A 140,768-nucleotide genomic window follows, 5' to 3' on the forward strand; every position below is an offset into this window, starting at 1 on the left:
GCTGAGGTCATCAGTACTAAGCATGGCAGATCTCCTGGGGGACGCTGTGCCCCACAGACCTGGCAGCAGGATTGGGGGCCTCCAGTTTCCCAGGACCTTTGCCCAACCCCCGCCAAGAACGTGCCCATTGGGAGAAGCTTATCACAAAGATCTAGTGGCTCTTAGCACCCATCCGGGTGCCATTGAGTCAGAAACCCAGACCTAGCGCAAAAAAACCTGGCCTAGACAGTCCAGAGGCCACATCTGAGCCCTCGGTGGAGGAATGTGTGCAGTGGGTCAGATGGGATGACACAGAGACAGCCGGCCTCTGTTCCCTGAACTAATGTGGCCTGGAACTGTCTGGGGGACTTGGCTTCAGTTTACAAAGGATAAGCTTCAATCCTCCTGCAGGCACTTGGCAAGAAGTTTCAAAGCTTTGCTGCCTCAGCGATCAGCAAATGGCTCATCCTTGTGCTGTACACGACAAAAGGCTCCTGGCTGGCACTCAGGACAGCCTTTGTCCCAAGGCTGGTGAGGCCGATTGTGTACAAATAGAGCCTGGCCCAGAAACACGCTGGAGATCGCTCCCTAGGGTAGCCTCTGACATGGGAGGAGCCTCTTTGGCAAGAGCTGTATGACACTGAGGTGCAGTGGGAAGCCTCCCTTCAGTGTCAGGGGACCTCCGAGGAAACGGAGACCTGTCCGTCCCTGCAAGGTGGGCTGCTGGGCTGGGCTGAATCCTGGCACAGGTGTATGGTCAGTTCTTGATAGCATGCTTCTTCCACCTGGTGCCCAAAAGCCATGCAACACACCAGGGACAACACAGATAGAGCAGGATGCCCGGTCAAGTCTGTTGGGAAATCAGCGTCGGTCACTTTAAATATACTTATGTGAGTAGCCACCAGGCTAGCCTAGAGAGTCCAAACTTGGCGACATATTAGAAAGCCAGGCCGGGCGCGGTGGCTCACGCCTGTAATCCCAGCACTTTGTGAGGCCGAGGCGGGCAGATCACAAGGTCAGGAGTTCAAGACCAGCCTGGCCAACATGGTGAAACCCCCATCTCTACTAAAAATACAAAAATTAGCTGGGCGTGGTGGTGGGCGCCTGTAATCCCAGCTACTCGGGAGGCTGAGGCAAGAGAATCACTTGAACCCAGGAGGTAGAGGTTGCAGAGAGCCGAGATTGCGCCACTGTACTCCAGCCTGGGCGATAGAGAAAGACTCCGTCTCAAAAAAAAAAAAGAAAGCCAGATCCATCAAGATGCTCCACTGTACAATGTAGTAGTGTGTGTTTTCCCACAGAGAAGATCCAACAGTTCTCTCATCATAATTAAACACAAAACATGCGACAGGGTCCCCGGGGCGGGAGGTGGGGGGGCTTGCGTGTGCCTCACTGGAGCATAAACGGCACAGGTGCTCAGCTCCGCGCCACACAGTTGGCGCTCAATAGATGCTGAGCATGAACGCGGCACTCATCAAGCAACCTGGCAGCTGATCCTTATGTCCACCGCATGAGGTAGATTACCATCGTCCCCATTTTACAGACAGGAAACCGAGGTGCAGAGATATGGGGACTTGCCCGAGGTCACAACCAAAGAGTGATACGGCTGACTCTATGCTGGTGCCACTAGCTCCAAGGCGCGCCAGCTGCGTGAGTGACCTGGGGGCTCGCTTCTTTGTGGGCAGGGAGCACGCAGAGTGGGCAGAGGGAGCCGAGCAGAAAGAACTAGTCTGAATCGCCAAGAGGAGACAGCATTCTTTAATCATGCTGGACGGCAGGGCGTGGCGGGGTCAGGCAGGGGCAGGATCAGGCAGGGTGGTTTATAGCACAGGTCTTCCTGGCACTTGGTCAGACCCTGTTTCCGTCATCTGGCCATGGAGCCACGGCTCCCTCGGCTGTGAGCACCAGAGATCACCCCCCGGGGCACCTCAGCCCCAGAGTCTGCATGAGCACCAATGGGCGGAGGCCGCCTCCCTCTGGGGAGAAGGGCAGGCCACCTGGGTTTGGAAGGCTAGAGGGACACCAGGCCACCCCACCCTGGAAGAAGAAACGGAAGGCCTGAGGTCCCTCCTTTGCTTTAGCTCCCCAGACCTGCTGAGGGCTCTAAAGCCTGGGGCTTCCGTGGCCCTTCTCCTGCAGGTGTTTGTAAAGGCAGCACCAGGCCGGAGGAGGGCTCTGAGACGAGCAGCTGCCCACCCGGGCCTTAGCACCTTGATAAAGCCTGGAGAGTCGGGGCACTGGGCCGGTGAGAGGGGCATGAGGGGCAGAGAGCACCTGGGGACAGACATCAGTGTCTGAGGGCAGCTGGAGGCCCTGGGGAAACGGAAGTTCAGATGACTTTGGTGGAAGGGACTGAGCAAGGCCCTGGCAGAGCCCTGGGAGGAGGCAGGAAGGGGATCCCAGTGAGGAGGGCAGGTCTTCTCGCAGGATGCCGTATCAGCTGTGGGGAGAGCTATGGGTGTGGGTTCCATTCTTCGGGGGCCCCTTCACCCCCCAAATGCCCCCACACTCCTGGGTCCTCTCCTCACAGAACCCTTGACCTGGCCAAGGCCCCCTGGGGTTCGCTTTAACGATGAGCACTGGGCAGGTGGATGAGGAACGGGAAGGAGATACCTGCCCCGCCACCGGGACCCCGTCCCACCAGCCTTGGGGAGCAGTGGGTAATGGAGGACCAGCAGCACCTGAACACCCAGAACACAGGCCCCCATGAGCTCTGGGTCTGCTTTAAAACCTATGTACACGTCTCTCCCTGCCTGGGCTGGACTGGCCAGTCACTGAGGGCAGGGGCAGGGCCTGTGTCTGACCCCCTCACCCTTCCCGGGACCCAGCACAGAGTGAGTGCTCAGTGTTTAATGAATGAATAAATGAACGGTGGCTGCAGTGGTGCAGGCCTGAGCAAGAGAAGAGGGGGAAGGCGTAAAGAGAACATAGCACGGGGAGCCCTGGAGGGATGAGAGAATTTAAGAATGTTGGAATTGGCCAGGCACGGTGGCTCACACCTGTAATCCCAGCATTTTGAGAGGCCGAGGCGGGTGGATCACCTGAAGTCAGGAGTTCAAGACCAGCCTGGCCAATATGGTGAAACCCCATCTCTACTAAAAATACAAAAATTAGCCAGGCATGGTAGCAGGCGCCTGTAATCCCAGCCACTAGGGAGGCTGAGGCAGAAGAATCGCTTGAACCCGGGAGGCAGAGGTTGCAGTGAACTGAGATTGCACCACTGCACTCTAGCCTGCGCAACAGAGCAAGACTCTGTCTCAAAAAAAAAAATGTTGGGAGAATTCTAGAATGTGGGGAGGATTCCAGAATGTTCAGAAAGTACTAGAATATTGAGAAAGTCCTAGAACCTGGTTGCTCCAGTGTGGTTCATAGACTGACCCCATCAGCATCACCCAGGAACATGTCAGAAACACAGAATCCTGGACCCACTCAGACCTACTGAGTCAGAACCTGCATTTAACGCGAACCCCGGGTGATTCGCCTGCATTTCCAAGTTTGAGAAGTGCTGGGCTACGAGGCTGGGAAAGTTCTAGAATATTTAGGCTAGAAAGCTTCTTAAAATAGGTCCAAGAGAGAAGAGAGGAGCAGAAATAGGCTGGGAGGGACGATGGCAGCCAAGAAAGAAGCAGGGTCTCCCCAGAATGCCAGGTCCCCGGGGACCTCCCTGGCCTTCCTGCTTCACAGCAGTGCAAACTGAGCCCTGCAGGGGACGGGACCAGCACCTGAGCTCTCCAGCCGGGAGGGTGGCCCAGAGGCCCTCAGTCGTCCTCGGCCTTGATGAGGTGGCCACTGAAGGTGATGTAGGTGTCGAAGTCGTTGCTGTAGATGGCGTTCTCGCGCTGGCGCTTGAAGAGCCGCACCCAGACGCGGTCCCCGTAGGCCAGGTCCAGCATCACACTCTGGCTCTGCATGATGCTGCGCTCGCTGGGCTGCGCGTACAGGATGACGGCCTCTTTCTGGTTATGCATAATGTGCACGTACGTCTCCTTGTAATTCCAGCTGTGCACATTGAGGCTGAAGAAGTAGATGCCATGCAGGGGAGCAGCAAACTGGCCGGTCGCCATGTCAAAGCACCCATCAAGGTTCACAAAGACCCTTTCGAAGAGCAGTGTCTGGAAGTCCTCACCGCTGTGCAGGGCCGTCTTGCGGCCCACTGAGAAGGCGAAGAAGCGCTTCTGGCACGGGGCGCCGGGGCTGCCCATCTCCCCCTTGTCACCCTTGCTGCCCTGAGGGCCAGGCTCCCCTTGGGGACCCTCCCTGCCCATGTACCCTGGCAGGCCCATTGGGCCTGGGTCCCCTTTGTCACCTGTGGGGATAAAAAGGGGACAAGTCAGGGTGGACATCTGAGCCTGCTCCAAGGAGGTGCCCACACTCATCTGTGACGGCTCTGCCCCTGTCCTGGCCCAGAGAAGAAGCCAGCATTTATTTAGCACCTACTGTATGCCAGACATTGCCTCCCCACATGCCTGCCTAAAGAAAACATCATGACCATCTTCACTTCACAGAGAGGGTAAGTGACTCACCCTGGGCCACACAGTGCAGGAGCAGAAGAGGCAGGACTTAAAATATGGTCTGTCCCCAGGGTGACTTGACTTCCCCTCACCCAGCAGGGAGGGTCCGACTGTTGTCTCTGGGAGGCCAGGCCCAGGCCCCCACCCCAGGACCACAGCGCAGTCCAGGCTGGCAGGGATGTGGGGTGTGCTGGAACATACTTTGGGTTTCTGAGGCAGGGAAGAAACCAAGAAAAATACACTTGCCCACCTGGAGGAAAAGCCCAGCTTAGGAGCCAGGAAGCCCTTGGTTGGCAGTCCTGCCCTGTGTGACCTCGGGCACTCCACGGCTGGGGTCTCGGTTTTCTGGTCTATATTTTAAAGAGGATTATGTCTACCTCAGGGGTGTTTGTGAGCCCTCAACAAAATGTCCTGTGGGAAAGCACTTTGCAAACTGCAAATAAGAGGCAGAACAGTTCACCCAGCACGGCTGGCCCATCCCGACCTGCTCTGAGGTCTGGCAGCATCTACAATGGCCCCCCAGGCAGGCACAGCCCTGCCCGGCCCTTAGTCCAGGCTGACTTTCAACATAAGAAAAGCAGGTGACCACCCACGCCTGGAGGGACCCGACCTCACATAGCTCCCTGCCACCTGTCACAGTGCCTGGAGTCACACGAGCAACCACATCCTTGCATGGGCTAGAAGGCCCTGTGTTTTCCACAGAGGGGGGAAGGGGACAGAAAGGAGGGCACAGGCCCTTGAGGTGGAAGCCCAGAGAGCTGGGCAGGGCAAGGCCACAGCTCTGCGGGGTTCTGGCTCCACCGCCTCACTGGAGAACCGCGTCCTCACCTGCACAGCTCCAGACCTTGTGCAGAAAGTTTGTTGTGCCTCAGCCCAAGGAAAGGAAGGAGTGGAGGGTGGACAGGATGAAGGGACTATCTTCTTTTTACAAATAAGGCAGCAAGCTCAGGGCGGGGGAGAGACCAGCCTGACTCACTGGGCAAGGGGGCGGAAGAGGTGAGGCTGGGACCCAGGACTCCCAAAGCCAGCCCGAGGTCCCTCACGGCAGCCTACCCACCTCCCAGCAGGCTGCTGAGCTGGGCCCAGGAGCAGTGACCCTGGGTTTGGGGAGGGCAATGAGGAGGGACCATCAGCAGCCAGGCACCTCTCCAACCTCATGCAGAGAGCTAAGTCAGCCCTGGGGAAGCTGGGTGGGGAGGGGGGTGTGAGGAAGAGCAACGTCCTCACCACGAAATCAGAACAAGGGCAGGCCAGGTGCCAGGTGACCACTGGCTGTGCAGTGAGTGTCCCCGGGGAGAGCTCAGGAACAAATCCTGGCTCCATCCCTGACAGCTGTGTGGCCCCAGGAGACTGAGTTTCCCCATCTGCAAAGTGGGAGGAATAAGAAAATATCAACCTCACGGGCTGTTGTGGGCAGAGACGGAAGCTAAGGATGTCAAGGCCTGGTCACAGCCGTCAGCAACCACAGCCTGGAAGGGAAGCGAGTCCTTCCACGTCCTATTGAGAGAGCGAGTAGCCAGCCCGCACCTGGACGGCCCTCACCTGGATGCCTCTCACCTGGACAGGCCCTCACCTGGACGGCCCTCACCTGGACAGCCCTCACCTGGATGGCCCTCACCTGGACAGGCCCTCACCTGGACAGCCCTCACCTGGACAGCCCTCACCTGGATGGCTCTCACCTGGACAGCCCTCACCTGGACAGCCCTCACCTGGATGGCTCTCACCTGGACAGGCCCCACAAGGCTGCATGCTCCGACCCTTGGCCCCCGCTGGTTGCTCTCCACATGACATTAGAGGGATCCATTTGAAACCTGGGTGGGATCAAGTCCCCGTCCCACCCAAACCTGCCCCTGTTCCCACTCCACTCAGCGGAGCCCAAGTCCCTACAGTAGCCGGGTGGTGACAGCACCCCATGTGATCTGAGCCTGGTGCATCTCCCGGCCCTGCCCCAGGGCCCCTGCACCAGCTGTGCCCTTTGCCAGGAGGCTCCTCCACCACCTCTTAGAAGACTGTGCTCCATGGGTCCTCCACTGACCACCCCATTCAATATGCAGCCTGCAGCCCAGACCCCCACTCCTGAAGCCCCTTTTCATTTCCCAGAGCACTGATCACCATCGAACATTCCACTCCACTAACTTAGGTGATGTGTGCCTTGCTCACAGCCCATCTCCCCACCGAGAACGGGCGCTCAGGCGGGAGGCATCTTGGTCTGGTTTGTTCACGCTCCATCATCAGTGTTTGGAACAGACCAGGCTCACATTGGGGCTCAATAACTCAGGATGAAAGAGGAGTCTGGACAGGTTTCCACCCTGCCCTCTACTCCCTCCACCTCAGCTCCCTGGCCCTCCCTGCCCACTGCCAGGCCCCACAGGAGGGCACTCACCCTTCAGGATGGTGATGTTAATGTAGGGTCTGATCTCAGGCAGGGCGTGGGGGCGGCCAGAGGAAGAGGCTGAGGACACATGGGCAGGATCCAGGGGGTCCTCAGAGTCACAGCACCGTTGGCAGCCGCTGGCCACAGCTCTGTCAAAGGTGAGCTCCACCATAGGGATCTCACACATCAGGAGAAAGAGCAGGAGCGCTGCCCAGAGGGGACCCAGGGCGGCTGTCCCCATGGTGACCTGGAACAAGGAAGGAGGGACAGGAACTATACTTCACTCAACATCTACTATGTGCCGATGCCTGGGGTGGGCGGGTTCTGCCTCCCCCAGCCACAGCACTCCTGACCTAATTCCAGAGGGAAGGTTATTGTCCCCATCTATCAGACAAGAAGACTGAGACCTCCACAGAGCAGCAAGTTCCCCAAGATCGGGAGGAGACTGGCAGGGCAGGGCCTGCATGCTGAGTCTCCGGGCACCCAGTCCATGGAGGCTTCTGCTCCACACAGGCCTTGGAAGGATGAAGCCCCTCTGAAAACAGCCACAGCTGAGAGCAGACAGGGATTCCCAGGAAGCTTTGCTGGGGCAGGTGAGAAGATGCCCCAGCTGGCCATGGGTGGCAACCCAGGAGACCGTCAAATGCTTTCCCGCCCGCGCACCTCCCTCTGGCACTTTCTTGCCACTGACTCCACTATCTCCAGCAAACACATGCCCTCCGGGCAGGAGGACTGAGGTTAGTGAACACTGGGGACAAACGTGGAGGGTTCTGGAGGCTTGTTCTCAGGAGAGGGGATGGGTGGCCGAGCCCATGCTTTGGTGTGAGAACACCATAGTTCTGAAAAAAAGAGATAGGAGAGTTCATTGATCCTAGCAGACAGAAAGCAACGTCCATGAGAGCATGTGGGGTGGTGCGCGGTGATGGTGTCATTGCATCGCTTAGCAGTCAGGAGAAGGAATACTGGGTCCTTGACTGCAGCCCATTGCTAGTGTTTAGAGTGCCTTTGTGCAAAGCAAAGAAGGTGCCCCTCTGGACAAATTAGAAATGATAAGAGTCCCCGTTGGAGGGACGTGATGCTGAGGGTGTGCAGCTTGGCAAGGGCTGGCGCTAGTCCACCTCCCTGCTCAGCACCTTTGTGCAGTCAACTATCTACGCAACCCAACCTTATCCAGAAGCCCTGCAGGGAGGGTTCTGTAGAGAGAGTTAGTTCATTGGAAGATGGTTGTGTCAATCATCGTAGACCTGCCAATCAGATGCCAAGGTGGTAGATTGGAATTAAGGGGTAGGACTAGGAGGTATGAAAAATTCTAAAGGATCAGAAAAGTGTAAGTGTTGGTGAGGATGTCTCTGGCCTTGGCCAAGAAGGGGTCTAGGGCTCCAGGAGAGAGGCAGGAAGTAGCCTGGACACCAGGCGCTAGAGACAGTCCTGGGTTGGGTGGGCAGGAAGCCGGGCAAAAAGACCTTTGAGGTGGTGCAGCTTCTGGGGGCTGGTGCCGAGTTATCACAGGATCAGAAACTCTGCTTTTGAAACCAGACTGGTTTTTACACTTCTGGCGTTTCTTTGTTTATTTCCTTTTTGTTCTCCTTTAACATTTAGTAGAATTCAAAAATATTTTTTTTGTGGTTAATACATGTAGACAAGGTACAATTATTACTTTTTAAAATGCCACCCTGTCTCAGCTGAGCACTGAGGTGAGGGCAGAGTTTTAAAGGGGCAGGATGGCCAGGTGCAGTGACTTACTCCTGCAATCCCAGCACTTTGGGAGGCCACGGAGAGAGGATCACTCGAGTCCCGGAGTTCGAGACCAGTCTTGGCAACATAGTGAGACCCTGTCTCTATTTTTCAAAAATTAAAACTAAAAATAAATAAAGCGGCAGGAGCCCTGCCCCCCAACCCCAGAGCTGGATAGTAGCAGCAGGAGAAGGGGGCTGGGCAGGAAGTCTCCAGAGCCACCTCCCTCTTCCTGGAGGTGACTCTTCCCAAGCTTCTCTCTGCCCACCCTGGTTGGGTTCCTGGTTCTGCTCAATAAGGAGGTCAAATCCTCAGAGATCAACATCCTCCCTGTCTGAGACTGTCATCCTCAACTTTTACTTATAAATGACAAATCCCAGTGGTTTTGGAAATCCCAAAATTCCCTTCTTTTTCCCAGCCACAGATATGACCTCATGAGAAAAGCTGAGGTCTTAGAGTCAAATCTGAGGCCCAGAATAGTTTGCAAGCTGTGTGACCTAGGGCTAGTGGCTGAACCTCTCTGGGCTTCCTGCTCCTTGATACTTACAAGGAAATGACACCACCCTTTCCCTCCCAGGTAATTTGGAAGGACTTCAATGCAGGGAAAGTGCCTGCCTTATAAAAGACTTAAAAAAAAAAAGTGTGCTTTGACTTCTTCCCTGTGCCTGCATGGGATGGGAAGGAGAACTTCTCCCAGAGGACTGGCATGGTTTGGGAGCATTTCTGTTTCCTATTGGCCCCAGCCGGATGGGAGTCAAAGGCTGTGAGACACAGAACCGTGGCCTGGGAGCAGGAATCAGGAAGCCGTTAACGAGGAATCATAACCACAGCCAGGATCACGAACTAGCTCTGGGGGTGGGTGCCAGGCAGGGACCAAGTGTGGGAACCAAGTCATAGGGAGGACTTTTGGGGTCCTTGCTGCTTCCACTGGGGAGCTGGGACCTCTTTGGGGAGGGAGCGGCAGGGCAACTTTTCTCGGTCCAGGCAGGCCGTGCAGAGCTGAGTTTGTGTGTGCCCGGGTAGGGGCGGGCACAAACCGGGAGCAGTGGAGCGCAGCCCTCAGCCAGAGGCAGGAGGAAATGTGGAGGGGAGAGCCTGGAGAGGCTGTCCCAGTCAGAGGGAGAGAGCAGGGCCCGAGATGCTTCCAGGAAGCAAGGAGGGAGGAGAGGAATTCCAGGCTCTGACCCCAGCCCCCAAGCTTGAGGAGCCTCTGGTCACTCACCCTGTGTCCTGTGGCCTCCCCAGGCGACTCACGGACCCTGAGCCACTGCATGGCCTCTGGCTCCTTGGCCCATGTCTGCAATACTAACTTGTTGCTGGCCCAGACCCCCAGGCCCAGCAGAGGAGGGAGAGAGGAGGGGATGGAGGGAGAGAGGGCGGAGGGAGGGCGGAGGGAGAGGGCAGAGCCGCTTCCCACTTCCCCTCCTCCCTGCTCCCTCCCTTTCAGCCTCTGGGTTCTGCGGAGATAAAGGGAGGCAGGGATTTCCTTTGCTTAACTCTTTGGTGATCCAGTGGGGTCTTGTTTGATTGAAAGGCCTAGAAAGTCAGAGCAGGCAGGAGTCTGAGGCCCCCTGATGATTGGGAAATGGACACAGGAATGGGGCACAGGAGCCCCTAGGTTGCTCAGGAAGGGGGAGGCAGCCCTGAGTCCACCCTGAGCTAAAGCGCTTAACTGCTCTGAGTCACAGAGGCAGGGTGGGTAGCAGAGAAGGTGCAGGTGTTGGCCCTCCAGGCACAGGCTAGAATCCTGGCCCTGCTACCACAGTTGCGTCGCCTCTCAGAGCCTAGGTGTTCCAGAACTGCAGTCCTCAGCCCCCTTTGTGCCAGGCACATGGGAGGGCTTAACCCATGTTTGTTGGGTGAATGACCAGGCTGACCTCCTCAGGTATCATGCAAGTGTTACCAGAGAGGGGTCCTGATCCAGACCCCAAGAGAGGATTCTTGGATCTTGCACCAGAAAGAATTTGGGGTAAGTCCACAGAGCAAAGTGAAAGCAAGTTTATTAGAGAAGCAAAGAAACAAAAGAATGGCTACTCCATAGGCAGAGCACCCCCAAGCACTGCTAGTTGGCTATTTTTATAGTTATTTCTTGATCCTATGCTAAACAGGGGTGGATTATTCATGAGTTTTCCAGGAAAGGGGTGGGAATTTCCTGAAACTGAGGCTTCCTCCCCCTTTTAGACAATATAGGGTAATTTCCAGACATTGCCATGGTATTTGTAGGCTGTCTTGGTGCTGGTAGAAGTGTCTTTTAGCATGCTAACGCATTTTAGTTAACATACAATGAGCAATAAGGATGACCGGATGTCACTTTCATTGCAATCTTAGATTTGGCAGGTTTTGGCTGGTTTGTTTACCGCATACTGTTTCTCAGCAGGGTCTTGATGACCTGTATCTTGTGATACCAGTCCTGCCAACTTCCTATCCCTTCCTGTGACTACAAATGCCTGACCTCCTGGGAATGCAGCCTGGCAGGTCTTAGCCTCATTTTACCCAGCCCCTATTCAAGATGGAGTTGCCCTATTTTGAACACCTCTGACATATTTCCCTACTCTCTTTTACGAGGGAACGTTTAATCTTAAGGGTTGTAGAGGGATGAAGATCCATCTTCTGTAACTTCTTCAGGCTGAATAGAGGCGATGATATTCCTGCCTAACTATTAGAGTCTCTTGGGTTTGGTGCAGAGAGGAACTGAGTAAGAAAATGTTGGTGTGTTCAGAGTCATTTGTAACTCTGAGTCCTAACAAAAGGTGATATCTGGAAGATTAATGTGTTCAATTTAAGGAAGCACTGAGTAAGCTTATCTTGCATTCTTACACAAAGAGTATAGCAGCAATATATTCTACAACAGCAAAGTAAAATAAGTAAAATTATCCCAAGTAATCCAAATAAGAAGGCTTTCCATGAACTGGGCAAGAATGCCTGTGACTTATCGGGTAAAATGAGGCTGAGACCTACTGGGCTGCATTCCCAGGAGGTTAGGCATTCTTAGTCACAGGAATTGCTAGATGAGCTGATACGGAGTCGCTAGACGATTCCAATACATGCTCAGAATTAGATACTGATCCAGATTTTTATGTTATCCATCCCTCTTGTTTCTGACGAGAAGCAGTCAAGAGATGACTGTTTGGTTCACAGAAAGAAGCAAGGTCAGTCTAAATTGCAGGAAAAAAAACTCAAAAACAATGGATAAGACTAGAATCTATGACAGGTGTACCATATTTTTTGAAACACTGTTTTTCTCTCTCCAGTCTCCCATTTTTTATTAAAAACAAATCATGGTAGGACCAATTTATTTGCAAAATAAGCTTTAGTCTTATTATACTTGGCTTCATCATTTGCATAAAGTGCAGCAAGTATAATTATTTGCCATATAGGCTCCTTTGAAAATTGGCTTTGTTGCATAAGGTATCTTAGATTAGATGTTTTAAAGCTTTGAGCCCAGCCATGGATTTACCTATGCCTGCAAGAACCTGTATGAGTTACATAAATTCCTCTCCTCTTGAGGTCCCAAGATAACTCGGGGCTCCCAGGCCTGTCAGAAAGTTACATTCTTTACTTACCACAGGTCAGGAACCCTATACAGGGACTTCATACACAAGGTACAAGACCAGTTTTTCCAAGAGGCTTTTATTGGCTCTACTAGTCAACTTTAATTCCTTAAAGAAGTCTGTTTATATTTGAAAGCATGCCACTCCAGTCAAACCCTTGTTAAATAACCAGTTTCTCCAATTGTGTCCTGTTACAAAAAAAAAAAAAGAAGAAAGAAGGAAAAACAGATTCTTACTGCACTTATGCAAATAACTATATTGCCATAAGTTAAGAACACTCACAAATAGTTTCCAAATTCTGCAGAAATCAGGTAAAGAGAAAAAAATATATTCCAAATTTTGTTTTTGGACAAAACTTTGTTTTATAATCCTTATAGGAGCGTACTTTACTCAATTGTTAAAAGCTGTAAATAGCTCAAGAAGGGGGGGTTTCTTGACTCTGAAAAACAAAACAGAAAGATCAACAACATTTTAAACAAAAAGTCATAAAAGATTATTTCAGTCTTTTATTAGTTCAGTCTATGCAATTAATTCCTGTTTTGCTTGATATATATGTGTTAGTTTTCCAAGAGTCTTGGATGCTGTTTTCTTTTTCTCTGCATTTAAGAGTACTCATCAGAGTCCTATAGCTGATTATAAACCACCTTTTGAAGAGAATAAAAGCAAGACAACAATTGTCTATGGATGACAGAAAGACTTAGAGCAGTCATGGTTAAAGAATTAATATCATTGACTAGGAAATGTGGATACCTCTGTGGCACATAATAAATTAACATCATAACAATTATAATTATTATTGATAATGTCCATTAGTATTGATAATGTTCATATCAGAATTATAGGAGTTTCCCATAATTTTGGAACACATACCAATAACATATTTATATAGACACAGCCCAAAGAAAGCCAAACACAATTTCATATTGGATAATGCTTCCTGTATTATTTTAATGTACCAAATAAGCCAAATATGTCATTTTTGGACTTTAGGGGACCTAATATCTAAAGGACTAATCAGGTTAGAAAAAGGCATAACTTAGAATTTGATTTTGGAAAGTTTCTCAAATATCAAAAATTTAAAACATTTGATACTACAAAATAGCATCCCAGGTCACCATAAGTCATTTATTTGGCCAAAAGGATAACTCAAAGATGTTTTTAAGGGCAAAAACCTTTACTCACTGATAAAGGGAAGACTTAGCTTTCCAAAAAAACTGTCTCTTTTCGTTCCTTTCTTTTTTCTATAGCTTATTCAAAAGGCAAACAAAAATCTTTATTTTTCAATATTACATGAAAAACTTGTTCAAGAGAGAAAGCCAAATTTTACCTTTGCATTTGTGTACTATTAATGTCAAATCCAATTCATAATAAAGCCTTATAGACAACTCTATCCAATTTTAATGTTTGACCATGAGGTAAGAGTCTCATAAACCTTTTATAGCTCTTTACAATTTTCTTGCTAAAGAGTATACCAGCGCTCTAAGAAAACCTTGTTATACTTTTATTCCATATTTAATTTATGGAAAAACTGAATAATATCCCTTTAATTTAAGCCAATAAGTTCACACAGAATTTCTTTTACAACATTAATCTTTCACAAACCTTCCACAACTTGCTCAAACCTTCAGCTTTATCCTACCTAACTTGAAACAATCCTTTAACCCTCTAAAGTAGGGGGAAAGTCCACATTCCCATGCTTTCTTATAATCTTCTTACCAAAAGCATATTCTATTTTCCTTACACACCTTGCATATAAAACTGTTTCTCTAGTAGTCTCAATTACATATAACATATTACAATGTTAACTCTTAGCAACTTTTATTTTTTGGTGAAAAACCTGGTAAGTAAGCAGTTTTACTTATATTCCAGGTGTGGAGCCTAGGACAGCCTTATCTGCAGAAGTGCAGATAAGGTCTGACTGTTTCCAGCATAGCTGGGGGCATGGCTAACTCGACAAGTCCCCAGGCCTTATCTAGAATCTAATGGCCCCAAAGCAGGTAAGCTGGGCAATTTTCAAAAGTCAATGATGCAGTTTATGACCTTGAGGCATTTAGCAAACCTAAAATCTGACCTGCCTAATTTAGACCAAATGTCTAAAGTTTGAAGATATTTTAATGTTACTGATAATCTTTAAAACTGTCTTTATTTCCCAAAGATTATTAAAGTCATGTGAACCAAAAGGCATTAATGTTTCTATTTTTCTGACAAAATATTTGATTTAAGTACTTATTATTTTTAAGCCAATTAATCAGAGCTCTTTCATATATCAACATCACACACACAACATATATAAATACACAGACAGAAGATCCAGTAGTTGTAAGATTTTTCATTTGCCAATTTTTAAGTTTCTTAATTGGATTACTGACTTCAGGGTGGAGCCCTTCAAGAAACAGGGCCAGGAAAGCCTGCAGTTTCTAAGGCCTAATAAGCAGGCACAGCTGGAAGGCAAAACAGATCCCCAAAATTAAGGGTTTCATTTTTATATTGGATCCTGGATCCCAAAGAGAGGGCATCAGCCCATCCCCCATGGCAGTCTTATCTTTCAATGGAGGGTGGGGACACTTCCATACTTTCTAGGTGGTCAAGAGCATGCTTTTCTGATCCAAAGGTGCGAAGAGCCAAGTATCCCCACAAAACTGCCATTAGCCATCCCTAAAAGTGTATTCCCCACCTAGTTATTACATAGCAAGGCTAAAAGCTCTCTTAAAATGCAAAGTAATTTCTGATATCCCCAAAAGTCAAAACTGTCAGATAACACAATACAAAACAGAGCAGAGCCTTAGATTTTGAGAGTGGTCTATCTGCTTTCAATTCCTGGGGGTGTCCATGAGGAGAACAGAGGTTTCTCCCAAAACAGGGTCTGTAGCACCTCCTTTTTTCCTGAGAAGTCCCAGGCTATTAAAATTTATCTTAGGTCCTCTCAGGTGGGGCATCAAGAGTGGCAAGAAGACAAAATGGGGAAAAAAATTAAGTCGACTGAAAAGAAAAAATTTTTCAGAAAAATAAGAGCCAAGAAGAGAAAAAAAGCATAAAGGCCTTTTAAATATATGTATAGCTTGGATATCCATTTTTAATTAAGCTGACTTTTAACCAAATCTTGTTACCAGACTCTAGCCGGGACAAACAGCCAATATTTCTGGCTTTTGAACTTCACCAACAGTAACCTCCCAGGTGAAACTGGTAAGCCTTAACTAAGGTTAGCACTTAACCCAGGTATACAAGGTATTTTCAAAGAGGTGATAAGCAGTTTTTATGAGATCTAGAATCGCCAAGGGTAGTGCAGAGAAAGGAAAATTCAAACGAGAAGTCAGAAGCTGTTTATGGAGAAGAGAATGAATAAATGGCAAAGGTCACATAGATATTAAACCAGAAAGGACTCATTCCCTAAGGTGGGAATTGAACCTGGGTCCCCAGTGTGAAAAGACAAAGCCTTAGCTACTGAGCCACGGCACTAGACAGTTTCTGTCTTCCTTCCTGGAAGGAGCCTAGAGAAGCCAATTTCAAGCGTGCAAAGGCTTTTAACTGCTCAGGACAATTTTTAGGGCTATCACATGAAGCCCCAGCTTCCTGTCGTCTGGATGGTGGAGACTAAGAGAAAGTACTCCCACACGGTCACAAGGTTAAACTTGCAAGGACGTAAAAAAAAGACAAGACAGAAACCTCATCTAGTTTTTGTTTCAGGGACCTGCCGCCAAGTTTGTAACTGACGAGTTTGCTGGGCCAACTTGAATAATGGGCTTATATGGGTCCTAGGCCCACATTCTATCCTACAGTACCTCTTTTTATGACAGATTGACACAGAAAGAAAAATTCATAGCACTAAGTACACCAGATTCTCTAAAGCTTAAGACTAGCCCCCACGAATTCTTTTTCGTATTAATCAAATTCCTTGCAGGAGAGACAAACAGTGATTTTTATCATTTATTCAACCAGTTTGCACCAAGAGAGGCCAGAAGCCTGACTGGTAAGAAATTCTTACCCTTTGCCAGCATGCCAGGTTTCTGGGTTCCCTTTCTCTCTGTGGCTTTGATGGCCCTGCTTACTGTGCCATTGCTATGGGGGCCAAGACACGTTACAAAAGAAAATCGTCTTTTTCCATTTCATGGAACCACAGGCAAAAGCCTCTTAATTTTGTAAGATGCTGTCCAACAGGCTGCATGGGGAAACCAAATTAACATTTTCCATTCCAGGACACTAGCCACCCCACTCAGTGCCCAACATCAACCTGGCAAGGCTCAAACTTGCTCCCGATGGCCCTTGTCATCTTTGATCCACTCCAAGTGAGGTGGAATGCCCTCCAACCAGGAGTTTCAACATATGGTAGCTGGGCAAGATGGAAGACTGGAGAGTCACCCTGAGTGACAGAAAAGATAGAAAAGAGAAAGGAGAGAGAAAGAAAAGCATTGCCTGCCGGTGGGTGGAGAAGCTGAGGAGCTCGGGGAGGCCAGAGGCCTCCATTCCATTGACACTGGATCAATAGTTCAGGAGGCCGCTTGTCAGTAGCAAAGGTATCTTTTCCAGCAATCTCATCATCTCTAAAGTTTCCCCCTTTGGGGAGAAGAAAGCTCCCCATGTCCCATGATCCTGTACGTGCCTAATCCTGTCACTCACAGCTGTCAGCAAACAGTGCAAGGCAGATTAATGAAAAGAGAATAGTGGTTAATATCCCATAGTGCCTAATCCATTTCTCCTTACCAAGGGACATGACTGAGGGGGACCTCTAACTCCCTAAGGACTCCAACCTTCTTCAGCTGGGCCTCTAACCCAATTTCTGATAAGCATCTTTGCCCTTCACTAAGAGGGGCCTTTAACCCCCTATTTCTGAGGAGGGAACCTAACCCAAATCCATACATTACCCAGAATAAAATATCCCTCACTTACCCAAAGTCAGCCAATTGGGGCTGTAGTCTATTTCCTTTGGGTTGAGGGTGTTCTCTGGTATCGTCCCTTCGTAGTTCACCAGAAAAAATGGTACTGGAAAGGGGTCCCAATCCAGACCCAAAGAGAGGGTTGCTGGACTCGCACAAGAAAGAATTTGAGGTGAGTCCACAGAGTGAAGTCAAAGCAAGTTTATGGAGAAGTAAAGAAACAAAAGAATGGCTACTCCATAGACAGACCACCCCTGAGGGCTGCTGGTTGGCTGTTTTTATGGTTATTTCTTGATTATATGCTAAACAAAGGGTGGATTATTAATCAGTTTTCCAAGAAAGGGGAGGAGATTTCCCCAGAACTGAGAGTTCCTCCCGCTTTTAGACCGTATAAGGTAATTTCTGGACATTGCCATGGCATTTGTAAATTGTCATGGTGCTGGTGGGAGTCTCTTTTAGCATGCTAATGCATTATAATTAGTGTATAATGAGCAGTGAGGATGACCAGAGGTCACTTTCATCACCATCTTGGATTTGGTGTGTTTTGGCCGGCTTGTTTAGCGCATCCTGTTTATCAGCAGGGTATTTATGACCTGTATCTTATGATACCAGTCGTGCCGACTCCCATCTCATCCTGTGACTAAAAATGCCTAACCTCCTGGGAATGCAGCCCAGCAGGTCTCAGCCCTATTTTACCCAGCCCCTACTCAAGATGGAGTGGCTCTGGTTCTAACACCTCTGACACAGGGCCAGGGCGGCAGCCAAGTCGCTCCTCTATGCTCCAGCCCCAGCTACACCAAAGTCTTCTTCCTCTGACTGGAATTCTGCCATTGTTACTGACTCACCCTGGTCTTCTAGAACTATTCCCCTGTGGAAATGACCCCCAACAAGTTCACAGGAGGGCAGCCTGTTTGCCTCTGGGTCTGGCAGGGTCCTGCCTCAGTTTCCTTCTTGTTAGGCAGGGGGAAGTTTGGCAAAGACTCTCTGCCCTGGCTTCCTGGGGCCCGAGACTCCCGTATAAAGACTGTATCAAATGTCCCTTATCCTCCACCAAAGGATTTGGTGGGTTTTGGCTGGCTTGTTTACAGCATCCTCCTATTCTACATTTGTTGAGGACTTACTGCCTGGGCCAGGTCTCATCTCTCTAGGGGCTTTTGGTCCCCAAAGGGTGTTTATATCCATTACTTCAACTAGTCCTAGGGAGCTGGGGTCAGGCAGCTGAAGTGACTTGCCCAAGGTCACATAACTGGTAGAGAGGAGCAAAGCCCCCTACAGAAGGGAAGACTCTCCAACCCGATGGAATTCCCTCGGGGCTTGGACATGGGCGGGGAACAATGCCTGCAGGTCAGGGCCGTCCTGGGAGGAGGGAGGTGCAGGAGTGCGGGGACCCCGGCGGGGAGTGGGGATATATTTAAATCTGGGGCTTCAGGTGCTAAATCCCACTCCCCCACTCACAGCTGGGCCAAGTGTGGAGGATGGGACGGCCCCTGGGCTCTGCGTCCTCAACCAGGGCTCATCCTTGGGCCTCCAATTTCCAATTTATTTGGGGGGATAATCAAACAGAAGAATATGAAGCCTGGAAAGATCCTCAGAAATGATCTCATCTGATTCTTTCATCTGACCAGCAGGGACACTGTGGCCCAGGGAGGATTTATCTTTGGCCCAAAGGTCACATAGCAGACTGCAGTCCAAGCTGGGATGACAGCCAGACTCTCCCAACCTCCAGCCTTGTGCTGTCACCCCTCCCAAACCGACTTGGAATCCCCCAGGTCATCCATTCAGGGGTGCAAGGGAGCCCAAAGGAAAGCAGACTAAAGGACTTTGGCCGCTGGGAACACCCAAAGGCCTGCACTGGCCCTGCTCTCTACGTGGCCCTGCCCCAGGCAGCATTCCCAGGGCGCAGAGCCAGGGCTGCAGAGGGAGGGAGCCAAGGGGAGCCTCCCTCCCTGCAGCTTCTAAGGGAAAAGGGTTGAGTCGGCAGCACTGGAGAGGGAGACAGCTCCTGCCTGGCTCCAAGCCTTCGGGCTTAGAAAACCTGACCTTCTGAGGAAACAGGGATAGAGAGAACGATCAATGGGACTTGGGGAGAAACAGGCTGGGGACACAGCAATGGTTTTGTCAAGGGCCAACTGTGTGCCTGGCAGTGTTCCATACCGCCCTCAACTGCTCCTCTGCAGAGAAGAGCTGTTCAACCCACCTCACAGGTGAGGAGGCTGAGGTCTGAAAAGCCAGGCAACTCACCAGCTTCTGGTGCCAGCTCATTTGGCTCCCGGCCATGCAATGCCCCGGAGAAGAGCCTCCTGTCCCTCTAGGTGCAGGGCAGCTGGCAGGAGTCAGAGCAGACAAGAGAGAACTCTGGAATATTACACTTCAGTATTTTCCCTCCCATTAGCTTTGACCGTGCCTGAAAATTCCTCCATTTGTGCGTCATCCGTTGGTGTCCCAGCCTTTCTGACGATCTCCTCAGCTGGTCAGGTGGCCTGAAAACAGAGCTCCAGCCCTGGGGCAGACAAACCTGGGTGATGACTCAGCTCCCCCTCCTAGCTGTGTGACCTCGGGCAAGTTTACCTCTCTGAGCCTTGGTGTCCCTGGGCCAGATAAACATGAGGAGGCCAGGACCATGGGAGCCGACTGGTGGAATGCCCGATGGGGGCACTCCCCACTGGCCACCCATCAGTAAAGCTGTGTGCCCTTTCCCAGGCACCCTGGGACCCAGGACAACAGCGTGACCAGGAGGAGCGCAGGCCCAGGGTGGCTCTCATCACCCTGCTATCACTCCCAGCAGTAAAGGAGTGACCCCAATGCAGAAACCCAGGGTACGGGCCCTGCTTCCCCAGCCACTCCCCACCCTTTCCCCTGCCTCCAGAAGCTGGCTTTTCTCCCCAGCCATTCTGTGGGCCTTCCATGTCTTGACTCCTCTAATCCTTCCAACAATGCTCTGAGGTAGGCACACGTGTTACCTCCTCTGTCCATTTTACAGACGAGATAGATGAGGCACATACTGACCAAGAGCCAAGCCCCTGGCCACCATCCTGCACTCGCCCACGTTCCAGCCCAGGGTCAGGAGAGGGTGTGAAAATAGGCACATTCAGTCAGCGCTTACAAAGCACGGCGCGCTTCATGTATTTAAAAAATAAAATGTGTGCCTGTCAAAAAGGGAGACAGGAAAGTAAACATAATGATTCCTGGCGTCCGCTATGAAGGCTGTGAGTGGCAAGTCACAGATCTAATTGTTCAAGCGCAGAGATCAATTTCAACAAAGGAAGACGCGAGCGCCTCCTGCTGGGCAGAGCCCCCGCGCCCGGGAACCCGGGACGCTCCCCGCCCCCCGGTCCCCGGCCCCCTCCCCGCCCCTCGGTCCCTGGCCCCCGCCCGTCCCACCAGCCCGTCCCCTCAGGGAACTTTGGGGCAGGCCAGGGCGCCCATGCACTCGCTTCTTCCTCCAAACCCCCGCGGTCCCCGCAGCAACCCCCACCCCCCACACACAAACCGGCTTCCTCCCACGAGGAGAGAGCCCCGGGCCTGGTTCTACCGAATCCCCCACGTTGACCCGCCCAGGGGCCGGGGAAAGTTTCGCTCTCCGGACCCAGGTTCCCCGTCCTGGGCTTTCAGGACGTCGGATCCCAAAGGTGTTCAGCAGAGTTGGGCGGGCTGTCATGTTTTACAAAAGGGGAAACTGAGTCTGGAGAGCGCCAGCGCCGCGCCAGGCCCTGTGCCCCGGCGGGAAACCTGCTGATTGTTGGAGGGGAAACCGAGACTCAGGGACACTGAGGGGCAGCAACTTCCTCCCCCCACACGACAGAACAGCGGCAGAGCCTGCCTGCTGGGGCGTGCAGCTGGCGCCAACCTCTCCCTTTCTCCCTGCAAAACGAAGGCGAAAGACGCTCCCACGCCAGGCTCGGGGAGCCCCTCCCTCTCCACCCGCTTCGCCCTCAAACCCTGGTTCGTGTCTCCCTCTGCATAGCCCAGGGCCCAGGCAAGCGGAACCCCTACATCCACGACAGCGCCACGGGCCCGAGGGCCGAGGACCCGCCTCTTTGGCCTACCCAGGCCTCGCGCCCGGAGGGCGGAGCCGCAGCCGCGCCGGGAAACTGCCTTTGCACTTCCGGCGTGGGGCGAAGCCGAGCAGATCGGAACAAGGCCGAGTCTGACCGAGTGCTGCCGAATACAGCCGAGTAGAGCCGAGCCTGGCCGAGTGGAGCCAAGTGTCGCCGAATAGAGACGAGTCCAGCCGAGCGGAGCTGCGGGTCGGATACCACGCGGCTACTGGGCGAGGCCTGAGGACCCGCGGCGCCCCCTGTCGGGCCTGGGGAGCACAGAGCCACGCTCCGGCCGTCCCCGCAGCCTTGCGACAGGCTTTTGAGATGGGCGTGGGAGCCCATTTTTTCGGATGAGGAAACTGAGTCTACGAGAGGTTCTGAGGCTGGCTCAAAGGCACTCAGCGCTAAGAGGCAGTGGCACTGGGGTTCAAACCCGATTGCGTGGCCAGGAGCTCACCTTTCACTGCCGACCACGTAATGGGCATCGTGCGTTTGTTCCGTTCTCCCTCTGGCAGCTGCCGTTTGATAAGCCCCAACAGGGAGAGCCCCTCCCCTCTGAAGAGCAGGCGCAGGGTCCTGGCTGGAGCTCAGAGGCAACCCCTGATCTTACAGAGGGAGACACCAGGCAGGCTCTGGGGCCTGTTGAGCCAGCAGTTCCCCTGAGCAAATATTGACACATTTGCTGGCCTGGCCTCCACCCGGACAGGAGGGTGGAGAGGCCACATCCCAGCTCTTCCCCTGCTAGGATCCGATACACCCCACCCCACCGTGGGCCTCAGTTTCTCCACCTGTAAGATGGTGACAGAGGATGTGGGTTCCAGGAGAGTGTGAGCCAGAACCTGAGGTGTCTGGGACCCCAGGGGACCCTGACTGTGGCCCAGGCACCTATTTTTTTTTTTTTTAAGATGGAGTCTCGCTCTGTCGCCCAGACTAGAGTGCAGTGGTATGTTCTCCGATGACTGCAACCTCCGCCTCCTGAGTTCAAGCGATTCTCCTGCCTCAGCCTCCCTAGCAGCTGGGATTAGAGGCGCATGCCACTATGCCTGACTAATTTTTGTACTTTTAGTAAAGATGGGGTTTCACCATGTTGACCAGGGTGGTCTCAAACTCCTGACCTCAGGTGATCCACCTGCCTCGGCCTCCCAAAGTGCTGCGATTACAGGCATGAGCCACCGTGCCTGGCCTCCCCGCTTCTTAGGGACACCAGCCGTATTGGATTAGGGGCCATCCCTGCTCTAGTATGACCTCTTCACTACCTACAACTGTGATGACCCCATTTCCAAATATCAGGTCACATTCTGAGGCTCTGGAGGTTAGGACTTCAACATAGAAATTTAGAGGGGGGCAGAATTCAGCCTTAACAGGAATGGATGCCCTAGGAAGCCCTGTGTGACACATTCTCTGTCCCTAAAAAGGGGCCTCTTTGCTACCTTTCTTCCTTTCACTCACTGCCTTCCTCCAGCTCAGGGCCTTAGCACATGCAGATACCTCTGCCTGGCACACTTAGGCTGAAACTTCCACTCTAGATGCAGCTCCCACCAGCCCCCAACCCTCCTAGTGCTCTCCCAGAGCACACTGCACTTCTCCCTCCCCACTGAGCCCCCAAAATAGGGCTACGCTTCCTTGTGTGGTTGCCTGTGAGTGCTGAGAGTGCGGGACCCCTGTCCATTTGCCTGCACTGGCCCCCAGCCGCATGTCAGGACCTTGCATACAGCTGGTGCTCAGAAAAGCCTTTGTTAGCTAAGTGAACCACATCCAGAGGTGAAATAAATGGCCCAAGGCCACACAGTAGGTTTGCTGCGGGAGACATAGGGCTCAGGCCTGCTGACTTTGGCCCCATGACTTTCGGGGAGACATTTCTCCCTCAGCCTTCCAGCGGACTTGCTGAGATGCTCACCAGGGCCTGCCAGAGACAGGGAGTACTCTGAGGCCTTGGAGGGATGGTGGCCTTGCGCACCTCCAGGGGGTGCCCCTCACACTACAGCCTGGCCTTCTCGCCGTGTTTTTTTTTTTTGTTTTGGGTGGGTTTTTTGGTTTGGGGTTTTGTTTTTGAGATAGGGTCTCCCTCTGTCATCCAGGCTGGAGTGCAGTGGCACAATCTCGGCTCACTGCAACCTCTGCCTCCCGGGCTCAAGCGATCCTCCCACCTCAGCCTCCCAAGTAGCTGGAATCACAGACATGCACCACCATGCCTGGTTAATTTTTGTATTTTTGGTAGAGACGGGGTTCCACCATGTTGTCCAGGCTGATCTCAAACTCCTGAGCTCAAGCAATCTGCCCACCTCGGCCCCCAAAGTGCTGGGATTACAGGCTTGAGCCCGACCGCTCGCTGTGTTTTCTTCTGTGTCGAGTCCTGTGGAGTCCAGCTGTCAACTCCCATGGGTCAGTGGCCTCACCTGCCCCATCCCTTCTAGGTAAAGAGGATCCCAAAGATCTGGGGGCCGTGGTCTTTCCTGCCCCAGGCCCTGTGTGTTCCCAGCTTCCCTCTGATAATGCTGATGCTGATGCAGGAAGTCCTGGTCCAGAGCCTGGTGGCCAAGGGCTGTTGCCTGGCAACTGCCTCTGAGAGACAAGTTCAAGGTAAAGCCTCTGGTCTGAGCAACTTCAATGGCTGGAGGAGGAGGAGAGGAGTGGGCAAGGTGCGTTATCATCACTTCTCCCTCCCTGCTCCTGCTCACAACTGCAGAGCCTCCCCTCACCCTGCAGCCCCAATGGCTCCCCTAACCCACAGATTCTAGCCCCAACCCCATACAAGCTCCTTCAGTACCCCCCCCCCTTTTCACTCATTTATTCAGAGGCACCGTGTTGTAGCTTCACAGGAGGTTACAGGAACAGCGTGTACAGTACCCCCTGCAGTTGTGACATGCAGTGGCCCCCTTTGTTCATTCATTCCAGATACTCCTAAGAAAGGCCACAGCAGCACTGCCAGGCCCTGGGAACACAAGGCTGCCAGACACACATGTGTGGGGGACAAGCACACGCACACACAGGCTGCACGTGAGCATGCACAGGCGGGGACACCCAGTGTGGTGGGGAAGCAAGGGCTGCCAGGGCCAGATGAGGGACCCTGCCCAGGCAGCCACTCCCACCCAACGCTGGGGCCCCAGCAGTTCCTCCACTCCCACCACTTGCACACCGGCCGCATGTCACACCTCAGTGCACATTCACTCACGGACGCAGCTAAGATGTCCCGACCACCTACTATGCACCCTGCACTGGGCTCACACAAACCTGGACACACAATATCACACCCAGCAACGGCAGCCACACACAGCAAACCCCACACACACCCAGACCCGCATGTTGTTGGTTGTTGGTGCCTGGCTCACCTCCCCTAGCCATTAGTAGGCTGTCCTTGACCCACCCCTGCCCCACAGGCCAGGCCAGAGTGTCCATCACAGTGCCCTACCTTCTCTCTGGCTGGAAATGTAGGCACATGACCCGCACCTGGCCAACCATGGCACCCTATCACCACGTCTTTGGTGATTGGCCCAAGGGACCATCATGTGACCTAGTTGGAGCCAATCCACTTTCTTCCCTGAAATCTGCTATTTGGATAATAGGGAGAAAGGACATCTACTGCTTTTGGATCAAGGTCTATAAGGATGTGGGCTCAGCCCCATCAAGGGTATCTTCCATGTTCCCTGAAGGACCTGGACTCTGGGAGGTCACACCCGAACAGGCCAGGGTGCACGGAGCCCACACACACCTACACATTCACACCCATCTGGACACAGTGTCTGGCAGAGAAATTGGCCCAGGCCACAGCTGTTATCAGGTGTCACCGTCTTTATTGACAAGAGCTAGAGACAGAAGCAGCAAAGGGTTTCCTAACTGGCCTCCCAGGGACCCTTCTAGGACATTACTCTCCTGTCCTAGGCAACAAGAAGGCAGGATCAGCCAAAGAAGGCCAGAAGGCCAGGGCATCCCTCCTCCCTTGGACCCTCAGATCTTCCTCAAGAAACCCCAGACCAAGTCCCAGGGCCGGGCCTCCAGCCTCCATCTCCACACAAAATGTGGTTTTGAAAACTTCCTTCTCTTCTGATGGTCCCACACTCTCCCCAAGCCCTGCCTCCCTGACCCTTGGCCTCTGACCCCCCAACTGCCCATTTCTCATGGCCTACAGTGTCCTCACCCCAAAGGACAGACACAGAGAGGCCACTTGATGAAGGAGAGGGGGGTATAGGCCAAGCCTGGGGGTGAGGAGGGCACCCCCACTTTATAATCTGATACACCCCACCGTACCCATTGCAGTGAGCCTGGAAGTTACCTCACATGACTCATTTTCTCTTTAGATCTCAGGAGGCAGCCAAGCTGGGATTCATCTCCATTTGTTGATGGGGAAATTGAGGCCCGGAAGGCCAATGCCAGCCCAGGACCCTGAGGTGTGCTGAAGATCCAAGTCTCCAAAAGTCTGGTTCCTGTGCTTTCCCTGAGGACCCCTGCCCTCTGCAGGGGGTGGGGAAGCGGAGGGATTTCACCAGGGGTCTCACCCTCCCAGGGCCAGCCTCACCACAGCTCTGAGGGACCATCTCTGGGAGGGAGTCTAGGCCCAGCCCTGGATGGTGGCTGCTCCCCATGGTCCCCCTCCACAGTCCCACTTCAGCCTCTTCTTGTCTTCCCTGGGCCTCCCGACCTGTAGTCTCCAGGATGATAGAGCATGGGGAGGGAGCTCCCCAGTCCTCCCAATGTCCCTGGTAGCCAGCTCCACCCTAGGGCTTTATTAAGGCCTGAGCCCTCTTGGCAGCACTCTGAGGCCCCTCAGGGACGCAGGCCCTGTGCCTGTCTGTACTCTGTGCATTTGCCGTTGCACCCTGGCTGTTCCACCCTGATCGTGTCCTTCCCTCAGTACTGGTTGGGTGGGGCTGTTGTCGGCAACTCAGGTTCACAGATGCTACCACTGAGCTCAGCCCAGGGGGGCCAAAGACGGCTCCAGGAAACAGATCTGTACTTCTCCTTCCCCCTCCTCCTCCTCCCCTTTCCCCCTTGTCTTCCTCTTCCTTCTCCTTCCTCTTCCTCTTCTCCCTTCCTCTTCCTTCTCCTTCCTCTTCCTCTTCTCCCTTCTTCTTCCTTCTCCTCACAGCGCTCTTCAGACACTCTGCCTTTCCATGCCAGTCCTCATGGGCTGGGTCCCTGTCTCGGTCTCAAGGAGGGGAGAATATGGGTCACAAGGAGAGGAACAGGGATGGCCCCTCCTACAAGGAGGCGCCTGGAAGCCCTCAAAAGACCTGGGAACCCCCGGGGGCCCCTACTCCAGCCATAAGACCCAACGTGAGCTTCCTTGGGGACTGGGTGGCTGACCTCAGCAGGGGCAGAGCCAGACTTTGGGTGGCCTAAGCTTATGCAGTTTGAGGTCCCTCTTTAAGAAAACGAATACAAAATGACAAGTACAAAAGTAGATGCAGGGCCTTGCAAAAGCCCAGGCAGTGAGAGACCCTGAAGCTGGACTTCATTCGCTTCCATGAGCAGGAAATTCACCTGCTCTTCCCGTCCAGAAGCACAGGACCTCCAGCACTGACTGCCTGGGCCAAAAGGGTGTAGAGGTTGTTGGGTTTTACCCGAGTGAAGCCTGAGGCCTAGAGAGGAGCAGAGCTGGTCCAAGGCCTCACAGTCGAGGGGAGGGAGCTGATCTGGGGCCTGACCTTTTCTGCCCCACTCCTCCCACCAGGTTAGGCTTTCTTCTGTTTAGGTTTCCAGCCCAGCCCCCAGCAGCTCCTGTGTTCCTGACTCTGAGCCCAAGAAATCCTGGCCTTGGTTTATCCCTCTGAGGGCCAAGATACTAGTTGATGCCCCAAGACACTCCATCCCTGGGGGGAGGCCAGTCTGCACCCACCTTTTGCCCGCTCAGCCAGGTCAGCCCAGCAATAGTGCCCTCCAAACCTCTCATCTGACATAGCTCATCCAGGCTGATGACTCCTATCCCTGAGTCACAGAGGAGAAAACAAGGCCCAGAGAGTAGAAGCAACCTACCCAAGGTCACACAGCAAGACTTGGCAGCAATAGCATCAAAGTCCAGGCCCCTCAACATCCCATCATGGGCCTGTGGCACCTTGGGAAGTAGGCCCTAGGAACACCCACGGCTTCTGCCTCTTCCTCGGGCCATCCTGGCTTTCCCCAGGCCCCTACAGGTAGCTGATGCGCATCGTGCTGGACTTCTCCCCAGTGGAGGCCTCTTGGGGTAGGAGCTGCTGCTCCTTGCTGGCCACTCTGCTGGGCGGCCGCTCCTGCCCGCTGGTGCCAGGCTGCGTGATCTGGCTGACCCGGCCGTTCATCTCCTTCCCCTTGCCCCCCTCCCTGCTCTCCTCCCCATCCTCCTCCTCCTCATCCTCTTCCTCAGTCTTCTCCGGGGGCCCCACAGTGGGCTCCTGGCTGCGCACGCGGCGGGAGGGCCGCAGCAGGACCCTGCGGAAGCCCTGCTTGAAGCGGTAGGAGAGGAAGCCATAAAGGATGGGGTTGGCACAGCTGTTGGCATAGGGCAGCGCCACCACCAGGAAGTAGAGCCCAAAGAAGGCAGGCTCCTCGGGCAGTGGGCACACCACGTTGACGATGTTGAGCACATAGAAGGGCATCCAGCAGAGCACGAAGAGCGCCACCACGGCCACCACCATGCGCGTGACCCTGCGTTCGGAGTGCCGCCGCCGCTGGCACGAGGGTGCCCACACCCGGCGCCCAGCTGAGCGCACCTTCACCACGATGAGCAGGTAGCAGAGGCAGATGACCAGCAGCGGCCCGAAGAAGCCCAGTGCGGCCGTGTAGATGATGAAGCCGGCTCGCCAGGCCGCCGCCGGCTCGGGCCACTGCATGTGGCAGGTGCTCATGCCGCGGGGCACTCCGGAGAAGACCACCACGGGCAGCACCACCACGGCTGAGGCCACCCACACAGCCGCGCTGACCGTGCGGGCCACCGGAGCTGTGCGCCAGCGGGCCGAGCGGGTGGGATGTACCACGGCCAGGTAGCGGTCCACGCTCATGACAGTCAGGCAGAATATGCTGGTGAACTGGTTGATGCCATCCACCGCCATGACCAGGCGGCACATGAGGGAGCCGAAGGGCCAGTAGGACAGGGCGTTCTGGGCGGCCAGGAAGGGCAGCCCCAGCATGAAGAGCTCGTCGGCCAGCGCCAGGTTGAGGATGTAGACGTTGGTGACTGAAGGGCTGGCCGTGTGCCGCAGGACCACATAGATGACCAGCGAGTTACCCAGCAGGCCCACCACGCACACCACCAGGTAGACCAGGGGGATCAGAACGCCACTGACGGCCAGCCCTGCCGGGCTTGGGCCCGCCGACACGTTGCCCAGGGTGGCATCTGGGGGCCAGGCCGAGGAGGCATTCTCAGGTTCTGAGGTCGTGGACACCGATGATGGATGAAGCATGTCCATGGCTGAGGGGAGGGTGGTCAGCAGTCAGCTATTTGCCTGGGGGAAGGAAAAACAGCTCGGTCACAGCAGAGAATGGCTTTCTCTATGCTGCCCCCTCCCAATCATGCCGAACCTGGGGACCTGCTGCACGCCCATCCTCCCATCGTCTGAGAGATTTCAGAAGACGGGAGGTGCTTAGCACGCACCATCTCATTCACCCTGCACAGCCCCGCAAGGCTGAGTCGTGTTATCCCCTTTTCTCAGATGAGGAAACTGAGGCTCAGGGAGGTGAGGTGATCATTCTCCATCATGGAGTGAGGGTGTGGTGTGCGGCATGAAGTCATGCTGTTTCACCAACAAATACCTGCCCTTCCTTTTTACATGTGAGGCCCCAGCTGGCAGGGCCCTGTGAAGTGGGTTGCATTGCCACCAACAGGTCTCGCCCTCACATCTGGAAAACACTGCTTCATACCGCAGGACCTTCGCCTGGAAACCTGCTCCCTAGATGAACTTCAGAGGATCCATGAACGCCCTAAACTCCAGGTGAAGGTTAATGTCAGATCTGTTATCAGATTCTTCAGGTTCCAAATGGAGTTAAGAACCACAGGCTTGGGGTGTCCCCTCCCCTGGGAGTCAGAGTCCTTAGGTGCCCCCTCAGCCTGGGCCATCCCACTGTGCCCCTCCCAAAGGCCCTGCCCAGGAAGGTTGGCTGTGAACCTGGGGGGCAGGTGGCTGAGGCCCCTTCTCCCCAGAGGCCGGCTGGGGTTGGAGAACTTTACAATTCACTCACCAGATGCTATCCAAGGTTAGTCCCTCCCCCTGGCTGGAGGGGCCAGCTGCCTGGAAAAGGGGACATTTTCAGAAGGGATTTGCAGCATAAGCAAGAGCCCGCCCGCACTCCAGGTGCTTTCTTAGTGTCTTTCTCATCCCATGCCTGCGCAGAAGAAGCTGGGGCTCCTCTGGGCTCCCCTGCGAGACTCTGATCCCCTCCCCTGTGGAGTCTCCAGCCAGCTTTGGACCCTCCCCATTGCTTTCTGCCCCATCACTTCTGCACAGGCACGAGCTCTGCCTCAGTGTCAGGCATCAGCTCTGCCTCAGTGTCAGGCATCAAATGAACCAGAGAAGCCTTCAGTGGACCAAGTCCAGTGCCAAGGGGGAATGTCAGGCCCCACTGAGGAAAGCCACACTCAGGAGGAGGCCCAGGCAGAGCCAGGCTGGATGCAGGAGCCTCCTCTGGGGTCTGGACCACCCACTGCACCCCCTCTTCCTAATGATCCCCCAATCCCCTGGCTCCTAGCTGTCCTTGGATTCTCCCTGCAGAAAACCCTGAAGGGAAGATAAATCTCTCAGAGGAGAAGCCCTTCTCCTAATATCCCTGACACTGGGCCTGCACTTCCTCCCTCCAATGGGAGCTGTGGTCCGCACTGCCCTATATGGATGTCACTGTTGATGTGCAAAGCTCCTGGGAAGGGAAGGCACCCCAAATCCAAACAAACACCTCTGAGCACGCCTGGCTACCCCTGCCCCAAGGACCTGGGGCTGCAGCAGGTTCAGAGTGCCAGGCTGGGTGAAGCCAAGGGTAGCAAGGAACCCCTAGGCCGTGGCTTCTCCAAAAGCATCCCGAGCTGGCTGGGCTCAGAGCATCTCCTCCCTGTTCTTGGGGCTGGGAGAAGAGAAGGATTCTGAGCCTGGGTCATCCCCTAACCTGTCCTCAACCCATCCTTCTCCCCAACCCTTCATCAGGTCTCCTGAGCCTGGGACAGCAGCACTAAGGGAGGGGCACCTGGACAGTGGGCTAGAGGATCCTAACAGTGCTGCCAGCTGCTCATCACTGAGCCCTGACTGTGCCAGGTGCCAGGCTAAGCTGGTGAGCTGCAGTATCCTATGATGTCCTACGAGGGAGGCACTACTGTCATCCCCACTGCACAGATGGGGAGCAAACGTGAGGTCACATGTTCTGGTCACAGCTAGGAAGGGGCAAATCTGGAAAGATCTGTAGTGACCACCTCTACGCCCATTCCACAGACTGGCAAACTGAAGCCAGGCCTGGGAAGGCACCCATCTGAGTGCCCAGCTGGCATCCGCTTTCCCAGTTGCCCCCAGGGCTTTGAGCTATGAGGATCATGGACTCAAAGCCTAATGGACCTTAGAGATCTAAAAATAGAATTTTGAATTCTTAGAACAGGCAGAGAATCTTACAGCCATAGGATTTTAGACTTAGTATCCTTGAATCAGAGAATGTTAGAATTCCAGAATGCTAGAATGAGTCCTTCTTAGACCTGGAATTGTGCAACCTGGAACCTTAGAGTCCTGCCTCCCTGGTAGGGGACCCGCGTCACCATCCACCTTGCTGCCCTGTGCTGTGCACAGATCCTCTTTATAGCATCCCTGCTGGTCAGCCAATCACAAGCCAGGGCTAGATGAGGGAGGGGAGCACCAGGCTCCCGAGAGAAGCAAGGAGCTGGGCAGGCCTAATTTCCAGGCTTCAGGGACATATGCCCCTGGGGTAGCCCGCTGGGGGTAAGCTCTGAGGTTGCCCCACCCCCACGCCTGCCCAGCACACGTCTGTGCACCCACAAGCACATGCGCTGACACACACGTGGTCCTGGCAGGAACACGGCGTGCCTAGCCAGACCCTCCTTTGTACCAGGGCATGCAGTCGCCCCTCCCAGAACCCCTGGCCCCCTCCTGGAAAACCCTGTCTCCACCCTTATCTCAGCCGGTCTTCTCTGTCAAAGTTTGAGGGGCCCAGGCAGCAGAAGCAGGGAAATTACAGCTTTCCACGCACGTAAGCCAGACCTGCAATTGAGGTGCCGTCTTTTCTTTAAAGAGCTGGAATCCTGTGCATGATCTAGTTCATCCTTGAGAAGGAGGGACTTTTCCTCCCTGTCTGGTTTATCTTTGGCACAAGCTTGCCTGAAAGCTGGGGGCGGACTCCTTGGAGGACTGTTCAGGAGGAGACAGCACAGAGAGGGTGAGTGGCTGTCCTGAGCCGCACAGCCCTAACAGTTCAGGGAGGCCAGGCACCCCAATCATTCTCCATTTGCCCATCTCCCACCCGCTAGAACACTGGCTCTTGAAGGCAGGGGCCCTGAATGATTTATTTCTTAACCCCAGAACCTAGGGCATCACCCAGAACAGCCATAAATGTGAACAGCCAAGCCGTTCAACAAGGAGAGCTCCAAGGTGGGACATTGTCCCCGGATGGAAGCCTCAGACTCACATCATGAGATCCTCAAGAAGCCCAAGAGGGAGAGTTTTTAGAGAGGAAGAAGTTGAGGCTCAGAGAGGTTGAGTAAGCTGCAAAGGGTCACCCAGCTGGAGAGTGGGAAGCCAGAATTCGAACCCAGTTCTATCTACTTCTAAACCATCAGTACCTCCTGGCCACACTGGCTCCTCTGAAGGCCTCAGGCTGAGAAGGATCAAAGGCCATCACAGTCCTGAATAGTGCAGGGCGATGGCCCCTGGCTCTCTGCTTGTCCTCTACATGCTTCGGCCTTCCCCCCAAAGACACCTGGCTTATGCTTGCCAGTGCCGACTGACTCACTGGCACCCCAGGCCTGGGGCCTGATCCCAGGAGCACACCCTACAGGCCCAGCGCTGGGGGTTTGGGCTCTGCTGCACAGCGATGATGCCAAATTGCTGTGTGACCTCGGGCAAGTCACTTCTCCCCCCTGCACCTCAGTTTCGTCATATGGAAGACAAGCGGACCCACCTCCCAGGGTTGTTTGCAGAGATTAAACGGAGGCGTGCCAAGCACAGTGCCGGGTATGGAGGGGGAGCTCAGGAGAGCTGCCACGTGAGCTGGGGAAGCCAACGACATGATACATCTGGCTCCCTCCAGCCCTGACAGCCTGCGATTCTGTGATTCCGAGATCCTAGAATCATGGCACGAGATTCTGAGACTAACACCCCTGCCCCTGCAGCCGACCGGGAGGTCACAGGAAGGCCTCCCTCCTGCCTCCCTGGGACTCCCCACCCTCTGCCTCCCCAGCCCCAGCCTCCCAAGTTCATCCTGGGCAGAGGATGGGCTTCCAGGACCCCACCCTTCGGGACATCATCCGGGCCCCAGCCTCCTTACCTGCCCATGGGGTGAGGGCTTCCCTCCTTGCCGCCAGGCTGGTTATCATTCTGCTGTCCCCTCTCCCTGCCCAGTCCCCAGGTGCCCCCAGGGCACTCCTAACTAGGGTCCCCACACGGCACCCACTTCTAGACCGCTTGCGGGCTCAGGTTCCCTCCCAGGCCCTCGGCCACGGCTGTCCACAGAGCCTCTCCCATCTGGTCTCCGGCCCTGACTTCCCAACCAGCGCCTGGTACGTCACCCCCCATCTCCAGGACACATCCTAGGGGGGCAGGGGCAAGGATAGGGGGGAGAAGCTTCCCAGAGTGAGGAAGAGAAGAGGGGAGCAAGGGACGCAGAAGCCAATAGAAATAGAGGGGAAAGGGGGTCGGGAGGAGGTGGAGAAAGAGAGAGAGAGAGAAAGAGGGAGGGGGAGAGGGAGAGGAGACCGTGAGTAGGAGGAAAGGCAGAATGAGGGGGAGTGATGAGAGATGCGTGACAGGGAGAAGACGAGAAGGAAAGAGAAGAGAGGAGACACGGGTGAGAGGGAGAGATGCAGAGAGAGGCAGGAGGGAGGAAGGAGAACGAGGGGGTGGCAGGGAGAGTGACAGAGAGGGACTGTGCCACAGATGGTGACATGGAGCCCGTGAAGGAGGGAGTAAGCAGGGAGGGGCTGAGGGCCGGAGAGCAGGTGTGGGGGGTGGGGGGCGGGGTGCAGGTTAAGGGAGGAGGCCCGGAGAGGGAGCAGGAGGGGGGCAGACCCTGTTACCGGGGAGATTTCAGCCACCCACGCCCGCTGGCCTTGGCTCCTGCAGGGAGTTGGAGAGAAGAATGTGCTCAGTGCTCAGGGGAGCTGAGGCTGCCAGCCAGTAGCCAGAGCAGCTCCTGAGGCCACTGCGGCACAGGTCCCCCGGGGCAGCAGCTGTGTCCCAAGGCAAGGCTGGGTGTGGGGCTGGCCAGCCCGGGAGTCCACAGTCCAGCCCTGCAGTCGGGCACACCGGCCGCAGCACGGACCACTGGGGAGGCCGGGTGGGGGTCATTAGTCCTGGGATTGGTTAAATCTGGAGAGCCCCAGGCAGGGTGAGGAGTGGAAGGACAGAACAGAGAACCAATATTTTAGGCTTTGAGGGCAAAATCATTGTGCAGTGAGAAAACAGATTTTTACTATTTTGTAACTGACAAAACTCAAAATAGAATAATAATAATTGAGGCCAGTATTTTGTAATGTAAGTCCACTCATGAGAAGAATAGAGTTCTTTTTACAGACATCACCTTTTGCTTAATTGGAGTTTAGAGTTAGTGTTTCATCAAACCGATTGCAAATGTTCATCCGTAAAAACCATTCTCAGCTCCTAGGCTGTACAAAAACAGGCAGTGGGTGGGATTTGCCCCGTGGGCCATATTTACTGATCTTTGGTCTAAGAGACTCTGCCGTACGGTCCTGAGCACAGGCCCAGATGTCTTGGGATGCCGTGCCCCTGCCTGTGCTGATTCCTGCCTCAGCACAGGAGTGATAAGGAAAGGAACAGTCAGAGACGGAAGGGAAAAGGACACACGTCTTGGCTGAGCACCTACTATGTGCCAGGCTGTACCTAGGCTGCTTTCCAAACTGGGCCATTCCCTGGGACCAGGGCTGGACCTCCTTTGTCACTAGGTACCTGGCACTGCAGAGAACTGGAAGTTGAATCCGTCCAGAGGTGCCACCATGCATGCGGCAGCACACAGTAGGACACACCCGCTTCCAGCCGGAGCCGGCCTGGTCTCTTAACGCTGCCCGTCCCTTTGCCTTGTGCCCGGGACAAGGCCCTTGCTCCAGGTCTCAGCCTCCCATTGTCCTTGTCCGTACAAGTTCATGAGGTGTGGGTGGGCTCCTGGGAGCGTGTCCTCAGGGTCAAGGGTGGGTTTTCCATGGCACTGACCACCCACCCCTACCCACGGCTTCTCACTGCCCTCAGAATAAAGCTCTCCCGCCGCAGCCCACCTGGCACTGCATCCTTGATTCCTGCCGCTTGCGCGGGCCTCCTCCTCTGCTGATTTCACTCGCTCCTCTGTGCCCCAGGCATACCCAGCCTCATGTATTCATTCACTTATTCCTGCAGGTTGGGGTATAGGGGCTGAAGACTGGACAGGGGAGTTTGAGCCCCAGCTCTACCCTTGCCGTGCACTGAACTTAAACTTCGGTTTTCTCCTTCAGTAGATTGTACACACCTGACTGCCTGGCCTGGGGGTTCTTGCGAAGGTTAAAGGAGTGAATGCTCATCAGTGTGCCCCCTGCCACACACCTCCCCAGCACCGAGCCTTACTGCTCCAGCCTGGAACCCGTCCACTGCTCTCCATCCACAGGCTCCCGTCTGAGCCAGGCCACTGAAGGGGTTCAGGACACGCCACCCCAGAATACACCACTCTGGCATATTGATTTCTCTGCACTAAAGGCACTTCAGAAACAGCAGGTGCAGAAAGGGGGCTCTGACCTCCCCTTTTCTTCCTGAAAGCAGGAGCTAAAACGCCCTGTGAAAGACACCCTCCCTATGCCAGGAGGAGGAAAGACATTACCAGATAAGGAGAGTCGGGGCCAAAAGAAATCTGTATGAACAGATCTTTTAATCCTTATCTTCCTAGTTACACAATTGCCATTCTATGTTCAACCTGGTACAAAAGCCTTTATGCCTAGTCACTTCTTTGGGTCTTGGTCATTTGGGCGGGAGGCCGGGGGGCTCCCTTGTACATGTAAATGAAATCTGTATGTTTTTCTCCTGCTGATCTGCCTTATGTCAGTTTAATTCTTCAGCCCAGCCAGAGACCCTAAGACAGTAAAGAAGGGTTTTTCCTCCTCCACCCCACCATCACCTTGTACTCCCCTGCTTCCACCCTCGCTCCCTACTCAGCAGAGAGAGTGAGTCCATTACAAACATAAGTCATCCCAGCTGCCTCCTTGAGACCCTCCTATGGCCACCTGTTCCTCATCAAATAAAATCCACAGTCCCGACCGCGGCCTAGGGACCCCATGTAACAAGCCTCAGCCTGCGCTTCCGCCACTCGGCCCTCTTCTCGTTCTAAAGCACCAGGGCCTCCATCTGAAACTCACCGGTGCCGCGAGTCCCTAGCAGGCCACTCCGGGTCCCCCTCTTCACCTTCAGCCTGGTTAGGCATCCCCTGCTCTGGCAGCCTTCTCCAGAGCCCTCCCCTTCTCCAACACTCCCTCCTTCAGGATTCCTTATCTGTAATGCAATGATTTTTTAATTTGCTTTTATTTTATCAAAGTACTGTTTGCAAGTAAGTTTAGAAACCAGTAGAATAGTCCCCCCTTTATGCCCCTTATGCCTCAGTGCATACATCCCAATACCCTGAGTGGATGCCTGAATCCATGGATTATAGTGAACCTGTATATATATGCTATTATTTTTTCCTGTATGATGTTTTACATACCCATGGTAATTTTTTTTTTTAAAAGAAACAGGGTCTCCCTATGTTGGCCAAGCTAGCCTCAAACTCCAGGCCTCAAGCAATCCTCCCACCTCAGCTTCTCAAAGTACTGGGATTATAGGCATGAGCCACCTCGCCCAGCCTGATAATTTTTTTCTTTTTTTTGAGACGGAGTCTCGCGCTGTTGCCCAGGCTGGAATGCAGTGGTGCGATCTTGGCTCACTGCAACCTCCGCCTCCCAGGTTCAAGCGATTCTCCTGCCTCAGCCTCCCGAGTAGCAGGGATTACAGGCTGATAATTTTTTTTTAAATAAAAGATCTCACCTATGTATTACTGAACCCAGCCTACTAGTGCAGAGCATATGAACAAAGAGAAAAAGTACCTTCCCAATCAAACGTGTCCAGCTGTCCAGATAGTGGTGACATTTTCAGCTTGCTATGGTAATATGATCACAACCTTGATACAACATGAATATGTGTAGCATCTCATGCTCAATTCCTTATAGACCCAGCTTGGTTCTTTCCAATATCTCCTTTTGGAGCTGTACCTGATGTGATTACCAGTTTTCATACAGATCCACTGGGGAATGGGACCATTTTGCTTTTGTTTCTTGTGCAGGAATCACTTGATCCTGAAAGTCTTGTGAGAAGCTGTGGCGAGAAACGGAGTCAACCACACACCACGATGGTGGAGAAAGATAATGTTTAATTTATAAGTTAGGCACAGTTAAGAGACGAACAGCAATAATTAATAATACAATATACAATAAAACAATTATAACAATATATCGTAACAGAAGTTATATGATGGTGACCTCTCTGTCTCTGTCTTTTTCTTTCAAAATCTATTAATATTTTTGGACTGTGGTTGACCACAGGTAACTGAAACTGCGCCAAGTGGACTACTGTAGCGCTGAAAAGGTTTATAACAGCAAAAAACAGCAGTCCTCCTCCATCCCTCCCGCCCCTCCCATCCCACAGGTAATCCCACCCACTCGGCAATTGCTCCCTCAGTTAAGCTCTTTCTCGCTAAATATCATATTGATTTTTTTATGTCTCAATCCCTCAATTTTACCCATTATCTACTGACTCCTCTTACAGTACAGGAGAAGTTTACATTTCTTACGCACTCTCACCCCTTCTCCCCATCTTCTCAATATGAGTTTCGGTTAAATGCATATCCAGTGTTCCCATGATTAATGCAATGTAAATATTATTTCCTGCTCAGCCAGGAGTTCATAATTGCTTCGTTTTTTGGTTTTTAAAAATATCTTCGATTTCTTGGACTAAGCATTTCCACACGTTCCTATAGCTTCGTAAAAACCACACAGTGGAGTTTCCAGAGTCGAGCCTCAGGGACGATTTTGTCCTGGAGACTGATGAGCTCCTCTTATCTGGGCCAGCTGCCCCTTGGGCCTGTGCACAGCTGACATCCCGAGATTCTCTCTCCATTGTTGTTTGGGGATTCCCTTCAGCGTTTTCCTGTATGAATCCAGTTCCTTAGATTCCATGTCTTCCTTTTTGATGTTTTACTCTCTCATTTTATGGGGGCCTTGGGGTTTTTTTGTTTTGTTTTGTTTTGTTTTTCAGACAGGGTCTTTCTCTGTCACCCAAGCTGGAGTGCAGTGGTTCAATCTCGGCTCACTGCCACCTCTGCCTCCCAGGCCCAAGCGATCTTCTCACCTCAGCCTCTTGAGTAGCTGGGACTACAGGTGCATGCCACCACACCCAGATAGTTTTTGTATTTTCGGTAGAGATGGGGTTTTGCCATGTTGCCAAGGCTGGTCTTGAACTCCTGGGCTCAAGTGATCCACCTGCCTCAGCCTCCCAAAGTGCTGGGATTACAGGCGTGAGCCACCGCACCTGGCCTCCTCTCTCATTTTGATGGAGCATAGCTCCCAGTAACTTTCAGAGAAGGTGTGCATGTTTCAAAATAGTGAATTCCCCTCTCACACATGTTGATAGGTAGGCTAGGTATAGAATTTGAGATTGAGAATGACTCTGACTCAGCTGATGGATGGCGTCTGTCGGTGTCTCTAGCTTCCAGCACAATTCTTAATCCCAATCCATTGTGTAACTTAAGCTAATTTTTTTATTATTATTATTCTGGAATCTTCTAGGATCTTTGCTTTATCCTTAAATTTCTGAAAATTTTATAACAAGATTTGATTCTTTTTTCATTTGTCTTCGGGGGCACCAAGTAGCCTTTTAATCTGAAGATTTGTGTTCTTCAGTTCTGAGACACATTTTTCTGTTATTTCCTTCTGTAACTCCTATTATATTTGAATATTGGGTGTCCTGGATGAAATCTTTATTCTTCTTGTTGCTCATCTTTATAATTTTGTTCTACTTCCTGGGAGGTTTAAAAAAATCTGTTTTTCTCTTCCAGTCCCTCTTTTTTTAAATCAACCTATTTTTCATTTCCAAGAGCTCTCTCCTGTTTTTTATTTTATTTTTTTGTTTGTTTGTTTGTGTTTTTTGAGACAGACAGAGTCTCGCTCTCTCACTCTGTCACCCAGGCTAGAGTGCAGTGGCACAATCTCAGCTCATTGCAACCTCCGCCTCCTGGGTTCAAGTGATTCTTCTGCCTCAGCCTCCCGAGTAGCTGGGATTACAGGCACATGCCACCACACCCAGCTAATTTTTGTAATTTTAGTAGAGACAGGGTTTCACCATGTTGGTCAGGCTAGTCTCAAACTCCTGGCCTCAAGCAATCCATCCACCTCGGCCTCCCAAATTGCTGGGATTACAGGAATGAGCTACCGAGCCCAACCAGCTCTCTCCTGATTTCTGCCTGCTCCTTTGCTATGGCATTCTGTACTCATTTGTGGATATATGTTTCCTTATCTCTTCAAGGATGGCAATGATGGTTTTGTCAAAATTTTCTTCTGCTCACTGCATCATCTTTATTGCTTACTGATATTCCTTTTCTTCTACTTGTTTGATTGGGTCTCTTTCATTTATCATTTGGGGCAATGCTATCATTAGAGCCTTCTTCAACCAGTCATCCTGTGTTAGCCACTCCTGTTTCAGAATGAGGCATTAAGCCCGGGCATGGTGGCTCACACCTGTAATCCCAGCACTTTGGGAAGCTAAGGCAGGAGGATCACCTGGGGTGGGAGTTCGAGACCAGCCTGACCAACGTGGAGAAACCCTGTCTCTACTAAAAATACAAAATTAGCCTGGCGTGGTGGCGCATGCCTGTAATCCCAGCTACTCAGGAGGCTGAGGCAGGAGAATCGCTTGAACCCAGGAGGTGGAGGTTGTCATCCCAGTAGCCACAGCAAGTCACATGGCCAAGCCCAGCATCAGGGGAGAGGGGAAACACGCCCCTCCCATAGAGGGTTTGTCAATATCTCTCTGGAGCATGGTAGGAATGATGGGTAGGGAGGGTAGGAGTGGAGGAGTGATTATTTGCAAGGCATCATCGAATTGACAACATCTCCAAAAGCATTGTGGTGCCTCACCCCCACTCTGCCCTGTAGCGAATGTCTCTGGGTCCAGAGAACTCTGGCTGAATACTCCTTGCTGGGGTTAGGGAGGGGTGGGTGCCTGACCACGTAATGGAAAAGAGAAGACCTGGGGTGGTGCTGGGGGATCTCACTCCTCCTAAGCAGATTTCCACACAACCCCTGTTTTCAGCCTCCTGCCTCACCATCCATGATGTCTGGGTTCCCTAATTCTAAGCCTCCCCAGGGTTCTGCAAGACCAGGTGATTTGCATCTTTTCTGTCTCCAAAGCCCCTACTCCACCCCACCATGTAGCAGCAGGCACTTAGGTTTGCCTTCCTCAGCTCTGTTCAATCATTTACCACCCTCCATCTGCTCTTGCTGCTCATACATTGTGGTTTGGGGTTACAGGTGTCTCCTGGCTTCTTTGAAGGTGGGAGTTTGTGTTTCTGTTTCTTGTTCTCCTTCTTGTCGTGGCTGCTTTTCAGCGAGGAGGCGGGGGTGGAAACATCTCTACCCTAGCGCCTTGAGACCAGAGTCTCTTCCTTTCTGTATTGAATATATTTCTGTGATCTGTGGATCAAGCCACATGGTGGATGTCTATTTACACGTCTGTCTCTCCCACTGGCTTCTGAGCTGCTGGTGAGCAAGGGGCTGTGCCTCACCCCTCTCTGCACCTCCAGCTCCTGCCACAGCTTGGTGTGAAGCACGTAGTTAATAGGTGGGAACTGTATTGATTGAATTTTGGATTCTGCAAAAAACTGCTCATTTTACCTTCCTTGAGGTCCTCTCCAGAAGCCTTCTAGGGATATCCTGGATCTGCCTCTCCCTCTCCGGGACCTGTCCTGCTCTGCCTCCCATATCATGTGAGAGCTGGATGGAGTCAGATGTCCCCAAGTGTCAATATCTCTCTGGAGCGTGGTAGGAATGGTGGGTAGAAAGGAGAGGTCAGAGATTGGAGGAGCAGATAATGAAGAGTCTAGACTCCAAAAAGTCAAGGTTTCAGTATCAGTACCTGTGTCACAAACCACCCCAAAATGTAGTGGCTTACAATAGCCATGTTATTATCCCTCATGATTCTGTGGGTTGGCTGGGCTCATTCAGGCCATTCTTTTTCTTTGATGGTGGCTGACTGCGAGTCACCTGGAGACTCAGCTAGGCCGGCACATCCAGGTCAGCTCTTGTACATGGCTGGCACCTGGCTGGGGTGGTTGGAGGCTGGGCTCAGCTGGGTCGCTGGCATGCTTCAGTCTCTCTATTTTCATTAAAGTCCATTCTTTCACCCACTTACTCATTTGTACAAATAACATTCATTCTGCATGGATTAGGTGGCCAGGACTCACTAGGGCCTTAGTGTAAAACAAAACACGCAGGTCCTTGTGTGTGTTTGAGCTTACAGTCTAGACGGGAAGCACTTTTTGAATAAATACACCTATTTAATAAACAATTATAAACAGTGATGAAGACTGTTCTTCAACAGAGGCACCAAGAGAGAAGCAGGAGGAGGAGGTGATCGAGATTGAGTGTGGGGTGATTGTGGAGGAAGATCTGGGAGAGTAGGTGCTATGTGTGGAAGGAGCGGCTTGAGCAAGGGTCCCAAGGTAGAAGGGGCCTGGCACACAGTGAAAATCCTGGGAGCAGCCTGCATTAGTCTGTTCTCACACTGCTAATAAAGACATACCCCCAGCCTGGCCAACATGACAAAACCCCGTCTCTACTAAAAATACAAAAACTACCTGGGTGTGGTGGCACATGCCTGTAGTCCCAGCTACTCAGGAGGTTGAGGCAGGAGAATTGCTTGAACCTGGGAGGTGGAGGTTGAGGCAGGAGAATTGCTTGAACCTGGGAGGTGGAGGTTGAGGCAGGAGAATTGCTTGAACCTGGGAGGTGGAGGTTGAGGCAGGAGAATTTCTTGAACCTGGGAGGTGGAGGTTGAGGCAGGAGAATTGCTTGAACCTGGGAGGTGGAGGTTGAGGCAGGAGAATTGCTTGAACCTGGGAGGTGGAGGTTGAGGCAGGAGAATTGCTTGAACCTGGGAGGTGGAGGTTGCAGTGAGCTGAGATCATGCCATTACATTCCAGCCTGGGCAACAGAGCAAGACTCTATCTCAAAAAATAAAACAAAATAAAAAATAAAAGTAAAGACATACCCGAGACTGGGTAATTTATAAAGGAAAGAGGTTTAATTGCCTCACAGTTTAGCATGGCTGGGGAATCCTCAGGAAACTTACAATTATGGCAGAAGGGGAAGCAAACGCATCCTTCTTCACATGATGGCAGGAAGAAGTGCCAAGCAAAAGGGGAAAACCCTTATAAAACCATCAGATCTTGTGAGAACTCACGTACTATCACGAGAACAGCATGGAGGTAATCGTCCCCCTCCCCCATGGTTCAATTACCTCCCACTGGGTTCCTCCCACCTGGATTATGGGATTCAATTACCTCCCACTGGGTTCCTCCCACCTGGATTATGGGATTCAATTACCTCCCTCTGGGTTCCTCCCACCTGGATTATGGGATTCAATTACCTCCCACTGGGTTCCTCCCACCTGGATTATGGGATTCAATTACCTCCCACTGGGTTCCTCCCACCTGGATTATGGGATTCAATTACCTCCCACTGGGTTCCTCCCACCTGGATTATGGGAACTACAATTCAAGAGGAGATTTGTGTTTGGGACACAGCCAAACCAGATCACAGCCCTTGTGGCTGGAGCTTTGCAAGGAAAGGGAAGATAGTGCCAAGTGAGATCTGGAGGTAGAAACTGACAACATCCTATAGGCCTTGTAGGTGAGGGAGGAGGTTTCGTGCCAAATGTCCAGAGATACCACTGGAGGGTGTTATACAAGGGAGTGGTCTGATCTGATTGGTAGTTTAACGCGATCACTCTGGCCACTCCGTGGAGATAAACCATGGCCAAGGGCAAGAGTGAAAACAAGAAGGCCAGTCAGGAGGTGTGAGCATTAGGATTGGTGCTCAGTTGGTGCTCAGCAAATATTTCCTTTCCTCCAAGTCTGGGAAGAGTTCCTGTCCCTGCCCCATTGGTGGTGTTGGGCTCGGCCATGTGAAGCATGAGCAAAGGCCTTAAACACTGCATGGTTTGGCTTGGCTTCTCATGCTCCTGTGATCCACAATGAGAAGGACATGCCCCAGGGAATGCTGGTCTAAGGAGGATGAGAGACAGGTGGAGCCGACCCCCACACACCCACAGCCAGAACCGAGACCACCCATCCCCAGCCTGAAGCCAAGTCACCAGCCAAACCCTCCTAAGTCAGCAGACCCACTGTCCACCTACAACTAGTGAGTGTGAGAATACAGGCCTGCTGCTTCTTGCCTCTGGATTTCAAGGCGGTTTGGTTTGTTACACAGCATTATTGTACCAATTGCTGACTATGACAGGAGGCTACCACAGGGAGGATACAGTGCTGGTTTGGACATTAGAAACCATGACAATGCAGAGAAGGGGGGCACTGAGGAGATTGTCGGTGATGGGTTGGAAGTGGAAGGTGAGGGAGAAGGTGTCAAGGAGGACTCCCAGGTTTTTGATTTGAGAGCCTGGATGCATTTACTGAGTGATGAAGGCTGGGCGGGGCGTGAGTTTGAAATGCTCAGGAGACATCCAAGCAGAAGGGCCATTTCCCGGGGCTCTCTGCTGGCTGGACAGCCTCCCCACTGGCCTGTGAGCTCCTGAGAGCGGGCTCATGCTTGACCCACCCCCAAGCCTTGGGCTTGACACACGGTCTCAATAACTATTTGCTGAAGGATTCAATGATTGAATAAGTCTGTGGTTCTATCGGCATTTTTGACTGCACAGTTGTTTGTAAACGAGGAAAATCCCCAGGCCACCTGGTGGAAAATGGAGTATAGGCAGAGAGAGGGAAGACAGGAGGCCAGTGAGGAGGCTGTGGCTACTGTCCAGGGGAGACATGGCAGGGGTTAGGTTAGGGAGCAGCCGTGAGGACAAGGGGTGGATTTAATAGATAGAGGCTGAATTGTCCAGGCTTGGTGGCCAGTGAATGCCAGGGTAAAGGATCGGAGGAGTTTGGGGGACCCCAGGCCTCCGCTTTGAAAAAGGGACAAGGAACAGCCAGTCTCTAGAATAGAAAGCACCAGATGAAGTGGCCTTGTCTGGCAGGCACTTTCCTCAACCACCAGGCCATGATTTCATTGCAAGAAGGGGCCAAGTGAGGCATGGAACCTGCTGCCAGCCCAGGCCTGGCACTAGGTGGGCACTTGGGAGGGGTTGTTGTCGCATGAAAGAGCAAACCATGGTGTCAGCTCCTGCCCACAACCGGCAGGTCTTCCTGTTTCAAAACAGGTTCTCACTGACTTCCCATAAGCTTTCTCTTTCCTATATGAGGGGCCTCCATCCTCAGCCAATTTGCAGAGCAGAAACAAGTGGCTCGCCCCACTTGGAGTGGCTGCTGGGAACAGTTATACAGTGGGAAGAGCACTGCGCTAGGAGTCCTACCGCTTCAGTGACAAATGCTGTCAGCTTACCGTAACAAAAGGCGTGACCAACGGTGACATTAACAATTGGGTGGTTTCATTTTCTTCAGTTCCCATAACAAGGCAGCTGTTAGCATCGGCTCAGCTGCCCACTGCTGCTGCCAGGAACTCACGCTCTTTTTATCTTTCTGCTCATCCCCTCTCAGCACGGGGCCTTGTATCTTCATGTTTGTGGCTTCGAGCTCACAAGACGGCTGCTGCAGCTCCAGACATCCCACCTGTCTTTTTTTTTTTTTTTTTTGAGCCTTGCTCTGTCACCCAGGCTGGAGTGCAGTGGCGCGATCTCGGCTCACTGCAAGCTCCGCCTCCCGGGTTCACACAATTCTCCTGCCTCAGCCTCCCGCGTAGCTGGGACTACAGGCACCCGCCACCACACCCGGCTATTTTTTTGTATTTTTTAGTAGAGACAGGGTTTCACCATGTTAGCCAGGATGATCTCGATCTCCTGACCTCGTGATCCGCCCGCCTCGGCCTCCCAAAGTGCTGGGATTACAGGCGTGAGCCACCGCGCCCGGCCGGGGCCTGTCATTTTTTTAAGGAAGAAAACTTTCACAGAAGCCATCTCTCCCGCTGACTTTCATTCACATCGGCTTCTCGGCCAGAACTATGTGGCCTGAAAACCCCAGCGACAAAACCAGCTGGAAAAACAAGTATTTTGTCGGTGTTAGGTACGGTGCTGCTATGCACAAAACTAGGATTCTGTTAGCAAGGAGGATGGGAACAGAGGTAGAGGGTGGGAAAGGATAGCGTCTGCCTTGTCAATTTGAGCCAAACCTGTGCCCTCCCGCATCCTCATCTCCTCTTCTGCAAACCGTGGCTAAGAGTACCTATCTTGGAAGGCTATTAGAACATTAAATGAGATAATATGTGCATGGGAGCCAAGACAATGAGTAAAGGAAGTTATTTACTGACATTATTATCATATAGAAGCAAAGATTGTCTCTACTGGGGTCGACCTAACGGCTGAACACACATGGAAGGAGATCCGGGCCCACCTTTGCCCTGCAGGGAAGTTCCAGGAGCAAAGGAAACGGGTCCAGTATGTTCAAAGGCCTGGAATGAAAGAAGCATGAATGTGGAGTGGAAGAAATGACAGTCCAGTCTGATGGTAGAGGCATGAGTGCAATAAGAGTGGGAGGCAGAGGATGGCCAGACCTTCAGGGCCATGGTTTGTTGCGGAGACTCTGGAGTTTATCCCAAGGCTCTGTGAAGAGGAGGGAGCAGAAAGAGGCTCCCTCAGACTCTGGCCAACCTCAGGGGGTGCCTCAGGGATCTTAGACATCGAACATACTAGGGAGTGGGGTCCTGGCCGCCTGCATCTGTATGGTGCCATGGATGGGTGGGGTTTAGTATTTCCTTTCTGTTTCAGAAGAGAAGTAACTTTGAAAACATCATGACTTTGTCAGAGCTGAAACTAAGAAAAGCAAAGGGGTTTCCCCTCTGCACCTAATCCCTTTTAAGGGGGGCTCCCAGGAGGTGAGTGAGCTGGAGGGGGTCCTGCCTCAGAACATGGGGACTAATGGGGATAGTGGGGTTGGCTGGGAGCTCTGGGAAAGCACAATGTGGAAACTCAAGCATTTCATGGGCTGGAAATTGGGGTCTTCTGGGTTGTCAGGGGCAGCCTCTTAGATCTCTTAGCCTCTCTAGAGTGTCAGCCTCCTGAGGGCAGGGACTTCTGAGCACTGCTGGATCCCTGGCACCTAGAACAGTGCCAGGCACAGAAGAGGTGCTCAATAAATGTGTGTTTGATGAATGAGTGAGAAGTTGAGATAGAGGAGAGTAATTGTCCGCAGGAGGGGGAGGTCTGGCACCTCCACAGAACTTAGCAAGCCCTGAGGTGGGACTGACTGTGCAGGCACTGTTGTGCCCATGTCAGAACTTCTTAAATCCTCACAACAACCCCGCCTCTCTTTTAAAGGAACTCCCCTTTGCTTATCACCTTTGGGGTCCAGCACTGTTTCATTTCACTGCTGAAATGAACACTTTCCCATGACCTCCAGTAGTGGAGGTTGAGGGTTTCTCGCCCAAATTCCCAAATTCCCGCCAGGCTCTCAGCCCACTTTGGAACTCACCCTCCCCACCGGTACACATGCTTTCGCTGGGGTTGCCGCGGTTCTGTTCCAGCATGGCATATGGTCCATGCCTGGCCAGTCAGAGCACAGCACTGCACCACTCTGACAAATATGATTGGTTAAAAGGGGGCCCAGGACCTATGCTGGTCCAATCACAGTAAATCTTAGTTAGAACTTTGCCTGGGATAGACATTTGCTCTTTTTGGCTGAACTTGAACTTGGAAGGATGAGGCCCTGAACTTGAACTTGGAAGGATGAAACCCTGAACTTGAACCTGGGAGGATGAAGCCCTAAGTCACCTGCCTGAGAATGAACCAGCCAGCAGAAGGCAGAGCCCAGAACTAAGCAAGCCTCGATGACATCATTTGAATCCCTTGATCAAGCTGCACCTGAAATTACGATATCTCCAAACTTGAATCAATAAATTTATTTTCTGCTTAAGCAGGTTGAGTTGGGTTTTCTATTTGCAATAGCAAAAGTCCTGACTGGCAAGGTTTAAAAGTTTGAAGACTCTCACAGGTAAGTGCAGCTCAGGATCCTGTGAGTGGAGCAGAAAGTCTTAAGAAATGGCAGGGGCTGCTTGAACCCAGATTTTTCATTGGCTGAGCAGATATCCCCAGAGGCGTAGAAAATTAAATTTGTTTTATGTTGTTCCAAAAGAGGAGAACTGAGGCCAGAGGAGCACACTTCTGAGACACTCATTTTTGCTGGGTAGAGGAACTCTCTGGCAAGCAGGACCATAGATATTAGAGCAGCTGGCCTCAGGAGGGAGTAAGAGCCCCATCCCTGAAGGTACACAAGTTGTGGCAGCAACCATCTGGCCTGCAGTTTCCAGAGGGGAGTCAGGCGTGGGGTGGGACTGGAGTGAACGGGTAGATGCTTCCATATGCGGCAGTTGGCACTGACGGCAGGAACACGGGGGTGGCTTAATGGATCCTGGGGCTCCCCTCTGGCCCTCAGGAAGGCAGGAGCATGAGGGGCTTGGGATGCAGCACCTGCAAATTTGCACCTTCCTGGCCTCAGGAGGCCTCCAGTACAGAAAAGACCATCAACGAAGCTCTGCAGCCATCTGCTAAGAAATGCCACAGGGAGGGGACAGCATGGCCAGCCGGGGTGCCATCAGGCTTTGGGTGGGGATCCTGGAGGATCAGACCCATCTAGGTGGGAGCGCTGGGGTGCAACCTGGAAGGAAGATAAGCAGGGAAAGAGAATTTGGGGACATGCAGAATCCACAGCTCTCACCTTCCTGGCTCACAGCTCACTCCCACCTCCAGGTCTTTGCTCAAGGTTTGACTCCCACCAGGACTGCCAATGCTGCTCTCCCCACCTCACCAGTCCTCTCTGTCCTTCTGGTCCCACACCTCCAGGAGGCCTTGTGGGCTGCCTCCAAATCACTGACCCCACCATCTGCCCCCTGGGGATCATAGCTCAGGCTCTCCCACCTCCACCCACATATGTGGGTGCAGGATCTCCCTGGCTCGACTGGGCTCTCCTAGGGCCAGGGACCAAGGCATCTTTTCCATCACCTCCTGCAGGAATGGGCAGAGTGGGGCTCCGTGACACCCACTCCCTGGCCCGGGGGTGGGGGGTTACCAGGCATTCATTCATACCTTGGGCCTTGCCTCTGGAAGATGAGCTCCAGAGAGTGAGAGTGGCCCAGGCAGATGACAAGTAGGCTAGGGAAACTGAGGCTACCTCCATACCCACCTTCTTTCTGTCCTGGCCTAAATGCCACTCACAGTGAACCAAAGGCCACTGCTCAGCCAGGGCCTGCTGTGTATGGGAGTTGGGCACTAGAGTGGGGGACTCTTACCCCTAGAGGAGGCTGCAGGTGCGCTTCTGCTGCCGCGTGGGCTGAGGGCACAGCACGGCCCGGATGGCCTCGTCGAACACGGTTTTCAGGCCTCTCTGGGTGAGGGCTGAGCACTCTAGGTATTTCACCGAGTCTGGTTGGGGAGATGGACAGGAGAGCCAAGGCCTAAGTTGGGGGGGCTCTGGGCCAACATGTCTCCTATGCCATACAACCCTCCCACGCCATACACCCCTCCCACGCCATACACCCTCCCACGCCATACACCCCTCCCACGCCATACGCCCCTCCCACGCCATACGCCCCTCCCACGCCATACGCCACTCCCACGCCATACACCATCCCAGGCCATACACCCCTTCCCATGCCTCCCACGCCATACACCGTCCCACGCCATACGCCACTCCCACGCCATATGCCCCTCCCATGCCATACACCCTTCCCATGCCATACACCCTCCCACTCCATACACCCCTCCCACGCCATACACCATCCCAGGCCATACACCCCTTCCCATGCCTCCCACGCCATACACCGACCCACGCCATACGCCACTCCCACGCCATATGCCCCTCCCACGCCATACACCCTTCCCATGCCATACACCCTCCCACTCCATACACCCCTCCCACGTCATACACCGTTCCAGGCCATACACCCCTTCCCATGCCTCCCACACCATACACCGTCCCACGCCATACACCCCTCCCACGCCATACACCCTTCCCATGCTATACACCCCTCCCACGCCATACACCCCTCCCACGCTATACACCGTCCCACGCCATACACCCCTTCCCATGCCTTCCACGCCATACACCATCCCACGCCACACACCCCTCCCACGCCATACACCCCTCCCACGCCATACAACCCCTCCCAAGGCATACACCCCTCCCACGCCATACAACCCCTCCTATGCCATACAACCCCTCCTACGCCATACACCCCTCCCACGCCATACACCCCTCCCATGCCATACAAGCCCTCCTGTGCCATACACACCCCTCCCACGCCATACACCCCCTACCACGCCTCCCACGCCATACACCCCTCCCACGCCATACACCCCTCCCACGCCTCCCACACCATACAACCCCTCCCACGCCATACACCCCTCCCACGCCATACACCCCTCCCACGCCATACACCCTCCCATGCCATACACCCCTCCCACGCCTCCCACACCATACACCCCTTCCATGCCATACACCCCCCCACGACATACACCCCTCCTACGCCATACAACCCCTCCCATGCCATACACCCTCCCATGCCATACACCCCCTCCCACGCCATACACCCCTCCCACACCATACACCCTCCCATGCCATACACCCCCTCCCATGCCATACACCCCCTCCCACGCCATACACCCCTTCCCATGCCTCCCATGCCATACACCCCTCCCATGCCATACACCCCTCCCATGCCTCCCACACCATACAAGCCCTCCTGTGCCATACACCCCTCCCATGCCATACATCCCTCCCACGCCTCCCACGCCATACACCCCTGCCACGCCATACACCCCTCCCACGCCATACACCCTCCCACGCCATACACCCCTTCCCATGCCTTCCACACCATGCACCGTCCCACGCCACACAACCCTCCCATGCCATATACCCCTCCCACGCCATACACCCCTACCACGCCATACAACCCCTCCCAAGGCATACACCCCTCCCACGCCATACAACCCCTCCTACGCCATACAACCCCTCCTAAGCCATACACCCCTCCCACGCCATACACCCCTCCCACGCCATACACCCTCCGCCATACACCCCTCCCACGCCATACACCCCTCCCACGCCATACACCCCTCCCACGCCATACACCCCTCCCACGCCATACACTCCTCCCATGCCTCCCATGCCATACAAGCCCTCCTGTGCCATACACACCCCTCCCACGTCATACACCCCCTCCCACGCCTCCCATGCCATACACCCTTCCCACGCCATACACCCCTCCCACGCCTCTCACACCATACAACCCCTCCCACGCCATACGCCCCTCCCACGCCATACACCCTCCCACGCCATACACCCCTCCCACGCCATACACCCCTCCCACGCCATACAACCCCTCCCACGCCATACACCTCTCCCACGCCATACAACCCCCCCACGCCATACACCCCTCCCACGCCATACACCCCTCCCACGCCATACACCCCTCCCACACCACACACTCCTCCCACGCCTCCCATGCCATACAAGCCCTCCTGTGCCATACACACCCCTCCCACGCCATACACCCCCCTCCCACGCCTCCCACACCATACACCCCTCCCACACCATACACCCCTCCCACGCCTCCCACACCATACAAGCCCTCCCACGCCATACACCCCCTCCCACGCCTCCCACACCATACAACACCTCCCGTGCCATACACCCCTCCCACAGCATATAACCCCTCCCACGCCATAAAACCCCTCACACCATACACCCCCCTCCCACACCTCCCACGCCATACAACCCCTCTCACGCCATACACCGCTCCCATGCCATACACCCTTCCCACGCCTCCCATGCCATACAACCCTCCATGCCATACACCCCCTCCCAAGCCATACAACTGAACACCAGGCTCTGGGGGCCGCCATCCAGTCCAGTGGGGTCACCTGGAGGCTGTGTCACCAGGAGCAAGGAGTTTAACGTCACCGTGCCTCAGTTTCCTCATGTCTGTAATAGCGAGCTTGAACTCAGTGAGAGACTAAGGCCTCCAGGGCAGGTCTGTGTCTTTCTTGGACACATAGCCCTTAGTCTGTGGAAGGAGGGTGGGAATTTTGATGCTTTTCTGTGAAGGAAAGGGCTCAAACATCAGTGACCAAATCTCTGGGAGCCTCACCTTCTAGAAAATTGCCTTGCCCATCCCTCCAGGATTCTCCCAGGGTTGCAAATAATCCCCAGGAGGCCTGAAGCCCTCATGGCCCCCTCCCCAGGAACTTCCAAACATCATCAGCCCCTTCCTTAGCACCATCCCTGTCTTACAGACAAGGAAACTGAGGCTCGTGGAGAGTATGTGACTCATCCAAACTCACACGCTGGACGTATTCCCTCAACCTGGGCCCAGCTGGGGGCCTTCTGGGAGGAGTGGCATTGGAGAGCTCCTCTGTCCTGCCATGGGAGGCCCAGCCTTCTCCCACATGAAGACCCCTCAGGGCTACAGCCCGGGGCACAGATGAGGAGAAAGGCAGGCCTAGTTCCCACCCCCAGGGACGGTGTTCCATGACATTCTGCAAAGAGTCCGTGTGACTTCCCATGTCCATTTCAAGCTGCACAGTTTCCCTGAAGTGAAAAACCACAAAACCCCTTCTGCCGAGATGCTATGCAGGCCTGGGGGCCGATGTCAGAACCAAGAGGAAGGAGAAGGGAGGGGAGGTGAACTCTGGGCCCTCCGCCAAAGCCCGCTTGCTTCTCTGTGGCAGGATGGAAGGGGATGGACGCTGGTCACCACCTACCCTGTGCCAGGCACTGAGCTGGGTGCTTCCAACAACACCGGGGTGAGTTCCCATTTCACAGACCAGGAAACAGGCCCAGAGTGGGGAAGCCAAGGCCCGAAGGCACAGAGCTGGGGGAGAAGTCGGGATGGCAGGAGGGGCAGCCCCTGGAACAGGGGAGCCCACTGAGGCCAGGTGCTGGGGAGAAAGGAAGGGTGGGGCAGGGACGAGGAACCTGAGGCTCAGAGAGGATGTCACTCGCTCTGAGTCACATGCTGGGCATCTCCCCTCTACCTGGAGGCATATACGCCCACCAGGGATCATGGGCAGTGGTTGTCATGGGGCTTGGCTGGCAAGAGCAGGGTGCCCTGAGCTCAGCCCGGAGTCTGGTCACCACAGCCCCCTGTGTTGAGGAGGTGTCACTGGGCACTTGGCCACTGTCTCCTTATAAGGGACCACATCTGCGTCCACTTCCCCCACATCCACCAACTGCCTTTTCCCTGGCACCCAGCCACCCACTCACCCAGGACAAGGGTCCTGAGCTGGGGGGCCAGGGCTCACTTTGGCTCGGCCTCTCACTGCTCTAGGACTTTAGTCAGTTCCCCCTCTCCGGGCCTCAGTCTCCCATCTGTCTAGGACTCATTGCCATGCGATGGCTCATCAAGCTGAGGCAGGGGCAGGGGAGCCACAGAGAGGGCAAGGAGGGTGAGGGGGCGGTGGGGGCAGTGGGGGTGCAGGGAGGACAGATGGCCCTCAGCTTTGTGGCTTAGGGAGCCAGTCCACCCCTTTTGGAATCCTGGCTGGGTGGCCTTAAGCCAGCAACATGTCTCCCCGAGCCTGTTTCCTCTCTGTAAAGTGGAGGTGACAAGAGCTCTTCGTCATAGCTGCTGTGAGAATGAAGTGGCTCCCAGGAAGTGCTCAGTCCACATCAGCTGTGATTATCAGCTGGGCTCAGGGCTGCCCCCAAAACTTGTCATCCCAGGGCTGGGGAGCCCAGGTGGGCAGAGGCAGTTGCTGCTTCCCTCACTAGCCCTGCCAGTCCCCCCAGGACTCCCCCTAGGCCTAAGCTGGTCTGAGGCACAGTTAAAATCACTGCCCCTGCCCCAGCTCCATGCAGGGTCAGCCAGGAAAGACTGGCTAGAGGCCAAGGCAAGAACTCTGAGTCACCACCTTATGGAGGAGAGAGGGCCTTTGGGGATTGTCCAGGTCAGCTTATGTGGAGAGGGAGACTGAGGCCCAGAGAGGGGCAGCCACTAACCCAAGGTCACACAGCCAATCAGTATCAGAGCCAGGACCAGAATCCAGGCCTCCAGCACCCTCCACATGATCCCAAAGCATGTGCTTTACAAGGGAGAGGTCAGTGACAGCCAGGCCACAGGCTGGAGAGCTGCACCCTGAATAGAAGGAGTCCAGGGGCAGGGGTTGGAGGGGTGCTGGTTGGTCAGAAAGAGAAGGCAGGGATGAATCCTTGATATTTAAAAGGAAAGACTTGCAGGCTGGGGAGCTGTGGCCCTAGGACAGGGGAAGGGAGCCAGGGTGTGAGCCACAGTCTGAGGCCCCCGGGGAAGATGGCCGTGTCACCACGCTAGTCACAGAAGGAGGGAGGTGGTGGCTGCGGTTTCTCTTCCTGTGAAGAGATGTGAGTCCCCAGGGCCCTCCCAGTTCCGGCAGGGGGAGGTGGGGCGGGGCTGGGGCGGTGGGGTGGGAGGAGGTCTAGTGGATTCCATTTGGGGGCCAAACCCTGGGCCTGCAGAGTCCTGTGGTGAGGCAGAGGGCACAGCTCATATGACCAAACCCAGCTGGTGGTTTTGGGCTTTTGGGCAAGGATCCCTGAGCTACAGACACATTGGGACCTACCAGGGACAGGGACAGGAACAGAGCCAGCAGGCCTGGGTACCATGCATGAAGCCAGACCCATGGTCATCGCCTCCCTGATGCAGGCAGCCCTGAGCCACTACAAAGAAGCACCCCCCAGCAGTGAGCCAATAATTTGCTGTCCTTCCTTCAAATCTGGCTGGGCCACCTACTAGCTGGGTGACCTTGAGAAGTTACTATATTTCTCCAGCCCAGTGATTTGGAGGCAAAGAGGGGTCGAGCTGAGAAACCAAAGGGAGTGGGGAAAGGGAGGAGAGAAGGTGGTGGAAGGAAATGTGTCACCCTTTAGATCTAATGCAGCGCCACCTCCTCCAGGAAGCCTTCCCAGAACACCCAAGTTTGACTTGCCACTTGTCCTCCAAGCAACCACAGCACCCCCACTCAATCTCTGCTTCTGTCTGCTCAAAGCACACCTCCTTATTTTCAGTATCTATTAATAGATACTACTCATACTACTAGGACGACTACTACTAACACAGAGTGCTTCTCACACACAGGTGCTGCCCTGGCAGCTCCACCTGGAATAAGTCACTGAATTCCCCCAACCACCCCAGGAGGCAGGAGCTATCACTATCCCATGCTTTTCTGATAAGGAAACACAGGCAGAGAGAGGCTACGTGACTCGCCCAAGGTCACACAGCAAGTGCACAGCACAGCTGAGTTCAAACTGCACAGCCTGGCCCTGCAGCCCGTGTTTACAATCACACCACGAGGCCAAGTCAGGGCCTCCCCCGCAGCCAGTTCCCCCCTCTGAGCCCGAGGCCCGTACCAATCTCCTTGGCCAGTGCCAGGCCCTGCGGGTAGGTGATGGGAGCCAGCTTCTTCTCCTTCAGTTTCTCGATGGTGTCCTTGTCATCCCGCAGGTCCAGCTTGGTGCCCACCAGGATGATGGGTGTGCTGGGGCAGTGGTGCCGCACTTCTGGGAACCACTGGGCAGGTGGGTGGGGGGACACAAGGTTGTATGGGTCAAGAGGGGGTGCGAGGCTGTGCGGGGATCAGAGGGAGTGTGAGGGTGTAGGGAGAGGAGAGGCAGCAAGTTGCCAGAAGATCAGAGGTGGGCACGAGGGTGAGGAGAGAGAGACGTGAGGTGGCACAGGGAGGGGAGGCCACGACGTTGTGCAGGAAGGAGGGGGCGCATGATTGTAGGAAAGGAGGAGGCGAGGTTTTGTGCAGACATAAGAAGCAAACATGAGGTTATGTGACAATCAGAGGCGGACATGAGGTTGTGTGGGGAGGAGGAGAATGCAGCCATGGAAAGTGGGGGTATAGCTAACTATCGCAGCACCCCCCACCCCAGGTCCTCTGAATCTTACCCCCTCAAGTCCCTCTGCCAGCCCTGGTTGGCACTGGGGACCCTCTCTGTATGCGACCTCTGCTGCCCCAGGGACCAGCCTAGAGTCACCAGTTCCTCCCTCTGTCCCTCAGGGTTACCTGCCCCAGAGCCCCCAAGGCCCACCCTGTCCAGCTCACCTTGGCGCGGACGTTCTCATAAGAGGCTGGGCTGACGAGGGAGAAGCAGATGAGGAAGACGTCCTGGGGACAGAGCAAGTGAGGGTTGCTAGTGAGGAGGGCCCAGAGGTGTCCCACCATGGCAGCCACCGAGAGGTGGAGCTTGGGGCTCCCTGAGGGTGGAACACCCCAGGGGATGCTGGGGACTTAGGATCTGGGCAGAGCAGAGATACCCTTCTCGCCTCTACCATGAGGCTGCTGTTTGTTAGGACGCTCACTAAAGGCCAGGGCCTCTGCGAAGTGGTTATCCTCACATGTCACTCTGCAGCAAGCACTGCTGGTAGCCCCATTCCTCAGACAGGGAAAGTGAGGCTTCCAGAGGTTAAAGAGTTTGCCAACGTGCACTCTGGTGAGGGGAGGATCTGGGATTCCAGAGTCCATACTCCAATCCATATACTATCCACCATCTGATTACCGGCCTTAGCCGCCTCCCTGCATACCCTGGAGGAAGGGCGAGGACCCAGCAGCCACCTGCAGGCATCCTCCACCTCTCCCCTCCCCCAGCACTCCCAGGGCTCACCATCCCGGGCTGCCTCCTGGGGCGCTGTGCAGAATCCACCTGCCCCACCACTGGAAACAGGGGGTGCCAGAGCCCAGGAGGCAATGGGGTGGGAAGATGGGCACATTGAGGACCGGGAACCAATGCAGGGCTGGGGGAGTGCAAGAGGAAGCCCTTCTCTGCCTGGGACATGCAAGGCAGGCAGACTCCCTGAGCTGGGCCTTAAGGGGAGAGGTAGGGTTTCCCAGGCTGAGCTGGCTGGAAGGGCATCCCAAGCAGAGGGAACAGAGACAGCAAAGGTCAGGACTGCAAGGCAGGTGGGAGCAGCACACCGTCTGTGGATAGGAGAGCGGCCGGAGACGGTCGTAGTCCTCCTGCCCAGCAGTGTCCCACAGCCCCAGGTTCACTGGCTTGCTGTCCACCATCACATTGGCTGAATAGTTGTCAAACCTGTGGGGAGCAGGCAAGGCAGAGGTAAGGTCAATCTCAAACCCCAGAACCTGGGAATTGTGGTCCAGCTCCATGTCATTCCTCGGAGGCTGAGACCTAGAGACAGTCTGCGACTGGCCCAAAGTCACACAGCATTTGCAATTGGGTTTCTTTATTTGTTTCATTACTGATTCATTATATTTTTTAAAAATGTAATACAAGTTAACAAGAAGAAAAAAAGATTATCTCTTAATCCTTTTCCTACCCGTACCTGTCCTTTGGAAAGGTAATTGAGGCTGTGTAACTTTTCCTCCCAGTCTTGATGAGAATAAACTTACCTCTGTCCCTATGCTGCCACTCAATGTTTGTTTTTTGTTTTTTTGTTTTTTGAAATGGAATCATGCTCTGTCGCCCAGGCTGGAGTGCAGTGGCACCATCTCGGCCCACTGCAAACTCTGCCCCCTGGGTTCAAGTGATTCTCCTGCCTCGGCTTCCCAAGTAGCTGGGATTACAGGCATGCACTACCACGCCCAGCTAATTTTTGTATTTTTAGTAGAAACAGAGTTTCACCATGTTGACCAGGCTGGTCTCGAACTCCTGAACTTAAATGATCCGCCTGCCTCGGCCTCTCAAAGTGCTAGGATTACAGGCGTGAGCCACTGGGCCCAGCCTCAATATCTGTTGAATGAATGTTCATCCCGTCTCAGGCTGGGTCCCCCCAGAAGCAAACCCTGAGACAAGGAGGTGATGCGAGGGGTTTATTCGGGAAGTGACCCCAGGATGCTGCAGAAGGGGAGTGGGGAGGAATAAAGGAGGGGACAGCAGCTGACACAGGGCAGGTGGTTGAGTTGTCATGGCTGTGGACCGCTGCTGCTCAGTCCTGCTGGGGCCACCTGGGAGACAGAACGGACTGTGCTCAGGGCGTCCCCAGAGAAGGCAGGAAGCTAGGGTGCTGTCATTCATCTCCCATCTTCCAGGGAAAGAGGGCTGCTTCCGGGGCCTTTCAGCCCACCCCAGAGTGTGCGTGAAAGCTGTTAGTCACTGGCCATGGGAAGGGCCATGGCAAACGGTAGAAAGACACATGCTGCCGAGGAGATGGTGTGAGGCACTGACCTTGACTCCCAATGTCTCCCGCCAGACCCAGAAAGCCCTGCAGGGCCATCGAACGAGCCTCCAGATGCACTTGCTAGGCACCTACTATGCATCGGGTGCAGAGCCAGCGCTGGGGCCACCAAGGAGTACAAGCCTGATCCTGCCCCCACAGCTGGCAGAAGGCCAGACACGGGGTGAGGAGCCTGACAAATATCAGAGACGGGGAAGCCCAGCGAATGCTGGGAGGGCCATCCCAGGGCTCCAAGCTCGGAATAGGGGAGGTTTTGCAAGCCAGTTCTTGCTACACACATCCCCGCGAGGAAGGTGCTGGCTACCCACGCTGTGGAAGGGAAAACTTGGCTCAGAGAGATGCAGTGACTTGCCCAAGGCCACACAGCCAGTGAGTGACCCAACTAGGTAAGAAACCAGAAACCAGTGACCACGACCAGTGCTCACTGCCCCAGGCCACAGCTGTGCCTCCGGGAATGCCCTCACCGCTTGCCCCTGAGGGTTAGGGAATCACTGTCACTTTTCCCGCTGTGGTCCCCCACACAGGCCCTGACCTGGTCCACTGAGACCTCCGGCTCCTCTGACTTCTCCTCCTACTCCTCCCCTCGCACACCAGCCAAGCCGTTTCCCGGGAAAGGCTCACACTGCCCACCTCCCTGTGCTGGTCCACACAAAGCCCCTGCCCAGAATGTCCTTCCCACCTTAGCTGTCCATATGTTCTCACCAACCTGGCCTCTGGCCCCCACACCCTCCAGGCTGCCCACCCCTCCAAGCCTTTGATCCTGTCTGTATCTCCCTCTGGAATACGCTTCCAGCCCCATTTCACTCCCGACTTCTATTCATGCTTCAAAACCCTGCCCAGACAAGTCCTCCTCTCTGGCGAAGCTTCGTCGTCCTCTACCTGTAAAGAGCCCATGGTTCCCTCTCTCAGGTGACTACTTTGCCTTGACCACGAGCAGGCACTTGGTGAGTCTCCACCCCTTCAAGGGCTGTGGGTTCTGTGTGGGCCAGGCCGATGCCTGCTTATTCTCCACAGTCTCAGGCCTGTCACCCAGTGAATGCAGGTGGAAGGGAATTAAACCACCTCCTCCAGGAAGTCCTCAGAGAACGCTACTCAATGTTAGGCTGCAGAAGCGCTAACACTTCAGAGTAACACAAAAGACACCTCTCCTGAGAGGAGTCCCCCACACCCCCAAAAAGTGGGCAGCCCAGCCTTTTTAATACACTTTGCCTGTCCAGCCCTGGACAGAATTCCTGGTTACCTCTCAGTTCCTCAAACGGCCCTGTTCCCGCCTGTCTGGAAAGTGCCTGCAAACAGTGGCCCCTGACTTCCCACTCTCCTTCCTCTCTCCCTTCTCTTCCTCCCCACTGCCAGGCTGGCTGACTTTTACTCATCCCTCCAGCCCCTGCTCAATGTCACCTCCTCCAAGAAGCCTTTCCTGACTTCCAGCCATGTCGGGGCTACCACCCCACCTAAACCAGCACTCCTTGGGGAACTCAGCATCCCAAGTGGCAGGCAATAAGCCTCATTTGTTTGCCGCTGCACCCTGGGGCCAGCCCGCGGTCTGGTGCACAGCAGGTGCTGGCGTGCACCTACTCTGGGTACCACCTACGCTGCTGTGGGATTTCAGGAAGAAGGCGCTGTCCAGGGAGACACAGCGAGGCATGATGGGAAAAGCCACACCTGTGTTGTTTCTCCAGTTTTGACCAGAAACACACTTTTGGGAAATGCTTGGACACTCTCTCCTCTAATGTCCAGCCACAGTGCTAGTGCCAAGAAGCCCCACAAGATTCACCTGTCTCCTCTGGGTCATCCCTGGAATCTCAGGGCCACGGTGATGGGGAAAGAGCTGGGACCTTGAGAAGCAACAGCCACCTTCTCTGAGGCCAGGCAGGGGGCTGAGGGTCTTTGTATGTTAGGTCTTGAAGTCTCATGTGATCCAAGACAAAAGGATCTTAAGTTACCCCCATTAGACAGATGAGGAAACTGAGGCCTGAAGAGGTCAAGGAACTTTCTTGTTGGGCGGGAACACAGAGTTCCTTGGGAAGCCAGGACATCCGGGCTGTGTGACCCTGGGTGAGTGACCTAACTTCTCTGAGCCTCAATCTCTTTAATGTGGAGGGGAAAATACCTATTTCTTGGAGCCATTAGGAGAATCCAAAAAAATAGAGGATGTTCAAGCCACCCCACTAGGAGATGCTGAGAAGCTAAGCAGTCTCATTTTCCATGTCCCCAAATGCCCCTGCCACAGGGCCCCTCCCCAGAGGACCAGAGGGACAGGTGCAGGAATGTGTCAATGGTGTGACACCCCTGAGGGTCCCCCTTACTTAAGAGACCCACAGGCAGCCAGGACCAGAGAGGAACCTTATGCACAGACCACCATGGCCAACCCTCACCCCATTTTCCGGATGAAGAAATTGAGGCTTACAGAGAGGAAGAGACTTGCCCAAGATCTCCCAGCCAGTGGGTGGCAGAGCAAGGCTAGATCCTGTTACCCAATTCAGAAAGGCCCACATGGTAAGCATCGCTGCTATTTCATGGCTGGAAATGGAGTTGGAGAGAGCAGAGACCATGTTTTCATCTAGTGCCTGTAGAACTCTGAGGCCTGGCCCTAGAATGGAGTGGAGGAGGGGAATGGGGCAGGTGGAAGGGGCCCCAGCACACAGGTATCACCTGACCACCACCAAAGCCCACCCCCAGGGAGGAAGGATGGTGCATTCAAGGAACCCAGAGACCACAGGGCACGCATGGCTAGTGACTTGGGGGTGAGAAAGGATTGATGTCAGAGGGGCACGGACCAGTCAGGTCTTGGTTCTCAGGGCAATGGGGAACCAGCAAGGGGCCAAACCAGACAGAGGTGATGAGATCAGATTTGCATTTAGAAAAGGTCCCAGCTGGGCACGGTGGCTCACGCCTGTAATCCCAGCTCTTTGGGAGGCTGAGGCAGGTGGATCACCAGGTCAAGAGATCGAGACCATCCTGGCCAACAGGTGAAACCCTGTCTCTACCAAAAATACAAAAATTAGCTGGGTGTGGTGGTGCATGCCTGTAGTCCCAGCTACTTGGGAGGCTGAGGCAGCAGAATCGCTTGAACCTGGGAGGCAGAGGTTGCAGTGAGCCAAGATCGCACCACTGCACTCCAGCCTGGTGACACAGCGAGACTCCGTCAGGAAGGAAGTAAGGGAGGGAGGGAGGGAGGGAGGGAGGGAGGGAGGGAGGGAGGGAGGGACCCTCTTGGAGAAGTCTTAGGGAGGGGCCAGAGGGGAACAGAGGGGGAAACTGGCACATCAGCCAGGAGGGGAGGCCCTTACCGTGCTATTGGTTGAAAGATGAAGGCAGCTGGAGGTGTCACGGGGCAGGGAGAGGTGGAGCAGGAGGGAACAGAATACCCAACAGAAGGGGTGCCTGAGCTAAGGCAGAGGCTTGAGCCACTGGACATCAGGAGGCACCCACACACACAGCAGCAGGAGCAGGGATGGGGCTGCCGAGAGGCCAGGCAGGAGAACCTGGTGGGGCCTGGCGCACACAGCTAGGGAGGCTGATGTCATCCTGTCCACTGGAATCCCAGGCTGGATTCGTCAGTTTACCGAAGAGAGGATTTCAAATGAAAGTGAAAATTAAGTGCCAAATGATTCAACCTCAATTAGCAGCACACATTCTTCCATGCAGAGCTGAGCCCTGCCTTCCTCCCCGGGGTGGGGGAGGCAGTCATGACGGAGCAACAGGAATGGGCTCAGCTCTGTTCTAGAAACTGGCGCGATGGCAGGGAGCGAGGCAGATAAGGGCCCTGTCCTCAGGGAGCTTCCATCCAAGAGGAGGAGTGGCAGCAAAGGAGCAGCAAGATGAAGTCGGGCTGTGGGGGGGCATATGAAGACAGCCAAGCAGGGTGGTGGGATGGAGAGGGCAGGTTGGAGACGGGGGGCTGCTGTAGACAGGGGGTCAAGGAGGCGATGTCTAAGCAGGGAACTGAATGACAGGAAGCAGGGAGGGTTCTGGGTGTCATAAAGGGGAGTGAAGAGGTTGGGGGGAGGCAGAGATCATCAAGGCAGTCTGTATACTTGGAATGAAGTGGGTAAGGGGTGTGGTAAATGAGGCTGGGGAGAGGGGGGCTGTTGTTCACGGTTTGAGCATTAAGATGAGTTTTAAGTGTGAAGGGAGCCACAGGAGAGATTTAGGCCAGGTTAACTTTCAGTTGTTTTTTGGGAGGCTCTTTTTATTTTATTTTATTTTTTGAGACAGGGTCTCACTTTGTTGCCCAGGCTGGAGTGCAGTAGCACGATCATAGCTCAATGCAGCCGCACCCTCCTAGGCTCAAGCGATCCTCCCACCTCAGTCTCCCGAGTAGCTGGGACTACAGGCATGCACCACCATGCCCGGCTAATTTTTGTATTTTTTGTAGAGATGGGGTTTCTGCTCCATGTTGCCCAGGCTGGTCTCGAACTCATGGGCTCAAGCGATCTGCCTGCCTCAGCCTCCCAAAGTGCTGGGATTACAGGCATGAGCCACGGCGCCCAGCCTAACTTTCAGTTTTAAAAGCTCACCAGGGCTTCCGTCGAGCTTGGTTCTAACCAGGCGAGGTGTAAGGGGGCGCCCCTCTATGCCACAGGCACACGAGGGCACTGTCTTCCTGCCATGTTTCTGTATCCCCAACACCTAGCACGGGGCCATCCACAGAGCAGACTCAGGCTCCCCAACTGCGAAACGGGGGATTTGATGCAAAGAACTCACAGGGCCTTGCCGGCTCCAATATAGGGTCTATACAACAGAGCAGGCGGCAAGAGCCAATCACGGTGCAGCCCCACGAGTCCTGGCAACTGATTGGCTGCTCAGGAAGATGTCAGTTCCGAAGGTTCAGGTCCATCCCTTTGCTGTTAACCCCTCATGGCTGGCAGCATGGGGAGCCAGCTCTCAGGCTCATCTGATCTTGTATCTGTAGCACGGGCCTCCCCAACCCCCAGCAAACCTACCATCCTCAGCCCAGAAGCTCTCTCCACCTTAATCTCAGGTGCCAGAGATTTGGGGCTGCCTGTTTTTCCCAACCCACCCTCTCGCCCTCTTCCCCCTCCAATGTCAAGGGCCCAGTGTGACTATTTTACCCTCCCTTCACAGGGGCACAGGCATTGGCAGTGGCAGGATCCCGCTCTGGGGTCTCGTCTGGGGCTGAGAAACTTTGTGCCTGAAGCCATATGAGGGTGTGAGGCAGGATTCACCACAGAACTTGCAAGACCCAGTGCAAAATGGAAGTACAGGGCCCATGCTCAAAAATGATTAAGAATTTCAAGATGTAGACATCAGAGTATTAAACAAGGTGCAGGACCCTTCTGAGCATGGGGCCCTGTGCAACTGGATAGGTGGCCACACGCATGGAGCTGGCCCTACTGGGATACCTTCACCCAATCCTTCAGAGAGACTTGGGAAGGTAGATCTGGTCGGGCCTATTTCTCCAGCTTCTGTGATGTTGTCCAGGACAACAAAGTCCACTAGGGGCCACCAGGGATCAGGGGCCTCCAGGCTGCTGAGAGCACCTGGCCATAACCTGGCCTCAGCAGCCTCAGCCATCCATCTCAACGTACAAGGGAGGTGCCTGGGGAAGGAGCTTGGGACTTCCAAGCCTCTACCTCTTATAGAAAAGGAGATTGAGGCTCAGAGAGGGGAAGTGATTGGTCCAAGGTCCTTCAGCAAGTGGGTCCTTCAACTCAGCCAGGATGCACAAAGGTGGGACAAGGTCTCAAGCCAGCATCCAGAGACCCAGGGACAGAGGCAGTGACAACACACTGCTGGTGACCATGGCCTTGAGCAGGAGCCGCCTCACCTAATTCTGCCTCCCTGCTCAGGTTTGCAGCCAGCCCTCCCTTGGCACTTAGAGGCACCTGATAAACGTTTGATAGTTGATGGTGAGTGGGCAGGAATCCTTGTTCCCATTTTGTATATAAGGACAGGACCAGAGAGGGGCACTCACCAGCATCAGGACCGAGCTGGGGCAAAAGCGGTTTTCTAGGCTCTCTGCTAGGGTTTCCCTGCCCTCTCCTGGCTGCCTGCCTTCCTCTAGCCTGGGCCAGGGCATCTAAGGCAGCTGAGTAGAGTGTCCCGGGGAGAGACAGCAGCAGAGAGAGCCCAGCCCACCCAAGTCTGGGATTGGGGGTTGGGTAGTGAGGAATCCTCTGGGGTGGGTTGGAAGCATCTTGGCTCCAGGCTTTCTTCTCCCTTCTGCCTGCCTCCCTCTTCCTAGGAGAGCCTGATCCCTGCCCCTGAAAGGGGGGTTCATTAAGATCAAGAAATGAGGGCCCCAGCGAGGTTCTGCATGGACCTTGGCTCTGAAGCTGGACAGGACCGTGTAAGCCTGGGAGGCAAGCCTCTTAGTGGCTGTGAGGCTCAGCTTCCCCATGGGTGTCCTGTGCATGCTAATAGCCATCTCCCAGGGGGATCAAATGAGATCACACATGTGTGACATCTTGCGCAGGGGCCAGCATGTGGCAGGCCTTTGCTAGATGGTGGCTATGATCGATCTTCCTGTGGTCTTTCCCACGATGTCCAAGTCAGGTCAACTCAAAACACATGTGTTGTGTGTAAGGTAATGCATGTATCACACCATGTAGAAGACACTGTGCTGAGATAATGGGAGACCCACAAAGAGCTGGCCATGGCTCCCTGCCCTCCACAGGCTCATAGTCATGGGAGAAATCAGATAAAGTCACTCTGGGGAGTGGAGACCCCTTCGTGGTAGATCAGAAAGGCTTCCCGGAGGAGGGGGCACTGGAGCTGCGCCTGGAGGCTTTAGACAGGTGGATGTGGGGAGAAAAAGCACTATGGGGAGAGAGAACAGCTTGAGCAAAGGCCCTGGGGTAGAAATGTGCAGGCAGTTTGTGGCGAACAGTAGGGTCCGGAGGAGGCAGAGTGTGAAGCAAAGTAATGGGTAATAAGGCCAGGTGGGAGGTTGAGTGAAGGCCATCAGGAGCCTTGAGTGCCATGCTAGGGAGTCGGGGAAATGTCCTAGGAGTGATGGGGACCCCTGAGGGCTGGCCAGGGAGGGGCTGGTGCCTCCCCAGTCATCCTTCCCTCCTGAGTCTGACACCAACACGCTCCCTACACGTCCGATGACAGCCCTGCCTCCGCATCCTGCAATAGAGCACAGGGCCTCCCAGGCCTGCAGACAGCTCTGTTCCGCCCCCCAGCATGCCTTGTCCCCAGGTGTCCCTGTTCCTTGGAGTCAGGCTCTCTGGATCACCTCCTCCAGCAGCCTGCTTCCACAGAAGCTCCTCTCCCAGCTCCTGCTCTTGCCTGAGCCAGCCCTCTCCTCCACGTCCCTTTGCTTGGAGGCCCAGCCTAAAGGCCACCCCTCCTCCCTTCTACCCCTTCCTCCATACCCCATCCCGGGTTCTGGGAGCCCCCAGCACCTCTCAGCACCAGTGCTGCCTTCTTGGCTGGACTGTCAGGCAGCTCCACTGGGCTGGAGGCTGTGGGTGCCCACACAGGGTCTGGCCCACAGGAAGTGCCTGAAAGGGGGGTCGACTTGGTGACGGTCTCTCCCCTCCTCCCAGCACCCCGCATATCCCCAGGAACTCACACGGTGGGGATGTACTCTCCGGGAAAGGCGTTGGTGGTGTAGCTGATGAGAAGGCAGGTCTTGCCCACGGCCCTGAAAGACAGGAAGTGCAAGAGGGCGGCGGTCATGGGCTCTGCCGGAGACCTGGGGAGGTTTCTGCATGGTCCTCTGCGAAGACCTCAGCATCCACCCAGCCCAGCCCTCTGGGCCTCCGTCTCCCCATGTGAGATGCCCCATGTCTGTGTTCTCACCCCCGAGAGCCTGCAAGTCATGTGGATGTTTGTTAAAGTGGAGACTTCAGGGTCCAGCCCCAGAGATTCTGATCCACGGGTGTGCGCAGAGCTGGCAATCCGCTTTTCCCACAGGCTTCTCCAGGGCCCAGTGATGTGGGACAGAGGGTGCCCAGCAGACCCAGGCAATGCCGAGGGGCCCCCGACGCCTGACCTGGGCTTCAAATCCCAGCTGTACCACCTACCAGTGGTATGATCTTGGACAAGTCACTTAACCTGCCTCAGTTTCTCCATCTAGAAAATAGAGATGAGCCCATCCTCATAGGAGTGTGCTGAGGAGTAAATCCAACGAGGCCTATCAAAGCACTGAGCACAGGGCCTGACGCACGGCAGCAGCCGACGGCTGCTAGGGAAGACCTGACCCTGCTCTTCCCTCTCACCTCCCCCGTGGAGCAGAGCAGTTACCAGGTCAGGGTTTGAGTCAGAGTGGTCTGGGTTCAAATCCTGTGAGGCTTTGGGCAAATTACTTAGCTTCCCTGAACTTTCATTTTCCCACCTGTAAAATGGACCTATTAGGTTTGGTGAGAGGATAAATAGAGAAGGCTAGATTAACCCCAGAGCTGGTACATAGGAAGGAAGTGATAACGCGCGCCTCCTCCACCCTCAGCATGCGAGGCTGGGAGCGGGTGCAGGTAGCTCAGCCGAAGCCCAGAGGCCAAGGGACAGCTCTGGGCCTTCCCCTGCCCTGCGTGGTTTTGTCACTTCCTGCTCAGAGAAGACAGCTCATCCTCTCCTCCTACCATCGCCCTCCCCTGGGCCTGCCACCGAGGTAATTTTGAATGACTGGAACGTTAACCCTTGACTTCCGCCCGCCCCTCCTCCGATCAGATACAAAGCAGAAGTGAACAGGGCTGGGCAGGCAAGGGCAGATAAGGAGCCATGCATCAGAATCAGCTGAGGCTGGTGGACAAATGGGCCCGCCCCCACCTAGATGGGTCACAGCCAAAGTCGGGGCCACAGGGCCCGGGCCAGGAGAGCTGAGTCTCTCAAAGCCTTAGGCTGCTCCTCTGTAGAATGGGAAGGCTGGACAGGAGGCCCCCTTCCAGCTAGAACATGCTCCAGGGTGAGCCTGTAGGCTGGACCCTAAGATGTGGCTGCTGGCAGGCATGACAGATTGACAAATTGGACGTGTCCTTTTATTTTGTGTTTTTTTAAGAGACAGCGTCTTGCTCCGTCACCCAGGCTGACTGCAGTGGCACAATTATAGCTCACTGCAGCCTCAAACTCCTGGGCTCAGGCGATTCTCCCACCTCAGCCTCCCCAGTAGCTGGGACTGCAGGTGCATATGCCACCACTCCTGGCTTAAAAAAATTTTTTTATAGACATGGGTTCTCGCTATGATGCTTAGGCTGGTCTCAAGCTCCTGGCCTCAAGCAATCCTCCCATCTTGGCCTCTCAAAATGCTAGGACTACAGGCATGAGCCACTGCACCTGGCCTGGACCTGTCATTTTACAGATGAGGAAACTGAGGCCCCCCCAGGGGACAAGACAGCCTGAAGTCACTGGGATCTGACAACTGAGAAGGGTCTCAGCCCAGCCTGCCCCTCCCCTGCCGACCCCACAATCACCCTCCCATCCTTTAGCCTCCTCCTTCCCTCTCTGTCTCTCAATGTCCCCTTGCCCCTTCTGCTCCTCACCCACATCCCCCACACATCCTCCCCAACCCGGCAGGCTGAGGGGAGGGGAGAGAAAGTGGAGGGGGTGCTAGAAGGCACATACTACAAGCAAGACAGCCACTCAGCTTATCTCAAGCGACCCCACAGCATCCCCAGGGCATAGGCCTCCTCCCAGATGAATAAGCTGAGGTTCAGAGAGGTGCTGTGACTTGCCCAAGGCCACACAGCAGCACCAAGCCAGTGACGACAGCCCAGGTCAGCCTGGGGACAAAGGCTGAATTTCAGGTTTCCCACTTCCCTCCTGCATCCACAGAGTAAAGACTGAGGCTTGCCTCTGTGGGAGACCTGCCCCCAGCTTTTGGGGTGCAGGTGAGGAGCCCTGGGCACTCTCACCCATAGTCCTGCACCCTCCACCGAGATGGCTTCTGGGGTGGGGTGGGGCTGAAGAGGGTGAAGCTCCCCTCAGCCCACCCCCGGGTGCTCCCTGTGGGCCCTCGGAGAAGAAGGAAGCGACCCCTCCAAGCTGCCTTCCAGGGACGCCTAGTTCTGCAGGGCCAGGGGCTTCCCCAGGGACACCAGGGCGGAAGGATCTCAGGGCATCCCAGTTGGGGGCTGTGAGGCAGTCCAGCCAGGTACCTACCCATCTCCCACCACCACACACTTGATGGCCTGCATCGTGTCCGGAGCCTGGAGAGTGTCGGTGGTGACAGCTCAGGGCCAGGCGCGTTTCTGCGGGCACAAGGGGTGTGGAGGCTGGTGAGGCGCCTGCTGAGGAGCAGCGGTGGTGGGGCAGGAGGAAACGGAAGGGGAACTTACTCAAGCTGCTCCCCCCACGGTCGTTTGCAGGGGGCGGAGCATGCGGTCTGGCAGAGCAGCTGGTGGGAGGGGCGCTCAGGTGCTGGGCTGAGCCCTGGCCATCCCCACAGGCCCCCTGCGTGGAGGCTCCAGCAGGAGACCTGGGGGCCCTCTGTGCTGGGAGGCTCACTTTCTGTCCACGGGGCGGGCCCAGAGGCTGTTCTCCAAGAACTTGAGGGTTCCAAGAATTCAGTGCACCTCAATTCTAAGCAGAGCATTTAATGAGTGCCTGCTGTGTGCCAGGCACAGTACCAGGTGCTGGTGATCCCAGGATGCAAGAGACAGCTGGTCCCTGGAGTTTACACCCTTTGCAGAGAGGGAGGCATGACTTCATCATGGGAGATCATAACAGAGACAGGAAGTGATTGAGGCAACGGGGGAATCTACAGAGAGGACCTCAGGGTTACCGAGATGGAGAGCTGGGGGCCTGCAAGCTAGCATTGGAGCTGGCTCTTGAAACGTGCGCCCTAAAGAGGGAACTCCAGGTGGGGGGAGATTGCTTGAGCCAGGACCCAGAGGCTCCCCCAGGCAAGGGCCTGTGTGGGAGTCCCTGGGTGGGTGGATGTGGGGCGATGAGGCAGGAAGGGAAGGTGGGGTCCGCTGATGGAGAAGGGCACATTGAGGGGAAGTGGCGGGCAGTGCCCCACAGGAGCCAAGCCTATTCTGAGGCCGCCCTGGGGGACCAGGCACCCTGGAGCTAGAACTGTGGCCCATTTCCCTGATGCGAAAACTGAGGGTCTGAGAAGTCATTTGACCACCTAGCCTGAAACCAGCCCTAGGCTCAGGTGACTCCAAGCTCTTCTCCAAGCTGCAGCTATTGGCTCCAGCTGCTGTTTGAAGGGACAAAACCTGAGTTCTGCAGCTTGCAGGGCGCTCCCTTCGCCACGAGGGCTCTCCACGTGGACTCGGGTGAACATTTGACCACCCCAGCTGGCGCCAAGTTCACTGTTCATTGCTATCACTCCCCACCCACACACCTTTCCAGCTCCAGGGGGAAGGGACGGAGGGGCGGGGAGAGGAAGAGCCACTGGTCACCCACCCTGGACTCGTCACTCAGGACAAGCCAGGAACCCCAAAGGAGGGTGCAGAGGGCCAGGGCCTGCTGGCTGGCAGAGTGCAGGATTCCCACCAGGCACCCAGAGGCTGAACCTTTTCAGAGCAATTCACACAAGTTACTGGGTTCACAACATTGACTTTTACAGAAAGGGAAATGCAACTTCCTCAAGCGCTGGGCAAGTCAACTGTTAAAGCTACCAGCAAACCGGTGTCCTTCCTCTGCACTTTGCATACGCTGTGCTGAGACCATGGGTCAGAGAGGCCAGGTGTGCCCCGTGACCACCCTGGGGCTTCCTCCCTCACAGGCCACCTGAGGACTTTGTTCTGGATACTTCTCTATGCCCCTTTCTTTTTCCATCCACTGCTAGTCCACAGGGCAACCTCTGTGTTAATTTAAATAATAATAGTAATAATAATAATAATGTATTAAATGCAGTACGGTACCCCAGATTAGAACCTGGAACAGAAAAAGAACATTCGTGGAGCTTCAGTGAGACAGAAAGAGTAAGTTCTGGTGTCCTGTTACACAGTGGGGTGACTACAGCAAATCTCAATCTCGTGCATATTTCAAGACAGCTGGAAGAGAAGGTTTCAAATGTCGCAACAAAGAAATGATAAATATTAAAAGTGATGGATGTGGGAATTACCTGGATTTGATTGATCATTATACGGTATATACATGCATTGGAACATCACATTGTACCCCATAAATATGTACGATTATTATGTGTCAATTACAAATTTAAAAATTTTAATAAATTTTTTAAAAGAATTCATTTCTAGTTCTTGAAGGGGGAAAAAAAACAAGTGTTTCATCTATACATGCAGCTTCTTGAAGCAATTTAAACGATTAAATTAGCTTTAAAAAAAAAGAACATCAGTCTGGGTGTGGTGGCTCACGCCTGTAATACCAGCACTTTGGGAGGCCGAGGCACGTGGATCGCCTGAGGTCAGGAGTTCGAGACCAGCCTGGCCAATATGGTGAAACCCCATCACTACTAAAAATACAAAAAATTAACGAGGCGTGGTGGCGGGCACCTGTAATCCCAGCTACTCAAGATGCTGAGGCAGAGAATTGCTTGAACCCGGGAGGCAGAGGTTGCAGTGAGCCGAGATCGCACCATTGCACTCCAGCCTGGGCAACAAGAGTGAAACTCCGTCTCAAAAAAATAAAATAAAATAAAATAAAAATAAAATAAGAACATCAGTGGAAAAAGTAGTAAAATCCAAATAAAGTCTGAAATTTTTGATAGTATTGTTAAGAATAGTAATTTAGTTTTGATAAATATACCGTGGTTACACAAATGATGTTAGCATAGAGAGAAACTGGGTGAAAATGTATGTGAACACTCCTACTATCTTTGCACCTTTCCTGTACATCTAAAATTCTTCCAGAATAAAACATTTTTTTGTTTAAAAAAGGGAAGAGAAAAGAATAATGCGCTTTTTTAGGAATGCACAGCCAATGGGTGCAGCCACCTGACTCGGAAAGCAGTGTAGATACTGAGTTTTATCCTTCGTTCACCCACTAGAGCAGAGACTGTTTTTTGTTTTGTTTTGTTTGTTTGTTTGTTTGTTTTGAGACAGTCTCGCTCTGTCGCCGGGCTGAAGTGCAGTGGCGTGATCTCGGCTCACTGCAACCTCCGCCTCCCGAGTTCAAGCAATTCTCCTGCCTCAGCCTCCCAAGTAGCTGAGACTACAGGCGCGTGCCACCGCACCCATCTAATTTTTTTGTATTTTTTAGTAGAGACAGAGTTTCACCATGTTAGCCAGAATGGTCTTGATCTCCTGACCTTGTGATCCACCCGCCTTGGCCTCCCAAAGTGCTGGGATTACAGGCGTGAGCCACTGCACCCGGCCTTTTTTTTTTTTTTTTTTTTGCAGTACACAACCCACTCAACTGTACATGGCCATGACGGTCCTAAAATTGCAACTGCCCTCCTTCCCAAGAAAGCCACTTCTCCAGGGCAGCCCAAGCAAAAATTCTCCTTAGCTTAAGCCATTGATTCTCTCCTTCATTCTGCATGCATCAGTGATACACCACCTGAATACCCAGCTCTGGGCTTGGTACTGTAGTGAATACAAAACATGGAAGAACAGAAAGCTATCCCTGAAGCACTCTCACCCACACCGAGAATGACACAGGAGCCCTGGAGCCACTCTCTGGGAATGTCCCCCATCTGCAGGTGGTCCTGGGATTGTGTGGACAGGCCAGGGTTGGCAGGATGGCCAGATGGAGGAGAGAAGCCACTTGGACGACAGCAGTCAGGCCCAAGTCTACGTGACCAAGTCCATGATGCAGCGGCACTGACCTCTGCTCCAGCCCTCCTCTCCTTTTAGTTCTTTTTTTAAAAGTATCCATATGCACTTTCGGAGGCCGAGGCGGGCAGATCACGCGGTCAAGAGATGGAGACCATCCTGGTCAACGTGGTGAAACCCTGTCTCTACTAAAAATACAAAAATTAGCTGGGCATGGTGGCGTACACCTATAGTCCCAGCTACTCAGGAGGCTGAGGCAGGAGAATGGCTTGAACCGGGGAGGCAGAGGTTGCAGTGAGCTGAGATCGCACCACTGCACTCCAGCCTGGCGACCGAGCGGAGACTCCATCTCAAAAAAAAAAAGTATCTATGTGGAAGTATAATTTGAATACAATAAGTGATCCATTTAAAGCATATAATTCCATCCATTTTGACAGATATATGCACCCATGGAACCTCCCAAGATACAGAACATCACAGAACACTTCCATCACTTTGAAAAGCTTCCTTGCACCCCCCTGCAGCCCACCTCTCCCTCTGTTTCTCCCTCCCCACCCCCCCAGCCACCGCCCAGCTCACACACACAAGCTCCGATCTGCTTTTTGCCTCTGTAGATTACTTTGCGTTTTCTAGGATTTCACATAAACGGCATCACACGGTGTGGCGTCTTATCCAAGGCCCTTTCACACAGCATATTTTCGAGATTCATCTTGTTGTTACATGGGTCATGATGTGTCCCTTTTATTAGTGAGTAGTGTCCCACTGCAGGGATGTGTCACATTTGGTTATTCATTTAGTCCCATCCTCTTTTGACTACACTTTGCAAACTCACTGAATCACAGAACCACGAGGCCTCTGGGCATGCTTAGAAGGGGCCTAAGGCCATCTGTATTCAACCCACCCTTGTGCCATTGATAGACAATGCTTGGTTCACTGCCCATGATGCAGCTGCCCAGTCCCTGCTTACATACCTTCAATGACAGGGAGCTCATTCCCTTAAGGGGCAGTCTCTTTCACTCCCAGCTAGCCTGGCCTGTTAGAAAACCCTTCCTCATTTTCAGCCCAAATCCTTCCCTTGGATTGTCCTCATAGAGGTGCTACCTCTTGTTCTGGGGCCACTCAGGGTCAGTCAGCTCCCTCCTCCTCACCACAGGCCTTCGAATTTGGGAGGCACAGTCCCACCCAGCAGTGTGCTGGGAAATGTTCAACTTAGAGTTCCAGTTTAGTAATTTTTCTGGTAAATATTCCAGTATATGAATGTATTGAAATGTTATTTATCCAATTCATGCAGATAATGACATTAAATACATATCACGCAAAAACTAAAAATAGTCAATATCTCGCCACACCCTAAATTCTGTCCAAAGTGTGTAAAGACCTACTCATATTTATTTCCTTTTTCCTTTTTTGAGACAGGGTCTCACTCTGTTGCCCAGGCTGGAGTGCAATCATGGCTCACTGCAGCCTACATCTCCCGGGCCAGGATTTGTAAGTGGCTTGCAATGTTTGCACTACAAACGATTCTGCTGTGAACATCCGTGTGCTCCTGGGCTGGTGTGTGAGGTTTAGCATACACACACATATCTTGCACTTCAACGGACAGTGCTACGCCCACCTCCAGGGGCCTCCTCGTCTACTCCCAGCCCATGCTTGGCCTGTAAGACTTCATACTTTTGCCAGCTAGATGGGTGTGAATTGGCATCTCACTGAGGTTTTAATTTATATTAACTGATTCCCAGTTGTATTAAGCATCATTGTAAGTGATTATTGGACCTTGTGTTTCCTGTTCCATAAATTGCTTTTTCTTCACTTTTCTCCATTTCTCTATTGGAGCATTTATCTATTTTATTTTATTTATTTTATTTTATTTTATTTTATTATTTTATTTTTTGAGATGGAGTTTCACTCTTGTTGCCCAGGCTGGAGTGCAACGTCATGATCTCCGCTCACTGCAACCTCTGCCTCCCAGGTTCAAGCGATTCTTCTGCCTCAGCCTCTTGAATAGCTATGATTAAAGATACATGCCACCATGCCCGGCTAATTTTTGTATTTTTAGTAGAGATGGGGTTTCACCATGTTGGCCAGGCTGGTCTCAAACTCCTGACCTCAGGTAATCCACCCACTTCTGCCTCCCAAAGTGCTGGGATTACAGGCGTGAGCCACTGTGCCAGGCCCAGTATTTATCTTTCTCTTACATTTATTTGGAGAAGCTCTTTGCATATTCTGATTTCCAATTGAATTGCTAGAGGCATTTCATACTTTCTTCCAGTCCGTGGGATGTCTTTTAATATGTTGTGACATTTAATAGACACAATTTTTATCTGCATGTAGTCAAATTTCCACTTTCTCTCCTAATTGAGGTAGGAGGCAGGGCTTGACTCAAGACCAGACTGAGGACTAGCAGAAATGGGGACGAGGTGAAAGCACCTCTTCATGAGACATGCCCACCAGTGCCATGTCAGTTTACCATTGCCATGGCAACACCCGGACGTTACCACCCCTTTCCATAGCAACAGCCTGGAAACTACCACCCTTTTTCTAGAAAGTTCTAAATACCCCACCCCTTAATTTGCATGTGACTAAAAATGGGTATAAATATGACTGTGGAACTGCCCCTGAGCTGCTGCTCTCAGTACACTGCCCGTCAGGTAGCCCTACTCTGCAGGGGCGATCGCGGAGCTGTAACACTGCCACTTCCATAAAGCTGTTTCCTTCCACCATCGGCTCAGCACGGAATTCCTTCCTGAGAGAACCCAAGAACCTTCCAAAGCTAAGCCCCAGTTTGGAGGCTCACCTGCCCTGCATCATAATGACTTGTGTTTTTTGGAGTGAATCTTACTTAAAAATTCCTTTCCTTCTCCCAATTTCATGAAGACGAATATCCTCATTTTCTTTTAAAGTTTTGCTTTTCATAAACAGGTCTTGTCAGGTGCAGTGGCTCATGCCTGCAATCCCAGCACTTTGGGAGATGAAGGCACATAGATCACTTGAGCCCAGGAGTTTGAAACCAGCTTGGGTAATATGGTGAAACCCCATCTCTACAAAAAATACAAAAATTAGCCAGATGTGTTGGTGCATGCCTGTAGTCCTAGCTACTCAGGAGGCTAAGGTGGGCAGGTCGCTTGAGCCTGGGAGGTCGAGGCTGCAGTGAGCCATGATCACACCACTGTACTCCAGCCTGGGCAACAGAGTGAGACCCTGTCTCAAGAAAGAAAAAAGAAAATAAATATGAGTAGGTCTTTACACACTTCAGATGGAATTTAGGGTGTGGTGAGATTATTGACTGTTTTTAGTTTTTGTGTGATATGTATTTTTTTATTATTGTATTTTATTTTATTTTTGGAGACTGAGTCTCACTCTGTCGCCCAGGCTGGAGTGCAGTGGCATGATCCCAGCTCACTGCAACCTCTGCCTACGGGGCTCAACCGATTCTCCTGCCTCAGCCTCCCAAGTAGCTGGGATTACAGGCATGTGCCACCACACCCAGCTAAATTTGTATAGTTAGTAGAGATGGGGCTTCACCATGTTAGTCAGGCTGATCTCGAACTCCCAACCTCTGGTGATCTGCCCGCCTCGGCCTCCCAGAGTGCTGGGATTACAGGCGTGAGCCACCGCACCTGGCCTGTGTGATATGTATTTAACATCATTATCTCCATGACCGATTGCTCCAGAACCATTTATTGAGTAGCTCTGCCTGCTTTTTGCCCAGTAAGCTGTGGTCAAGCCATCTCGCATCTCACAGTTCCACTGCTGTAAAGAAATATCTGGGAATGGGTAATTTACTAAGAAAAGAGGTTGAATTGGCTCACAGTATCACAGGCTGCACAGGAAGCATGGTGGCATCTGCTTCTGGGGGGGCCTCGTGGTGGAAGGCAAAGTGGAAACAGGCGTCTTCCATGGCAAGAACAGGACCAAGGGGGCGAGAGGTGCCACACACTTTCAAACAACCAGATCTCACAAAAACTCACTCACTATACAGTACCCAAGGGGGATGGTGCTAAACCATTCATGCAAACTCCGCCCCCATGATCCAATCACCTCCCACCAGGCCCTACTTCCACTGTTGGGGATTACAATTTGACATGAGACTTAGATGGGGACACAGATCCAAACCATATCACATGTCAAGAGTCTATAAGTGCATGAGTCTTTTCCTAGCCTCTCCATCTATTGGACTCTTGGTCCACCCTCAAGCCAGTAAAACACTGCCTCAATTACTGCAGTTCTTTTTTTTTTTTTTTTTTTTGAGACGGAGTTTCGCTCCTGTTGCCCAGACTGGAGTGCGACGGCACCATCTCGGCTAACTGCAACCTCCACCTCCCAGGTTCAAGTGATTCTCCTGCCTCAGCAACCAAATAGCTGAGATTACAGGCGCCTGCCACCACATGTAGCTAATTTTGTATTTTTAGTAGAGACAGGGTTTCACATGTTGGCCAAGCTGGTCTTGAACTCCTGACCTCAGGTGATCTGCCCGCCTTGACCTCCCAAAGTGCTGGGATTACTTACAGGCGTGAGCCACTGCACCCAGCCAACTACTGAAGTTCTATATCAGATCTTTATACACAGCAGAGCAAATCATCCACTCTTGAATGTTTTCAAAATTGTTATCGTTACCACTGACACTCTGCTATTTCATATAAAGTTCATAATAAGCTTGTCAAGTTCCAAGAAAAACTGTGTGAGGATTCTGATTAGAATTGTATTCAATTTCTAGAGGAATTTGGGGAGAAGTGACATCTTTATATATCGAGTCTTCCTGTCCATTAACATGGTATATTGCTTCTTTATATCTTTCAATTAAGTTTTATAATTTCCCCCCGGAAAGGTCATGCACATTTTTTGAAAGATTCATTCCTTGATACCTTATTACTTTCAGTGCCATTATAACTAATATTTTTTAAATTGAATTTTCTATTTGTTGCCCATACGTAGGGAAAATGTCACATTTTGTATATTGAACTTATATAGAAACCTGGATGGAAATTCTCATTCTAATTTATGTAAAGATTTTGCTCCTAACATGTCTACAGCTGTCTTTATAGACAGTCTTATCATTTATGAAAAGTGACAGTTTTATTTCTTCCTTCCCAATTTTTGTAACGTTAGTTCCTTGGCTTGTCTAGATCTTTTATTACAGGGCTGAAGGGAATCAGTGCTGGCAGGCAACCTTGTCTTATTTCTGATTTTAAAGAGACTGTTTCTAATGTTTCACCACTGAACCTGATGTCTACTGCAGGCTTTTGGTGGATATTATTGTCACTGAAAGAAGTTTCCCTACTATTCTTAGAAACGGCAGTTTGGTTTTATCATTATTAAGCATTTAATTTGATTGAATGTCTTTTTCTGTACCCATGGAAATGTTGTGAATTATATTAATACATTTTCTGATGTCCAATTCTCCTTGCATTCCCAGATAGGTCTAATTTAGTTAATATGGGGACTATTGCTGAGTATCCCTAAGCAACCGTTCTCTGCTTCTTTTTAATAACAGAGATCCCAGCAATGGGGCTAGCCACACGTTCACCCAGCTAAAGACATTTCTCAGTCTCCCTTGCAGCAGAGTGGGCCCTATGATCATGTCTGGGGGAAAAAGGTGCAAATGGAAGTGATGTCAGCAACTTCTGCATCATCTCCTTGGAAGCTAAACCATTTATCCTGTACAGCATTTTCCCCTCTCCCCACGGAGTAGGAAATAAAAACGCCAGAACAATCCTGGAACCATGTGGGGGCAACATAGAGCCAGACCACTCAGCTCGAGACCTGAGAGAGAAATACACTTTTGCTTCTTTAAGCCACTGCGTTTTCAGATCTTTTTGTTACAGCAGCTTCAATCACACCCTCACTCAGTCAGTCATGATGCATCGCCTTTTGTGTATTGCTGGCTTGAAATTGCTAATATTTACAGGTAGGGTGGGGAGATCGGCCAGTCATTTTCCTTACATTGTCTTTGTCTTTTGTTGTTGTTGTTGTCATCAAGGTTATACTAGTTTCATTATGAGAATTGGTAATATTATCTCTTTTTTTTTTTTTTTTTGAGACAGAGTCCTGCTTTGTCACCCAGGTGGAGTGCAGTGGCACGATCTCGGCTCACTGCAACCTCCACCTCCCAGGTTCACACCATTCTCCATTCTCCTGCCCCAGTCTCCCGAGTTGCTGCGATCACAGGCGCCCACCACCACGCCTGGCTAATTTTTTGTATTTTTAGTAGAGACAGGGTTTCACCGTGTTAGCCAGGATGGTCTCGATCTCCTGACCTCGTGATCCGCCCGCCTCGGCCTCCCAAAGTGCTGGGATTACAGGCGTGAGCCACCACGCCCAGCCAGTTTGGATAATATTACATTATCTCTCCCTTAAATATTTTATAAAATTTATAAAGCCCTCTGTATCTGGACCTGGTTTCAGAATTATGGGGGAGAGGGGGAAGAGGGGTAGATTTTAAACTACTAATTCAATTTCTTTAAGGGGTATAGGACTATTTGGAATTCCTTTTTTTTTTTTTTTTTTTTGAGACAGAGTCTTACTCTGTCACCTAGGCTGGAGTGCAGTGGTGTGATCTCAGCTCTCTGCCACCTCCACCTCCTGGGTTCCAGTGATTCTTATGCCTCAGCCTCGCAAGTAGCTGGGACTACAGGCAGGTGCCACTAGGCCTGGCTAATTTTTTGTTTTTAGTAGAGATGAGGTTTCGCCATATTGGTCAGGATGGTCTCCTGACCTCAAGCAATCTGCCGGCCTTGGCCTCCCAAAGTGCTGGGATTACAGGCATGAGCCACCACGCCCGGCCACTATTACTTCTTGAGTCATGCTTTAGATATTTTTCTGGAAAGTTGCCCATTTTGCTTGGGTTTTCAAATTCATTACTAAAGCTATTCACAGTATTATTTTATATCTTTTGAATCTCTCCTCTCTAATTTCTGTTATCTCCCTTTTTTTATCCTATATTGATTATTTATGCCTTCAAATTTTGTTCTTAGTCAATTGCTCCCCAGTTTCATTAATTTTACTCACCTTTTCAAAGAGCCAACTTTTGGTCTTGTTAATCCTTTCTACTATACATTTGTTTCCCATTTAATTAATTTCTATTCTTATCTTTATTGTTTCTTTTCTTTCTTTTGCTTTGTTCTGATCTTCTTACTTTACTTCTTAGTTTTGAATGCTTAGTTCACGAATTTTTAGTCTTATTTTGTTCCTGATACAAGTTCTTACGGCAATACTACTTTAGCATTGCTTTTAATTGTGGTAAAATAGACATAACATAAAATTTACCACAACCCGCAGTTTTAATATGTAATATTTTATTATGTTTTAGTTCTAAACATTTTTCAACTTTCATTACGATTTCCATTCTGCTCAATGAGTCATTTGAAAGTGCATTGTTAATTTCCAAGAGTTGGGGAAAGAGGCTGTTATCTCGTTCTCTTACCTCGTGGTACTGCAGACTAAGAATACAGACGGTGTCACACTGACTCCTTTTAATGTGTTGAGACTTGCTCTATGACCTACGGTGAGTGTTATTTTCATAAATGTGTATATATTCAGTGTTCCCTATGTGTCTAATAAATCAAAGGTGTTCATTGCATTGTTTAGATCTTTCGTATCATTACAAATAAATTTATATTTACCTTGCTTATATTTATCAGCTCTTGAGAAAAGTATGTTAAATCTCCCACTATGGTGGTGAATTTGTCAATTCTACTTGTAATTCTGTCACTTTTTATTTTTGTTTTTAAACCCTTAGGTTATGTCATCAAATGCATGCAACTTTAGAATTATTAGATCATGCTAAAATTTTTAATCTTATTGAAATAGCAGCCAACATTTTAAAAATCTTTACTATATTCCCAGATCTGACACAGACCTAGCACTCAGTAAAATGTGGTAGAAATAAGAAAAAGAAAGAAAGAGAGAGAGAGAATGAATGAAAGGAGAGAAGAAAGAAAAGAGGAAGAAGAAAGAAAGAAAGAGAGGGAGGGAGGGAAGGAAAGAAAGAAAAAGAGACAGAAAGAAAGAAGGAAGAAAGGAGGGAAGGAAGGATGAGAGAGAGAGAAAGAAAAAGAGAGAAAGAAAGAGAGAGAGAGAAAGAAAAAGAGAAAGAGAGAAGGAAGAAAGGAGGGAAGGAAGAATGAGAGAGAGAAAGAAAGAGAGAGAGAAAGAAAAGGGAGGGAGGGAAGGAAGGAAGGAAAGTAAAGTGAGAGAGAAAGAGAAAGAAAGAAAGAGACAGAAAGAAAAAAGAAAAAGAAAGAAAGAAAGAAAAGAGGAAGGGAGGGAAGGAAGGAAGGAGGGAGGGAGGGAGACAGAGAGAGAAAGAAAGAGAGAGAGAGAAAGAAAGAGAAAAGAAAGAAAGAAAAGAGAGGAAGGGAGGGAAGGAAGGAAGGAGGGAGGGAGGGAGGGAGAGAGAGAAAGAGAGAGAGAGAGAAAGAAAGAAAATGAGGGGATGCCTAGGGTGTCTCTGGCTGGCACCCTGGAGTCAGAGCTGGGGAACGTTTGCGTCCAGGTCCACTCTGCCTTGGGGTTCATCCTGTGTTCAGTGTCACAAGCAAGAGAGGTGACAGGGAGGGCTGGCAGCTCTGGGCAGTCCCCAGGTGCTGGAGTTGAGTCCCCAGCCTGACAGGGTTTTCCCAGAGTGGCTCTGAGGTCAAATTCCGAGGAGCTGATGGAACTCCCACTGACTGCCCCCCACCCGATCCCCAAACCCAGCTCCCTGGGCTGACCGCCCTGGGCCACTCTTCAGTTCCAGTCACCTCCCTACCTCTAGGAGAGGATTTTCTCTTAGATGATCCCCCATGAAGAATGCGGGTCCCTCTCTCCATCAGGGACTTTCCTGATGAGAAAACCAGCATTCTGCCCCCAGAGCCAGGCTCTGTGCCCCAGACACACCCAGATACCAAACAGAACCAAGCTCCCACTGCCCCACACCTCAGGTCCCAGGAGGCCCTCCCAGCGGGCCCCACAGGCCACTCTCTGATGGGCTGATGAGAGCTGCCCCTCCCATCCCTGAGCAGGTGCACACCCCCCACCCCTGCTTCCTACACCTGCGCGTCAGGCCTCGGTCTCAGTCCCTTCTCTGTACACCCTCTGAGGTCGCTTCAGTCAGGCTAGTTCCCAGATCTCTCTCCACTGCCTACTGGAGATGCCTCCTACCCCCACCCGGGACACCCCATTGCCCTCTTGAATCCAGCAGTCTCTCCTATCCCAGTACAACACAGTCATCCCAGCCCCCTAAACTGGGACCTAGACCACAAATATTTTTAAAGTTTTTTTGTTACATTTTAATATTTTCATACTACGTTTGAATGTAATGCATCCCCATGGTCCAAAATACAGAAGGCACAGGTCCACCTTGCAGCCCATCTGCCCAGCACTCAATTCCCCTTCCAGAGGCCACCTCTGTCACTGACGTATCTATGTCCCTCCAGAGCTGTTCCAGTGGAAGAAAGCATTCTCCACTTCCTGTCTCTCATCCCAATCTGTCCTGCACCTTGTTGGTTTCCATTAACTATTTACCTTGAAGTTTGTCCCACATTCGTTGATGAAGAGCTTCCCCTATATGGACAGAATTCCACTGTGTAGACTTGCTAGAATTAATTTGATTAGTTCCTGTTGAAGGAAGGATAGGATTCCCCGCCTTTTGCTACCACGAGAAAGCTGCCATGAATAACAGCGCACACGTGCCATTTCGCCCAGATGCAAGTATCTGAAGGCAGCCTTCTCCAACAGGGGGTTTGCTGGGTGACAGAATGGGTGCATCGGTGTCAAATGGCCCTCCACCGGGGTTGTATCCATCCATCCTCCCACCGGCGGTGTGTGGGAAAACTGGCTTCCCCACCAATACGGTGTTTCGGGCAATGTTCTTATTTATGACACCCCAGTAAGCAATAAATGACATTGCACCGGAGTTTTGATTTGCATTTCTTTTCCATAGGATAGGCATCTTTTTGGAGGGTTAAAAGCCATTGTGGCCAGGCATGGTGGCTCATGCCTGTAATCCCAGCACTTTGGATCGCTTGAGACCAGGAGTTCAAGACTTGGCTGGCCAACATGGAGAAACCCCATCTCGATTAAAAATACAAAAATTAGCCAGGCATGGTAGTAGGCGCCTGTAATCCTGGCTACTTGGGAGGCTGAGGGAGGAGAATCGCTTGAACCCAGGAGGTGGAGGTTGCAGTGAGCTGAGATCATGCAACGACGTTCCAGCCTGGGCAACAGAGAGAAACTCCACCTCAAAAAAAAAAAAAAAAAAAAAAAAAAAACCCGAAAAAACAAAAACAAAAACCATTTGTATTTTCTTTTCCTGTAAACTGTGCTTTCATACCTTTTGCCTACTTTCTTATTCGGTGTTGGTCTTTTTGATTGATTTCCACGTTAGGGGAACTCACTTCTGGTCTATCACACAAGTTACAGCCATGTGTTCCCAGGTGGCCACTGGCACTTTGGCTTAACTGATGGTGACTTGAGCCATGTGGACTTCTGCATATTTAAATAGTTTGGTTAATCAATCTTCTCTTTTATGGCTTCTGGGTTCTTTGTGATTTTTAGAAAGGTCTCTGCCATTCTGAAATTATATTTTTCAAACAGTTTACTATAGTTTCTTCTTATAGTTTTGTGGTTTCATTTGTTACACTGAATTATTTGACATGACTCATTATCCCATTGCACAGTGTAAGGTAGACTCAACTTTATAGTTTTCCAGATGGCTACTGTAAACTAAAAATACAATTATAAGCCCTCCAACTGACTAAACGAACCGCTTCTTGGCCAAAGGGACCTCAGAAAAACTTTTATTTTTATTTATTTATTTATTGAGACAGAGTCTCGCCCTGTCGCCCAGGCTGCAGTGCAGTGGCACTATCTCGGCTCACTGTAACCTCTGACTCCCATGTTCAAACCATTCTCCTGCCTCAGCCTCCTGAGTAGCTGGGATTACAGGCACCCACCACCACCACGCCCAGCTAATGTTTGCATTTTAGTAGAGACAGGGTTTCACCATGTTGGCTAGGCTGGTCTCGGACTTGTGACCTCAAGTGCTCCCCCTGCTTCTGCCTCCCAAATTGCTGGAATTACAGGCGTGAGCCACTGCACCTGGCCCGGAAAAACTTTTAAAACTGAGATCCCAACCGTGATGGAAGGGGAGGTCAGACATGCCTCATTATACACCTCCCTTTCGCAGTTTAGACACAACTGACCAGCAGTAATGTTAAAACAGAACCATAAATTAAAAAAAAAAAAAAAGAACCATAATATGGACAGAACAGACTTTGTGGCAACACAATACCAAATTACAACCAGGACCTCAGGCCCTGCCAGGTGAGGGTGAGGTCACACACCCCACACTTCAACCGTGAACTCTGTCCTGCCTCCCACAAGGTGTTTCTTTTGCTCTGGCAGCTAAACAAGCCGCGGCCTCGAGATAAGCCAGATGAAAACAATCACAGCTCATCCAGGGCCCCTACGCTGAGCTACTGAGCCCCTGCTCCAGGCCCTAATTCCAGCCTTCATTAGAGAAGAGACTGATTTCAGTAACTTTCTCCAGATCAGAAGACCACGGACCATGGACCAGTTCTGGCCGGTTTGCAGACGCTCCGCACCCGTGTTCGGAAGACCTTTAGCGGTATAGGGCCTAAGTGTAATGCATTTACACATTAAGTCTCCACCCCAAAGTGAACATGGGTAGTATATCACATGCATGTTCTTCCAATATGCATCCGTCAGGGCCACCTTCATGAATATGCATAGCTCCTCCTGTAGCCTGTTGAATATGTATGTTTAGCCAACCCCTTTAGCATAAAGCTGCTACCCCAACCCCTCCTCTTTTGAAGTGCCTATCTCTGGCCTCTGCCACATGCCATGTGCAGGATGGCCACCTTGCAGGCTGCAACTCTTTAAAGAAATAAAATCTCCTTTCTAAATATATAGACTGTGTGATTTTTTTTTTCCAGTTAACAGTACCCATTGACCAACACAATTTACCCTGAACGTATATTCCTCCAGCGAGGCTCATAGAAAACCTGGACGTGGATTTAAAACTAGTTCCCGGCAGGGCGGTGTTCTTGGTGCTTTTCCTCTCGGCCGCAGCTTCTGCCGCCCTCAGGGCTCCGTGGCTCCTCTCTCCGAAATGTTTCATGAATCCGCCTCCTTCTCTCGCTCTCCACCTTGAAGCTTTAGTTGAGAACTCCGCGTTTCTCCCTGGGAATGTAGAGATGCGTTAGTGCCGGGAGAGGGCGCTGCGAGATTTCCAGATTGCGCGTGGCATCCTGTTTTCCCCGTCGCTCTGGGACAAAGCCCCCTCCCCTTCCTACCCAACCAAATCCTCTTCCTACTGGACCTTGGGGTGCCCCCTCTAGGCCCTCAGCAGTCACCACTCACCCCCTCCCTTTCTTAGCCCAGTCCCAACCTTATCGTGGGAGGGTAGGAACAGAGTCCCAGCCCAGCCTGCCTGTCCACCTTCAGGCACCAAACACCCTGAGGTCTGCACCAGCCGTTGCTCTAGCCCAGCGGTCCCCAACCTTTTAGGCACTAGGGACTGGCTTCGTGGAAGACAATTTTTCCACGGATTTGGGGGGATGCTTTTGGGATGATGCAAACACATTTATTGTGCACTTTATTATTAATTGTAATACATAATGAAATAATTACACAACTCACCATCATGTAGAATCAGTAGGACCCCTGAGCTTGTTTTCCTGCAACTAGACGGTCCCATCCGGGAGTGATGGGAGACAGTGACAGATCATCATCAGGCATTAGATTCTCATAAGGAGCCTGCAACCCAAATCCCTCGTATGCGCAGTTCACAATGGGGTTCATGCTCCTATGAGAATCTTATGCCACGGCTGATCTGACAGGAGACAGAGCTCAGGCAGTAATGCGAGCAACGAGGAGCAGCTGTAAATACAGATGAAGCTTCTCTGGGGACCCCTACGCTAGTCCGCAGAGGCGGGAGAAGTGGAGCGGCTTCTCCTCTCCAAACAATGCACCCCTCCATCCCCATCTCATCTCCTCCCATGGGCAGGTCTTGGGCAAGGCTTCATTCTCACTAGAAAAGTCACCCTCCCTCCCCCATGGCCTTCCGGCTCCTGCCTTTCTTCTGGAGCCCTGGACCCAGGTGTCCATCCTCCAGCTCTGGGTGGTCCAGGGGCTTCTGATGCTGGGCATCTGGACATGGAGGTTGTGGGGAAAGGTTCCTTGAATAGTCAGGGAGAAGGGTGGAGAAGATCGGCCCTCGCCAGCAAGTCCTCTGTCAGGCCAGCATCCCATGGTTAACAAGCTCGTTCTGGGTCCGTTTCTCTGGGTAAATGGCAGTGTACAAATAGAAGTCCCTGCCCCCAGAGAGCTCACATTCCAGGTGGGAGACAGACAATAAACAAGCTAGCAACAAATACAATCACAGTGGCAGGTGGTGAAAGCGCCATGAAAAAATGACCAAGGAGCCTTCGCTCACACACTGGATTTCTTCTGGGCGCGAGCAGAAAAACCGGCGAATCCTGATCAAGAAGGCACCCTCTGGTGGCCATATGAGGAATAGGCCACAGTGACACCAGGGCGGACGCTGAGAGACCCGGTGGGACCATGGCAGTGTCCAGGCAAGGGGACGGAGGCTTGGGCCAGGGAGGTGATGGTGGGAAGTGTAAGAAGTGGCTGGACGGAGAGTTGGTATTGTAGAGGCTTTAGGACTTGCTGAGGGAGTCAAGAATGATGTTGGGTTTCATTCTTAGCACCTTGGCGGATGGAGGCACCATTTAACTAGGAGGGGGTGGCCGCGGGAGGAGTGGGCTTAGAGCATCCAGGAATCAAGCTTCTGTCCTGGACATTTTGGGTGAGAAGCCTGTTGAACATGAAGCTGTTGAGTGTTTGGATAGAAGATTCTGGAAAAGGGGAAGGGTCCAGGCTGGAGGCACAAGCGTGGAGTTGTCCCAACGTAGATGGCATTTGCTATTGACCGAGTGTTTACATCCCTGAGAATGTATATATTGAATTCATATGTTGAAAACTAATTCCAGCGTGATGGCATTTGAAGGAGAAGCCTTTGGGAGATGATTAGGTCATTAGGGAAGAGCCCTCGTAAGTGGGCTTGTCACCTTTATAATACAGGCCCTGAGAGCTAACTAGCCCCCTCCACCACGTGAGGATACAGTGACGAGTTCACCATCTATGAACCAGAAAGCAGGTCTCACCGGACATTGAATCTGCTGGCACCGTGGTCTTGGACTTCCCATGCTCCAGAACTCTGAGAAATGAGTTTCTGGGGTTGTTGTTTTGTTTTGTTTTTTGAAACATGGTCTCACTCTGTCGCCCAGGCTAGAGTGCAGTGGTGAGATCTCAGCTTCGTAGTATATTTTGAAATCAGGTAGGGTGATGGCTCTGGCTTTGTTCTTCTTGTTCTAGACTGCTTTGGCTACTCAGGGCCTTTTGTAGTTCCATACAACGTTTAGGGTTTTTTTTTTTTTTTTCTGTGAAAAATGACGTTGGGATTTTGATAGGGATTGCACTGAATCTGTAGCTCTTTGGGTGCTACGGACATTTTAACAATACTGATTCTTCCATTCCATGAACACAAGATATCATTCCGTTTATTTGTGTTTTCTTCCATTTCTTTTATGACTCCAGAGACTAAGTCAGTATTTAAAGCAGCAGGAGGCCACCCAGGGAAGGAATGCAGCTCAAGACCCCATCCACCCCGCAGCAGCAGATGGTGGTGGGAGAAAGTCTAGGAGGCAAACTCCACTTTCAGCCTCAGCAAGGACCCTCACTGAATGCTAGGGGGCTCTCTCTCACCCCTACTCCCCACTTCCCACCAACCCCATTCTCAAACACCAACTTCTTCTTCCAGAGGTGACCTCAGTCTCCACTCTACTCAAGCCCGTCTCAAGATGACTGTGTCCTCTTCCTCCAACTTTCTACCTCTCCCACTCACGAGCTCTGGGGTCAGGCTGTGTCTCCACCCGCCTCCTCTGCTATCTGGCCGTGTGTCCCCAGTGAGTGGCTTCACCTCTGCAAACTGCTCTCCCATTGCTGATGGGGGCACCTCCCTCTCTGGATAGCCATGAGCACGGGGTGCAAGTATGTGTGTCATGTACCTAGAAGGAAACTGGCACGTAGCAGACACTGGATAAATGTCAGCGTGAGTGTGATGGGGCTGGCTTTCTCCTTTTTATCTTGTATTCCTCTCCCCACTTCTAGGGTGTCACTCTGCTCTTTCTCCAATGTCCTCAGCCTCGTTCTACTGACTCCCTCATCTCACATCCGGTCTCTCCCATCTTACAAAGAAGCAGCCCAGGGGTTTTGTCTTCGAGACCCCTCCGGCTGCCATCCACCGACCCTACCTCCCCTCCCCTGCCCTCCCCTCCAGGAAACACCCACTGCACCCTGGTTTCCTCCATGGTCAGTGAGAGTGAGATTGGACACCATTATTGGCACACAAAGATGGGGAATCTGGAGACTGGGCCGAGGAGGGCTGGGGACCAGGGACCCCAGAGAGCCAAAACCTTGGAAGCTAAATCTCCATCCTCTTCCACAGCAGTGTCCTCCTGGTGTTTGACCCACTTCTGTGGATTAGAGCATGTTTTTAGGGGAACTGCAGACTGAACTGTGTTCCCCTAAAATTCATATGTTGAAGCCCCAGTAACTCCACATGTGACTGTATTTGGAGACAAGGTCTTAAAAGACGTGATTCATCCCAGCACTTTGGGAGGCCAAGGCGGGTGGATCACAAAGTCAGGAATTCAAGACCAACCTGGCCAATATGGTGAAACCCCGTCCCTATTAACAATACGAAAATTAGCCAGGCATGGTGGTGCATGCCTATAATTCCAGCTACTCAGGAGGCTGAGGCAGGAGAATTGCTTGAATCCAGGAGGCAGAGACTACAGTGAGCCAAGATCATGCCATTGCACTCCAGCCTAGGAGATAGAGCAAGACTCTGTCTCAAAAAAAAAAAAAAGAAGAAGAAGAAGAAAAAAGAGGTGATTCAGGTAGAGTGAGGTCATGAGAGTGGACCCTCACCCAATATGCCTGGTGTGCATATAAGAAGAGGAGATTAGGACACAGACACGCACAGAGGGAAGCCCATGTGGGGACACAGGGAGAAGACGGCCACCATTAGCCAAGGGGAGCCCTCAGAAGAAACAACCCTGCTGACACCTTGATCTTGGACTTCCAGACTCCAGAACTGTGAAAAAGTACATTCCTGTTGTTGAAGCCTCCCGATCTGTGGTCCTTTGACATGGCAGCCCTGGAGAATTAATACAGGTGCTAACGGCTCCCACAATGGATGGCCCTACACCACCACTCCAGTGAAAATGCTCCCTTGAGGCTCACCTACGTATGACGTCCAGGTTTCTAAATCCAACGGTCACTTCTTGGTCCTTGTATCAGTCATGTTTCAGTGTAAGGACTAGAAGCCACATTAGGTATCTTAAGCAGAAAGAGATTGAACATAGGAAATTCAGCACCTACAACATCATAAGATGTACTCAGGGAGCGTGCTCCAGGGCCAGTTTCCAGAAATGACTCCCAGAACACCACAGAACTGACCAAGAGGGGCTGCCACCGAGGCCACAGCCAGGAAGGTGAGGAGTCAGGGGCCACCTCTAAACCCCCCACTGTGGCTGCCACCCAGGGGTTAGGATGCTACCACCACTGCTGTACCCGAATCTTGAGCCTCAGGAAGTCGGAGTCCAGATACTATGACAGAGGGTCCAGCACTGCGTCCTCTGCTGCAACTGATTCTTGACACCCACAAGGTCACTTGCCAGCAAAGACTGCCAAGAGCAGCAAGAAGACAGCTGCTTTCCAAATCTCATGGGAGCAAATCCCATTGGTAGGATCTAATTCACATCCAGAATCACAGCTGCAAGGGATCCGGGAGGAAGGGTGGCTTTAGCTTGCTAGCCTCTGCAGTATAGGAGGGTGAGGCGGGGTAGAATGGAAGGTGAATGAGTTGACCTGGGCCCTAGCCCACTCCTACCCTGCCTCTCTGCATCACTTGGCTAGGGCCACTCCCTCCCCTTTTCAATATTTTTCCAGTTGTCTCCTTGCACTGGTCTGGGCTCCTCTGCCTCACTCCATCTGTCAGCACACTCATACTCCACTGCAGACAAGCAGCAGGGCTTGCTCGGGCAGGGCTTTGTTGATCTCACTCAGCAGGGTGTCAGGAGGCAGCCTGGGACTGGAGCTGCAGCCCAGCAGTGCCATCAGAAACCTGGGCCCTTCTGTGTTTTGGTCCCATCACCCTCAGCACTTGCTCTGCCCCTCATGCTTACCGTTGAGAGCTGCAAGTTGGCTGCACCTGCCAGCCTCACACCCACTTTCCAAGCAGCAGGGAAGGGGGACAAACACTGCCTTCTCCTCATGAGAATTTCCTTTTATTCAGGAAGGGCCACCCTCTCCAGGGACCCTGGTTAGCCAGAAAGGTCACATGGCCATCCTTGGCTGCAAAGGAGGCTGGGAAATAACAATTTAGGTTTCAGACTCTGTAGTTAGTAGAGGAAGGAGAGCTGGAGAGGGATTGAGAATAGCTGTTGAGTGAGCCTACTTTTTAATATTTGTCATAGCCATAAAGGGAATTAGCTGGCTCACGTAACCAAGTTGTCTGGGCTTCCAGCATTGATGACGCAGAGGCCCATATGATACCATCCAGCCTCAATAGCTGTTGTTGCCCATCTCCCCACTCACCTTCCTCTGCTGTGGCTTCATTCTTAGGATCCTTCTGGTACTTAGAACTCCAGATTCACATCATCTTCCCAGCTGGACATCACAACTGGAAAGGAGTTTTCTTTGTCTAGTTGTTCCAGCAAAAGTCCCAGGACTGAATCTCACTGGACTTACTCAGGTCACCAAACCACTCTTGAACGAGTTGCCATAGCCAGGCAATGGAATACCAGCTGGACCTCTGTTCCATGGGTCACCTGAGTCCTGGGCCAAGCCCAGGTACAAAGAAAGGAATAAACTACCCCGCTCAATGGAAAGAGGAGCACAGAATTTGCAGCCATCGGCTGGGCACAGTGGCTCAGCACTTTGGGAGGCCGAGGCGGGCGGATCACTTGAGGTCAGGAGTTCGAAACCAGCCTGGCCAACACGGTGAAACCCTGTCTCTACTAAAAATACAAAAAATTAGCCAGGCATGGTGGCACATGCCTGTAGTCTTACCTACTTGGGAGGCTGAGGCAGGAGAATGGCTTGAACCCGGGAGGTGGAGGTTGCAGTGAGCCGAGATCATGCCATTGCATTCCAGCCTGGGCGGCAAAGCGAGACTCCATCTCAAAAAAAAAAAAAAAAAAAAAAAAAAGAATTTGCAGCCATCATTAACCTACTGCCCACTAAGCTGGCTCAGCCCCCTGTAGAAACAGCATCATCACCCGCCAGTCTCCCAGGCTGGAAACCTCAAAGTCATCCTTCACTCTGCTCACCTTCACCCTCGATTTTTCACCAGGACCAGTCAGTTTCAGTATCTAATTACCTCTCACAAAGGTCCCTCACACCCCAGATCCTCTGTACCCCCAACCATCAGCATCCCTGGCCTGGGCCTTTGTAACAGCCTCCTAACAGGCCTGTCTGCATTTAATCTGTCCATCAAGTCCTTCCTTCACATGACAGCCAGAGTGACCTTTCTAAACTGCAAATCAGGGCTCACCTTGGTTCCCAGTTCTCAGGTCCCCACCATCTGGCATGTGACCCAGAGGGAGTGAGGACACCTCTCCAAGGCTCAGCCTCACTCATAGGCAAGGCAGGCTCATAACAGAATCTCAAAGGGTTGCACTGAGGAGCACTTGGGACAAGGCATTGAACGACCCCTCGGTGGCATCTGGCACAAGAGACATTTCCCACCAAGGAGGGTTTCTTTCTTACCTATTGCCAATCTGAAAAAAATAAGAAGAGTAAACGGTGTTCTGGCATTCAGAGCCTCTCACCACCTGGCTCCCATTTCTCTTTTTTTTTTTTTTTTTTTTTTTTTTTTTTTTTTTTTTGAGACAGAGTCTTACTCTGTGGCCCAGGCTGGAGTGCAGTGGTGAGATGTCAGCTCACTGCAACGTCCACCTCCCAGGTTCAAGCGATTCTCCTGCCTCAACCTCCCAAGTAGCTGGGATTACAGGCATGTGCCACCACACCCGACTAATTTTTGTATTTTTAGTAAGGACTAGGTTTCACCATGTTGGCCAGGCTGGTCTCAAACTCCTGACCTCAGATGATCCGCTGGCCTCGGCCTCTCAAAGCACTGGGATTACAGGCGTGGGCACCTGGCCCATTTCTCCTTTGAGGTTCATCCCCCCTGCTTCCCGCTAAAGCCACACGCATACACTCACTCAGCGTTAAGCACGTGCTCCTGCCCACCAGTGTACACAGAGGTCGCCCAGTCTCCACCTCTGTGGCTTGCACATGCTGTCCCCACCACCCGGTGCCCTTCCCTCTTCCAAGCCAGCTCTCCTAACCCAACCCCTACACCTGACAACCCCTTCCCCATTTCTCCCCATGTGGAATCCATCCTTACCACTCCCGTTCATACTGTTTCAAGAACTCGTTACGTGTCAGCGGAATCATCCTGGATTGGCTTGCCTCCCCCATGTGACGGGCTCCTAGGGGTCCAGCCCTGTTCCCGGCCAGAATCCAGCCCCACGGATACCTGGGTATTGGGGCTGAAGGACCCTCAGAGGTCCCCTTGTTCACAGGGGAGCCCCAGGCGGTGGGTTCTCTGAGTGCCATCCCCGCGGCGACCACGCAGGGGAGCCCGCGGGCTGGCTTTGGTCACCTAGGAAACCGACGAGGGGTGGGGCAAGGAGGGCCAGACCCCTGCCCCGACTCTGGTCTGTCTCCTCCTGTGGGCCTCGGCTCTGGAGAGCTGAGAGACCCCAGGCCCACTCCCCTCGGCCACTCGTGGCCGTGCTCTGTGCTGACTGCCTTACATGGGTTATTTCATTACATTCTGCAAAACTTCCCTTGTTTGAAAAAATGAAACAAAAACAACCTTCCCTTGAGGGAGACGTCGTCACTAACCCCGGTTTTTTTGTTTTTGTTTTCTGTTTGTCGTTTTGTTTTTGAGACGGAGTCTCACTCCATCACTCAGACTGGAGTGCAGTGGTGCGATCTCGGCTCACTGCAACTTCCACCTCCCGAGTTCAAGCGATTCTCCTGTCTCAGCCTCCTGAGTAGCTGGGATTACAGGCGCCTGCCACCATGCCCGGCTAATTTTTGTATTTTTAGCAGAGACAGGGTTTCACCTTGTTGGTCAGGCTGGTCTCGAACTCCTGATCTCAGGTGATCCACCCACCTCGGCCTCCCAAAGTGCTGGAATTACAGGCATGAGCCACCGCACCTGGTCACTAACCCTGTTTTACAGAAAAGGAAGCTGAGGCCCAGAGAGGGAAGCTCACTATAGCGGGGCAGCCAGCAGTAACGGGGAGGAGCTGGCCGTGTCTGCCCAGCTTGGTGGCCTGATCTCAGGCCTGAGCCCCTCTGTGCGGGTCTCGCGCTGGGTGCCTCCCAGAGCTTTCTAGGGTTTTTGGTGGCCTTTTAAAAAACTTTTCTGTAGGGCTTCATTTGTGTTGTTTTAATTGTAGTGAAATATACATAACAGAAAATGTACCATTTTTACCATTTGAAGCGTAAAGTTCAGTGACATTAAGTACATTCACAACGTGCAACTTTTTTAAGGTTGCAAAATTGAAACTCTAGCCCTACCCAGAGCAATTGGGCAAGTGAAAGAAAAAAATGGCATCCAAACTGGAAAGCAGGAAGTAAAATTGTCCCTTTTTGCAGATGACATCATCTTATATTTACAAAAACCCAAACACTCCATTCAAAAATGGTTAGGACTAATAAATTCAGTGAAGTTGCAAGACACAAAATCAACATACAAAAATCAGAAGTGTTTCTTTACACTGGTAGGAAGCAACTTGAAAAAGAAAAAAGCAATCCCATTTATAATAGCTGCAAAAAGAAAAACAAAACACACTTACGAATAATTTTTTTTTGAGACAGAGTCTCATTCTGTTGCCCAGGCTGGAGTGCAGTGGTGCGATCTCGGCTCACTGCAAGCTCCACCTCCCGGGTTCACGCCATTCTCCTGCCTCAGCCTCCCGAGTAGCTGGGACTGCAGATGCCCACCATGACACCTGGCTAATTTTTTTTTTTTTTTTTTTTTTTGTATTTTTAGTAGAGACGGGGTTTCACCATGTTAGCCAGGATGGTCTCTATCTCCTGACCTCGTGATCCACCCACCTCGGCTTTCCAAAGTGCTGGGATTACGGGCGTGAGCCACCATGCCCAGCCATGAATAAATTTAACCTAAGAGGTAAAAGATCTCTATGATGAAAATTATAAAACACTGATGAGAGAAACTGAAGAGGACACAAAAACATGGAAAAATAACCCATGTTCATGGATTGGAAGAATTAATATTGTTAAAATGTCCATACCACACAAAGGGATCTACAGATTCAATATAATCTTTACCAAAATATCAATGACATTCATCACAGAAATAGAAAAAAAAAATCCTAAAATCTGTATGCAATCTGTATGGACAAAGCATTCAGGGCCTTTGAGCAAAAGGAAGAAAGCTGGAGGCATCACACTACCTGACTTCAAAACATACCACCAGGTTATAGTAACCAAAACAGCATGGTACTGGCATAAAAGTAGACACATAGGCCAGGTGCAGTGGCTCACACCTGTATTCCCAGCACTTTGGGAGGCTGAGGCAGGAGTTCACTTGAGGTCAGAGTTCAAGACCAGCCTGGCCAACAAGGTGAAACCCCGTCTCTACTAAAACTACAAAAATTAGCCAACCATGGTGGCTTTTGCCTGTATTCCCAGCTACTTGGGAGGCTGAGGTGGGAGGATCGCTTGAACCTGGGAGGTGGAGATTGCAGTGAGCGGAGATGGCGCTGCTGCACTCCAGCCTGGGCAAGAAGTAAGACTCTGTCTCAGAAAACAAAAACAAAAACAAAAATGGGCACATAGACCAATGGAACAGAATAGAAAACCCAGATATAAATCCACGTATTTACAGCCAAATGGTTTTTTACAAAGGCACCAAGAATATACACTGGGGAAAGGACAGTCTCTTCAGTAAGTGGTACCAGGAAAATTGGATATCAGCATGCAGAAGAATGAACCTAGACCCCTATCTCCCACCACACACAAAAATCAGCTCAAAATGGATTAAAGACATAAATGTAAGACTCGAAACTATGAAAGTACTAGAAGAAAGCATAGAGAAAATGCCTCAGGACATTGGTCTGGACAAAGTGTTTTTTTTTTTTATAAGACCTCGAAAGCACAGGCAACAAAAGCAAAAATAGACAAATGGGGAATGCAACAAGCCAAAAACATCTGCATAGCAAAGGAAACAATCCACAGAGAGAAGAGGCAATCTATAGAATGGGAGGGAATATTTGCAAACTATCCACCCAACAAAGAATTAATGTCCAGAACACAGAAGGAGCTCAAATAACTCAACAGGAAGAAAAAAAATACAATTTTTAAATGGGCAAAAGACTTGAATAGACATTTCTCAAAAGAAGACATGCAGATAGCCAACAGATACATGAAAAACAAATGTTCAACATTGCCAGTCATCAGGGAAATACAATAAAACCACAATAAGATATTATCTCACCCCAGTTAAAATTGCTATAATCAAAAAGACAGAACATGGCAAATGCTGGCAAGAATGCAGAGAAAGGGGAACTCGGCCACTGTTGGTGGGGATGTAAATCAGTACAGCTGTTATGGAAAACAGCCCGGAGCTTCCTCAGAAAACTACAACTAGCGCTACCATATGATCCTGCAATCCCACTCCTGGGTATATGTCCAAAGGAAAGAAAATCAGCATGTTGAAGAGATGTCTGTACTCCCATGTTTATTGTGTCATTATTCACAATAGCCAAGATATGGGAGCAACCTAAGTGTCTATCAGTGGATGAATAGATAAAGAAAATGTGATACATATACACAGTGGAATATTACTCAGCCATAAAAAATAATGAAATATCGTCATTTGCAACAACACGGATGAGCCTGGAGGACATTATGTTAGTGAATTAAGTCAGGCGAGGAAGACAAATTGTCTCTCATATGTAGGAGCTAAAAAGTCAATCTCACAGAGGCAGAGAGTAGAATGGAGGTCACCAGAGGATAGAAAGGGGATCGGGGAGCAGAGGGGAGGAAGAGATTGGTTAACAAGTACAAAATGACAGCTGGATAGGAGGAATCATCTCTATCGTTCTATAACACAGCAGGAAGTCTATAGCGGACGATTTTTGTATATTTCAAAATAGTTAGATGGGAAGATTTTGAAAATAGCTAGTGTTCCCCCAACACCAAGAAATGACACATATTTGAGCCTTCAGATATTAACACCCCAGCTGACCTCAAGAAGAGCAGAGACCGGCTCTCCCAGGGGGACCCTGCCTAGACTGCGGATTCGTGAGCAAAATCAATGCTGTTTAAATCCACTAAGACGTTTCAAAGTCATTTGTTATGGAGCAGAACAGATAGGTATTCCATAAATATGTGTTGAATGAATAAGGGAATAAACATTTCAGGGAAGACAGAGAAAGGAGAGGCTGCAGGGGAGACTGATGGGGGTGAGGAGGGTAGAGGGAATCAGAGAGTGAGAGTGAGTGACCTGAGGGCACACAGCGGGCTGGCGGCCAAAATTTTAAGTGTGGTGTCCCATGATGCAGATCTTTATTCTGCCTTTCTTCCTTCCCTCCTCCTTTCCTTTTATATTGAGAATCTCCATCTCCCACATACACAAAAAGCTAGGAATACAAAAGTAGAAGATCAAGACCAAGGAGAAAAGCAGAGGGAAATATGCCAAATGATGAGTTGTTGCTGATGAGATTCGGATTGGCCTGAGCTTCCTGGCAGCTGGGGCAAAAAGGGAAACAGGATACATTACTCAGTTCTCCTTACTGGAAAAGGAGAAGCATGTCAGTTTCTTAGCGAGATGGGTTTTCTTAACACCATGCCAGGCGAAAGCTCTTACGTGCTCTGCTGTAAGAGGCACTGGGTGACATCATGCCCTCAACAGCAAGCAAAGAAGTGGTTTCCTTGTTACTTAAAAGAACTTCTTCGCTGAAGGCCGAAGCCCAGAGCATGTCCTGACATCTTTACAGAACCTGGAGGACAGCATGGCCCTTACTGGGGTCACAGGCATCTGAGAGCATGTTTGAAATAATGATTCCAGGTCCCTCCATCGGAGAGACAGACTCAGAACTTGGGAGTCTATATCTTAACAGGTACCCCAGGTGAGGCTGGTGTGTATCCAGGTTTGAGTTTCCCTCCCTAAGATCATCTTTCCTAAATCTCAAGAAAACACAGCCAGCCCCTGTCTTCTGCCCTTGCTCCCTCTGATCTTCCCAAGCTGCTGAGACATTCCACGGTATCCGCATTTTACAGATGGAAAGGCTGAGCCTGACTGATGCTGCTGCAGCTCACGGGTGGAGGCACTGAGGTTCAAAGCCAGGGTGACTCATCGGAATCCAAGGAGCTGCTGGCTGACACCAGAAAGAAGCTAGTCCTCCCAGCACTTTGGGAGGCTGAGGCGGACAGATTACCTGAGGTCAGGAGTTCGAGACCAGCCTGGCCAACATGGTGAAACCCCACCTCTACTAAAAATACAAAAAAATTAGCTGTGCATGGTGGCGCATGCCTATAATCCCAGCTCCCGGGGAGGCTAAGGCAGGGGAATCGCTTGAACCCGGGAGGTGGAGGTTGCAGTGAACCAAGATTTCGCCATACTCAGGATTTTGCCTTCTGGAGTGTAAAGTCAGACAGGGGCACTTCATGTGACACACATCAGCCCTTCACAAACACGACCCAGCCTCATTCCTTCAAGAAGCATGTTTTGACCATCTATTGTGTGCCAGGTTGTTGTAAGTGCTGGAGATGCAGCAGGAAGCCAGACCAGTCCAGTGTACTAACTAGATGTAATATATTAACTGTATTTTCTTACTTTCTATATTCTTGATGCTCCGGCATCTGGGACCTCGTGACTAAGAATTAGCACCTCTCCCAGGGTTAGCTAATTCCTAGAGAGAGCAAATGACTTTCACATGCAAACCAACCAATTCTGAGGTGCCCCTGTCTAGCTTTACACTCCAGAAGGCAAAATCCGGAGCATCTTTTCTTTTCTTTTCTTTTTTTTTTTCCATTCCGTTGCCGAGGCTGGAGTGCAGTGGTGAAATCTCAGCTCACTGCCACCTCTGCCTCCCAGGTTCAAGTGATTCCCCTGTCTCGGCCTCCCGCGTAGCTGGGATTACAGGAACGCCCCACCACGCACAGCTAATTTTTTTGTATTTTTAGTAGAGACGGGTTTCACCATGTTGGCCAGGTTGGTCTCGAACTCCTGACCACAGGCAATCCACCCACCTCGGCCTCCCAAAATGCTGGGATTACAGGCGTCAGCCACCGCACCCGACCCTGAGTATCTTTCAAAACACCCAGCCCTGGCCCCAGCACAGTGGCTCACGCCTGTAATCCCAGCACTTTCGGAGACAAAGCAGGAGGATCCTTTGAGCCCAGGGTTTAGAGACCAGCCTGGACAACATGGCAAGACCCCTGTCTCTACAAAAAAAAAAAAAAAATTAGGCATGGTGGCATGTGACTGTAGTCCTACTACTTGGGAGGCTGAGGTGGGAGGATCGCTTGAGCCTGGGAGGTCAAGGTTGCAGTGAGCTGTGTTTGCTCCACTGCACTCCGGCCTGGGCAACAGAGCTAGACCTTGTCTCAAAGAAACACAAAACACAAAATCATCCAGCCCTGCCCTTAGAGCCCACAGAAGTGTTTTGGCCACTCAGTTTCCAAAGCAGGAGGACCCGGGGAGCCCCAGCGCTGCCCTGGGGTGGGGTTGGTTCTGGAGGGTGTCCAGCAAGTAGCCCTGGCCTCCCCCACGCCCCAGGGCCCATAAATGTGGACGTAGAAGCCAAAGACACAAGAACACAATGGCAGAAATGGGGACAGAGGGACCCAGCGATCACGTGTAACCGGAGATCATGTGGGAATCCATTTAGTTGGAGCTCTACAGTTATACTTTTGGGCAAAAAATGAGACTCCGTGGTAGACTGAAGCGGACACGGGTTTAACTACTGATTTCAATCTTTAAAGGACTCCCACAGACACTGAAGGAGTGGGCTCCAAAAGAGCTAGAACTCACGTCCCAGAAAGATGAGTCAGCCTTAACCATGACCACTCAAAAGTCACAACCAAACTCTGGGCTGGAGCCCTGGCCTGCCAGTGAGGACTCCCTGAACCTCAGTTTCCTGGTCTGTCAAATGGGAAACAGTCACCTTCAGATGACAGGATTGCAGGTTCCAGCCTTACCCTCCCCGTGGGGAGAGGGTCCTCCGGACTTTCCTCTTAGCCTGCCGTCCCCTCCCGTGCCCTGCTCTCCTCCTCCTCCTCTCTACTCAGAAACACCTTGGACCTCTTGCAGCTTGACTCAAGTCAAGTTGCTTCTTTCCTGAAAACACCCTCTTCAACCCACCCCCTCGGGCTGCAGCGGATCCCACCTCTCCCAGCCCTCGTCCCTGCCCCACCTCACACGCTCCACTTCCCCTCCTCCTTTCCTCCCCACCGCTCACCCCCAGCCCCTTGCTGACCCCATGGACATTGGAGACCTCCACCTCCCAGCAGCCAGGGATATGGCCAGTCACTTCCTGGAAGGCCCTCATTTGGGAGCCTCTGACCACACCTGGGTTCCTTCATCCATCCCTCTGCTGCTCCCCCTTATTCCCATGATGGCCCCTCCAGGATCTCACAGGCTGGTCCCTTCATTCCCACCAGCAGCCCCCTCCTCCCCACCTCCCACCTCGATGCTGCCAATGCCAGGGGCTATGTTCCCAGGATCTCTTGCATCCAGGTGTGAGCATGGACCCACCCTGGCCACAGGGGCTGAGCGCAGCCAGGGTAGGCATGGTCAAGTCAGGATGTGACACCTGAGACTGCAACAGCCATCTGTGACCTCAGGGAGGAGTGACACAGAGAGAGGCTGCCCCTGGTTTGTCTGGAACCTCCGTCCATCCCACCCCATGACACACCTCCCGGGCCCGCAGGAGACCTTGGGCTTCCTCCAGGCCCCTACCGCAGTGACTTTGGCGCGGGGCAGAACCCAGGGCCCCTCTTCGTGCACATGATACGCACGCATGCACTGGACCTGCAAGTGTGTTTTCCTGTCCCTAGCAGAAAAGGGCCCAGTCCCAAAACTACAGCTGCCTGGTTGGAAAGGGGAAGTGGGAGTCAGGGAGCAGCTGAGTCGAGGGTAGAGGCCCAGGGGCGTGGGGGAGAGGGAAAGACCCAAAGCAGAACTAGACCAGCCTCGTGCCCAGCGCCTCTGCATTCCCTCTCAAGCCACCCAGCCCTTACATTTGGCTGTTCCTACGGCCAGGGACACCGTCTCCTCACCTTCTCCCTCAAAAAGTCCTGTTTGACCTTCAATAGTGTCAAACTACTGATTTCAATCTCAGACCAAACAGTCAAGACTCCAGATGAGCATTCATGCTCACTGAATGGGTTAAGAGCCCCTCTGTGCCCTGGGCTTATCGCAGAGCATGGGTGCTGGCTGTTTAATTTTCTGTCCCCAGCACCCAGCTGTCAGCCTGGCTCAGAGTCTGTGCTCAGAACTCGTAGCCATCTACGAGGTATGAGGTATGAGATAATCTCACCTAAAATTGTCCCTCCATTTGAAATCCCAGCACTTGAGTCCCCCGCTTGGGTTGAAGTGCCCAGAGATGCAGGATGCACACCATCTCCAGACGGCAGGACCAGGTGCTCAGACATCCGCGTGTGTGGCACACCTGTCACTCGAAGCTGGGCTATGTCCTTCCTGGCTTGCTTTTGCAATCCCTTCATCTACACAGGAAAGGAGGCACGACTACATTCGCTTTGCAGACAGGGACACAGACGCAGAGGTAAAGTCGCAAATCCCACACTGGTAATGTTGGGATTTGAACCCAAGTCCAGGGGTTCTCAGGCAAGAGGGAGGTCACCTACGTGGGACACCGTTAAGGAGAAACGGAGAAGGCAGCTTTGGCCCCCACCCTGCTCTGCCTCTGCTAGGCGTCAAGGCTGGTGTGTGTTAACATGCGGAGACTGACATTCTGGGCTCCCGCAAGCACCCTGAACGTGGCCACCACCCTGTCCACCTTCTCTCCCCACGCTCCTCCGAACCCCTTTTCCCACAGCTCCTACCCTCTCTTTTGTTGTTGGTGGTGATGAATAAAATCTCTAAATACCAAGAAGATTCAAATCACCGTAAATCCTACAATACAGGGACAGTGACTGTCACCACATTGGTGACTGTCCTTTCCAGATAAGATCTTTCATCATCTGCTTACCTGGGAGGCAGTGAGTGGGCGAGCCACGAATCACATCCAGCCCATGGTGTTGGCCTCCACCATGTTCTCCAGCTCAGCATTTTGCCATTTTGTCAAACTACTTGAGGATGAATCTCACAGAAAAGCAGATGAATGCAGCCATGCTTGGAAAACAGAGAAACCAGCCATCCTGTACTCTTGTCTCTCCATGGTGGCAGTCAGCTAGGGCCAGGACCAGCTGCCCACTTCATATGGGACAAGCCACTCCATTTTGCTACAGTCCCCACCGTTCCCCGCTGTGTCCCTAAGTGGGCCCACTCCCCTCATTGGCTTATTGTCTCACCCTTCAGGGCATTCAAGCTGGCAACCCCTGCTCTAGGCCTCTCCAACCGCTAACATCGATCAAAAACTGACGACAGACCGAGCGCCACTCCAACACACTTGACATGGCTTGACTCAGAGATCCCGTCACCAATGATATGAGGCAAGCACCCTTATTATGCCTATTTTACAGATGAAGAAACTGAGGCTCAGGGAGGTGAAGTCAATCACCTAAGACCATGGTAAGAAAGTGGCAAGGCTGGAATTTGAGCCCAGACCGTCTGGCTCCCGAGTCTGGGTTCCCGATCCCCATGCTACATGAAAACACACAAATTCACAGTTCTATGTTGAGGATAACTTTCCATGTTTATCAATATAACCTAGGATCAAAAATAGCAAGAGGGGGCCAGGTGCGATGGCTCATGCTTGTAATTCTAGCACGTTGGGAGGCTGAAGCGGGCTGATTACTTGAGGCCAGGAGTTCGAGACCAGCCTGGCCAACATCGTGAAACCCTGTCTCTACTGAAAAAAAATACAAAAAGTTATCTGAGCATGGTGGTGTGTGCCTGTAGTCCCAGCTACTCGGGAGGCTGAGGCATGAGCATCATTTGAGCCTGGGAATCAGAAGTTGCAGTGAGCTGCCACTGCACTCCAGCCTGGGAGACAGAGAAAGACTCTGTCTCAATAAATAAATACATAGCAAGAGTGAATGTTGGTTTTATCTGCCTAGCTTTCCTTTTTTCAGAGAAATGCCCCTCACCTTGTGGCTCTGGTGGGCCTGTCCATCCCCTCTCACCTCCCTTCTGGCCACATGGCTGGGCACATAACCCAGGCCTGACCCATCATGCTGTTTCTCCCACACTGTTGCAATGATTGTTCCAGGGGTGGGGCACATGACCCAGGCCTAGCCAATCACAGTCTTTTCCTGGGAAATTTCTTTTTGGTAAGCCCTCTCTCTGAAATCAAAGATGATTTGATGTGAGCCTGGAACTGAGAGACAGAGAGGGAGGGAGAGAATTAACAAGGACACTTAAGAGTCTCGGGTAGGCTGGGCACGGTGGTTCACGCCTGTAATCCCAGCACTTTGGGAGGCCAAGGAGGGCAGATCACGAGGTCAGGAGTTCCAGCCTGGCCAACATGGTGAAAGCCCATCTCTACTAAAAATACAAAAAAAAAAAAAAATTAGCTAGGCATGGTTGCAGGTGCTTGTAATCCCAGCTACTTGGGAGGCTGAGGCAGGAGAATGACTTGAACCCTGGAGGCGGAGATTGCAGTGAGCTGAGACCGCACCACTGCACTCCACCCTGGGCAACAGAGTGAGACTCCATCTTAAAAAATAAAAATAAAAAAAGAGTCTCTGCTATCTCTATCCCCAAGGCCAACCCCGTTCCAGACTGTTGAGAGACTGAGCTGCTCAATTCCCATTTAAGCCGGTATGAGTTACCATTACATACAACTGGAAGTAGATGCTTGAATCCTACATCGTAATTCTTCTCTTTCATGACTCGCACTGACCCATCATCCAGACACGGTACAATTTTTTTAACCATTCGCTCTCCGATGAGCCTTTGAGCTCTTCCCCAAATTCTCTGGTTATCAGTGGTGCTAGGAGGAGCCTCTGTGTTACGGGCAAGTTCTAGAAGTTGAACATCAGCATGTGCCCCACTGCCCTTGACCCCCATCCCTGCCTATGGCTTCCTGGGTCGCAGGCCCTCCTTCCTGGATCCAGCTTCCTTCTCTCCCATTGCCCGGGCTCTTGGTCACTGGACGAGGAGTGACAGGTCAGGGAAATCAGGCACATCTAGAGAGATCTGTGCTCCGGAAACCCTACTCACAGCTCAGGTTCACAGGCAGACCTTCAGCAGTTTCAGGATGCTCCACTATGAGAGCCTCCAGGACGCTGTCTCCAGTTCTGAGTCCTTGAGGAAAAAATCAGAAATCAGAGAAAATGAGAAAGGGGAAGGACTGCAGAGAGGATTCACTCCCCCAACACACACCTTGCCCACCACCTGCCACCTCCCATCTGGCCTAGTGACTCAACCATGTGCCCCATGAGGGCAGGACGTTTGTCTGTGCCAATGCCAGGAACAGTGCACGGCTCATAGCAGGCCTTCAATAAACATCAAAGGAATAAATAAATGAATGGATGGATGGATGGATGGATGGATGGATGGATGGGCACTCTGACCGTGCAGCCAAAATGGGCTTAAGGGCAGATTCTGCTTCTAACTCACTCTGTTAAGTCCCTTCCCTCTCCCAGCCTCCGTTTCCCATCTGTAAGATGAGGCCATGGAATTAGACCTCCTCTAAGCTTCTTCCATCTCTCTCGCCCTTGGGCCATTGGCACCACGTGAGGAATTCTGAGCTTTTGGACGAACAGAAAATGTTACCCAGATGGTTTTGCTATTATTTGATTCAGATGCTAGACCCTTCCTATCTCTCCCTCAAAGGAAGTGCAGGGAGTGGGGAGGGCAGGTCGGTGAACTTCTGAAATGTTTAAAGTGACGCTTGTACAAGCTGAGTGTGGGGATCTGAAGTCAGACAGTTCAGGGCTTGAATCTGAACTTTGCTTTCTCCTGGCTGTGTGACCTTGGGCAAGTGATTTAACCTCTCTGAACTCAGTTCCCTCATCTATGAAAGAGGGGTTGTAATAATGTAAGTTGTTGAAGGGTGGAAAGGGTTAAATGAGATGACAAGCACTTAGCACAGTGTCTGGCACTCCATAGCAGGCACTCCAGAAATAGCAGTGATGGTTTTTTCAGGACCTCCCAGATCTCGTGTTTGGAGACTCTCATTTGTTGTCCCAGAACCAACTGCGGATCCCCTGCCTGGTACACAGGTGGGAACCAGAGCCTGATGCAGCGCAGAAGGACTGATCTCAGGCCAGAAAGTTTTAAGGGGATTCCTTCCCGTTTTCACCCTTCCTCCTACCTGGAATTTAGACATGATAGCTGGAGATCGAGCAGCCACTTTGGACCATGAAGAGAATTTGAGGACAGCAGCCGAAAGTTAGAAGGATCCTGGATCCATGCCCAGGCTGCTACAGGGCAGCCGTGTGTTGCCCACTTCAGGTTTCTTTCTTGTAAGAGATCAATAAACCTCTAGTTTCTTTAAACCATTATTATTATTTGGGTTTTCTGTTTCATGTAGGCAAACCTAACCTGAACTGTCTCCATTTTGTAGATGATTTAAAATGATTAAAAATGAGGCTCGGAGGGGAAGGAAGAAGATCACACAGCTCACAAGAGCTGAGTCAGGATTCAAATCCAGTTCTCTGTGGCTCCCCTGGGTCCAGCTTCCTGCTCTCCTCATTGCCTGTGCTATTGGTTCCCAGCAAATCTTGCAGCCAAACCTGGACAAGGAGTGACGGAGAAAATGATGAAGTCAGTTCTGCTAAACTCTTTGCTGCTCACAGTGAAAGAGTCCCTCCCTCCCAGGCTGTCTGCATATAAGCCGTTAAACATGACCAGCGTTGTGGGAAAGAGGGAGGGGAGGTGTCATCACAACGGACCTCACAGAGGAGGTGGTATTTGAGGTATGTCTTAGAGAATAAGACAGTAACAATAGCTGAACCACACAACCGTGACCATCCATCAGACAAAAGGGAAGTGCCAGATGCCAAACCGTGGCCTGGTCAAGACACATTTACTGGATCAGCCGCAAGATCAGGCAGCCTTCCCCAAGGCCATCCCAGGTTCAGTGGTTTACTAGGTGGACTCCCAGGACTCAGCTCATGGTCATACTTACGGCTATGATCTATGGCAGTGAAAGGACTCAAAGCAGAATCCGCAAAGGCGCCGTGGCGAAGTCCAGAGGAAACCAGGTGCAGCTTCCAAGAGTCTGCTCCCAACAGAGTCACACGGGACACGCTCAATTCCTCCAGCAACAAGTCGTGAAAGCACCTGTGAGATGGGATGCTGCCAGGGACGCTAGGCAAATAGGTTAGGCCCAGTAAGCCACTCTCATCAGTTAGGGTGGTGGGAGCCCTCCCCAAATCCAAGCTCCTAGGTGCCAGCCAAGGGTCAACTTTGCAAGCATGACTTTCTAAAGATAGCAGTCTCCGGCCTGCAGTGTGAAGTCTTTCTGCACAGGGAATTATATATACCTTTCTCCACATTTCTAGGGGTTATTTTGTTTGTTTTGTTTTTTCTTTTGTTTTGTTTTTTGAGACGGAGTCTCACTCTGTTGCCAGGCTGGAGTGCAGTGGCGCGATCTCGGCTCACTGCAACCTCCGACTCTCTGGTTCAAGCGATTCTCCCGCTTCAGCCTCCCAAGTAGCTGGGATTATAGGCACCCGCCACCATGCCCAGCTAATTTTTGTATTTTTAGTATAGACGGGGTTTCACCACGTTGGCCAGGATGGTCTTGATCTCCTGACCTTGTGATCCACCCGCCTCGGCCTCCCAAAGTGCTGAGATTACAGGCATGAGCCACTATGCCCAGCCCACATTTCTAGTTTTAAAATGGCCAAGGGCATGGTTTGTGGTGCCTCAGGCCCAAAGCAGTTGAGAAAAATCTAGTTTACCATGGAAATAATTGTAACAAGTTTTCCAGAAAAGAACCATGAGTTATACAAGAACCCAGGTGGAGGCAGGGCAGGGGAGAAGCAGTGGGGTTCAAAAATCCTGAGCACACTAGACGGGGACTTAGTAGGCCTGGCTTCTGGGCCTGAATTGGCACTCACTCAAGTTCCAACTTGGTCAAGTGTTTCCCAGAAATAAGCCTCAGTTTTCTCTCCGAGGAAATGACAGCATTGGATTTCTTCTGTACCAGCAAGCTTTGGCTGCGTAACAAAGCATCCCAGAAGTTGGTGGCTTAAACCACAAAAATGTATTATTTCCCACAGCGCTATGGGTCAGCAGTTTGGGTGGGACTCCGCTTGATGGTTCTTCTTCTGGTGTCCCCTGGCCTCACTGATGAGGCAGCAACCAGGGGACAGCCAAGACAGCCCAGCCTATCTCCTTGTGGTCCTCCGTCTTCCAACAGGCTAGCCCAGGCTTGTTCTCATGGTAGCCAGGCAGGGGGCTGAGAGCAAGAGCAGGAGCTGCAAGGCCTTTTAAAGCTCAGCCTCGAACATCACGGCACATCATTTCTGCCACGTGCTATTGGTCAAAGAGATGCCCAAGGCCAGCTCAGCTTCCAAGGAAGGAGAAATGGACTTCGCCCCTTGACAGCAGAAGCGGCGGCATAGTGAAAAGGAGGTGAACTTGTAGCTAGCTTTCACATCTGCCGTGATCTCCTCCGTGTTCCCTTCATTCATTCATTCATTCATTTGTTCATTCATTCCACACTTGCACACCCTCTATGTCCCCAGCATTTTACCACACACCAGAACACAAAAGGTAACCTTGCCCTCATGGGGCCTGGAGAGTAATGGGGAAACAGATGAATAACTCTGCATGTGTCCTGAAGTTATAGGGAATTCACATTTAATTTATACCTGTTTCTTTACAGCAAAGCTTTTTGCAGAAAGGATTTGAACCAACCTGCCAGAAAAGGCACAAGGAATAACATGATACATTTTAACCAAAGAAGATAATTAAAATCAAAGGAGAAAGTGTTTATTGAGCACCTACTATGTCCCAAGCATCTCCGACACATCCTCTCACTCCATGGTTTCCATATCCCCAAGTTAGTGTTATTCCCCTTTCAGAGATAAGCAAAGCGAGGCTGACTAGCCCTAGCTGAGAGTCAAACAGCTGAGTCAGGCCCCAAAGTTCACACGACATCATAGAATAGCTGTCAATGAGCTTTGGATTTGACGATGAGTTTCCCAGCAGCCTGGGGGAGAAGGAAAGTGGAACATATTACCCGATTGTTCACTAGACAAGAAAAAGCCAGATATTTCTTTGAAGGGAAGCAAAGCCCTTCCTAGCACTGAATTCATTTGTCTCTTCTCAAGTGGGAGTTGGAAGAGAGCTTGTGGGGTGGAACACAGGGGGCCCTGCTAGGACTGTCCAAGTTGGGTGCTCCTATGGCATATATGTGAGGAGGCTGCCAGGTGAATGCCCATGGTCCCCTGGAAAATGTTCGTCCTCAGTGAACATCGCCCTCGGTGTCTGTGCATGTGTACGTGTGTATGTGCATATGTGTCTGTGTGTTTCTTTCTGTCTCACTGTCTTTCTCCTTTTTATCTGGCCCTCCCCTCACTTCACCCGTTTGTTTGTTTGTTTGTTTGTTTCCACCTCTGTCCCTCCCTGGCAAAGGTCCCTGCTGCTCAACTCTCTGCCAGTTTTTAGGAAGTGCTGTTTTGTCAAAAGCCTGCACACGAGACCCCCGTGGGCCAGGACTGACTTCCTCCCCACACAGGGCTGGGCGGGGCAAGCAGGAAGGAGCCTGTTACAGTCAAGGTGACGCATCCTTGCCGGGCCAGCCCGAGCAGCAGCTGGGTCGGCAAGCGACAGGAGCACGGGTCAAGTTTTCCCCAGAGGCGTCGGAATGGACCTGTGCCACCCAGGTAAGCAACTGCCGTCAACCTCTCCGGGCCTCAGGGTGCTCTCTTTTAGAATGGGACAGCAGCCCCTGCCTCACAGGGTCCTAGATAAAGGAATACAGCGCAGGTGGGAAATGCAGCTGCAAGAAGCAAACATTTGTGGGCTCAGCCTGTGTGTCCAGTTGTGTTCTAGGGGCTGGACACACAGCAGTAGCAAAGCAGACGCTGTTTCCCCCTTCATGGGCTTGTGCTCTAGATGAGGAGACCGGCAGTGACTGTAATGTGATTCCATATGTCAGTTGATGGCAGGTAGGATGAAGAACAGTAAAGCAGGGTAAGGAAGACAGGAATGCATGGTGGAAAAGGCCCCAAGAGGAGATGCTGTCTGATGAGGGACCTGAGGAAGATGTCAGCTAAGGGGCTTTCTAAGGAACAAACATTCCAGCCAGAAGGAACAGCCAGTCCAAAGGCTCAGAGGTGGACTCAGAAAAGTGACTTGCGATTAAGATGATGATGGGATGTTGGTGATGGCGATGCTTGTCTGGGTGATACAAGGGCCTTGAGGTCCCTTTTTGGCCCCCGGGGGTTGGGGTGGTCTTTGGGGAGGCTGAGGACGCTGCCTAGAGCCAGGGGAGGGCCAGGAGTGAGCAACAGAGGCTCTTGTTGAAACCCTCCCCAGCTACTAAGACAATATGTCTGGGGAGAAAGAGGAGAAAGGAGGCTGCAAAGATGGTGAGGAAAAGAACATCAGGGTCGTGTTTTGGGAGGCAAATTGAAGGCCCGGAAGAGGGGCCAAGTTTCTGCACCCCGGATGTCAGCATGCTCCAGAGCTGCAACAGTTCTGGTGAACACGGCTGCTGGAATTCCAGAACCTAAGGGCTGGTGGGAGCTGTCTGCTCCCCAGGTCCAGATGACCTCAGCCTTGTCCAGGAGCACCCTTGCTTCAAACGCACCTAATGTGGAGCAGCCTGGCCCCGCCCACTGGGCATCCCCCTTCCTCCCCACCCCCAGATGGAAGCCTCCGGCCCCAGGGAACCCCAGAGAACCACTGATCCATTTCAACAGCCCCCCCAGTGGCAGAAGGGAGAAAAGAGGCCAAGGGAGGAAAACAGCCTCTCTAAGGCAGGAGCAGGACCAAATCCTGTTCCCTGAATCCCTGTCCAGGGCTCACTCTGACCCCTGCCTCTCCCATGGGCTTTGGGGGCTCCGAAAATCACAGCTCAGTGAGCACAGCTTGGGGGCACCTGGTCGGCACAGGGAGACCCAGTGAGGGGCAGCACCTGGCTCAGGCCTCTCAGCAGACATGAGGGTGGGATGAGGCGGGGAGGGCACCCACCGAGATGCAACCCCCCTGCCTGTGTGTCCAGCAGGGCGCTTTGTCCTTTCGGGTCCTAACATACTGAGGTTACAGGGATGGCTGTCTCCATATTGCAGATAAGGAAACTGAGGCTCCCAGAGGTGAACTAGAGACGGGGACTGACTTGCTTGAGGTCACACGGCCAGTCAGCGGCAGAGCAGGGACGAGAACCTGCGGGAGAGAGCCCCAGGTTGGCCGGGGCTGTGGAGAGGGCAGGGGAGGGGAGTCTCTGCTTTGCTTCAGCCGGTGCTAGGGAGGAAATGCATTAAACGGGGTCAGTGGGTTCTCCATCGAGTGGTTGGTCTTTTCATTCATTCACTCTACAAACGACCTTCCAGTGTGCTATGCAGTGCTGGGGACAGCAGTGACCCAGCCGTGGGCCTAACCCTGGGGGACAGGTGTTGGTCTGGAATGTTGGGGGTGGGGTGGAGAGGCAGGAGCCACATCCTGCAGGACCCTGACCCAGCTGTGCAAATGGACACAGACCTACAGATGGGAGGAAGCGACTTTTCCCACTGGGGCAGAGGAGATCTGCGAAGACCTCCTTGAGGAGGAGGCCGGAGGGAGGGAGGAAAGGTCATTTCCCTGTTGCCCAGACTGGGTCTTAAATGGGGCTTCTTCATGGCACGGTGACTTCCCCTCTCTGAGTTCTGATTTGTCATCTCTACGTGGGTGCCATCATCCTGGCCTGGCCTGGGGAAGCGGGGATTGGGAGTTAGCCGGACCTCGCTCAGGTTCCAGCTCTGCACCACCCTGCCAGTGGTCATGGTCTCTTCCTTCTATGGGCCTCAGTTTTCTCACCTTTATTATGGACAGGCTGGTGACTCAGGAGCCCCCAGGGCTGCCTCCCCTCCTCTCCTGAGGTGGGCCTGTGTCGGGAAGCAGGTAAGGCGCCCTCCCCCAGGGCCTGCCGGGAAGGTGAGAGGGCCAGACAGCAAAGCCCCAGTGTGGCCAAAGACAAGCACTGTGCTGGTGCAGAGAAGACAGGCAGCGCAGTTAAAAATAGAGCCAGCTCGGCTGGGCGGCGGGGGGGGGGGGGGGGGGGGGGGGGGGGGGGGCGGCGGGGGAGGAAGCCGCACTCCGCAGAGCCTGTGGGGCTTGTGGGGCTGAGGCGGGGAGCAGCTCCACCCACACCCCCTCTGCCCCAGGGTCCCTCCTAGTGAGACTTTGAGGGGCCTCTTTATTTAGGGCCCTGAGATGGCATCCTCCTCCTGCCCTGGAAAGGGGAAGTGAGGCCAGCTGTCCTGGAAGCAGGGCTGCAAGCTCAAAGATTTCTAAAAATACGATGGGAAAGAGGAAGGACAAAGAGGAAGTGGGGAGGAGCCGGGGAGATGGGCACATTCACCAGCCTGGGCCCAAGGGCAGCACCAGCCTGTGGGCTTGGGGTGGGGGTTCATGTCACACCTTGTGAGGTTGTGAGAAGCACAGAGATAAGTGAGAAGGAAACGGGGTGTGTGGTGGTGGTGGTGGTGGTGGTAATTTTATTATTTGTGTGTATTATTAGTAGTATTTAAAAATTCATCTCCCAGCCAGGCATGGTGGCTCACATCTATAATCCCAGCACTTTGGGAGGCCAAGGCGGGTGGATCACCAGAGGTCAGGAGATCGAGACCAAACTGGCCAACATGGTGAAACCCCCGTCTCTACTAAAAATACAAAAAAAAATTAGCCGGGCCTGGTGGTGGGAGCCTGTAATCCCAGCTACTTGGGAGGCTGAGGCAGGAGAATCACTTGAACCTGGGAGGTGGAGGTTGCAGTGAGCCGAGATCAGGCCACTGCACTCCAGCCTGGGTAACAGACAGAGACATCGTCTCAAACAAACAAACAAACAAACAAAAAACAAAAAAACATATCCCATGAGCCTACACCAGTGCCTGAAACTCTGAAATGGGGAGGAATCTCCTCTTTTTAACAAATAGAGGAAGGGTCAGTAGGCTCCCTGTGCACCATGTAAGACACAGCAAGCCCAGGGCCATCATCACCCTCATGTAGGTTCAGATGCTTTGACCAGTTGCCACCTATTGGGGACAGGACCCCCGTCAGAAGGGGACAGGGGACTGAGGATTCACGAACACACTTGTCAACCACAAGGGAGTATGAAAGGAGCTATATGCAGTAAAAATACAAGCAACCTGCTCGCTATTTCCATGCAATCCCACTCCCCTGGGAACCGTGCCTCAGTTTCCCCAGCTCTACAAAGTTGGCTTTGCAGGGGTTGGGTGGGGGCAACTGCAGGCATCATTCTGCATCTTGCCTTTATTCTGAAACATGTAACCCTGTCAGAAACCCAGATTTAGCGTCCGACAGGTGTTTGATGATTCGTATGGAGAGATCAGCCTTCGGAAGATCAACATCAGGGCTGTAACCCTCCGAGCCCCAGATGGACCCAGATGTGAATCCCAGCTCTGCCACCCTCCAGCTGTGTCACCTTTGGCAGGACACTTCACGTCTCTGAGTCTCAGGGGCCTCACCTGTAGGATGAGCTTAGAAGTACCTTTCCTTTCGGAGTGGTTGTGGGATTCAATGAGAGTGGATGGGAAGAGCCTGGATCACACAGGGCCTGGCGCACCATAGGTGCTCAGCCACCATGCCTTCCTTAACCAACGGCGTGGCTTGGTTATTGAGCCATGCAGATCCCAGAAACGCTGTGGGGAATGGGAAGGGGTGGGGGCAGGGATGGCTCCTAGATGGAACCCAGGAGGACCCCTGAAAGGGGATCTGAAGTAGGAGATAAGGAGGGGCTGCTGGCAGAGAGGAGAAGGAAGGGCGTTCTGGGTGCAAGGAATGGTGGTGCAAAGGCTTTCGGAAGGCTAGAGCTCAGGGGAGTGAATGAAGGGCAGCCAGGGAGGCAGAGCACGGAGCTGGGACAGGGGAGGGGCACAGTGTGAGAGGAGCGTGGAGGGGATACACCAGCAGGACTGGTGAGGTTTGGGGTCTTTGTCCCCAGGACAATGGGATGCCGTGGGAAACTGGACCAGAATGGGTAGAAGAGGCAGGGAGGCATCCGAAAGCCCTGAAGTCCCCCCAAGCAAAGTGATAGCGGCTGGGATGACAGTGGAGCCATGGAAGGGGAAAGAAATAGACAGGACTTGGTGATGGAGGAGACCCAAGGGATGACAGTCAGGTGGGAGTCAGAGTGCCTCCTGGGGAAATGTGGACCATTTCCAGAGCTCAGGAATTCAGGAAGAGGACGGGGAGGAGGGGGCATTCTAGAAGTTCAATTTTGGGCACAATGACAAGAGCGGTGGTGACCAATACATAGGGGATGGTTGGATCTGAAGCTCAGAGGAGGGGCTGGAACAGAGGATGTGTGAATGATTCCCTGGACCCTGAAGGCAGGTGGGAGCCAGGAGCTGATGAAGCCCCGTGGGGACCAGGAAGGTCGGCCTAGGAGGAGCTTCAGGAGCCCCATCACTCAATTCTGGCCATCCACACCTTGGAGCATCCGTAGGAATGCTGGAGCCCACCCTGGCTTCTCTCAGACAAGCAGCCAGTCTGGAATCCACTCAGCCTCCTCCAGCAGGTGCGCCCTGGGCAGAAACACAACCCCAAGCCAACAGGAAAACTGTATAAAGCCAACAAACAAAACAAAACAGAATCGGATTGTTCACCTCCAAGGCAACCCAAGGTGATTGGTTTTTTCCCATGGATGAGACCAACGGCCTCCCCGCCAGCTCCTGCTGGAAGAGTTCCGGAGCCAGCTTCCAGCACTGCCTCCCCGGCTGTCCCTGCTCTGCATCTCCACACAGGTGGCCCCTTACACCTTCCATCCCTGCATGTCCCAAGCAGTTTGGGAATCCACCTCTCCTGGGGCAGAGGCGTGGGGGTCAGCAAACAAGGGTGCAGCTCCCAGCACTGCCACTTCCTGTGCATGAGACCTGGGACGAGTCACTTCGCCTTCCTAAGCCTCAGTGTCTCAAACTGGAAAATACCTACTTCAAAGAGGGTTAAATGACAGCACTTATACAGAGACTGGCATGGAGTAGGTGTTTGTGCGCTTAACGGGTCACAAGACTCTTGCTTTGTCCCCTGGTATAAGTGTCCCCGCCAACTCCCTCCTGGAAACAGTACCTCTAGACCTGCAGAGACAGAAAGAAACTCCAGAGTGGGCCGGGCACAGTGGCTCACACCTGTAATCCCAGCACTTTGGGAGGCCAAGGCAGGTGGATCACCTGAGGTCAGGAGTTCGAGACCAGCCTGGCCAACATAGTGAAACCCCCGTCTCTATTAAAAATACAAAAATTGGCCCAGTGCGGTGGTTCACGCCTGTAATCTCAGCACTTTGGGAGGCCAAAGTGGGCAGATTGTGAGGTCAAGAGATCAAGACCATCCTGGCCAACATGGTGAAACCCATCTCTACTAAAAATACAGAGACTGGCTGGGCATGGTGGCTCATGTCTGTGGTCCCAGCTGCTCAAGAGGCTGAGACAGGAGAGTCCCTTGAGCCCGGGAGGCAGAGGTTGCAGTGAGCAAAGGTCGTGCCACTGCACTCCAGCCTGGTGACAGAGTGAGACTCTGTCTCAAAAAAATAAATACATAAATAAAAAATTAGCCGGGCATGGTGGTGCATGCCTGTGATCCCAGCTACTGGGGAGGCTGAGGCAGGAGAATCGCTTGAACCTGGGAGGCAGAGGTTGCAGTGAGCCAAGATCATGTCACTGCACTCCAACCTGGGTGACAGAGCAAGACTGTCTCAAAAAAAAAAAAGGAAACTCCAGAGTGGGTCACTAGGAGAATGGCAGGTGGGGCCACTCCCACTCCTACCCCTTAGTTCCTAGACCCTTGTGGTCCACCTGCTGGAGACAGAGCACCACACAGTGGTGGTAGATTTAGGGCATATGGTGCCTCCTGGAGGATGGCACCCCATCCAAGTGGCTATCACCTCCAGGCTGACACCTCAGCTGTACCTTCTCAAGACCGCCCCAAGGCTCCACTCCATCCGGCCAGCACCTTCCGATGAAATGCTAGAGAGGATCGGTGGATCTCATGGCCACGTGCTCACTTCAGACCACCTTTGCTGTAGAGAGCATCCCTTGGTCTTCTGTGATGTTATGCAGTGTGCTGTGTTGGTGGGTCAAACACCCTAAGCCTCTGGATAGTGGTGCTGGCTGAGGCTCTGTGGGCAAGAAAGGCAAACACATTTCCAACACGTATTGACTCCAGACAAGATGGATTGTTGACTTTTGCAGAATAAAAGGGGTTTCATGGAATCAGTTTGCCCCCTGGTCTTCTGGAGAAACGATGGGCTCAGCATGCGTCCCTGTTGCTGGCAGAGTGGACATTCCGCTCCCACGGGGTCATCCACCTGCCTCTTCTGACATCTGTGTTTCTGATCTTCCCATCTTCCTTCTTTCTTGCCTCTGACCAAGAAGTCAAGCCATTCACCACTGCCCATGATGCATGGATATTCTGACTTCAAGAAGTCACTTCTCTTTCCACAGGAAGTGGATGGCCAGGTGCCCTGCCCGAAGCCCTGCCCCCTGGGAGGACTTGCCCTCATCACCGTCTTTCCAGGACACCTTTGAGCAGGACTGTAGTTCAGTAGCCACCTGGTTTTCACTTGCGCCCAAACTCTGAGCCAACTCATTCTGCAACCAGCCTTGGGCATTTTCCTCTGTTGTTAGAAAGTCATAAGGGACCCACCCATGTGGTCACGGTGTAAGCAGAGGGATAGACCCTGGTCCACCAGCAGCGGGTGACATGAGGATCTGGGCCACCTATCCCTGGAGCCTACTGGAGCCCTCTGGCTCTGCTCACACCTGCTCCTGGGCGTACCACTCACAAAGGGTTACTATTGGGCTCGCTTGACCTTCTGACTTAGTGGGACAGAGGGAGCCATCTGGGCTACTTAGTTACATGATGTTCCGCGGGCTGGCACTCTATCTCTACCAGGACCCGGTGCCATTCCAGGAACTGTTTCCTGCATAGTATATAATTCTCTGCTAGAAGGAAGCAGCTGGAAGAAGCGGGCCATCCTCCCGACTGGGGAAGTGCTTGGGTATGTGACGAGGGCCATTGCTCCTGCATCCGTTAGGTCTCAAGAGTGGCACCCACACCTGCCATTCCCCTCAGGATATAGTTTTTTATTTAGTCTCTTCGCTGTGGGGATGATGGGTCAGCTTCATAAATTTCCAAATAGCTATTCCCACTACAATGATCCTGACTCCGTGGGCCAAGGTACCAATATGGGCTCAAGTACCAGCGATGTCCTTTCCAATTCTACATCTGTAGGCCAGGAAAGTGGCCATGAATCAAGCAGACCCCTAGTGAGCTGGACCTGGAAGGACTTCATTTACCACCTGGTCTCTATGTACCCCCACTCAAATGTGGCCTTGAAGACACTTCAGTCTCGAGCGCTGATGTCAACTTGGATCCTGTGTCCAACAATCCTCAGAATGTTTGGATATTCCTCTTTCCCCAGTGTACAGTTGCTGGACTGAATGGCCACAGGTGTTTTAATGTGGAACCAGGGAGTCATTGCCATATATACTTGCCACAATGTTGCAGGACTCTTCCCTTGGAACCCAGCCTCTCCTTCAGTCCCGAGGTTCTGGATCTGAAAACTGGGGCAGGTCCTGAAACCAGGCAAGGGGTCTTGGGTTTTTTTGTTTGTTTTGTTTTGTTTTGGAGACAGAGTCTCACTCTGTTGCCCAGGCTGGAGTGCAGTGGCACGATCTGGGCTCCCTGCAAGCTCCACCTCCCAGGTTCACGCCATTCTCCTGCCTCAGCCTCCTCCGGTGTACCTGGGACTACAGGTGCCCACCACCATGCCCGGCTAATTTTTTGTATTTTTAGTAGAGATGGGGTTTCACTGTGTTTTCCAGGATGGTCTCGGTCTCCTGACCTCATGACCCGCCCGCCTCGGCCTCCCAAAGTGCTGGGATTAGAGGCGTGAGCCACCGCGCCTGACCGGGACTTGGCTTTTTATTGCAGTGGCTGCCCTTGGTCAGGGGAACTCCTGGGTGTGGCACCTCCCTTTGGCTGAGGCTAGTGTCTGGGGAGGGATTCAGCTGTGAGCCATCAGCAGGCTTTCCTCCCAGCAGCTGGGGGGATGGTGCCTTGGTCCTGAAGAGAAGAGCCAGATGCACACAGCACCCATTGCACACATGTGGGACTCAGCATATGTTGGATTCTTGCTGGGTGTTTGACAAAGTGTAGCTCTTTCCTTCCTGACAGCTGCCCTGTGAGGCAAGGGTTATGGTTCACATTTCATAGATGAGGATGCTGTATTAGGTATATCTCAGATTTAGCTGCTTAAAGAGACTCAGAATAACAGCAACTGAAACATTCTCAAAACTGATGTATTTCTCATTGAAAAGTCCAAATGGATAGGTGGGCCAGGTGAATGTGATGAGTCTTCTCCACACCGCTGCCTGGGGACCTGGGCTCCATCTAGCCTGGTGCCCTGCCATCTCCGCATGGGGCTTCAATCTCAACATCCACAATGCCTGCTTAATCATGAGAAGGAGAAGCAGGGAAAGGGGGCGCTCAACATTCCCTCTGTGTTCTTTTGGGGGAAATGATGTCTATCCTTGTAAAACCTTCAAGAAATGCGGCCAGGCACTTCCCGACGCTGGAACTTGAAGGTCAGCGAGGATTTGGGCAGGCAGACAGGAGAAGGCATCCCAGAGTACAGGAGCAGCCTGGGCAAACATGGGGAAGTGGGACTGAGTCCTGGATGGCTCTGGAGCAGGGAGGAGCTGGCAGGCTGGACTGGCAGGCTCTTTTTGGGAATGGCAGGGAATAAGTCTGGCTGCCAAGGCTGGAGAGGTTGTGGAGGCCCCAGGCCCAGGATGAAGACTTTCTCTCTGAGTAATAGGGAGGCCATATTACTCAGAGAAGGAGAGTGTTGTGGATGACACAGAAGCCACCATGAAGCATGAAGATAGGACAGCTGACCTAGTTGTGGGCATCATCACAGCACCTTGCATAGAATGCCAGCACACACAAATCTTATTTCATTTAATTCATTTCCAAGTGGAGATGAAAGAGCACAGGCTTTGGAGTCAGCCCAATTCAAGGTCCCATCCTGGCTCAGTGACCTTTTCCCTGTGGGTTGAGTCACCGCACCTCTCTGAGCCCCAGTATCCAGGGGCAGGGACTATAAAATATCCCCCAAATCCAGCCTCCCCATTTTACATAGTAAGGACATCAGGACCACCCTGCTACAGGCTCATTTCCCAGCCTCCCTTGCAGCTAGGTGTGGCCACGTGACTACATTCTGGCCAATGGGATGTGAGGAAAATGGTATACCACTTCTTGGTTGTTCAAATAAATAAGTGAATAAATAATGAGCCCATGAGCCAGCGGAGGAGGAGATTCAAGTTCTGGGGAAGGAATGCGTGCCTTCAGCGAGTGTTTAACTGAGTGCTTATGACATGTCAGACTCTTTCTAGGTGCTGGGGACACAGTAGTGAGCAAAAGAGTAGAACAACTGAACTCTCACGGAGCCGAGAGTCTAGCGGGAGGGACAGAAAAGATGCAAGGAAACAAGATCCTTTTGGGGGTGTCTATCCAGGGGGGTGGGAGAAACAGGAAGCAGGGCAGGAGGGGAGGGAGCAGGGGCTGCTTTAGACAGGGCAGTCAGGGGAGGCATCCTGGAGGAGGTGGGCCTCTGTGAATAGGGCAAGTCCTGGGTTTCCGGAGGGAAGGGGGCCCTGCAGAAGTGAGGGCAAGTGGGTGTGGCTGGAGCCAAGTGATGGGGAAGGCCGGTTGTCTCTCTGTAGAGCCCGCGGAGCTGAGCAGCGGGGAGACGGAAGAGTTACAGAGGATCAAGTGGCACCGAAAGCAGCTCCTGGAGGACATCCAGGTGAGTGCACACTTGTGTCCACACACGTGTCCATGCCCACACACACCACGCTGCAGGCGCTCATAAGCAGACACTCCTGCACGCTTGTACGCACCCCACCAGCTCCTGACCCAGCCTGGTCAACAGACAGTGTGGCCAACTCTGGCCCATATCAGCCTCCGCCCCAGCCCCAGGAGCAGGGAGAACAACAAGACTGCAGACACCCCGAGACCCAGGGAGAACTGGGAGAGCCGGGGAGGGAGGCAGCGATCCAATTAGGCGCCCACCGTGTGCCGATCCCCATCCTGGCCTTTACTCGCTTTGTCACAGGGCAGGCTCTGACCCCTGTGGTGAAGCTTCAGCCAGGTCTCACCCCTGCAGAGTGTAGACCACCTGGTCAAGATAACTCCCAGTATGTGCCCTGCACTTACCACTTCACCAATCAGACTCAGACGTCAGCTCATCTAGGTCAGCAGCTTCTGAGACAGGCTGGGTTCTGTTCCTGGAACGTGCCTTGCTCAGCACTGCCCCTGGGCCTTTGCACTCGCAGTCCCCTCTCCCTGGGCTGCAGTGGCTGTGCCCACCCCCACTCCCATGCACATAAACTTAGGATTTCAGTGAGGAAATGAAGGCACAAAATTATTCACTCAGCTGCTGTTTCATTGAGCACCTACTATATGCCGGGCTTTCTCTACCTTGCTCTGATGGTGTTCTGCATAGTCATTCCAATTACCCTATGACCACCCATGATCCCAGCCCCACCAGACTGTGCCCTCCATGAACACAGAGCCGAGGTCTGTCTTGCCCACCACCGCATCCCCAGCCCGCTGGGTGCAGCATTAATAGGTGCTCAGTTAATACTTGCGAATGAATCCCCATTGTATTTGTGGGGCAACCACTCAGTGGCTCTGCCAAGATGGCATGAACAGGAGCTGACAGGGCTCAGACACAGGCTCTCAAGTCCCATGCTGGCTCTGAGTCTCAGGACAAGTCCCTGGAACCAGCCCCTCACCAGCACCCTGCAGATCCCGGGGAGAAAGGGGCTGGGTGCCTAATGGGGGTGCCGGCCAGAGGCTCATGCTGCTGTCCTTCAGGGGGTGCTGGTGGTTGGCAGGGGGAGGTGTTCGGGGGTCCCCTCTGCCACTGGGTGCCTCCTGCAGGGTCAAGATGAAATGGGCTTGGGGTCGAGTTGGGGGAAGCACAGGTTTGGAGTCAGACTGTGGGCGTGTCATGTCATCTCTCTACGCCTCAGTGTCCTCTTCTGTAAAGTCCAGGGGAATTGCAAAGTCCCTGGAAGGAGGGCCTAGGCTGCCTGTGCGTGGTGTCCCCATAGTACCTGGCAGGCACATAGCGGGCACTTAGTCAAGGGTGAGCAACATAGTAAATGGAGGAAAGCCAGAGAGAAGCTGAGGAAGCAGTAGGGAGCCATGGGAGGGGTTTGAGCAGGGGAAGGGCAGGCTCCATGCAGTGCTCCAGAAAGACACCAGCCGGGAGAGGCAGGCAGGGTGGAGGCGGGCAGGGTGGAGGTGGGCTGGGGGAGGTGGGCAGGGTGGAGGCGGGCGGGGGGGTGCAGGCAGGGTGGAGGTGGGCAGGGTGGAGGCGGGCAGGGTGGAGGCGGGCAGGGTGGAGGCGGGCTGGGGGAGGTGGGCAGTGGGGAGGCCGGCTTGTCAGGTAGGCTCGGCTAGAGTGCAGGAGACTTCATGGCTGCAGAGAGGAGAGATGGAAAGGTTGGAAAAAGGATGGGCAAGGGATGGGGGCTTGGGGAATCCCACTCCCCAAGACAAGTGGAGGCATGGGTGCAGACAGAGGTGATAGTTTAGCATGCGACTTAGAAATTATGAGACATCCAGGGAGGGGACCTGTCCATGGAGGGTCCCTCAGACTGGGGACTCAGGACAGAGGTCAGGGAGAGGGGCCGGGTTTGAGAGTCGCGCCCAGGGGTAGGAGTGGTCATTGTGGTCTCAAACCCCCGGGGTTCTGGCCTCCACCCCTGACTCTCCCTGTCCTGCCCCTGCCACCCCACAGAAGCTGAAGGATGAGATCGCAGATGTGTTTGCCCAAATCGACTGCTTCGAGAGTGCGGAGGAGAGGTGAGGGGCTTGGGTGAGAACCCCCAGAAGCTGCCATGGTTGCTTCCCAAGGATATCATACACCTTGAATGAGCAGGGGCCACTCCCAGCCCCCTGGGCCTGGTGAAATCAGGGATTGGCCAGGGAGAAGGAGGCAGCAACGAGACCGGAACAGGGTGGCCCCAGCCCCATCCTGGGTCTGGTCCCTGCTCCCAGGCTGACCCTCTCTTGAGAGACACTGCATCCTCCCCTCCCCCAACCCAAAGTCTCTCCTGACCCACTGTGGTCCAGCCCTGACTGATCACTGGCCACATCCACCCTGGGATGGGCGGGGAGAAGGGAAGCTCAGCCCCAAGGGCAAGGACAAGGAAGCCCAGGGCCCCAGGAGGACAGGAGCCTGGCCCTACCCCACCCCACTCACCACTAACCCGGGGCCGGCCACGCCCACCGCCTCTCTGGAAAACTCCCACTATTTTGTGATCTGGGACAGATCCTGTCCCTCTCTGGGTCTCAGTTTCCCCATCTGTGCAACAAGAAGGTTGGTTGCTACACAGTCTCCTAGGGCCCCAGGGCACTGACTCTGACACACGATGTCCTGGGAATTTTCCATCCTGCGCCTGCCACTCCTTAGGTCTCCACCTGTCCAGCCTCCTCCCCTCCCCCACCACACACATGCACACACACACACGCATGCACACACACACAAGCATGCACACACACACACACGCATGCACACACACACACAAGCATGCACACACACACAAGCATGCACACACACACACAAGCATGCACACACACGAGTGGCCATTTCTCCAGCTCCCCTGTTCCAGCCACAACAATAACAACATAACACACCTACGCCTCCCTGTTTTAGGTGCTTTAACCTCTCAACAATGCTGGGAGGCAGGTGGTGGTGTCACCTCCATTTTATAGATGAGGAACCTGAGGCCCAGAGAGAGGAAGTGACTCGCCCAAAGCAGCCCGGCTCAGATTCGCATCCAGGAGCCTGGCTCCAGCACCTGCGCACTCAGCCCTCGTCCCCTCCCCCGGTTTCTTGCACAGGGCCCCTCCACCTTCTCCCACACGGCAGCTCCGGGGTCCTGAAAGCTGCTAAATGTCCATGCTGGGCCCATCAGAGAAGTCAGCTGCAGAGCTCTGGGAGGAGCCAGGCCTTGCACTGCTCTCTCCCGCCCAGGTGGTTCCCATGCAGGACCTGGAGGCCACACTTGGAGGGCCCTAGAGGGGTATGGGCTCCTGCTGAGGCAAGGGTCCTTGGGGAGTGGAGAGGGTAATTCAGGGTCCTGGGGCAGCCTAAGCTGACGTCCTCATGTCCACAGCCGGATGGCCCAGAAGGAGAAGGAGCTGTGTATTGGGCGCAAGAAGTTCAACATGGACCCCGCCAAGGTAGGTGGCTGTGGAGGACCCGGGCCACAGGGTGTGGGGGCTGCATGGGAGCACCTGCCCGGTGTCCTCTCGCTCCCCTCGGCTGACACGACCCCTTTCCAGAGGAGGAAGCTGGGCCCAGCAGAGCTGAGCATCTTGTCCAGTGCCCCATGGCCAGGTGTGGCTGGGCGCCCTGTCTACTCCCAGGCATACACGCCCTGGGGCAGGAGGAGCCAGGAGCATGGAGGAGGCCACGGTGTCCATGCACTTGGCCTAGTCCCTTCCCCACTCTGGGCCTCCATTTCCTTCTCCATGAATGTGGCTTGGGACAGTGGAGCTCTTGGATCTGGGGCTTAGGCTCCAGAAGCATCTTCCAGCCCTGGGCTCAGGGAGGGCCAGTCCTGCGGTCCCACCACCCACCCCTCTGCTAGTAGGAGCAGCAGCTCAGGGCTGGGTTACCTCGATCCCCCACACCACTCCCAAGCCCGTGGCCTCACCCCACCAGGTGGCAGCTGGGCTTCCATCCTGAAAGGACGGAGACAGAAGGAAACCGCAGGCAGACACACCGAGGTGGGGTCAGGTGGCCAGCAGAGAGCACCAAGCTGGGGTCCCTGGAAATTTACCGCTCTGGCTTAGAAGGCTCCCTGTCCCCATCACAGGCCCAAAGTGTTATAACCATTCACCTCTCATGGCTACATACCCTTGGACTCCTGCTCCTACCCACAGAGACCCCCGCAGGCTCACACTCTCACCCCATCCAGCACCCAGGGGTGTCCTCTGCATCCTCTGCCTGTCACTGGGCCCTCGTGGCCTGCGCCCAACTTCCAGCAGTGGAACACAGAGGAATCTTCATGGAGAGCCAGAGACCAACCCCTCCAACTCCTAAAACTAGGATGACAAACTCTGAGTGCCTTGGTGGTGAGGAGAGATGCCTGTGATATTGTCAAATCCGAAAAACAGATTTAAATGTGACAGGCATGGTCTGAGCCCATTTTCACATAGAAAGGGAAGGAAGGTCACCACGATGGAAGCTGTCTGCCTCCGAGCGGTAGGGCCCGGGCAATTTCCTCCCCTTTGGATTGAGCTGGTTTTTTCTAACTTTTATACAATAGACATAGATTACTTGTGTGAAAGAATGAAATGCTATTTTTAAATAATATGAGTTTTAGGGGAACAAAAGAAATGGCTGAATCATTGAATCTCAGAATCGCAAATTCCTAGAATCACTGAAGCATATAATCAAAGAATGTCAGACTGAGGGGGACCCTGGGGAGTACCTGGCATGAACCTGGTTCATGGCAGGAAAGCTGACTTTCTTTGCATGCCTCCAGTGATGGGGAACTCATCACCTCCCAAAGGCAGCTCCTATGAAAGAGGGGTCAAAACTTCCCAGAACAGACTGTGCCAACACCAGAATGCCAGGCTCCAGGATTCTGGCCATGGAAGCTCCTTCCTCCCTTCCCCCTCCCAGGCCTGCTTCCATGCAGCAGCTGCTCACGGCTTCTGTGTACCCCCTCCAGGGTATCCAGTATTTCATTGAGCACAAGCTGCTGACCCCTGACATCCAGGACATTGCACGGTTCCTGTATAAAGGCGAGGGCCTCAACAAGACAGCCATTGGTACCTACCTGGGGGAGAGGTAAGAACGAGTGGAGCCTTAGCGAGGCAGGAAATGAAGGTGTGCAGGTGTGTACAGGTGTGTGGATGTGCAGGTGAGAGGATGAATTATGTCAGCAAAGTCATCACTCCTAGTGCTTGAGGGGCTCATGGATCATCCCCTCCAGATTCTGAGTCAAAGCCTGACTGCCTTCATTCACTTAGTCATTTATTCAACAAATAAATGTTGCTCAGGGTCTACTGTGTTCCAGGCACCATCCTAAGCCCTGGGTGTACACCAGTGAATAAGACAGACAAAACTCTTGTCCTCAGGAAGTCCATGCTAGTGGGAGAGACAGGTCTCAATAGATGTAAAATATGTTAGAGAATGATAAGCTCTGTGGAATACAAATCAAGCAGGGAAGGGAAGTCAGAAATGCTGGGGACCGGCCAGGCTCGGGGCTCATGCCTGTAATCCCAGCACTTTGGGAGGCCGAGGCGGGCAGATCACGAGGTCAGGAGTTCGAGATCAGCCTATCCAACATGGTGAAACCCCGTCTCTACTAAAAATACAAAAATTAGCCGGATGTGGTGGCGGGTGCCTGTAGTCCCAGTTACTCAGGAGGCTGAAGCAGGGGAATCGCTTGAGCCTGGGAGTCAGAGGTTGCAGTGAGCCAAGATCACGCCATTGCACTCCAGCCTGGGCAACAGATTGAGAACAAGACTCCGTCTCAAAAAAAAAAAAAAAAAGAAAAGAAAAGAAAGAAAGAAAGACATGCTGGGGACCATAGGTTGGGGGCTGTGATTTAGAATAGCGTGGACAGGAAGGGTCTCATGGAGAAGGTGACATTTGACCAAAACGTAAAAGAGGTGAGGGCATGAGCAGTACAGACATCTGGGGGAGGAGCGGTCCAGGAGTAGCAAGTGAAAAGGCCCTGGGGTCAGAAACAGGCTCAAGAATCTAGACTGGACGGGAGGAGAGAGGAAGGATGTAGTGGGCGGGGAGGTGGGGATCTGTGGGAGCGCTCTGGGCAAAGGACTGGTCTGAGGGGTGGGCGAGTGGATAGGGGTGAAGCTGGACCAGAGAGTCAACAGCCCTCTCCCCAGCTCCCAAGGACACCCCTCCCTCCCGCGGTGAGCAGGGGATGCAGATGGTGAGAAGGGCACCTTCCTGCTTCGGGAGCTGGGGAGAGGGAGGAGATGGGGGAGGTCAGCTTCTCTCCCTTGTACAGATGAGGAAGCTGGGGCTGGGAAGGTCAAGTGGCTTCTGCGAGGTCACCAGGTGGGAAGTTACAGGAAATGAGGAAGGCCTGGACTGAGGGCAGGCCGCTCCAAAGCCAGGGCTCCCCTCCCAGGCCAGACCAGCGCTGGTGAGCCGTGAAGGTGTGTGTTCCTGCATGGGAGGACAAGGGTGTGCCCTCGGGGTGTGATATGGGTGGGACAGATGTGAACACACCAGATGGCAGCTGGACCCCAGAAGGACAGATGTCTCTGTCCTCTCCCTCCCCCACCTCAACCCCCTCCAGGAGGTGGGTGCCAGCAAGTATCCAAGTGTGTCCCACCCTCCCTTCCGCCCCCTCCCCCAGGGATCCCATCAACCTGCAGGTCCTCCAGGCCTTCGTGGACTGCCACGAGTTCGCCAACCTCAACCTCGTCCAGGCCCTCAGGTAAGTAGTCCTGGGGCAGGGTCCCGGCCCTCAAGGGTGGCACAGCCCCAGTGGCTGGGGGTGTTGCGATCCACATAGCTGACAGCACAAACAAAGGGTTGGGAGCAAAGAAGAGGAGGCAAGGAACAAGAATGACTTCATGATAGTACTGCCTCACAGAGCTGAGCTGGACCGCCTGAGAAAGGGCCTAGTTCCTTGCAAATAGCAAATACTGCCTTCTTAGTTAGAATTCTATCACGCCCATATTTAATCATTCTAATCATTATTACTTTATTATGGTCATTCTCCTACTTTTTGGATTAGTGCATGTTTTATTTATTTTATAAGACTGCTTAGCATGTATTCCAATTATTATGACTTATTAGCTTCTAATTAGGGTACTGTTTTTGGTACTCATTTTTACAACTGCAGAGGCAGTCCAATTATCAGTTTGAAGCACAAACTCTGGAGCCAGACTATACAGTTCAAATCCCAGCTCTGCTGCTCACCCCCGTGTGACCTTAAGCAAGCCATACACATGCACAAAATACAAAAATTAGCCGGGCGTGGTGGCGGGCGCCTGTAATCCCAGCTACTCGGGAGGCTGAGGCAGGAGAATCACCTGAACCTGGGAGGTGGAGGTTGTAGTGAGACAAGATCACACCACTGCACTCCAGCCTGGGCAACAGAGTGAGGCTCTGTCTCACAAAAAAATAAATAAACCTTCCTGTGCCCCAGTTTCCTCATCCGTAGAATGGGGATAATAATAGTACCAACTTCACAGGGTTGTGAAGACTAAATGGGAAAGTGTTTAAAACTGGTCCACAGTGAGTGCTTAGTAAGTCTTGATGCTGCTTGAAAACTCAGATTCCGAGAAGGAGCATCTGATCTGGGCTTTGGAGGGTGAGTAGGAGTTCACAATACAGAGAAGGAAGAAGCCACCACCATCCAGTGTTCTCTAACTCCCAGCTCTTTAAGGGAGAGGGGTAGGTGACTTGGGAGTCTCCCATATTCATTATTTCATTCATTCATTCACATATTCATTCATTCATTCACTTATTTACTGAGCCGTTGCTAGGTGCCCAGGACTGTGTGAAGCCCAGGAGGAGAAGTGAGAGATACAGGCCCAGTTCTCACCTTCAGAGAACTTAGCTTGAAGCTGTCGAAACCACCAACTTCCAGAGCTAGAGGGAAGTCAAGTTTCCAAGAAAGGGAGCCCTAGCAAGGCGAAACCCCTGCCCCACCTCTTCCCCAACTAGGTCCCACAGCCAGATCTCAGGGCCCAAAGGCCAGGTGCGGGGAGCCACAGACCCCGGGGCCGGCAGAGGCCGTCCCCCTTTCCAGCTGAGGCAGACTGGGCTGTAGTCAGTGCTGGGATTCAGACCTGCAGAGCGGGGCGTGTGCTTAGTTCCGTATTCTGCAAGAAAAGGCATTTCTTGGCTACCTCCCGCGTGCTTGCCCTCCCTGGTGCCCATCCCACTTCCCCGTCAGCCCAGATGACAGTTGCAGATTCCCCCATTTACAGGATACAGAGACTAAACCTGGGAGAGGCAGGGCAGCTTGTCTGGGGCCCGCGAGAGCCCACCCACTCCACTGCCCGTGGCCCCGTTTCTCCCCCAGGCAGTTCCTGTGGAGCTTCCGGCTGCCGGGCGAGGCCCAGAAGATAGACCGGATGATGGAGGCCTTTGCCACTCGATACTGCCTCTGTAACCCAGGCGTCTTCCAGTCCACAGGTGCCAGGAGGGGAGTGGGACCCAGGGCTCCGGGACCCCTTCAGCATTGCCAGGCATAGATTTCACAGACCCCCTCAGGTTTCCCCCAGGTACCCAGACCCTGGCAGCCCAGACCCCTTCACGAGCCCTCACTGAGCACTGACTTCATTGCTGCTGGGTGCTTGTCTGACAGAGCTGCCTTGAGACACAGTTCTTAGGAGAGCAGGCAGGAGATGATGGCACAGGATGCTAAGGCTAAGGCAGCAGCACCCCTTTCTGAGGGCAGGAGTAAGGGAATCAGCATGTCCAAGATGGCTTCTCAGAGGCGGTGAGGTCTGAATGGGGTTTTGAAGGATGAATAGGAGTTTTCCAGGAGGTTAAGGGGAGAAAGGGCCTTTTTGGCAGGAGTTTCAGTTGGAACAAAGGCCCAGAAGCATGAAACGGCCTGGGCAGGGTGTAGGGGGCAAAAGGGGCATAGAAGGAGATACATAAAGGTCAGTCCTCCATAGCCCTCTCTCCCAGGGCTAACCCAATGCCCATGTGAGGACATCCAGAGGACAGGGTGGGCGAGGGACCATCCTGGCCTCTTCTCTGGATCTGGTTGTCATAACAACAATAACCAACCCTGTATATTGAGTAATCCCTATGCGCTGAGTGCTTTACACAGGCAAAGTCACTCAATCCTTCTTTTTTTTTTTTTTTTTTTTTGAGAGAGAGAGTCTGTCTCTGTCACCCAGGCTGGAGTGCAATGGCGTGATCTCAGCTCACTGCAACCTCCACCTCCCAGGTTCATGCAATTCTCCTGCCTCAGCCTCCCAAGTAGCTGAGATTACAGGCGCCCACCACCATGCCTGGCTAATTTTTTGTATTTTTAGTAGAGATGGGGTTTCACCATGTTGGACAGGCTGGTCTTGAACTCCTGACCTCAGGTGATCCGCCCGCCTCGACCTCCCACAGTGCTGAGATTACAGGCGTGAGCCACCATGCCAAGCCAAAGTTACTCAATCCATACATCAACCGTTTGAGGTCAGTAGTCTTCTTATCCCTCACGCATGGAATACAGCTTCAGAGAGATAAAATGACTTGTCTGCGAGCACGCCGCCTCCCGGCTGTGTCCATGGACAAACCTTCCAGAACATTTGCCCTACTTTGTGGTTAGATCTTAATTTAGTGTTTGTTTGCTTGTTTATTATCTGTCACAAGTCTAAACGTCCTGCAAGGGCAGGGACCCTGTCAGACCCATCATCAGTGACTCCCAGGCCCACAGCACAGAGTATGTACTCAATAAATAGTTGTAGGTAGGAAAGAAGGCATCTTAAAGCACCAGATTTGAATCACGGTCCAATTACTTCTTAATTTTGTAATGTTGGGCATATAGCTTAACTTCCTGTGCCTCAGTTTCCTCATCTGTAAAATGGGAGTGATAACAAGACCTGCCTCATAGGATGGGCATGGGGATGTGAGAGCTTAGCACAGGGCAAGCACCAACAACGCTCGGTGCCACTGCTATCAGAGATGGAAACATTGATGTTCCAGAACAGGCAGTTACTTCAAAGATTAACCTCTGAATGTCAAGGATGGGGAAGCTGAAGGTCAGAGAGGTCAAGTACTTCCCAAGGTCAACCAGAGAGTTGAAGACACAGCTGAACTTCCCTGGCTCTGGATCCAGGGCCCAAATACTCGACAAAAGACCTCGCCAGAGTAGCAATTACCTCCCTCCCCAGCCATCAGCCCAGCCCTCCCTCCTGAGCGCTTGAAAGTCTGAATAATGGGAGAGGCACTGGGGCTCAGGAGGAACGCCAGCAAGATTACAGAGCAGCGGTGGCTCAGCCCTGAACAGTGCCGCTAACAATGAGTGTTCTTCTCCGAGTTCTGAGAGGGAGAGAACAGAGTGGGCAGGGGGCTGGAAGGGCTCTGCAGGGAGGACGTCCTGAGCCGTGGCTGAGCGAGAAGGAGGATTGAAGCGGAGAGGAGGGAAGGAAGGGCAGGCCTGGCAGGGGATCCAGCAGGAGCGTAAGCGCGGAGGTAGGAAGGGGCTCAGAAAAAGAGGCTGAGGTTAGTTTAAGAGGGGGTGGGGATCAGCAAGAGTGGGAGGGGAGAGGAGGCTGGGCCTCAAAGCCCAAGCCAGGAGGACAAGGTGGACCTTCGGGGCCTTGCAATGGCAGTTCTGGGCCCTGGAAGGGGCCGGGACAGAGGCAGGGAGAGTGGCCAGGGCCAGAACTGTGACCACTGTCCCCTCCGCAGACACCTGCTACGTGTTGTCCTTCTCCATCATCATGCTCAACACCAGCCTCCACAATCCCAACGTCCGGGACAGGCCGCCTTTCGAGCGCTTCGTGTCCATGAACCGCGGCATCAACAATGGTAGCGACCTGCCCGAGGACCAGCTGCGGGTGAGAGAGGCGCAGCCCACCCAGCCCGGCCCCGGGGAATCCAGGAGGGACCTGTCCTTAGATGGATGGCCCGGGAGGGGCTCTTCTGAGATAGACAGCCCCCAGTGGGGACTCTGCTGATATGGCCCAGCCAGGCTGTGACTGTCTTGAGAGGCACCGTCACAAAGTGCATTGGTCCTGAAACCCGCCTGCCCAAAAGAGGCCCCCATCTTGAGAAGGATGTCCGAGATAGACCACCCAGGAGGTCCACCCAGATTTAAGCCTTTGGGGGACTCTAGGCAGCCATCTTTCACATCTTCCAAAAAGGGTACCTCACACAGCCCAGGTCTACTTCTTAGAATAGAGATTCTTAGACGCTCAGCGTGTCAGGCCTGAAAACCCTCAGACTCTGTTCTAAGCCCTCTGTCCTTTAGAGAGGAGGAAACTGAGGTCTTCCACAAGGCCCTACTTGAGCTGAGCTGGGCCCTACCAACCTCCAGTCACTTCCTCAAATAGCCTGCACCCCTGCCACACCATGCCAGGCTCTGTGCCCAGCATGGGGGCCCCAGGGATGAACCAACCACATATGCTGCCCTGACCAAGTTCAGGGTCTGGTGGGAGGACTGTACACATGTGAATTACAAGGCTGCATGATTCATGCAGTGCTGGCTGTGGGGATGGAGCTCTGGAGACGCAGATGTGCTGTCACTGCGGCTGTCATTGCTCTGGGGGCAGGGAAGGGTGCCATCCTGGAAGTCTCCACAGAGGAGGTGACTTCTGAACTGGGCCTTGAAGGTTACATGGGAGTGCTCCCAGAGGAGAAGCCGGGAAAGGACATTTCAAAAAGAAGAAGTGGCCAGAACGGAGGCGTGTCCTGGTTGGGAAAGGAGAGGTGTCCAGTGTGGCCGAGGTGTGGTATATATGCACAGTAGTGGGTGACAGGGTGGGGCCAGAGGGTCCAGGGCTTCCAGTGACAGCCTCAGGAGTTTGCCTGTTTCCTATGGGCCACAGGGAGCCAGGGGGTATTCATAAGAACAGGAAGGAGAGATTCAGAGCCTGGCTTAGGAAAAATGAATGGACAAGTTCACTTCAAGGACTGGAGATGCCCCAGAGCCCCCTGAGCTTCAATCCCCTCCATGGTCAGAGCCCAGCAGGGAGGGGCAGAGGGGGCGCGAACACCACGGTCCCAGCTCAGCACTGAGTATACCTCCTGCCTCCAAGGCTGGGGTGGAGCCTGGATCTGGAATGATTCTGGTGCCCCTCGGTGTTTGAGAACTGCCTCACCCTTAACCCACCTCTTGCCTGGTCCCAAAAGGAGAAAGTACATCAGAGAGGAGCCACTCCGTAGCATGAGAGCTTGAGAGCTGGTTGGAGCTCAGGTCTACTCCCATCTTCCCCGTTTGCCTGCTAGGTGACCTTGGGCAATGACTCACTGGAGTTGAAGCCACTATCCCCTCTACCAGGAGAGTGGAGATAATAATACTTGCCACAGGGAGTAACTGTTTTAAATGTTACGGGCAGAGCCTGTGCCAGGTATATAATACCTGCCTCCTGCGTGGCTCCCCAGCTAAAGTAGGGCCTGTGGCCTAAGTCACTATTAAAAATAATTAATAATGAAAAAAGCCCCAGCATTTAGTAAAATGCCTGAAACATTTTAAACAGCATTTGAGCATTGGTGACTCATTTCATTTGGGGTCCTCGTGGTGCTATGCGGGCACACCTTGTCTGGCAGGGAATGAGTTAATTACCTCCCAGCACTGGTCCTGCCGCTCTCCCAGGTGCCACATTATTGCCTCTAGCTCCCAGTGAGCCCTCTTCAGCATCTCCCTCCTTAGCTGTTTTTCCCAATTCGAGCCTTTTGTTAATAACAATGCACTGCATTTGTATGGAACTTGTAAGTTTCTTCTCACCAGGCTTTGGGGTCTATTACCTCAATTTAGCTTCAAAATCTGCCCGGGAGGTTTAGGAAGCCCTTATTATCCTCTTTGGCAACCCAGAGAGGCAGACATAGACTAAGGGAAAGAACAGAGCGCTGGACTCAGAACCGCCTCCAGTCCCGGCTACCCCACTTTCTGGTTGTGTGACTTTAGGAAAGTGGCTTGACCTCTCTGAGCCCCAGTTCAGAGGATTAGTGCAGAAGTGTAAGGTATTCAGCCAAGTGCCTGGTGTAGTTGGAGTGGCTAATCAATCCTGAAGCTTCCCAGGTCAAAAAGAAACACACAGGCAGCTGCGTGGATGTGGGGATCCTCTTGCCTTCTGTCTGGGCCTCATTTTCCCCATATGTAAAGCAAGGATTCAGCTTTAAGCACCTTCAGATAGTCAAAGGTCAGCACTTTGCAGAAGGATTCTCCAGTTTGGGCCCATTAAGTGAGGAGGACATGTAATGCTTTTAAGTGGCCCAATTTGCAAAATTAAGTCTACACAGGTGTGACCCAAAGAGAGGTCACCTCAAGGGTACACAGACCATGAGGATGCGCAGCTGGGAAAGGCTGTGGAGAGGTGCACAGTGGTAGTCAAGGGACAGGAGGGTTGAGCCAACCTTGCTCTGGCCATCCAGATGGGGCAGGGGCAGAGTCCCCAAGAAGCTCAGGGTGAAGGCACAGTGAGTTCAGACTCACAGGGATGGGAGGTCAAATCCCAGCTCTGCCCTTATGTCTGTGTGACCTTGGACACGAGCCTCAGTTTCCTCATCTGCAAAGTGGGCTGATGATGCTGGCTTCATATTGTTTTCTGAGAAGCTGTCAGATGCCTGGTACTTGGCAGGCCTTGAGAAAAGCTAGGAGAGGAACCACCCACCCTGAGGGCTGTGGGAGGGGGAGCGAGGGTGGAGGAGGCACAGGAGATAAGGGGACAAAGAACTCCACTCTCCGGTGTTACAGTTGGAGAAACTGAGGCCCAGGCAGAGTAACAGTCTCCCAGTTCCAGGCATCTTCTGCCATAGGCAGCCCTGCACCTCCTGGGTCCTTGCTCAGGCCTCTCGGTCAGAATGGACTATGGATTGGACACAGTACTAAGTACTTTACGTTATTAAGTCATCCCGTCCCCAGTTTACAGCAGAGGACACTGAGCTCCATGAGAGGTAGCTGGCCAGAGGTCTCATAGTTTATGAGGAGTCCTGATTCAAACCCATGACTGACTTCAGCGCCTATCCCTCTGCAGAGGCCAGAAGCCAAGATTTGGGGATGGAGGACTTGGCTGTGCTTTCCAGCTACCAGTTACTTCCTAGCTAGGGGAATCTCAATTCATGTCACTGAAAAGATCAGAGATCGATCTGCCTTCAGAAATGCTGGCTTCAGGTTCAGCTAGATCCAGGTGCCCAGTGACATCACAGCCTGATCTAGTTGCCCCATCTCTCAGCAACCGCCTCCTCTGTGTTAATTTATCTCTTAAACCAGCTCTGCCCAGGTGTGGCAGAGATGGCCCGGCCTTCCCGTGACCTCACAGTCCTCCTCCTCAGCTGTTTCAGCTAAAGTCCCAGGATTAATGCTTATTGGCTGGCTTGGGCCTGAACTGAACTCCCTGAACTAAGGCTAGCAGGATGAAATGCTCTAATCAGCCAGATGTGAGTCATTCACCCACTCCTGGAGCCTGGGGCTGGGGACCTGTGGGTGTCAACCCTGCCAAGTGATCTGGACAGAACACAGAGGAGCAGAAACTCCCCAGAGGGAAACTGAGGAGGTGGGGGTGGAGGGACACAGAGCCAGCAGGGCCACCGGAAGGAGGCCCTTGCATTTCTGCACATCCACCCAGCCAGGAGAAGACAGCTAGGCCCAGGGGTTGCGGCAGTGCGTGCAAGGCGTTTTCTTGCAGGAGAGGCTGGTGTTTACAGGGGACAGGAAATGTGGGTGAACTCAGCCGTTTTCTTTGCAGGGGCAGAATGTACAGGCTGATACAGTGACCGCAGAAGCTGCTGGGTCCCCCTGTGGGTTTTGTGGCAGTCAAGACCCCCGTCTGCCCCCCTGCACAGCTCCTTGGGCTTCCAAATATTTGTCTGTGCTGACAGCTTTGTTGATGGGGCCTTCCTGTTTCAGGCGCTTGTTCAACCAGCCAGTGCCACCTGGGAATTCCCGGGGATGCACGTAGGGGCTTCCCAGAGAGAAACTGGTGCCTGCTCTTCCCCACCCACATAGCCCCACAGCCAGATTGAGCCCAGGGAAGCCACTCCCAGCCCACCCCTGACTCTGGACCCCTGAGCTCTGAGGTCAGAAAGGACCTTAAAGAACCAGCAAGCTCCATTTCTAAAACTTTGAGAGAGTCAAATGATACTTGTGAGAGTTTTCATTTAAAATCTCGCAGAAAGCATCTGAACAGAAACATCTGAGCAACAGCACACACAAACACAGCGAAAGGAAATGATTTCATCCTCTGAGATAACACTGCGCTTGCTTTGAATAAGCAGAAATGGACAGTTTAGAATGGTTCTCCAAACACTTGGCAATCTAGGCAGGTTGCTCATAGAACGCAATATTTCATGGCAGGAGATTCAAAGCACACAGGGGTGATCTGGCACCAGCGGCCACACCTTGCCCACAGGGAACTCGTAGACCTGGCTTACTTACCTCCAGTGACAAAGAGCTCATTATCCTACAGGGCTGCTCTCCCACGTCACCAGCTCTGACTGCCAGAAAGGCTTCCGTGGAGAACGGCAGTCTGCTTTCTGGGAACTCCCCAGACCCTACCCCGGCCCATCCAGCATAGGTCTGCTTAGGAGAGGGGCTTCTGAGAGCCACAGCCAGCATCCCACCCTGGGCTCTCCCTCAGCTGGGCCTCTCAACAGGAAGTGGCCTATCCTCCTCCCTGGTGGCTCCTCAGTGGCCCCTCAACTCAGGGACCTCTCTGCTGCTGCACCTAAGCAGGAGAGGACCCTCCTCCCATGGCTTTTGCCAAGGTTGCTGTGCCCCAGAGACAGAGACAGAAAGAGAATACGTGTGTTTGTGTGTGTCTGTGTCTGTGTGTGTAAGCATGCATGTGTGTGTGGGCATGCATGTATATATGTGTGCATGTATATTGTCAGTGTGCATGCATGTATGTGTAAGCGTGCATGTGTGTGAGTGTGCATGTATATAAGTGTGCATATACATGTGTAAGTGTGTATGTGTGTACATGTATGTGTGAGTGTGTGTATGTGTCTGAGTGTGCATGTGTGTAAGTGTGCATGTGTATACATGTATGTGTGAGCATGTATATGTGTATGTGTGTGCATGTATGTGTGCATAAGCATGCATGTATATGTATATGCATGTATATGTGTGCATATATGTGGGTGTGCTTGCATGTGTAAGTATGCATGTATGTGTGAGCATGCATGTGTGTGTGCACGTATGTGTGTGCACGCACATGTGTGCATGTATAAGCACACATGCATATAAGTGTGTGTGAACATGCATGTGTGTGCATGTATGTGAGCATGCATTTATATAAGTGTGCATACATGTGTGTGAACGTGCATACATGTGCATGTGTGTGAGTGTGCACGTGTGTGTGTAAGCATGTATGTTTGTATATATGTGTGTTTGAGGGGCTGACCCCTGCTTGCTCTGCCCTGCAGTAGCACAGAGGGAAGCATGACCGGGGTGGCGGGGTGGCGGGGTGGCAGGGTGGCAAGACCAGGCCCAGGCTGAATGGAGGGAACCAGGGAGGGGCTCACCAAGAAAAGCCCAGGGACCACGATAAACAGGTGAGGAAAGAGTATGCCTGCAGGTGAGTGACCTGCTCAAGGCCACACAGGCCAGGCCAGTCCTAGGCCTTGGACTCAGGTGGACTCACAGCCAGGTCTTTCTCTCCCTTGTCTTGGGGCAGAACCTCTTCGACAGCATCAAGAGTGAGCCATTCTCCATCCCTGAGGACGACGGCAATGACCTCACTCACACCTTCTTCAACCCAGACCGGGAGGGCTGGCTGCTTAAGCTAGGTGAGAGACCAACAGACACACGTCGTCGCACACACACATGCACGCGCGGGCACACATTGTTGCATGCACACTCCTGGACGCACAGGCCCCCAGCTGACACGAGGCTCACATGCATCCTGGGGGATGGAGTTGGACAGCCCCAGGTCTCCTGGCCCCCAGTGCAGCCGTCTGCCTGCCCCATCCATCCACCTGTCCCGAGAAGGAAGGGAGCCAGTGGTGGGGGCTGAGCTGTAAGCCGGGCGAGAGGCAGACAGACCCACTGACAAATGCTTCAGCTGCGGTTCTGTTTCTCTCTCCCCAGCGGAATGGGGAGGGAAGTCATAGCAGGAAGTACCATTTGTTCAGAACCTACTGAGCTCAGGCAAGGTGCTGGTCCACCCTACAGCCGAACAGTAAAGTCAGGGATCTGCCTGAGGCCACACAGCCAGCCAGGGGCAGATTTGAGGGCACAGAGGGTTAGGTGTCCCTAAAGGAGGGGAGGAAGGATGACAGGATGTGGCTTAGGGGGAGGCTCCCTTCAAGCTGACTGGGGGCAGGGAGGGCCTGCAGCCTGCAGAGAGCAGCTGGGGTGGGAGCTGCAGTAATAGTGGCTGTAGAGTCCAGCAGGGCAACCCCAGTGGCTGGCCGTCTGCCCCTGCCTCCCACACTCACTTCCGGAAGCCTCTCCAGCAGGGACAGCCCAGCCGGGGACAGTGCCTCCAGGGCAGGTGAGGACAGATGCCTCATGTTGAAGCAGGGGTCTCAACCTGGCTCACCTCCAGCAACATTGAGCCTCCAGCACCTCCTGTCTACCAAGCCCCGTGCCAGTCCTGCCCAGAACCCCCAGGAGCCCATGAGCCCTCTGACTCTCCATACCACACCCCAGTCCATCCTCCTCCAGAGCACTCGGCCGCCTGTCCTTCCCCAGTCACGTGCTGTCCCCCCTCGAGAAGCTCTATGTCATAAATCTTAACTCAGATGGGAGAGGGAGCCTCAGAGTCACATAGTCCTGGGCCCAAACCCCAGCTCCTCCACCCAAGTACTGATGGTCAGGTTCTTCAGCCTCAGTTTCTGTAGCTGTAAGATGGGGAGAATGATCTCTGAGAGGGTTAAATGTGCAGCAAAATGGCCAGGAGTTGGGCTCTGGGACTAGGACATTGGGGTTCGAATCCCAGCTCTGCTGCTGAACCGTGGGCAGGCGATTTTACCTCTCCATGACTGTTTCCTCATCTGTAAAATGGGGTTAACAATGGTCTCCTCTTCATATGTGGTTATGAGGATTAATAAGTAATATTTTTTGAAACCTCTAGAGCAAATGAAGGATGAAATGCTTAGCATAGTGCCAGGCAGGGACCAAGCTAAGGAATGAAGCAATGGATGGCGGTAGCCAGGAAGAGCAGGAACTGGCCATTCCTAGGACCATTCCTAGGACCTGATCACGGAGGCCACCCAAACGCCAGCTCAAGCAGCTCCAGGGAAGCCTGGGGATTACAGGAGCCACTAAGGTTCTTGTTTGAGAAAGGGATAGATGTTGGGGGGAGGTGTGGTGGACGAAGTTTAGGGCACTCAGCTGGGGGTCCAGGGGAAAGCATCCGAGGACCTGCCCTTCCCTGGAGGAGGTGTCAGTGGCCCAGGAGGAGGACTGAGCAGCTTGCTACATTGGCCTTGCGCAGGGGGCCGCGTGAAGACGTGGAAACGGCGCTGGTTCATCCTGACCGACAACTGCCTCTACTACTTCGAGTTCACCACTGTGAGCAGGGGTCTCCTGGGCCTTCCCCTGCCCCCGCCTCTCCCCGCACAACCCACTTCCCAACTCCCACTGAGCAGTCGACTCACACAGCTTTGGATCCTTTGAGATCATTCAGTTCCCCTCCATGCCCATTTTACAGATGGGGAAAACGGGTACACAGAGGAGGGCCGGGCCAAGGTCCTAGGCAGAGCCCAGGCTTAAAGCTGGGCCTCCTAACTTCCGACCAGAGGTCTTCACGTGCTGCTTCTAACTTCCGTCCCCCTATGACTGGACAGTCTCGGAATATGAGCACGCTCCTCTTTGAGTTTGGGGAACCCCACACGTTCACACCCTGCCTTGGGCCTCAGGGTTCCGCTTCCTGACCCTGACCTTCCTTCCCCTTTCCCTGTAGGACAAGGAGCCACGGGGAATTATACCTCTTGAGAACCTGTCGGTGCAGAAGGTGGACGACCCCAAGAAGCCAGTAGGTGTTCAGGTTGCGGGGCCCCGAGGCTGGAGCCACTGGGAAATTTCCTACACAGAATGTGGGGAGAGGGCCTGAGGCTGGGCTCTCCAGGAAGCCAGGCTGTGCCCCTTACACCTTCCCTGTGGCTCAGGGCTGCCTTCTCTCCCTCCTGGGGCCATGGACAGTGGGAAAAGGTCAATGTGGGTCCAAGGACGTGGTTGTCCCCTGTCGTCCCACACAGCCCGACTGGCTGGATGGCCCCGAGTAAGCTCCGCTCCATTCAGAACCTCAGTGAGCCCACATGTCACGTGGGGACTTTAGGGAGGATGGTGGATTCAGGAGCCTGGCACAGAGAGAGTGCTCAGTGTGGGAGCAGCAGCTCCTGCCCCTTCGCCTGTCGTAGGGCTGTCACGCTGATCAGGGACACTAGCGTCTGGGCTTCTCTGAGCCTCCTGGAGGGCCCACCCAGCCTCCCTCTCTTCCCACCCTTGCCTGGCCACCTCCCCACAGTTCTGCCTGGAGCTCTACAACCCTAGCTGCCGAGGCCAGAAAATCAAGGCCTGCAAGACCGATGGCGACGGCAGGGTGGTGGAGGGCAAGCACGAATCGTACCGCATCTCAGCCACCAGTGCCGAGGAACGTGACCAGTGGATCGAGTCCATCCGGTAAGGGGTGCCCAGGTCTGGGGACGGCTTCCCGTCACCTTCCAGAAGGCCCTGCTTCTTTTGGGTCTTGCTTCCTTATCTGTAAAGGAGGCTAACTCCAATCTCTCCCTCCTGTTTCTGGCTGGCAAACCCCTTCCACCCGTATTCCATGGGTACTTTCTGTGTGCCTGGCACCAGGCCAGGCCCCAGGACAGAGGGAAAGGAGAGACCACCTGCATGGGGTTGGTGGGAGAATAGAGCAAAGAGTTGCACATAAAGTTCTTGCCCCGCCCTTGCCTGGCACATGGTGAGTGCTCTTGTTGGCATCACTATCCAAAGTGGCCTGGGAAGGACCTGGCGGAGGTGGAGGGAAGGGCTTTCCAGATAAACTTCTAGGTAAAAGGACCCGGACCCGTGTGGGCAACCAGCAGGCGGCCTACCTGCACAGCATCCCGGAGTCCGAGTGAGGCTAAGCAGTGTGGGAGCTGAAACTGCTGAGCATGACAAAGCCACAGCCACCGTGGTGAAGAGCTTCGGTTTCTCCTGGGGCACTGGGGAGCCATAGACTCATAAATAGGGAGGGGTGGCTGGGTGAGGAAGGCCAAAGTGTAGGGACTGGTTCTGTGGTGCCACCAACAGGAGAGACATGAGGAAGATGCATCTGGTAAAGGGCAAGATGGCAAACCTGCTCAAGGCTTGACTCTGAGCCAGCCCAAGATATTGGCAAGGGTGAGGCCTGGTGGCCAGAGGAAGGCTGAAGTGGTTGCTGGGCAGGGGCTGTGTCCCGGGGACTTGCAGGGTCTTTTCCCCTGGGCCTTGTGAGCCTGTGAGGCTGCCAGGCAGACCCATTCTCACCTCCATCTTACACATGAGGAAACTGAGGCCCAGAGATGGAAGGGACCTGCCCAGGCCACAGAACCAGGGACAGAGCAGGGTCCAACAGGCAGGTCTGCCAGCTCCACCCCAAGCTCTTCCCATCACCTTCCGAAGGTCGCCAGTGGGAGCCTGGAGAGGGGCCCAGAGACATTTGGGAGTAGAATTCCCAAGGCTCTCAGCTCCTGATTGGAGGCCTCACCCACTCTGGCCCTGCCCATGGGACACTGGGTTAGGCTTACAAGTCTGGACTTACCCTGGCACAGCCTTTGTTGGGGCCATCTGGCCTTTCCCCCGTGGCAGAGCAGGCTGACACCTCCCTGGGAATCCCATGCCCCTGATACAAGCCCTGGGAGAGCAGACCCCCTTGACGGCCAGTCCAGCCCTGAAATCTCTCCTCCCACTCTCATTCTAGAGCCAGCATCACCCGTGTCCCCTTCTACGACCTGGTCTCTACTCGGAAGAAGAAGATTGCCAGCAAGCAGTGAGATTCCTGGAGGTGGCACTGGAGGTGGCACTGAGGGATGGTCACCCTGAGAGTCCCGTTGCCTGCAGCTCCTGGAGACCCACCTCCCACCCCAGTGCACTCTTTTGGGCCACAGACATCATTGCTGTTCCCCGTTACCTCGAGCTGACTCTAGAGGGGAAGGCAGAGCTCAGGAGGGTGGGTGGGAGCTGCAGTGGGCTCAGAGTCCAGCAATGAGGCCCCCTGGCCTGGGCACCCAGCTGCAGGCCCCTGCCCTACGTGCACTACAGGAAGGGGTGAGGAGAGCAGCCAGAGGAAAACCAGCCCCAGAATGCTACAACTTCTCTTCTCTCTGGACTTCGGTGTCCTCGGCTCTGAAGGCGCTCTCTGCACTCAGATGCTGTCAGCCCTCAATGTAGGAGGGGCCATGGGGTCCCTAAGTGATTCTTCTCCCTGGCAAGGCTCTTCCTTTTCAGGGATATCTCTGCCAACCCCTCCCCTGTCCTCGGGTTGGGCTTGGCCCTCTCTGCCTGAGAGAGCTCAGCACACACACAGCTCAGACCCACGGACAGGACCCCGGGACAGAACCCCGGGAGCACTGCCCTAGGAGCCCGGACCCCACGAGCTCAGTCCCAGCTCTGCCTCTGACTCGCTGTGTGCCCTCTGCCAAGTCATGCCCATTCTCTAGTTCTTGCAAAACTGCAGTGTTTGGACTAGAAACGTCTTGGCCCCTGCTAGCCCTGTGCTCCAGCTTCCAGCTGGAGATGGCAGCCCTTGTTTGCGGAGCCCAGGCTGACTCCGGATTCAACGTTGCTGGGGAGAGAAGAGCAGTATAGACTCCACCTTCCAGGATGTCCATTTCAGGGAGAGGAGCAGGTGGGACCCTCAAGAAAATGACGGAGAACATCCCAGACAGATGGGACTCAAGCAGGATGGGTGCTATATCCAAGAAGCCAAGAAGAGAGAGTTTCGTGCACTGTGGTTACCAGGAGGGCTGCCTGGAGGCAGTGGCTGAGCCAGAAAGTAACACAGAGCTCATGCTTGGAGAGATAGAGTCTTGGCCATGGCTTTCCTGCGAGACCACTGACGAGCAGTCCCATGGTGATAAAGGGCAGCCCGGCGGGTCCCAGCATCTCGAGACCCTCTGCAGAAGTATTATCAGAGTAGAGCTGACTTCCAGTACCCAGGCAGCCAGCTCTGTCTCCAGGGAGGCCTGGCCTGGAGGAGGAGTCCACTAACAGGAAACACGTCTCACCCCCTCACACAGGCCCAGGGGAGCCCCTGGAGGGAAATTCCTTGGCAGGGGAACAGGAAATGTGGTCGCCTCTGCCCCACTGCCAGCCTGAGTGGGCAAGGAAGCAGGTGGATCCCCCAGAAGGAAACGCAGCTCGCGAGGCACCTCTCCTCGTCCCCACCCACCCCCACATTTGCACACCTTCCACAGGGTCAGGATGGAGTAGCTGCCTTGCGAGGTGGTGAGACTCCTGTCTCTGGAGGTCTGCAAGCACTGGTAGCGATATTGCAGCAGACAAGGTCTGGGTTGGGCGTCAGCAGGAGGAGACCTTGTGGGACATCTGAGGACATCCGCAGATTCTTGTCAGCCTGTGAACTAGGCCCTGCCTCTGTCACCTCATTGGTCCATGAAGGAGCAGCCAGGGGTGGTGGAAGGAGCACTGGGCTAGGGGTCAGGGGTCAGAGATTCTGTCCTGCTCCTGGGATGCACTGGCTACTCCCTTAGTCTACTCCCTTTCCTTCTCTGGTCCTCGGCTTCCTCCATCATGGAGGAGATGGGATCATGGATTTTCTGGGCATAAGTGGCTGTTCTGGGAGTCATTCCAAAGAGAGAATAAAACTCTTGATCCAACTCGTGAGTGGGCTCTGTCCTCTCTGTGACTGCGGCTGCCACCTTGACCCCACCGGGCCCTCCACCTCCGTCCCTTTCCCAGTGGAGGGCAGGAGGGCCAGGCAGGGAGGCTGGTCACTCAGAGGGCCCTACGACCCCATCCCCAGAACACTGGCACAGGAGCCATCCCCAGGGGCTGGACAGCCAATGGGGCTTCCACAGAGCAGGTGCAGGCAAGCTGGTTCTGACAAGCCCAGGGAAAGGCAAAAGGACTTTCCAGCAGGCAATGCTGTCTAACAATAGAAAGAGCCGCTGCCAGTCAGGCGTGGTGGCTCACGCCTGTAATCCCAACACTCTGGGAGGCCGACGTGGGAGGATCACTTGAGGTCAGGAGTTCAAGACCAGCCTGGCCAACATGGTGAAATCCCGTCTCTATTAAAAATACAAAAATTAGCTGGGCGTGGTGGTGGGAGCCTGTAGTCCCAGCTACTCAGGAGGCTGAGGCAGGAGAATTGCTTGAACCTGGGAGGCGGAGGTGTCATTGAGCCCAGATGGCGCCACTGCACTCCAGCCTGGGTGACAGAGCAAGACTCCATCTCAAAAGAAAAAAAGAGCCAGGCGTGGTGGCTCACGCCTGTAATCCCAGCACTTTGGGAGGCTGAGGCAGGCAGATCACCTGAAGTTAGGAGTTCGAGACCAGGCTGGCCAACCTGGTGAGACCCCCCCATCTAAAAATACAAAAAATTAGCCAGGCGTGGTGGTGCATGCCTGTAATCCCAGCTACTTGGGAGGCTGAGGCAGGAAAATTGCTTGAATCTGGGAGGCAGAGGTTGCAGTAAGCCGAGATCATGCCACTGCACTCTAGCCTGGGCAACAGAGTGAGACTCTGTCTCAAAATAAAAAGAAAGGAAGGAAGGAAGGAGGGGGGAGGGAGAGAGAGAGACAGACAGACAGACAGACAGAGAGAGAGAAAAAGAGCCTGCTGCCACGGGAGGTGAGTAGAATGTTCCCCGTTGCTGGAGGAGTGCAAGCACTGCTGCTCCAAGGATCACTTGGTGGGTAACGGAGGAGCTTGAATTCAATAACCTTCATTTATTTGTACATCCCACAAATGTTTATGGAGCACCTACGGTGTGCCAGGCACTGTCCCAGACACTGGTACAACAAGGCCGAATCCCTGCCTGCATGGGGCTCACATCCCTGCAGTACTGAACACACGCTGTTCCAGAGGACGCAGAGCGGGCAGTGGAGGGCTGGGCTGGGCTGGGCTGGGCAGAGGGCAATCCGGGGAGGCTTCTCTGAGGAGGGTGCTCAAGTATTGGCAGCCAGGCCGGGGACAGGACACGCACCTGATAATGCAGTAAGCTCACTTCATGTCTGCCCCACACTGAACTGTGAGCTCCTTGTGGGCCAGACCGTGCACATACTCAGTGCCCAGCACACAATAGGTGCACAATAACTGCTAGTTCACCTGAAGTTAACTGATAAAAGGCCCTCTGGGTCTCAGCATCAGCAGGTGCAAATGTCCAGAGGCCTAGAGAGCTATGAGAACGTTGGTGCCTCCAGGAGATGCAGGAGTACCTGGAGAGGCCACATAACAAGCCAGGAGCATGGAGAGCTGGGGTCTGACTCACTGGCCCCCTGAGTCTCTCCAGGGCATGTCTGCTCACCTTCCTGCCATTCTGCCACTCCTCACTCTGGTCAGCAGGGGGCTCCCACCACACGTGGATAAGAGGTTTCAACGCTGCAGTCAGAATGGCTGGACTGGCTGCACAGGGCTGGACAGGGCTGGACAGGGCTGGACGGGGCTGGACGGGGCTGGACCTGGCTGGACGGGGCTGGACGGGGCTGGACCTGGCTGGACGGGGCTGGACTGGGCTGGACGGGGCTGGACGGGGCTGGACAGGGCTGACTGGCTGTCCCTTGCAGGGACGGGGTCTCTGTCTGGAGTAGAGCCCTGGCCTGGACATCCTAAAGGGGGAGGCATCTGGTCTATCAGGGCCCAAGGGCTCGAGCAGCCCAGTAGACACCCATGGACACAAACAAGCATGGGCCTCCCCGCCACTCGTGCTGGGCACAGTCACCCCTGCTGGGGCTGGCATTGGGCCTGGCACTGGGAGATTCGCCCACTCTTGCTTTCTGGCTGTGGGGCCCCGAACGAGTTGCTTACCCTCTCTGGTTGGAATTTTCCTCCCTGAGAGGTTGGGCCAGGTGAGTTCCATGATGCAAACCTTGAAGGGAGACTTCCACATGCAACAGGCACCGCTGCAACACAGCCCCTGCCCTGGAAGGGATGGCGGGGGAGGAAGATGAGCAGGTACCACGAAAGCCATTACTGTGTCAGGGCACGGGGCGGGGGGGTGACGCAGCCGTCAGAGCCACCCAGAGGGCCATGGTGAAGGCTCACCTCTACCCTGTGTCTTAAGCAGGTTTCCTAAGCTCTCTGAGCCTCAGGTTTCCCATCTATAAAATGGAAATAATTAAATATATGTAAAATGCTAACAACAGCGTTAGGCAGCTCCTGGGACGTTACATGCTACTATTATTATGATCACAAGGCAGACTGTGGGCATGCATTCATGGAGCTACAAAAACATGGAATTGGGGCCATTTGAGGGGGAAAGATTCATGTGGGCAGTGGGG

At 52.9% G+C, this 140,768-nt stretch overlaps 4 protein-coding genes across 9 annotated transcripts; 1 reads left to right on the forward strand and 3 right to left on the reverse strand.

Moving 5' to 3' along the window:
• Positions 1-1,721: 1,721 nt before the first annotated feature.
• Positions 1,722-20,295, reverse strand: C1QTNF6 (C1q and TNF related 6). Of its 5 annotated transcripts, none has more exons than XM_063603367.1 (4): positions 19,262-20,295; positions 9,821-12,588; positions 6,874-7,111; positions 1,722-4,285 (listed from the first exon to the last, which is right to left on the reverse strand). In XM_063603367.1, exons 2-4 carry the CDS (start codon positions 9,869-9,871, stop codon positions 3,738-3,740), a joined length of 837 nt encoding a protein of 278 aa, XP_063459437.1. In that variant the 5' UTR covers positions 9,872-12,588; positions 19,262-20,295; the 3' UTR covers positions 1,722-3,737. The 5 variants fall into 5 exon arrangements, with proteins under 5 accessions (XP_063459437.1, XP_063459436.1, XP_034804409.1 ...); XM_063603366.1 differs by having other exon boundaries at positions 17,034-20,295; XM_034948518.3 differs by lacking the exon at positions 19,262-20,295 and having other exon boundaries at positions 9,821-12,337; positions 12,432-14,026.
• A 4,536-nt stretch (positions 20,296-24,831) lies between these two features.
• On the reverse strand, positions 24,832-33,189 carry SSTR3 (somatostatin receptor 3). 2 transcript variants are annotated; one of them, XM_003821555.6, is made up of 2 exons: positions 32,500-33,189; positions 24,832-28,475 (listed from the first exon to the last, which is right to left on the reverse strand). In XM_003821555.6, exon 2 carries the CDS (start codon positions 28,437-28,439, stop codon positions 27,183-27,185), a length of 1,257 nt encoding a protein of 418 aa, XP_003821603.1. In that variant the 5' UTR covers positions 28,440-28,475; positions 32,500-33,189; the 3' UTR covers positions 24,832-27,182. The 2 variants fall into 2 exon arrangements, with proteins under 2 accessions (XP_003821603.1, XP_054961524.1); XM_055105549.2 differs by lacking the exon at positions 32,500-33,189 and adding an exon at positions 31,218-31,358.
• Positions 33,190-46,335: 13,146 nt separating this feature from the next.
• On the reverse strand, positions 46,336-66,862 carry RAC2 (Rac family small GTPase 2). The gene is made up of 7 exons (XM_003821557.5): positions 66,698-66,862; positions 64,173-64,244; positions 55,410-55,527; positions 54,540-54,602; positions 53,839-53,998; positions 47,744-47,876; positions 46,336-47,112 (listed from the first exon to the last, which is right to left on the reverse strand). Exons 1-6 carry the CDS (start codon positions 66,730-66,732, stop codon positions 47,746-47,748), a joined length of 579 nt encoding a protein of 192 aa, XP_003821605.1. The 5' UTR covers positions 66,733-66,862; the 3' UTR covers positions 46,336-47,112; positions 47,744-47,745.
• A 38,294-nt stretch (positions 66,863-105,156) lies between these two features.
• On the forward strand, positions 105,157-138,146 carry CYTH4 (cytohesin 4). Its single transcript, XM_008975032.5, has 13 exons — positions 105,157-105,315; positions 115,375-115,457; positions 117,462-117,526; positions 118,843-118,909; positions 120,409-120,527; positions 122,071-122,151; positions 123,751-123,863; positions 126,087-126,235; positions 132,014-132,125; positions 133,778-133,854; positions 134,246-134,317; positions 134,810-134,964; positions 136,232-138,146. The coding sequence occupies exons 1-13, from the start codon at positions 105,297-105,299 to the stop codon at positions 136,302-136,304; spliced, it is 1,185 nt and encodes a 394-aa protein (XP_008973280.1). The 5' UTR covers positions 105,157-105,296; the 3' UTR covers positions 136,305-138,146.
• The last annotated feature ends 2,622 nt before the right edge of the window (positions 138,147-140,768 follow it).

The sequence above is a fragment of the Pan paniscus genome, chromosome 23 (genome assembly GCF_029289425.2).
Source record: "Pan paniscus chromosome 23, NHGRI_mPanPan1-v2.0_pri, whole genome shotgun sequence".
NCBI lineage: Eukaryota > Metazoa > Chordata > Mammalia > Primates > Hominidae > Pan > Pan paniscus.

Excerpts from the sequence above, each read along its gene's own strand:
- C1QTNF6 (XM_063603367.1), bottom strand. The coding sequence starts at position 9,871 with ATGCAGTGGCTCAGGGTCCGTGAGTCGCCTGGGGAGGCCACAGGACAC. Across the intron at positions 7,112-9,820 it reads GGGAGGCCACAGGACACAGG|GTCACCATGGGGACAGCCGC; the intron begins GTGAGTGACCAG and ends TCCTTGTTCCAG. Across the intron at positions 4,286-6,873 it reads TAACATCACCATCCTGAAGG|GTGACAAAGGGGACCCAGGC; the intron begins GTGAGTGCCCTC and ends TTATCCCCACAG.
- SSTR3 (XM_003821555.6), bottom strand. The coding sequence starts at position 28,439 with ATGGACATGCTTCATCCATCATCGGTGTCCACGACCTCAGAACCTGAG.
- RAC2 (XM_003821557.5), bottom strand. The coding sequence starts at position 66,732 with ATGCAGGCCATCAAGTGTGTGGTGGTGGGAGATGG. Across the intron at positions 55,528-64,172 it reads GGAGAGTACATCCCCACCGT|GTTTGACAACTATTCAGCCA; the intron begins GTGAGTTCCTGG and ends TGCTCCCCACAG. Across the intron at positions 53,999-54,539 it reads ATGAGAACGTCCGCGCCAAG|TGGTTCCCAGAAGTGCGGCA; the intron begins GTGAGCTGGACA and ends CCACCTGCCCAG.
- CYTH4 (XM_008975032.5), top strand. Across the intron at positions 122,152-123,750 it reads AACCTCGTCCAGGCCCTCAG|GCAGTTCCTGTGGAGCTTCC; the intron begins GTAAGTAGTCCT and ends TTTCTCCCCCAG. Across the intron at positions 133,855-134,245 it reads ACTACTTCGAGTTCACCACT|GACAAGGAGCCACGGGGAAT; the intron begins GTGAGCAGGGGT and ends CTTTCCCTGTAG.